This window comes from Phalacrocorax aristotelis, chromosome 12 (assembly GCF_949628215.1).
Source record: "Phalacrocorax aristotelis chromosome 12, bGulAri2.1, whole genome shotgun sequence".
NCBI classification, from domain to species: Eukaryota; Metazoa; Chordata; class Aves; order Suliformes; family Phalacrocoracidae; genus Phalacrocorax; species Phalacrocorax aristotelis.
In genome coordinates, this window is record NC_134287.1 from 17831817 (window position 1) to 17975995 (window position 144179).

At 41.9% G+C, this 144179-nt stretch overlaps 1 protein-coding gene across 15 annotated transcripts; it reads right to left on the bottom strand.

Moving 5' to 3' along the window:
* Positions 1-11638: 11638 nt before the first annotated feature.
* FGFR2 (fibroblast growth factor receptor 2) lies at positions 11639-96882 on the bottom strand. 15 transcript variants are annotated; one of them, XM_075107405.1, is made up of 18 exons: positions 96357-96882; positions 91811-92067; positions 76431-76697; positions 75675-75749; positions 68362-68531; positions 61150-61273; positions 43156-43346; positions 42135-42282; positions 38024-38220; positions 28553-28704; positions 25020-25141; positions 24285-24395; positions 23328-23518; positions 20414-20536; positions 19059-19129; positions 17112-17249; positions 16062-16167; positions 11639-12253 (listed from the first exon to the last, which is right to left on the bottom strand). In XM_075107405.1, exons 1-18 carry the CDS (start codon positions 96599-96601, stop codon positions 12089-12091), a joined length of 2853 nt encoding a protein of 950 aa, XP_074963506.1. In that variant the 5' UTR covers positions 96602-96882; the 3' UTR covers positions 11639-12088. The 15 variants fall into 15 exon arrangements, with proteins under 15 accessions (XP_074963506.1, XP_074963503.1, XP_074963508.1 ...); XM_075107402.1 differs by having other exon boundaries at positions 28553-28703; positions 38017-38220; XM_075107407.1 differs by lacking the exon at positions 42135-42282 and adding an exon at positions 40448-40541 and having other exon boundaries at positions 28553-28703; positions 38017-38220; positions 96357-96877.
* Positions 96883-144179: the final 47297 nt, after the last annotated feature.

The window sequence follows — 144179 nt, forward strand, 5'->3', positions numbered from 1 at the left end:
GCCCAGAAAAGTAATCCAGAGCTGCGGTGCATGCTGCTCATGCTGACCACGCTCCTGTACCCAAGGAGATACATACTCCATGGCCCTGTGCCTGGGCATTGTTTGACATGGGGCAGTCAAGGCACCTAAAAACCCTTTCCCTCAGGGCACCTCCACCTCATGGCCGCCAAAGTTCTGATTCTGGTGTATAAGCACACGATTTACTCTCAGCTTGATTTCAGTGGTAATAAAGGATGTGCATGAATCAAGTATTCCAGCAGTTTGTTGGATTAATGCCAGGGTTTTTCAGCAGTGCTGTAAGGGAGAGGGAAAACCTCTCCATGTAGACATTTCAGAAAGAGCCCATTTAAATGAACAAAGCAGATACCTCAGTCACATCTCCCAAGTTTTATTCCCACAATATCTCTTAGGAAAAAGTGAAGACTGCAGTTCTGACTGCGCTAATGAGTTTCAGCCTCCTCTACAAGCATACAGTGTCCATGCATTTGAGCAATCACTTGATGGAGGAATAAAAGATCCAGCAAAAATTAGTTTTGTCTTAAATACCTGAAACACAAAACAAGTTGCTTATAGCCACTGAAATAATACTGCTGAGAAAGAATAAGCGAAATATGTATGCAGAGCATACTTTATCCTCTGATAAATGATTTACAGTATTGTCAGGGTGGAGTGACTTAGAGTAACAGAAGATAATCTTTCCCCTTCTGCATCAAAACGTGCTTGCTCCCTCTCTCCTCATTCTCATAGCTGTGATTACCTTAGGAAGACTGAATTGTTCAGTAGGAGTTAAAACAAGGACAACTCCTTCAAGCTGGAAGTCTTTTTTATATCCATAACCACTTAGTTTTGCAACTACAGTTGGCTGTTAATGCCTCCTGATCTCGGTGCATGCCAGGTTATCAAAAGAAAAAAATAATAAAACAAAACAGAAAGCCTGTCAGTGTTGTTTAGATTGCAGTCATGGCTAAATCACTTTGGATGCCTTTTTAAACTTCCAAAAGCCCTCACTCGAGTTACTGCATTGCTGCTGACAGAGGGTGGGATGCCTCATCCAGGCGAGTGCACTGGCTCCTTTTAGACTTCCAAGGCTGCTGACATTCTCGTTGCATTTTGTGCCAAGTTTGTATTATCACATCTGTTGTTCTAAAGAATGTTTTGCATCCATATATCCTGCTGGTCATATGTGTAATCTGAAAGTAAACATCCAATGAGAAAAATTTATCTAAAGGCTGCTCCAATAAGTTTGCATTAATTTAGGCAGTTTTTGCATGTATCTCTTACAGCCCCAATGGCAAAATTACATTTCTGATACATTAATTTTCCTCTTTCTCTAAAACAAAATGTTCTACACTGATCAAATTTGAGCACCAGTCTTTTCAGAAACAAACAAGAAGCTGGTATGCTCTGTGTGTGAAGATTACCTCTACCCCCAAGAAGGCAATTTCTTCAAGCGGTTAATTCCACCCTTATCAATTAGTTCTTGTGATGGAAAGAATTTTATCTAGCAGAAATTGGACAGAGAATTGGCGGTCTGAAATCTTACAACATTTTGCCAGCTGAACTCATAGAAGGAACGCTACCAGGCACATCCAAGGTCTCAAATTATTTGAATTTTAACAACTTCTCTGCCTGACTATAAATAAAACACAACAAAAATGGTCTAGCAAGTTCACAAATGGTTGTATTAGTTTAATTAAATCTCTGGTTTAGGACAAGTTAAGAGCCAGACTCAATACAGATGAAGGAGTAAGCCCCCAAGCAATGAACAAGTAATCCAAAATCTTTCTTTACAGCATATTTTTCAGTAAGTCTCCTTAGAGAAGCTGAGAAGGAATTAATTTCTCCAGGAAAGCAGGTCATTATTCAGATATGGCAGTAATGGCAATGATGTTTTGGCAACACGTTGAGCTCATCAGAACCCTTCGTAAAACTTAGAAAAAGAGCAGGTTTTGTGCTCTCTGGCTATCTGCAAAGCTAAGTGACAGATGTAACAGCAGCATACGATATTGGTCAGAGAAGGCTAAACTCAAGTGGGTCCTTTTCATTGCCTGCCAAAATAGAGCAGCCTTGAAACATTCCTGTAGGAAGAGTAAGATTTAGAATTGTCTCTCTGAATCCTGCTGTTCCAGCTGGTTCTCAGGCTTATGACTTCAAACTACAATCCAGCTGCTGGTATTTTCATTCCAATTAAGTTTTGAGTGGTTGTTAAACAAAATATTTTCGTAGAGCAACTATTAAGAGATTTCATCATTATCTGATTTCAAACAACAAATTCTTACTGAATTGCAGACCGAGTTCGAGAGATGAAGAAACGTGTGTGTTGAGATTATAAAAATGCTAAAAGGATTTAGCTTGGCAAGCAGAAGCCTCAGAGCTCAATTTGACTCAAGGGATGCCAAAGTATTGCGGGCTGTGGTAAACAGTAACCCAGACTTCCTCTGTAAGCTGCCCATTAATAAAGGACCTGAGGGACACATTATAAAATTAACAATTGGAAAATACAAAACAAATCCAAAATCCAGCAGAGTGCGTGCAGTGTCCAGGCTCTATGGTCATTGCGGTAGCTGTCTTTAGAAGACGCAGAGGCACTGGAAGTGGTTATTTGTTCTAAAATAGAATTGAGATTCATTTTTCAGGAGGTAAAGTGGCAGCCAGTAAGCCTGGGATGAATGCTGCTCGCTCCTGCAGCCAGCAGTGTTGATGTGCGTCAGGCACACATGACCTGGGAAACTTTAACAAGGATGGGAGTCCCTTTTGGGGGGAAAAGCAAACATGGGAGAAAACACTTTTACCCCTATCAGCTGTTGGTAGAGAAGCTGTGGGTGTTTGGTGCTGCACCAGGGGGCAGAGAAGGTGTTACTGGAGAGAAGGTGAACCTTACAACAAACATTCCTCTCAAGGACTTTTGTAATGCCTTTCTCCAAAGTCTCCCACAGCCCTTCTGGAGCTAGCAAGCAGCAGCAAACCGCTCTGGGAACTGAGCACCAGTGCGCTACTGGCAAAAGGCCTACTTTTAATGGCATCAAATGTACATAGATTTTGCAGAGAGAGATCCTTGTTACTTTTTTATGGTGAGTCTTGGGTACGGGCTCCATAGCAGATTCAAACCAGAAATAGTTTAGATAAAGATGGGATTGTAATGAAAAATAAATATACGAAAATGACTACTGGTCTTTCTTGACTACCAAACAAAGAATTAGGTGCTAGAAACACCCAAAATTTTATTAAATGACCTAACATACATGTCAAATGAAAACACAAAGGCTATTTTTTTTCTTTTTAACTTTATTGCTGTGGAAGTTGAGTCCATATTCGTTCATTGTCAGAAAACTATCAGATTTTTTCCATTGGGTTAAAACCTCTTGGGACGTCCCTCCCCCAGTGAGTGTGGGAATACATTTTTTATCTCCTATGTAAGAATCAACTCAATAACTTGGACTGCATAAGGAGCACAGGCACTAATAACTGAGTATCTTTCCCTTTTCATACTATATGAGGAGCACATACTAATTTACACATGCTGCAACAGATATGCCAACAATATTGACACTGCATTTGTTAATGTGTGTCACCTCAAGGAATACTAAGCATTTCTCCTCAAAGGATATTCAGTGCACGGAAGAATAAAACCTCAAAATGTTTTTGACTCTCTACATGAATATCGCAGCTGCTCTGAGGAAAAAATTTCATTTAATAGCAAATAAATAAATAAAATTAAACTACTCTGCTTGATGGTAAAGTCAGTCACTGGGGTATGGGTGTTCATAGAAACACTGTGGAAATCAAGAACTCCAATCTTATTTAAGAAAGTGTTTCCAAATTCAGCATGTAACTTCACCATGTTTGTATCATATCTTTGCTATCATTTAATGAAATGGGAATGTTCCCCCTGAAAAGGCACATACCGTTCATGACTGCTGTGCCACTCAGAGTGAAAGCAGACGTTGCACCTGCAGAAAACATAATAATTTAGTGACTTACCACCATCCTCTGATGCTCCTTTTACCCCGACTCCTGCCCCAGGACTGAAAGCAAACCTCTAGATTCTTTTCTTCCCCTTGGCATTTTATTTCTAAAAAAACTACATTTAGAACTTTGGATGTGTATCTTGTGAGACTGAAAATAACCTGGAAAAACTACCATCTTTTCTTTGTTTTCACTCGATGCTTCTCGAAGCCCCAGCTCTAATGACGTTTGAAAAGGATTTTGTGAGCAGTATCTGGAAACTTCAGCTGAACTGACTGATTGTGTTTAATTGCATTTTGGTTTCAGCAACACAGTACCATAAATCTACCGCTTGTCAAACAGAGGGAGTTGATTAATGGAGCAATGGCTGTCTGTAGTCGAGTTACAAAGAAATCTCAACAAAATATGAAAGTCTTTGAGGATGTATGTTTTTAACTACTGCTGTGGGATGTGGTGTGTGCTCTGGGCTGAGGGTGCAAGGGCAGGAGGTGGAGTAGGCTCCAGCAAGACAGACAATGAATGTGGCGCTACGAAAAGCGAGGGACCGCTGCCTCTCCCCTTCTCATCTGCCTGCAATGAGTGAAACAAAGCCTAAAGAAAAGCACAGCAGATTTTGCCTCCTTGTGTATTGCAACACCAAGAATAAAGGGAGCTCAGCACATGTATTATGTAACTGCGAAGTGAACTTAGGTACATGGAAAGATCAAGATGACAAGATCCAAGTCTGGATCCAGGTGACATCCTTCATGTTTAAGGCGGTCAGTATCAAAAGAGAGACCAGGCATGAAATTCTGGGGTGATTTTGAGACTTGCTGGAACCACCCTGAACGTAACTATTTTTTCCAAATTATTAAGCCAGATGAGGATCCAGAGTATTTGTGAACAATGAAGCAAAAAGTCAAATGAGGAGCAAGCAAAGTGCTGCCAAATACTAAAGGGGGGGGAAAAAGCAAGCACTCTTAATGCACAATAAAAACATTTCTACTTCAGAATTTTTTCTGGTTAGTAACATTTTGATTGAATCTTCCAGAACCCTGTCATGATTGCATCTATTACGTGACTACTGAACATTTAAAAGGCATTAGCCTCACGATTTAACATCCTGTAGGGCTGGACCTACAACAATTCTTGCATAGATCTAGTCTATATAGATAATTAGAGATAAATATTCTATTTTTACTGAAAAATACTACTGAGCATTAAAAAACAAACCAATGGATCATACTTCATTGACTAGCTAATAAATATTACATCTCCTCTGACATGAATGAAATGTTAGATTACATCAGCTGAAGAAGGCTGCCATTTGTTATAACAGCTGTCAGGGAACAAGTCCTGGAAATTTTAAATGAGAGGGAAAATACGAATTTGGAAAAATACATAGGCAATCTTTATTACTTACAATTCCCCAGCAGAAACCCTTGGGTTGTTTGGGTTTTTTTTTCCCCAAATCTGTGACCTGAAAAATGCAAATATTTTTTTTAAAAAATCTTCTTTAAAAGTAAATGAAATATAGTCAAGAAAACTGGTAAGAAGAGAGAATAGTCATGAAACAAAATGTTTCAGAGAAGTTGGATGTGCCAGGCAAGTTGCATGCTGGCAGTTTCATTTCAAACCCATTGGCAGTGCCACAGGAGATGAGCACACAGGCATTTGGATTGGCGGTTTCCTGGACCTGATGAGGAGAAAATGAAGAGTTTCAAAAGGAAACACTTTGAATTACGAGCCAGTGCCAACTGCACAATGTTTCTTCTCCCACCTCTTTTCTCACAGCGTATTGCTCGCTTGGGGCAGACCATCGCTCTCTCTTCAGCTGAAGGCCTCTGCATGCATCTTCTGCACCACCAGCACAAAGATTGCACCAAAAAGGTCCCCCATCTCCGAACTAATTTTGCACCAGCAGAAACTGCACACTGTGGGCTCAGTCCTGTCCTCTCCAAAAACAGCTGCTTGAGCAAAAAACAGAGGCATCCTTCTGCCACAGCACTTAACTGCTCTCCTCAGGAAACCTCATCGCAGGGGTGCTCCAGGTATGCGTGCTCAGTGTTCCCTCAGGAGCACTGGCACCAACCTTTCATGGTGGCAAACCATTCTCAATGCTCTTGGCACTTAGCACTTAACATGTAATGCTTGAAATTCAGGCATGAGGTAAGAGGATGCAACTCTTTTTCTCCAGTGGTGTCACCACCTGCTCTTTCCAGGCCTGGATGTAGCCTCCCTTTCTGACTACCTGAACCATTGCTCCCACAGCAGATCCCTCACTTACCGAATTCAGCAATACAGCAGTGTTTGCCTTTCAGGTTGTGCATCTCTGCGGCAACAAACTTTTGGAAAAGAAAGTACTGTATGCTGCTGAATAGCCCTAAAAAAATTATGGTTGTGCCAGGGAAGCACATCTAGACAAAATATTACAGCTTGGCTACCTTCTCTGAGATGTCTTTGAAATGGTCCTTGGCAGTATTGATTTTTTTTCCATAAATTGTAATTCACTTTGGTTGCAGTATAATGGGCCATAGATTTCTCCAGGCAGCAGTGACAGCAGGGGTCTTGTTTGCTGTCCCATTTCTCCACTCTCTCCTTGTTGCCTCAGAAAATCCAAAGGCACAATGCCGTAGCAGACGAGATGAGTTGCTCCTCTGCCACAAGGAAATATTAGTCCTCCCTGGAAATCCTTTGAGGCTTTGGAGAAGCTTGCCTAGTAATTCAGTGTTTCAGGGGAGGCGGCCTGGTCCCAGCACACAGTGCTGGCCAGTGGAAACGGTACTGGGCTCCCCACAAGTCCTCCTGAAAGGGTTCTGTTTTGATAAAATAAAAAAACTCCATTATTACTTTGACTTCATATATTATTTTCTGCTATTAAATAATTGCAACATAAAATTACTTCATCTCCTTCTGACAGGGTGACTCCGATAGGGTTGTCATTCTGATAAGGTCAAAATACTTTATCTTCTGCAAGACACTCGTGCTTTAGAAAGCTTTTGACCAAACAGTGTTTTTCAACTGTATAGGAATTCAATCAGAAAATTTTTGGCCAGCTGTGATAATCAAAAGCAAGCCAGGACCTGACTTTTAAAATCCAAATGCCCTAGTAGAGGGGGATAGCTCTCTTGTTAAATGCATCACTAAACTGAATTTACTGAACAATACATCTCACTGACAACCTCAACAGGAGCCAGCGGAGCTTTCCAGAACTCCTCTGCAGACCTGACTTACCTTTGGCCAATAACACAGATTTGCAAAATCACAGAAGTCTCCACTGGAAGGGACCCTGGGGACCATCTCCGCCAACCCTATGTTGAAAGCAGGGCCTTCGATTAGGTTATCCACAGCCCTGTCAAGCCAAGCCTTGAATCTCTACAGCCAGGCAGATTCCACTGCTTCTCTAGGCAGCTTATCCCAGCATTCCAAGTGGTCTCACAGTGAAGAAATTGTTCCTGAAATCCAGACAGAAATACCTGGAAGCAGCTGGTGCCTCTTGCCCCTTGCTCTGTCTCCATGCATCCGTGGGAAGAGAATGGCTGCCTCCATCTTCCCTCTCCTAAAGGAGTCTTACGGAAAATCTGGTTAACGGGAGTTTTGCATAGGGGATAAAAAAACAAGACTTGCTTCACAAAGTCTATTGCCATTAAGCTCTTTGTAACATTCAGGGCTCAGGCGATGAAAGCTCAGAAGCACACATATTTACAGGTGCGGAAGGACTGACAGTCTTTCCAAGCACAAATTGTTGGAGGTCACTTATGCTTCCTCACAACAAATTTATTATATTTACTGTGGAACAATCAATGAAATTTTGTTATAATAATTAAATCAAATTATGCACATACAGAAATTCCTGATTCAACAGTGGACAGATGACCTTTCAAAAACAGGTGTTGGATGGCTTTTTTTCCGTTCTATGGTGTTTCTTTTTTTCCTTCTATGAATAGCAACATTTTTGCTTCAGTTTTCCCTCGAATATAAGCTACTTAAAAATATCCACATGAAACTGAAACATATGAAGATTTCTGGAAGGCTTCCTAAAGGACTTACAGTCTAATGGTTCTTTACTTTTCTTTGACATTAACAATCACATACTGGTTCGAGCAGCCACTCTCTGCACATACTTGAAATTTCCTGGACTATGGAAAGTCTCCAAAACTTGTCACTCAGTATCTGCCTGACACGAGCTTTCCCATCAGAGCCTCAGAGGACAGAGGGAAATGTTACCACCAGCTCACTGAACTGCTCACTCTCAAGCCACAGGAGATGACGTTAACTCACTGGGGGAAGGTGAACGGCACCCGTCAGTACACTGCTCCTACCTCCAGTTACTTCTACGATCCAAAAGGCATGCCTTTCCACCTAGCCTGGATGGGTCTTGCTCCACCTTTCAGGCACTGGGTCTGGAGCTTTTATGGAAAAGACCTTTATTATTAAAAAGTAATTTACTCTAACAGCAGTTTACATACCCTGATCAAGGGAACTCTTAACCTTCTCTTGGATTAATTAATTACATTGAGATCACTGCGTCTTTCACTAAAAAGATCGTCTCCAGACTTCAGGTTTTTGTAGTGCTTTTCTCAATATCCTTTCAATGGATAGACACAGAAATTACTAGATTTTCTACACAGATTTGCTCATGTCAGTTCTAGAAATAAACCCACAAATTTACTTGTCTTTCGACAAATTTGAAACTCAGAACACAGTTCAACTCTTGCTTTTGTAAAAGCATAACAAAACAGATACTGAATGATATGAAACCAACAGGAAAAGTGACAGAATAGGATGTCTTGTTATCTGATGTATATAGCGCCCATGCTACTTCTTGTATTGCAGTAAAAAAGTGAAACAAAACCAAAACAGGCAACGTGACCTTCTTTATAGGCTTGAGCCATAATAAATTTGGTTTCTATATCCATATTTTCTCATATATTACACAGAGTCAATTTGAATCAATACTTAAACAAGAGAAAAGAATCCTGCAGGAAACTGATTAGGCATACAACTTAATCCTCGGTACCCACATCAATATAAATTCATTTCCTGACATAATGCTACTCTTCGTTATTGCTCCTGTTATTAACGACTTTATTTTTCGATGAGCTGGCAATCCAAATTCATAACCCCTTCTTCTCATGAGAAAGCCAAAGGTAGGCAAGGCAATAAAGAATATGTCCCCTTCAGACAAATTTCAATGCTGGGTTTTATTTTCTGCTGCCTGATTTCCACTTGCAACTCCACAGAGGACGTTCTGCTTCTCCCCCAGAAACCAAGTGCTTCTGTGCCCTGCTCTAGAGCCAGCATTTTCATAGAAGGAAATTAGCCCACAGGCAATGGAGGAGAAGGTCTTCAGAACACAGGAAAGAACACAAGCTTAATCCAGGGATTAAACTATAAAATTAGAAAAGTGGCAGGATATACCTCAGCCAACATTTGTGAAATTGTGGTCTATCTCCAAGGTGCAAACCTAAATCTTTGAGAGCTAAACCAAAAATGAACAAAAGAAAAGCAAATGAACTATTTAAAACAAAATCAGGGTAACCAAATAAGTTTACATTATTTAATAGCTCCTTTCAATCGTGTTTCTGAGTGTTCACATACTTTTACTTTAAAAAGTTATCAAAGTTGTAAAGATGCTTTTAAATTCATTTCAATACAAGCAGAGCAAGATTCAAAATCTTCCAATACCCGCTAAGAGAATCTTAAAACCAGACACGTGTCATTAAGAATATTGTGGTTTCTGCAGACAGTAGCTGCCCTTGCTGCTAATAGTAATAGATGTCATGGGGAAAGGGAATTGTTATTTTTTAGTAAAGCCAGTGGGATTTTTTTCAATCAGATAATTCTTAGTTGGAAAACACCAGTTTTTAACAGGCACTTTTTTAGAAAGTTTCTCGGGATTGGTGCAGGATTTCTGGTCAAAGCAGAAAAAGACGAAAAGAAACCAAAGAATAGTTCGGTGTCTGGAGCACTTTTACAGAGTGTGGTGAAGACCAGGTTCAATAAAATAACCCTTTTCTGGCTAACCTGCAGCAGTAATGTGACCATAAAGTTCCCATTTCTGTCCCAAGCACTAGTTAGTTTGGTGTGTCTTCCTTCTGTTTTCAAGTTAAAAAAACCCCTTTTATACCATTTCCATGAATATGTCTTTCCATCTGTTACGTTTTTTAAAAAACCTTCTATACAAATGGTCCTCCAACCTCTCCAGTATGAATGAGAAACCTCACAAATTAAAGGATAATTAAAGCCTGACTAAAAGTATTTTATATCTACACTATGAACACTTCAAACCATTTTGTAGAAAATAGCGTCCCACCTGACAAACACCAAAGATTGTATGTATGTTTACTCAAATAACCCATGCTATTCAGGAGCAGATGTTTTATAAGACAGAGGCAAAAGTCTTTGTCCTGAAAGAATTGCTTTGTAATATAGGATCTAGGATAAGCTCAAATGGAAGCCTTTCTGGACGTGTTCCATCACTTAATGTTCAGGAAACCATTTTGTATGACACAAAGGATTAGGAAAAATAAGCTGCATGACATTTATTTTGTAATTTTAACATTAATATCTGTAGAAACATTTTATTGTCAGTACAAAAGTTAACAGATTTTAATACTTTTTACCCAATTTAAAAAACAAAACAAAACACCAAAACAAACAAACAACACCACCACATAAAACAGTGTAATTTGCGTTCATATTGCATGGCCGTATCAGTGTGAGTGTTCTGGAAGTAAAAACACAAGACTTCTGTAAAAAGATACAAAACAGAGTGATATTTTAGCAGAGGCCAGTGCTATCCCTACTGTTATGGAATGGATCAGAAGGAAATACTGGAGTCAGCATGAATTAATCCCTTAAAAAGACGCTGATATTCCTATGGCAAATTGTCATTATAAACAACTTCTCTCTTTTTAACTTAAGTTACAATAGAGGGATAGACTAAAAGACAAAAGATCCAGGCCAGAAGATCTGGAATCTATTATCCAGCTCAGGGAAGAGAACTGTAGTTAATTCGATGCATGTGCAACTCAGGGTAGAAGCTCAGCTCTTTTCAGAGCAGTACGTTCTGCTACAGTTATAGACTAACTCATGCCTTTCCTTACTTCAGGAACCCTCTTTAATATTTTCACTCACGTGTGTGATGATTCTGCTTTTTGGCCGTGGGAAACATTCCTAAAGAGTTAAATTGTTAAAATGACAGGTATTGAGAATAAAAGACTTTCTTGTTAAAGGATTTGGTTTTGATAAGAACAATCATCTGACACTGCAGTTTTTAAACACAAATAAATCAAAAGTTTAATTCCCCAAAATTAGTTATATACTGTAAATATTTCTTTTTTTTTAAAGATCTGAAAACTAGTAAAGTCTGAGCAATATATCTACTAGTTCTCTGTGCTGCCTGCATAGAAATGACATTTAAATTACAAAAACACAACCCTATAAACGATTAACTGTTTTGTACATTACCAATTAGTTAATAAATTAATGATATACCATTTTCCCTGAAAGCAAAGTATTTTCCACCTTTGGATGGTGAAAATTAAGAAATTCTGTGTAAGAACAGCATTTAGCAAATAGCTGTTAAAAAAAGAGACTAATTTGCTAGGTGGATTGGGACATCCATTTTTAAATCAATACAAAAAATAATTCATTGTAAATATATATAATATATATTTATACATATTTTGAATATATTTACATACATCCAGCACCTATATACTGCATTTGTGCTCTGTAAGTGTGTGCCAACATATATTTTCTCCAAATATTACAAAATAAACAAGAAAGGCAGACCCAGAGTTTGCCTCAAGTCCCACTGGTCCATTGTACAAACAAAGTTTGTTGCAGCTTACAGGAAGCCAGAAAATTGATAGTGATGAGTGTCTAGACACAGCTCAAACCTTCTTCGTTGGGAATATTTAAAAGTTGCAAAGTATGAGATTCTTTATGTAGGTTCTGACTGCTTTCCTCCAAGTTTCTGGGTTTTTTTTTTTCCCCTTTTTTCCCCCCTCTTTTCTTCCTTCCATAGTTCATATGTACATGCAGAATCACTACAGTCCTGGAGAAAAGATTTTGTGGTGTATATGGTAGGTAGCTTGATGTTCTTGTTTCTGTGTTCTTCGGTATGATTTCTTTTTCATGTTTTAACACTCCCATTCATGTGTTGGTACTTGGGGAGACAAGGTTCGTAAGGCATTGGATCGGGAGAAAAGACAGAGTCATCACCTGAAGAACACGAACTCCTTGTGTCAGGGTAACTAGGTGAATACTGTTCGAGAGGCCCACTGAGGTCCAGATACTCCTGTGACAAAAGAAGCAAATCGTATTTTTAGACAGTGAGTAAAACTGAGACCAACATATTACCACTGCTCTGATTTAGCTTGATTATATAGTGGCTAAAAGAACAGTTTAAAAATGACACTCATTTCTGTAACGCAACTGCACACAAAACTGCCTGTTGCTTAAATATCTCATAAAACAAGGAGCTTGAATAGAGAAAGAAAAACCAAACCAATAACACGGTACTTTTCTGAAGTCCAACTTCCCCAGCATTAACCGCGTCAGTGGAAATAAACATACCAGCCACATCAAAAGAGGACTTTTCACTCGCAATGATAAAAATGAAATTTCATCCTAAATAGAACCATTTTTCTTTAGCACATGGTAATGATTTGCAGAGGGAAAGATACTTCCAACTTTATATTCCTTTGGTCAGTTTGAATATCTGTTTTATATTCTGTGATATTAAATTTGTGTTTAAACAGGCAGTGGCATATGTGCAAAAAAGAACCAAAAGAAAAACAAAATTAAATTAACTAGATTCGGGTTTTTACACTACATAGTCATATGTGTGTGCAAGTGTGTGTGTGTGTCACAGAGTAGCCATGACCAAGGCAGTCATTAGAAAAGGAAATAATATCTGCTGAATCCAAGTTTTGGCTTAAGGCTCCTTTGCTAGAAACAACAGTTTTGGCAGGAGAATAAAGATATTTTTCCCCTTGAAATGTTCCTTCTCTTTCAACTTCTAAAGGCAGCTGCATTCATTTAAACACAATCTCTTCATTTGCTAAACCACAAGTTATGATCGTACTGACGAGACAAGTCTTCCACCTCAGTCAGTATTTCATGCTGCTGCACTTAGGTTTTGGGGTAATTTAGTTCTTCAGTTAACATGTTTTTTTCAGTCAGAAATTCAATCATTACCATATTATAGTTAAAAAATGGTCATAATTTTAAAAGACGGGGGCATGTAAGTTTTAAAATGCCGACCCATACAGTAGACAGCAAGAGAAGGCAGTTTGGATCTATGATTACTGCCTATCTTGCTGCCTAGACTTTTAAAAGATTCATGAGGACATTGTTGACCCTTATTTATATATTAGCAAACCAGTCCTATGTGACCAGAAACAACCAACCACTTTCTAGACAGACAGAAGAAGAAAAATATTCCAGTATTTGAAGAAACAGGGCTTTCTCATGGGATATCAGCCAGAACTCATCATATCAAAAGGCTTGATACAATTCAGTTATGAATTCAATATTGAAGGTGGGATCCTTATCCCTTCCCCAGCCTCCTTATCCAACATCAAGGGCCAGAGTCACATAAAGGGGCGTAAGAAGTTTCCAGTATCAAGATGGTTCTTGGTGTCAATATTACACCACCACCATGAGGCTGACCCTTAGTGACTTCTGCTTATGTTGGTCAGGGTAGCATTGCATGCTACCCTGGGAAACATGGGGGAGAGGGTCTTTGGGCAGGGGGAGAAAAAGGGGAAAAAACCCCACCCCCAAAAAACCCCTGAAACAAACAAAAAACAAACAACATCCCCTGCAAAAAAAAACAAAGGCCAACAAAAAAAAAAAAACAACAGGTGATGATTCAAGCATGGAGAGGAGCAAAACTTTGCCATTTAAGCAGAAATAATTTCTTGCACAAATGCAGAAGAAGGTACCATTGGCTGCCCTAGCAAATTTTATTTTTGAGTTCTTGGGCAAACCAGGCTGACCCGGTATGAACAGTGTCATTTGCGGGGGAAAGAGAAAGTGCCGCTGCAGAGTGGGTAAGCAGAAGTATTGTCAGACTGATGCCTGAAGGACCCGCTATTCAGGAAAACTGTGCAGATTACAGAAAATCACAGCACAAGCACAAGCTATGGAGGAAAATGGGGCACACTGTAGTTCTCAGGAGACACTGAGTGAGAACATGAGTTTTCAGGAATATAAAATGTGCTGCGAAGACAAGTGAAGTGATTTGCTTTCTTTGTCCAGGGTAAATAGGACAAAAGCAATATCTTATGTTGAAAGATTAGAGATTAGGAAAAACTTTCAAGAAGTAATACTAATGAAACAAAGCAATATGCTGTCAAGGGGTGATGGGGAAATACAGCAGTGGAGATCTTTAAGGACAAGTTACATAAACATCCGTCAGGAATGACAAACATAGAGTGGATCCTGCCGTAGGCTGACGAGAAGGACTGGATGTGTTCCTGAGATTTCCTTCCAGACGTTTCCCTATGATCCTAGTCTAAAGTAATTTATATAACCCTAAAGGCCTTTTCAGGTTACCTTTGAGATCATTCCAGGTCCATGAGCAGTACAGAATTGGGAAGGCAAGATGGTTACACACACACAAAAAAAAAGCAATATCCTTTCCCAGGCTCAGAATTGCAGCCCAGAACCTCCCTCTTGATTTGCAAATGCATATCCAGTCCAAGCCACCCAGCACTCCGCAGTGGCAGCCAGCCCACCTCCAACCAGTCTTGTGAAATCATACATAAATTAGGCACGAAAAGATGCAGTCAGTACTGGACAAGGGGGAAATGGTAACAGTACACAGAGCTGTGTTACCGACTCCATAGGGAGTGCATATTCCTGCCTCATCTCTGAAGGCCACTTCTTAGAGTAAACCTCACAAAACAGAAACCAGATAAATTTACAGCTGATACTGAAGCCAGAAATCTTTTTCAGTCAGATCTACTGGGCAAATGACGATCATAAAGAATGGCATCCTAGAGGGTCTCCTGTCATCTCTATTGCATGCAGCTTTTCCTAATGCTGCTTAACAATCCCTTTGTTATTTTTCTGACAATTCTGAAAAATTAGAGTCATGTTGAGGACCAATATAAAGCTACCCAAATCATTTTATTCTACCTTTCACCACCCTCCCTTATAGAAAAGTGCTATAATCATAGCAAATCTGAAAAATACATTTTGAAATGATCAAAACAAGTTGTCGCAACTTTCTTCTGTAAGGGTTTTGTTCTTTTTTTTTTTTCCTCTCATTATACATATCATGTCTCAGAAATGATAAGAATTTATAAAATATTTCTGAGGCACCAAGTATTTTCTCTCAAAAGAAGGTTCTACCATAAGACTCGGCATTGCCATTACTTGGGATCTTCCTCAAAGGGGCATGTGATTTAGTGATAAGAGAACTGATTCCTGCATGAATACCCTAAACAGTGTGTTCCTTCCTAAAACTAATAATATCTCAGATGTCTAAAAGAATGCTCTTCAAATAAAACCTTTTTGCATTCATATCCCAACCTATAGCAGTGTTAGGCAGGACCTTTGGATAATTGGATAGCTGTTTGCACGTTCCCTTGTGGGTCCTCGTTCCCTCCACAGACAGCTATTTCAATGAACCTAATTCACTCTCAGACATATAATCTGAAATCTACCATTGACGATTTCTCCTCTTCTGACCTAGATATCATGCCTGGGAATCAAACTGAGTCGATAAATGAAAAACACTGTGAACTCTACATCTCTCCTTCACATGAAACTCATGCTGAAACATAAACATTGCTTCTCAACCTGCCACACATAGTCCCTCAATACTGCTATGCTAAAAACATCAAAAGATGCAGTGAGAAATAAAGAAAAATGTTTTAAAGATGTGTTTCTGTTTAGTTACATAAATCTAGGCATAATGGCAAAAAACCAAGGATTTCATAGGATACATAGTTTAGCTGCGTGTAACCTCAGAGGACAACGACAAAGAGAACAAGAAGAGAACTTGAGCAGGATTTCATAATTGAATAAATTCCATCTGTCTCCTGAACCATTTGTCCTGATCAGCAGCTTATGGAGTGAAACAATTTACCTACCTCATTAGTTGTGAGAGTGAGAATCCGATCCAAGTCTTCTACCAACTGTTTAAAAGTCGGTCTCTGTGAAGGCACAGCATGCCAGCAATCTCTCATCATCATATAGCTGTAAGAAATACACATTTTCTTGGCTTAATTAAAATCATGCGTCCTTCTCGTAAACCTTTTCATACACAGCCAACGTTCTTCATCACAAGTAAACCATTGAGCACCCACAGCCCTGCACATGGACCACTGACTTTCCCAAAATTGCACAATACTCTTGCTTCCCTCAAAGGTGCATGTCTACTCCTGTATCTCTCCTGCCCAGTGTCTAGATTACCTTTTTGTTGACCTGATTCTGTAGCCTTCTGTCCCAGGAATTTCAGTGGTATTAAATTACACATGCTCTAAATATTTTTCCATGTTAGGGATTGCAGTCTTTGTGATGTGAAGAAACCAAAATCAGAAAAAATATTAAAAATGGTTAAGGGCTATACTGAAATATCAGAAAGGGAAAACGCTCTCCCCTCATCACCTGGAGATAATGCTGTGTTAATGCAGAAGGTCCCAGATGTGTTTTGTTATGTACAAAATCAGCCTGATGTACCTTACATATGATTAGTGGTATGTGTGCCATTGTCATGGTTTTAGGTGGGATAGAGTTAATTTTCTTCACTGTAGCTGGCATAGTGCTGTGCTTTGGACCTAGTGAGTGGCTGCGTGGTGTTTAGTTGCCAACTGGGGCTGAACCACGAGAGTCCTTAACATGAAAATTCCTAAATGAGATATTAAAATAAAACAAATATGGGTATAAAAACACTGACAAAGACTGGATTGTAGATGATCTCTTCTTTTTTCAATGGGATTACAGCATGGTGTATAAAAACGTATCTGCTGTCAAACATTTTCTGAAGACCTTTTCTTTACCTATCTATACTCACACATACATCCACAATTTTAGAGTTAAGCAATTCTGAAAATGTTTGATGCTGTCGGGGTAGCATTAACCATGAGAATTCAGTACAGTTTGTGCCCTTCCATCCTCTCATAGCAAGCAAGGGTCCTTACAGTTCATTGGTGCAATTGGCAGGTTTATCCATTCGGTGCCCTTCTTTAAGCAGCTTAAAAAGTTCCTCCACTGGGATTCCTGGGTATGGCGATCCTCCTAATGTGAAGATCTCCCACATTAACACACCGAATGACCAACTACAAATCAAAGAGAAAACAGCATTAGAAGGTCTGCCTTACTGCTGAAAACAGAGGCATGCCTGCAGCAGATGCAATGACTGCCAGGCCCTCTCAGGAGATGCTTAGATCAGCCTCTGCCTGACTCTCACCACCCTGAGCGGGACATCTGTCTGTGAAGTGCATCAGGTGCATGGGCAGCAACAGGGACTGACCTGAGCAGGTTCTCAAACACACTCCTTGCCTTTGTCCAGTATGTTCTGAGCACCCAAGTTTCCAAGGCTACTGCAAAGAACCGCGTCTTCACAGCTTAATTATTTACAGAACACTCACAGCTGAGTTGGTTTGCAATTATGTGGTGGGATATCGTGAAAAAAGCAGGCAGTTCAAAACAAAAATATTTTGCATCATTTTGCTCTTTTTTTATTTTTAAATTAATTTTTGTTAGGAAATGAAATAGGATAATTTTAAGCCAGTTTTCCTTCCTGCTTGCCACATCCTCCAGAGCCTGCCTCATCACGCCTTGCTGGCAACCTAGGGCTCTTCAGCAGGCAGATCTGCCAGGTAAGCAACAGCATGCAGCTTGCACTGGCTCCCGAGCTTCTCTGAAGCTCTCCTAGCTTTGCAGCAGTGTATTTTAGTAAACTGTTTGCACAAACTTACAATAATATTATCTTTAGCCATCTTCAAAGCAACCACGAGGTCAAGAGCCTCTGAGTTCCAGCACTGAAATACTCGTGCTCACTGGCTGCTGAGGAGCTCAGACTGACTTTCAATCCTGAACCAGTGAAGTAGCTTACTTCACATTCACTTAAATATTTTGCCCAAGATGTTTTTTTTAAAACAAAAGTTTGATCCACCCTTAACCTGTATACATTTTCCTTTGTAAATAATGTAAAGATTGTAGGAAAAGCCTCAGTAAATGCTTTTCTTAAGGAGAGAGCAGCTCAGGAAGCGCACCCAGGTTAAAGAAAGAGGAGATACCTCTTATTTTCTCCACCCTGCCCTTTTTCTTTTTAACCCTGCACTGACATGCACTTTTACACCTGTGCTGGGAAGCATCCAGCCCTTTACAGTTAACAGCTTCTCTTTGAGAAATAAAAACCGTAAAATTTTCAACTACGTTGCATAAAAAATACACGTCTACTTCAAGCACAAAGTGGACGAGTACTCTAGATGAGCCTGGGAAACTGTAATAGAAAGTGGAATAAATCCTGAGCAGTTGCATCAGCCAGCAACTCTGCACACATTAAAAGATTTTGAAGTGTCAGAGTCCAATGATTTCCTACTCCATGTGAACTGGGAAGCAACAACACTTGAAAAATCAGAGAAAAATTTTGTCGTATACCCAGCTGATGTTTTATTATACCTAATCTTAGCACAAATTTTTATAACAAGTTTTCAGGAGCTTGCTTTTTTTTCTTTCTTTCTTTCCTCTTTTTTTTTAAAAAAAAAAACAAACCTGAAGGAAGTCCAGAGTATGTCAAAAGCCAAGCAAATTAGATAGACTCTTTGTAGCTGCACATCCGTAAATAAGTTCAAGGGGGGAAACTTCCGCACTGACAGAAAGAGGTTAGCATTTTCCACCTTTCATGTGCTTTGAAGCTGGGCAGATTAGTAACAGAGCACTGGTTAGCAGTCTACCATAAAATCCTCACTTTCTAAGGGTAAGTACTACTCCGTCTATTAATATGTGAAACAGAATGAAAACGCTTAAAGGTAAAGGACAACAGGAAAATACATTTTAAAACATCCCAAACTTTAACAAATACAAACCAAAACAACACTCCTTCCCACCCACCTAAACTCCATTCAAATAAGGCCACTTACACATCACTTTGATGCGTGTAAACTCTGTCAAACAGAGCTTCTGGAGCCATCCACTTTACTGGAAGCCGTCCCTGTAAGTTTGATGGGGAAGGGAAGAAAAATTAAAATGGTAGCAATTTACAGGACGATTTCAACATCGATTGTTTTTAAAAAATTGCTCAACTCTCAGAGAACAGTCTGCTAATGCAAACCAGCACATAATTCACCTTGAAAATTTTCAGTGAAAAAATAGTAAATGGGTTTTAGTAGAAAAACAATTACGAAAAATGGATATAAACATTGAAGAAAAAATTAAAAGCATTGAGGACTCCCAAAAAGTTCCTACACTGCTTTCTAGGAGAATGATAGGATAAGCAGATCAAGATTTCAAAGTTCATTCCACTTTTAAAGATAAAACAACCAATCAATAATCCTCTGAAAAATAGGCCTGCCTGCAAAAATAAGTTGACCACGAAACCCAAGAATTTTTTTTTTCCTGGTCCAGCTTTTGCAGCGACCCAAAGCTCGCAGTCACAACTGCCTGTTCCTCTGCACACAGAGTCTGCCCTGCTCAGAGCCCAGGAACTGCACTAGAGTTGATATGAAGAAGGTGCAAATCCCTCCAGTACTGACATATACATAGCTGGTTGCTCTGCCTCTTGGAAGTTGCACATACTACCATTAAAATGCCATTAATCACTTAGTGCTTTATTTTCACAGATAAGCCACTTAACATGGTTGTTAATAATAATAATTAATATTTATACTAAATATTAAAGCCAGTAGAACTGAATGAGTTCTGCAAAGTTCCCATCAAAACCCAAGTGTAGTTCGTTAGGGTCTTAAGAGATCCCTTGAGAAGGAGATATAAGCTGTTCAAACCAGCCACCAATAACTACATCTGAAACATTTTATCTTCTTGATTTGGTTACAGGTCAAATAGCAAAATGGTGACAGAGTGGGGAGTAAAAATCAATTTTTTCAACCTCTCACAGCACTTTGATACTACTGCCATAGCTTGTATATAAGAAGCTAAGTACAGGCAACAGGTGTAAAGCGGTATGTGGCATTACCACACATAAACAGGATTTTTATTATGGTTCTTGCTAGCACTGTTTATACAGTGTTTTCCAAGGTCCTAGGCTTGGTACAAAATGAGCTGGAATCAACAGGAATATTTCCACTTAATTCAAGTGACTGGAGTTAGGGACACTGTAAGAGGGGACAGAAATGCTTACGTCCTTGATCCTTGTTTTCTGTCTGTGAAGAAAAGCGAGGCTGCTGTACAAGAAGCCCATTAAGTTTACAACCATAGTTTTGAAGTGAATCGTTGAAAGAAACACTTGTTTCCAGAGATAAAAACCACATCCACTTACATTAGTAGTCTTTTTATAATAATCTATATTGTTGATGTCTCTGGCTAAACCAAAGTCTGCTATTTTCATGACATTATTTTCAGTTACCAAAACATTTCTTGCAGCCAAGTCTCGATGGATACACTGGGGGAAAAAAGAAAAAAAAAGCCCACTGAATTAACTGCTGTAAAAGTGAAATCACCTCTACACCATAACTAAGTCTCCTTTACAGACTTTAACCCAAATCACAAGGTGAGAAAGTCACACATTTACTACAAGCCTGTGAAATATGATTGTCTTAATTACCGCAATCCATCCCCTCAGCTGGTGTTTCCAAGTTGAACAATGAACCCTAAGAAGCCTCTTAGAAAAAGCCTGGTTATTTAAGACATTTTGCTGAAGCTGGAAGCTTGGGTGGTGACCCAAACCGTGCCATGCTGTTTGTGATTCACTCTCAGTTACACGTGCCCAGGTACAGGCATTGCAGCACTTTCATTACAAATACTGTTAATGAGCATTTTATTAAGTTGCTTCTCTTAAATTATATCATCTCACCAGAGCTAAAACTTGACAGTCTGGGCCAGTGCAACTATTTTTAATATAAGAGATCTGACTATGAGATATATCCACAGCATATAATTTTAAACTAGGTGTCTAGGGTGTATTTACTTCAGCCATAAAACTATAACAGTTAAAAAAAAACCCAAAGCAAAACAAAACACACCACCCAAACCTAAAATAACAGAGTCTGTCTGCTTTTTAAACAGCTTTGATACTGAAACTAAAAATATTATCTCCTCAGAGATTTTTCCTTCATGTCAGCATTATCGTGAAAGCTTGCAAATGATTCTTGACACTGAAAGGATGTTGTGAACTGCTCTGGATATTATTCCTATGTTTAAGCAGCCTTATTAGGGTTGATGGCAGCAGAGGCATGGTAAAAAACATTGTATTTGGAATCCCCCCAGGACATTCTATTTCTTTTCAAGTTAAATATCCTTCCCCCCCCTCAATTTTGGATTACTCTTTATGTTGTCCTCTATTTCAGCATGTGCAGAGACATGCTGGACTGAACCTCTACAAAAAACTGTACAACAGCCAATTCCTTTCTTGCATTATAACTTGCCCCAGCAATTTTCTGAGATCTCTTATCCTGCAAGGGTAAAATGAGCCGACAAAGCTTCTGCTCCTCACTGGGTTAGTCATGGGGAACCGCCAGGAAAAACCTGCTCCAGCAATGCCTTAATGTGCGCAGGACCATACAACAGTACATGCTTTCAGCATCAAGTCAGGCTTCTAATTCAGCACCAGCAATGCTACGGTAGCAGAAACAACATAGGCCAGCCTTCCTACTTCCCTGTCTCTGTTCTAAAACCCTTCAATAACATCTTCTGAGACAGTAGGAACTCAATTCAGTTGCCCAAATAGAAGCACACGTCGTCATCTGAGATGGCCTGTGATATCCAAGGTATCTTGATGAGACTACCAGGGACGACACAGGACCTACAGCAGGTCTGCACCTTTCCAGAGTGGCAGGCTGGGGGTACCATAGAGCATCTCAAATGGCATGTAACATCTCTGAGTGAATACACCAAATGATTCAAACCCTGTTATGTTCTGTCAGTATATTTCTGCTTTCTCATACCCTACAGTTTTATAGCTGAGACTCTTCCTATCTTCAGAATGGTCCATTATTGATTTCTATATCTGACAGGTTTCATAGCCAACCCTCTGGCCCTAATGATCTGCCGTCTCTCTGCAATGATCTGGGCCAGTCCCTGTATCTGGAGCTCCCCTGTCATTCTTGTACTGTAACGATGGAGAGGACATGTCAACAGAATTTAAAAAGCATCCATCCAACTTAGGAACAGCATGCCGTCTCCAATGTACAGTTGCTTGTAAGGCAAACAAAAATTTTAAGGCAAAAAGTAGTCACCCAAAAATCTTCTTTACATATTTCTTCCCCCCACCTCTTTTTTTGTCTCAGTGAGCCATTTATTGGATTGAAATATCAAACACTGGCTTTCTCACAGTTCCTGCATGATGGAAATACTGTCAGAAGACCAGCTCTCTTATTATTCCAGCTCAGTAAATGGATCCCTAAGGGGAAAAGAACTAGTGAAATACAAACAGAAATGGTGGGATATCTGAAGAAGCGGAATGCGCAGTTTTACTATGTGCTGCCTTTGTTTTTCTTCTGCCCTCTGCCTTGTGCAGTCCCTCACATCTTGTCAAGTTCGGTGCAGCGCTCATCAAGTATTTTTGCAAAGGAACAGGATCAAGGATGAAATGGCTTTGCTGCGTGCATCTGTGTGAGTGCCACTTCTTGGCAGTGTCCTACAAAAGCACTTCAGAGCTTCTCAGGTGGATGCTTGTTCACAAAATTTGCCAAAAGATTCATATTTTTTTCCTTTCACAACCGTTCTGTTTTCTTGGGACATGGCCCATTACCAGGCAAATGTTTCATTAATCTTAGAAAGAGATATCCTAAGGTGCTTTACCTATACAATACTCACACTTCATTAGCATATTTTGTCTTGGTGTCATGCATATCTCCCCGTCTACCCTACTGCACTGAGAATTACTATTTCAAAATGAAAGGATAAAAGCAAAATTAGACCTCGATTCCTGCCCTCTAACCTCTACAAGCGCAGAAAAGAGGAAAAATTCAAAGTGCAGAGATGTACACAATATTTACTTTTAACCATCCATTCTGGGCCTTATTTTAGCAATGCCATTAAACAGATATTAAAAACTAAGCATATGAATTTTCCCACTGATTTTCAAGAGTATGGATTATGCAACTTGTTTGAGAAAAGGCCTTCTCCCAGCAAATTCCTGAACACAAACAAGATGAGAACAAAACTGAACACAAAGAAGTGCCAAAGCAATACGCATCATGCGCTTTGTGCAATATTTGCTCAGTTCTACATACTTTTTGCGAAGCCAGGTACTCCATGCCTCTTGCCAACTGATATGTGCATGACACTAAGTCCTTGAATGTCATCTGCTCTTCCGGTACTCTGTTAATATCAAACGAATACTCCATCCCTGGGGGGCGGCGTGCTCGCAGGTACTCACGCAGGTTTCCTTTGGAAGCGTATTCTACTATAACATACAACGGACCTTTGGATAAACAGAACCGTGTGAAAACTGGAGTAAGGTCAAAGGGTAAAATGCTTCTGTGTAAAGAAGCTTTTAGCATTTTATAACAAATGAACTGAATTAATAAATGTTTAACTGAAATCAGTAAGCACAACTTGAAAGAAAAGGTGGTCCAGACTTGGGGAAGTGACTGGCCCAAAGCTCCATAGCAGGATAGCGGCAAAGCTACCATTAGTGGCTGAAGGTACCTAAAGCCTGTCCCAGTGCCTACTCCTTCCAAACCATGCCATGTACTGAAAAGCAAGCATTTTCAATCAAAAAAATGCCGTGAGATCTCAAATAAGGGGAAGTGCATCTTAAGATTTTTTTAATTTCCAGAGTTTTATGCCATTCTGCATCACTTTACATGACATAATTAGCTTTTAATAAAAACACTGTGGTCTTTAAAGAGAAAAAGTAGTAATTTCAAATTCATGGGATACAAGTTCCACTAAAGCAAGACTGACAATTCAGAACAACAGGCATGGGTAAAACCCCTGTAAAATATCATTTTTTCCCTACAGCAAGGGGGATTAGAAAGTTTTCATACAATATAGTACCCTTTCTCGTATTAAAGCTGCGAGTATAATGAGAGACAGAAGTTAAAATATTGCTGCTAAGCTAGGGAAATATCTAAAAATCCCATCACGGCATGACTGCTTCCTTAAAAACTGTTGAAAAATTGTGACTAATGAGACTTTTGCAGACCTGCTGGGAAGTCCTGGTTAGCTTTCTTTTCTCTACTTACCATCCTGGGTACAGGCTCCAAGGAGATTGATGATATTTTTATGCTTCCCAATCATCTTCATCATCTCCATCTCTGACACCAGGTCAGACAGGTCTTTTTCTGTAGCATCATCTGTACAAGACACAGGTTCAGTTCACATTTTCTAGCATGCCAGCCTGAACTTCAATAAGGGTCACCAGTTGGTGTAAAACACATGCTTCAAAATGCAGAAGATGGGATTTGTTTTCCAGTATACACTATACATTACACAAAGTCATATGTTACGTCAACAAAAAATAGTCTCAGCCTCTTTGATAGACTGACCTTCTCTTCAGTGTTATATGGTAAGAGGCAATGCAGTAATACCTGATATAAAAATGCTGTCCTTAGCTATCAAACCTCCAATAACTATGCCTTTTCTGCAAACTAACCTTAGTTAAATTCAAAACAAATAGGCACCAACCACCTGGACTGAATGGGCTACAATCGACACATGGACAGCCTCTGATATGAACTAAACTAAAAGCAGAGACCCACACAATGCTAATACATCTCCTGCCCCTAAATACTCACTGCTTAAGATAAACAGGCTGTCAAGGGTGCAGATTTACACCCCAAACTGCTGAAGGCTGAGGTCAGCTATGTGCTCTTTGACCCCCACCACGATGACAGAGTTCAGATGCCACAAAAGAAATTTTTTGTGGATGAGAACTGCCATACCATCCATTCTGATCCCTAATCAGCCAATTTTCTTACCTTTCAACATCTTCACTGCCACAGTCACCGCTTCTTTTGGCCTGTCTTTGTCAATCCCCACTGCTTCAGCCATGACAACTTGCCCAAAGCAACCTTCTCCCAGGGGTTTACCCAGCGTCAGCCTAGAGGTGTAAACAAGAGATTAACACACAGCATCTGGTGAAGGGATGCAGCCAGTGAAATTCCAGGACTAAATATAAAAAGCTTTCAACAACTTGCTGTAGCACGAAACATTTATCACATGGAACTAATGAGACTCTCGGTGTGCATCGGTTTTCATGCATGCTGCAGCATGTTTTCTTAGGGATGACACAGCAAGCATCTCATATGGGCAGATCAGTTCCTAAACCCAGCTTTTAAGATCTCCCTCTCCTTGTAATAAAAGGCTGTACTCGATGGCTAGCGGGGAGACACAGTGCGGAAGGGCAGAGCTTTGAAAAAGCATCAGACTGCGGCTGAAATTCAGGAGCAGCCAGCAACACGCAAGCTTTTTCTGTCATTGTAACATGGCTGGTCATTGTCTTTTTCATGATGACTGCACGGAGAGGAAAGAAAAACTTCTTTGCGTGTCTTGCCATGTGATCACTTTCAAGCAGCTGATAGTTTTTGTGGTAAAGGATGGTATTAAGAGCAAGGGGATGTTTTAAATATTAACTCCTGTGATACAATGGCATGATGCAAACAGAAAGAAAAAATCAAACATGCTCTCAGGCAGCTTGCTTTCTGTTTGGGGACGCGGGCCGTGAAGATTTGCCTAATATCTCTTGGGCCGAAGGGATTAGACAGGACAGAGACAGCAAGGCAGTAGACACTATGTTCAGGTGCAGCTGTGGGTAATTATCACACCCATTTCTCTTTCTTGTGGCTGATGAGGTGGCCAGACAGCCACCTTCTTGTGGGAGAGAGGAGGAAGGCTGAAGGCCAGAGAAGGCTTGGGAGGGGTTACTGCTGTGAGAGCCCGGGCAAAGGCACCCGCAATGCTCACGTGTCTTGAACAGCTGCCAGGAGCTGCCTCGGCTGCCACTGCCTCCAGCTCCGCTCTTCTGCTGCAAGTCCTGGTGCAGCTCACACAGAGGCAACGCTTTCCCTGCCTGGCTGCACGAGCGGTGGCACAAAGGCGGCACCTCCGCCAGACAAATCACTTGGCAGATCTGAGCGTCCCCTACGAGCCTTCTTCTCCACAGCCTCTCCAGCCACAGCAATTTAACTCTTCTGACATCCTCGCACATTCCCCCAGTGTTTTGATCCTTTAAGGGGCGAGACGGGATGCTTTATTTACCCACAGCTGGGTTAAGCACAGAGGCTGTTTCTTGGCTGCGGGCTTTTTGATGCCACAGATGTCATGTATGAGGGTAACAGAAGATGCCTCCTGTCTGCAGGACCCGGGCTCTGCTCAGAGAGCAGGAAGCAGAGACTGGGGGAAACTGAAACTCAACTGTAATCACAGTATCAACATAATGACTACGCTTTTTAATGGGTTTCTTCACTGAGCTACACAAAATGCAATTTGTGGAACATATACCTGGTTGCAAAACCTGCTGAGCTCTAACGTACAGACACAGAGATGCCAATCTCAACTTCAGGAGAATAAAAGGATAAAATAAAAAAGAAACTTCAAAGCCTCTGGGAAAAATTTTTCTAGTTCCAGTGTAAATGCTTAAGCACCATATTCAGGCTCTGTAACTTACAAAAATTATCATCTAACTCCAGAAGTGGTGCCACGGCAGAAATCAGGGAGGGTACTTGGCAGGTTTGATGCTGCTAACATTATCCAGTGCAGGGGCCACATTTGAATAAGCATTTTCATAACAGGGTTCTAAGGTCTTGGCTTTCCATGATCAAAAGCAGGATTCAGAGATGAGATACATGTAGGGACTGTATACAAGCATAGACTTCTGTTTTCCCCCATGAAATACAGGGAGAGGTTGTCACACCGTCAACAGAAGAGTGTTAGACTAGGGCTAAGTAGTTTGAAAACCCCGCTTATCTGCTCAGGCACAAGGCAGAAGTGAGAGGTGGTTCCTACTGAGGGCAGCCCGCAGACTCCTTGTCAAATGCGGTCTTTGCCTCAGTGAGAATTCCTCAAGCTGTTTGGGATTGGTTTCTAAAGCAAACATGAGTTTAAAAAGGTGCAAAGACTGAAGGGCAGCATATGCTATGCTGAGGTCATCCTGCATTTTCTCCAGAACTAAAATTGAATTTAGGATCTTGGCAGAGGACAAACATTTGCATTGGAAACTGGTTAATTTATGTGCTATTGCCCTGCTAGGACTAAAGTAACAAACCCCTCATTGTATGCCTCCTGCCCCCCAACCTAATAAACTGCCTCTAAATAGCCTCCTTTCATTGCAAATCTGCTCCACCTACATTTGTGCTGAATGCTGGTTTTAAATGTTTAGCACTCTAAAATTTTCCGCATTTAGCGTAACCCCCCAGGGTATGGACTGACAGAAATACATATACAGGCCCCCACTATTGACTAGAATACTGCAGGTGGCAATTACAGCATTTTGCGCTAGTTTTCAGCTACACCATTAAAATAATTTCCAGAATAGTTGTCAGAAAGTTCAAAATTACAGCTCTTCTATCCAAAAGTTACAACACTGAACTTCGAAGAGAACTGATCATAATGAAAGGTGTTATTTTCTCAAAGCCACCTAGACACTTCTTAAAAGTTAGTACTAACTTTAATATATAATCGTAGTTCTACCTGTGTTAATATTGTCTCTTTACATGTCTTTTTTATAATAAGAAATATAGTTACAGCTTTAATTAGGTTATTCAGCAGCTCATTTTACATGTTAGTTGACAGACTTTGAAGAAAATATTACATAGCCGTATGAATTTGCATATATCAAGATTCGGTATGCTCTGTTTGAAACCTAATACTTTTAAGCCACAGAAATCATGTGTGTGTGTACATACACAATATGCAAAATGTCCTACTAAATTGAAAACCATCACCTCCATTAACACAGGCTACTACAAAACCAACAGAACCTTACCCAGAAGGTCCTGACAGAAAGAAAAGATTGCCTAATATTCTATTACTCTAGACTTTCTCTATCACCTATGCACTATTTTATTACCTATTTTATAAATACTGACATATTAAACTTAATTGTTTGACCAAGAAGCATAGTTTAATGTACAGAGCTTGGGGAAATCTCAACTGCCCTTCAACAATGCTTGTATGTGGACATCTTTCCCAGTCTATATTATATATATATTTTTGAAATAACATTTCAGATTCAATCCTTTTGTAAGGAGTTACATTTCAGTAGGGTATCTGAAAACTTACCAGAAATCTGAAAATAAAATCAGAGCGACAAGCAGAGAAAATTCAGCTTCCATTTAAAAAAAGACTGATTCCAGATAATTGAATACGATCTTCTTCAGAGGAAGAGATTCATGTAACTGAGATTTTGTTTTAACTAACAAAACCCTGGTTGACACTGGGAAAGACGTTTCCTCTCACACTGTCATTTTTTTCAGACATATGTAGGTAGTGTTAAGAGAAACACACTACATACTTATCTCTGGGAAACTCCCATTTTGGGTCTTCTGGCAATTCATATTCCGAGACTCCTGCCAGCATGGGGGCATCTGCAGTAGAGGAGAGCCGAGTAGTTATCCTCACCAGAGGTGTGTTGGAATTCATGGAGGAGCTCGAGTCGGCTGACACCTGTTGTTGCAATACAAGATGCAAAAGGAAAAAAAAAAAAAAAAAAAAAGGCGGAGATGTAATCTTGACCCAATATCTGAAAAACAGCAGTACCTGATAACCATGCCAGCTCAGAGCAGTGATATTAGGAAAAGGTGGCTGAACCTACAGTCTTGTTTCTAGTGCACTATTCTCACCCATTCACCCTCCCTTGAAGCACAATATTGACTTTAACTGCTGCCAAAGCTGTAAGTCTGTCCCATAGGTTGAAAACCCTGTAAGTTTTTAATACCTTCATTCAGGAGATAAATTAAATAAATTTTTCTCTCTTTTTGTTTATCAAATTAATAATTTGTTCATCAACAGAGAGTATTTACATTGCCACGCTCAGATACCTAAGTGGGCAGCTTATACCATGAGCAGAGATTACCAATCTCTCCCTTCTACTACTCACTTCTAGTTGTCCATGTCACCATTTCTTTTCCCAAATCAGCATAAAATTTACAAATTTTTGATGTTACTATTAAATTTAAATTTTTAATATTTTAATTTAAAAAATGGTATTTTTGTGAAGGCTCACGTATTTTTCATCAGTGCCAATGATCAAGGATAAATGCATGTTACGGTGCAGGAAATGTTGGGTTTTCTCACACTGGCTCATGCCCTTGGGTCACAACCCCAGGCAACACTCCAGCTTTGGGGCAGAGTGGCTGGAAAGTGCCCAGCGGAGAAGGCCCTGGGGGTGCTGGCTGACAGCCGGCTGGGCATGAGCCAGCAGTGCCCAGGTGGCCAAGGAGGCCACCAGCACCCGGGCTTGTGTCAGCACTGGTGTGGCCAGCAGGAGCTGGGCAGGGATGGGGCCCCTGTGCTCGGCCCTGGGGAGGCCCCACCTCGAATGCTGCGCTCAGGTTTGGGCTCCTCGGGACAAGAAGGCCCTTGAGGTGCTGGAGCGTGTCCAGAGAAGGGCAGTGGGGCTGGGGCAGGGTCTGGAGCACAAGTGTGCTGGGGAGCAGCTGAGGGAGCTGGGGGGGTTGAGCCTGGAGAAGAGGAGGCTGAGGGGAACCCTTCTCGCTCTCTGCAACTGCCTGAAAGGAGGCTGTAGTGAGGTGGGTGTCGGTCTCTCTTCCCAAGTAAAAAGTGATAAGACAAGAGGAAATGGCCTCAAGTTGCACCAAGGGAGGTTTAGATTGGATATTGGGAAAAATTTCTTCACTGAAAGGGTTATCTAGCAATGGAACAGGCTGCCCAGGGAAGCGGTGGAGTCACCATCCCTGGAGGTAATTAAAAGATGCATAGATGCGGTGCTTAGGGACACAGTTTAGTGGTGAACTGGCAGTGTTTGGTTTACGGTTGGAGTTGATGATCTTTTCCAACATAAACAATTCTATGTTTCTGTATTTTCTAAAAATTCAATATTGAAAGCATCAAAAAGTTATCACAATAATTGGGGGATACTTAAGTTTTCAGTTAACTGCATTATTAATTAAAGATTCTGCAGGCAACGTGGAGAAGAGCTCCTAAAAAGAATTTAACATCTAGTGCTTCGAAATGTAGTTAACTTTGGAGTATTTCTCATCAGCCTCAACGTTTTCCTTAGAGCAAAGGTAATTAATGATATCTGCTTTGAAAAAGGAGGCAGCTATTCCATCCATGCAACGAAACTTGTTTTGCTGTGAATGGTGTATCTTCTACAAGGCTCTTTCCTCAAACTTGTCAGCAGACAGCAGGCTGCTGCTTGCCTCAGAGTTTCAAGTGAATACAAACACAAAACAAAAATGCTTGTATTGCCAGTCTTCCCGTCCTTTAAGTATGACTCCTCCTTCTCTCTTCAGGCCATGGTATTCTTGGCAAGCCCAAATCTGGTGGCTAAGGCGGGATGAAGGTTGTTTCACAATGCCATTGCTGGTACCCATCCTCACATCAGGCGACCAGAGGTGCTTCTCAGCCAGCATTATTGGGACCCTGCCCAAGCTGGAAGCCTAGAGCATTAGAGTAACTACCTCTCCTGACCTTCATCCTCATCACCTGGAGTCAACTCTGACATCAGGGTTGCTTATGTAAAATGTCACCAGGCTACAATTTTGTTCCACAGGTCTTATAACTACATTTTTAAAAAAGCAATTATAAGCAAACAGGTCCCAATAGGATTGAAGTGCAAATCAGTGACACACAGTGATATGAACACAAAATCCTCTTGTCTCTATGACACCTGGTAAGTCCAACTTAATGCTCTCTTATATTAAGTCCAATTAACAAATACCGTGTCTCAGCCCACAGATTTACTCGAGCTCCTCAGAATGAGGCTAAGAGGCTTTTGCAAGTCATGCTTTTACACAATGTATTTTGACAAGACAAGGCTAAGGCTCTCAAACAAACTTCTCATCATGACTCTGACCACCTGTTTTGTTTGAGAGGTCTTTTTGCAGGTATACATCCTCAAACCCATCTCATCAAATGGGTTTGGCTTCTTGACACATTTTTCTAAGACCATAGATTAAGACTGGAAAGAGGTTTCATAAGGAAGAAGTGTTAATGATTGTTATAAAAAAATTAACCTTGGTAACCTGTTTTGCAGCTGACAGTCCTTTCTTGATATCAGAAGCTCCAGCTTCTGCATGCAAGATGTGGTGTCTGTGGAACAAGAGAGTATAACTGCGCAAATAAGGCTACCATTCAAAAAAGAAAGGTGGACTGCTTTCCCCCTCATTCATCCCACCAGCACTAATGTTAATATTTACTTTCAGCAAATATAAGTACCTGACACATTCCTCTAGGATAATAAATACAGTGACCACTTGGGATACAAACAGAAAACTACTATTAAGGCAGACTATGTAGCTCTAAATAAATTTGTGAGCAAGCACTGAATAGAATCCGAAAGAGAGATGCTGCCAAGCCCAGTGTACAGAAAGGAACACACCTGCTGGAGCTGCACGGCAAGCCAGCATGGGAGCCAGGGCTGGAACTAGACTTTTGACTTTTATGTATTTTTTGCCAATTTTCATTATTTCATTAGGGTTTAAAAATGATGCTTCATGAAATGAACTAGCTCAGTGCTAAGAAATGTGCAGATCTCCATGAACCATGTGGCAACTCCTCTGTCTCCAACGACTTCTCCTGAACTTCACTTTTCTGTTATTGCTGGTGCCATTTTCTCATCTCTGACCGCAAACCTACTAATCCTCTATGACCACTTGCTCCTTATTTCTAAAATACACCGCTATCCTCCAGCCATTCTACCAAGGTCTTTATTCAAGTCTTGGTTCTTATTTATTTATTTATTAAGATTGCCTTTACTTCCTTGCCTTTCTTTGCCATTATAGCCATTGTTTTCATGGGACATAAGGAAGGCATGGAAGTGAAGCTGCAAAATTTAGGTGATATCCTTTATGTATCAGAAATGCCCAGAACGTTCTGGGGTCTTTTTTTTCCATGAATACAGTATTCGTAGTAGACACTGTTCAGATCTCTGACAGAGTTTCGTCTTTTCATGAGCTCTTACACTCACAATTCAATAGTCTTAGCATGGTTAACACCTATAAATGTAAACTTGCAATAAACTGAAATACTCCGGTGATGCATTTCAAACAGAAGTTAAACAGTAATAATGTACAGGAAAAAAAACAGATGAAAGACTCTGCCAATTTCCCTTTTAACACAATTGCACATTTACTTCACACAATAACTGGATGATTGGCTGGAGATGCTGTAGGTAACCAAAGTGCATTAACGTGGATAGGAATGATGAGAAATCCAGAGGAACTGCTCAGTGTCTGGGAGAAGAAAAATGGACTGCACTCCCAGGGAATATTCTTCTAATTGATTAACTGGAGCAGTACAGTTACAGGAGCTCAAGGGCTATAAAAATCTGCTCCAGAAAAGATGAAGCCAACCCAATCTGGCCTGTGGTTGGAGATTTTCTGTTTCAAAACAGCCTTTCACCTTTTCTACAACAATAAAGAATTAACCTTTGAACTCATCCCTTAAGCATTTTTCTTCATGGCCTTAGAGTGCACTGTAAAACAATGAGGGAAACCCTACTTACTCCAAGGTCAGCAGACATGGTCAACTTTAATCTACATGTACACGTTTAAGTAACAGCACACAAAAAGCCTTTTTACTGCTTGCTACTTTCCCCTTTTCACCTGCAGCACCCCTCTCCAACCCCTTACCATTCAGGTTCCAGAACCAGTGACACTCCTGCCATGAACCCCACAGTTCAGCTTGTGGACTTGCTTTCAAGTATGTGGATGCTCTTTTTGCTTTCAGTTATGCAAAGATTCAAGGTACACGGGACACAGGCATAACAGAGGCCATATGAGTTTTTGCAGCAAGCTTGTAATTGTACATGGCCAATATACAGACTCCAGGTGTAGCAGGTGCCAAGAAGCAGCAGCTGGACATCTAGTCAAAAATGCATGAACTTCTTGGGCAACCACCCAGCCCACCAACATGGGCTTCCTAGAGATAAAGGAACAAAGCAGAGCCAGGGCAGAGAAACAAGGAAGGGCACCTGTTTTAGGTGAGTTAGACATCTTCAAGGCCTACTCACTGTGTTGGTGATGCCCGTTTTAGTGATGACACTACACTAAGGAGGTATTTTGAGTGTGAGGAAGGCAGAAGTCAGCTTGACTTGGGCAGAACAGTGGAAGGATTGTTGTGGTATATGTTAACCTCAACAGGAAGGTGGACCTCCACCATAAAATATTCTTTGTATGCTTCCTTTTTGTTTTTAGGAAGCCAAAAGCAAGAAAAGTATTGGCCTTAGACAGATCTTTAGGTCCAAATCTGCACTTCAGAAGGAGGAAAGCGCACTGTGTCCAAACCTTATGCACCAATGCATTATTATATCCCCATTTTAACAACATATTTGTCCTTCGGCCAACACGCTATTTAACCAGCTCTGAGATAATACTTTACAAGCATTTTTAAGCAGAAGATCATTTAAAACAAACGAATCTTTGCTGGAATCTTTTAATGCCATGTGGCAAAATCAGCTGCAGAGCAGTGTGTAATTGTCTGCAATGGATTATAAAGGGTGTTTTCCTCCACTGATGATTTATACCATATCCTGAAGCCTACATCTGTCAGTTTTGGCACTCATGCTGTGAGATTTTAGCAGCCATGCAGCAATTTCCTATAATTGTCAGTGTTTTTGAAGACCCTGCTATAAAGTTAATTCGAAGTCACATGCATATATGTATATAAATACAATTAGTAAGTAATGCTATTAGCTATTAATAAAAAGAGTCCATCTGTGTGACTGGATCTAGGACAATACAAGGTTAAATGTGCTACATGAAACTGAGGATTCCTAATGTTACGACAATTTAAATCACATGCACCACCACTTCATGAAAAGCACTCCTTTTGAAACGCTTACACAACAAAATAACAAACAAGTGAATGGTTTCTGTACAGGAAATCCAAGGATAAAGCAAGAAACTAAAATAGGTAGTAAGGTAAATTCCTTGCAACATATCCTACTAACAGCTGTGTATTAGTATTTTATTTCAGAATCTGTTCCCTAAAATGAACTATATTTTTACAGCTCAATACTATGTTACTTTACTTGTCCCAGGTTACTTTTCTTTTTTTCGGGTTCTAGCTGCCATCATCATTTTTAATTACCTATTTTGCTTGGTGAGGTTAAGTCTTACTTTAAACCAACCAGTCTTTGCTCATCACAAAAGTGCTTACTGTATCTTTATGAAGGATTAGAATAAAAAAACCACAGTAGATATAAATTAAGGGGAATGTATTTAAAATACTAAGCATAAGAAGCTGATCCTCCCTATTTAAAACATACATATATGCCCTGAGTCGAGGAGGTCCAAATTTGACAGATTAACTGCAATAGGACTAATGAAATGCTCTAGTGATGGCAAACACTTGTATGTGACTTTGGGCAAGTCACAAGAGATGGGACATTCTATAACCACTAGAGCAGCACTACCTTTTTGTCTGTTTTAATTATAATCTATTTGTTAAACACACACACACAAAAAAAAAGCATACAAAATAGGTGTATATCCTGTTCAATGTTACTCTCTACCCATTGGTTCAGTGAACCTGTCACCTAAAGCCTATGCGGGAAATTGGCTTGTGATGTTCAATTCCACAAATACTTCTTCCCACTCTCTCACACACTCGTACTTCTACGCAGAACATGGCTAATACCAACAGAGCACTGCAGGTCTCTGTTTTTATATAAAGAAGAGGAACTGCTTGCTGATTCCCCTGACTACCAGATCCTAGGGATGCTGAGGATTGTAGAGGGAGGGAACTGATAATTCCTGACTTCATCATGACCCTTCCTATGAATGTGAAAAGAACCGCATTTTGGCAGGAAAAAAACGCCTGCATGTGGGGAATGATAAAATCCTGTAGTAGCTCAGACTACATAGTGTATGAGAATCCAGGCCTGCAAACCAAACCATATGTTACTCAGCAAGACTCTTATCCCAGTTAGACAAGATGGCATCACAGTCATGTAAATGCCTCTTCATGAGCCAGGATTATTTTCATATCCAGATCCTTAGGGAGCTTGATCCAGCAGCAGAGAGCTTTGAAAACAATATCAAGAATTCCCCAATCTACGGCCTCATTTCTCTGGAATTCCAACAAATCCCATCACCCAGCCCCGGATCTCTGCCCAGCTCAGAGTCTACCTGCCACGATCATCTCCCCTGTTCGTTCTCACCCATTCTCTCAACAACCTGGCCACTGTCTATTCCTCCTACACAAAGCACAGCACAAAGGCAAGGGAGAACCTTCTGTGATCAATACATAAATAAAGGTCTAATGACAAAACCCCACCAGGCTTTAAATACAATCCTCTGAAATACAAATAAACTGAAACAAGAAAGTCAGCCTGGTGGTACAACATAATAATCCAGAAACACATACCCATTGAATAAAACACCTCCTGGATTATTTTTTTAATACTTGATTTGTGACAACAATTCTGAAAACCAAAACCAGCTTTAAAAGCTGCAGAAATGAAACAACTGCTGTGGCCTTAGAGACCAAGGAGATGCTAACTGAAAAATAAGGAATCTTCACTGCCGATGAGCAAGTCTTCAGGGACTGCTTGTCTCATCCTGCCTCTGCAAGCTAATCCAAACAGTTAGTGAAATCATCAAAACAGAAATACAGGTTTAACACTTACAGTAGTTACATTTTCCTCTATGAAAATATTAAAGCAGAGAGCCCTTCAATGAGAAACTCCTGTTAATAAGAAAGTACTCAGGAGAATTGAGAGGAGTAGAATTTTTGCTTATGGGTTGCAATAGGATTTGCACTTTCAAATATATACCATTTTCAAAAAATTATTCCCACTTTTAAAAGCAAAATGCTGTTTTTGTGAAGAAAGTATAGAACACTAAAATAAACCAACAAAACCCTGACAAGCATGTTTTAAAACAGAGATTTTTTTCTCTGTGAAAACAATAGCTTTGGAGGAGGTCCATATTGCATCATTTAATAATAAATAACTAAACTGAGGGCAGTGGTTGGCACTGCTGTCACACACAATGAAATAACACTCTCCCCTTGAGGAACCATGTCCAACTGACACAGCTGAGCTCACACCAAACCCTAGGTATTTTTTAGGCCATCAACTTATCTCTGAGTCATTATGATGCTTTTATATTCAGGCAGAAATCTAATAAATGTGTTTTATGTAAGCAGCTGATATGTATTTCTCTCTGGTTAAGTATACAACATTGGAAAAGCCTTCTTTGTCCAGAAAGCTACAGACTTTTAGCCATAGAGGTGCGAAATTGCGCTGAGGGCTTCTCATCACACTTTCCAATATGCTCAGAGTCTGAAGTCCCTCTTCTTCCCAGTGATTTCCAAGTAAATGAGTAAAACCATAAAATTACAAAAAACCAAAAAGTGGCAAAGAAAGTCAGAAAACACAAGAGTTAGCATTTTTGCTCATAAAACAAACCAAATATTTTTCAGATCGGACAAAGTTCATGTCCCCCACCTCAAGTTTTTGTAAAATACTAGACTTTAGAGGAAGATACCTAAAGCATTACTATTCTGAAGTATTTTTAACCAAGGAGATTCAGAAACCATGAAACAAGGGTTCAGAAAAAAGTAATGCTGTTCAAAATCCCAAGACCAAGCTGCACCCTAACTCTGTGTGATCATGCATCTAAATTTCAAATAGTTACCCACACTGAAGAACTATTTTAAATGTAAATGCATTTCTCCGACAGTGATAATATTCTGGACAGGCTGTAAAAACAATCTGCAGAAATTCTGTACAACCTATTCATGGTACAGACAGACCCGAACTAAACCCTCATATCCAAACCCCCTGACAAGAGCCTGGATCCAACCCCCACGGATGGTCCCTTTTCTGAATAATGAGGGGAACCACTGCCTCAGATGCCAACACCTGTCCACCTCTCAGGGCTGAAACCTGGGTGCAGATTTGGTGGGTTCACAGGTCTATTCTGAAGACCTACAGCAAGAAAATCAAAACATATTAAACTCCAGCTTCAAAAGAAATGAGTCTTTCAGGAGAGGGCACCATGTGGCAATAGAGGCTGTTTTGGCAAGTGATGGCCTGTGACAAAGCCAAAGTCCTGTTACTTGTTTAACTGGTTTGGTGCTCGTGGTATTGCCCTCTTCAGAAACGCTCGTTGCTGGCCACAAGCAATTGTAAAACATAATTCGTTCAATGCTGTTGTGTGCATTTTAAATCTGACATTTGCTTTTGTTCCTCGCTCAAAAGCATCAGTATCTTAATCAAACTGTCGGAGATCTGATATAGTATCTCCCCTATTTTTACTTTATTACAGTCTTTCTTCTATTTTGGGGTGGTTTCTGCATGATTGGCTATTAAATTCCCTCCCCTCAGTCTTCAAAATCCTTCCTGAAAAATACCTCTCTGCATCTGGTACCTAGTTACTACAATAATAGTCACCTTAGAAACATTATAAATACACAATTAAATAGGATTCTGTTCCAAAGTCCATTAAGTCAGTAAAAACTTTTCTATCAACTTCAATGAGCTGTGGGAGCAGGCCCCAAAACACTTTAAATACATTTTTTCCGTCAATAGACTACTAATACAGAACATATTCCTTTTTCTACATTTCTCCTCTAACATCCCTGCCCTGATTTCTTTGCCTTGAGACACACACCGCTGTGTTAAGATGTACTCTCTTCCCATGCCAGTCTCCTGGGTGCAGACTAAATCACACCCCTACCGCAATTTGGTACGATGCTTATTTATTCCCCTTTCCAAAGCTTTCATCAGAAGGATGTGCTGGCTTAGTAGTTTGGTAAAAGTTTTTTAAACTCTTTATCTACTTTCTGTTACCTGTCTGCGCAGAGGGATTCGCTTTGTCAGCTTATGGACAGCGGGCTGGCTGCTGAAATCGGGCTTCTTGGTGGTGTTCTTCATGCGACACAGGATGACTGTCAGCACCATGCAGGCAATTAAGAAGACCCCTATGCAGTAAATTGCTATTTCCAGGTAGTCTGGAGATGTCGTATATTCTTTTTCTTTTTCAGGAGCTGGATTGGAAGTTTTTAGGAGGGAACAATCATGCCACAGAGTTAGCACACGGTACAAACATAGTTCAGTACAGTGCTTGGAACAACTTGAAATGGTAAAATATCAGCAATTCTGGAAGTGACTATGAGGCATACAGAATACTGTGAACGTTTAGGCCATCTTGCAATCTGAGAGTAATTCCTCTTTCTAGATCACTGCTTTGACTTCTCAGTTTGCCATTGGGTGTGAGCTTGTGCATGTATGCATATGTATACAGACGGATACATGTCTGCCTAGATAGGTAGATACATTGAAACACTGGATAATCAAGCATAATTTTACGGGAAAAGGAAAAAACTGAGGTGTTCAAACTAGGCTCAGGTTCATTTTGTTGCTCAAGTCAAACTTCAAAAGCACTGTAATTCTTTTTAACCACATAAAGACACATCTAAAGATAAAATATTGTAACAGCTAGCCTAAAAGAAAAGTGTCTAAATCACAAATAGACATTTGGGCTTGAGCCTGCATTGCCTGTTAATCTAAAATTTTCACTGGGATCTCAAAATACAGAGGGAAGGCAGGATGAATCAGTCCCTCATCATGTTTCTAAACTCAAGTTAGGGTTTTCAAGAGTGTTTCGAGGACACAGCTGCACAACTCACTGCAGTTCATGCCATATGCCAAACTCTCCTGAGGTCCTTTGAAGAGCTCAGTGTCAAATTAAAAAGCATAGCAGAAGCGAAAGCTGAATTGCTAGCAATACGCTAATTAATGAGTCGTCTTTTGTGAGGACCGCATATTTCAAGTAACCTCACCAGTGATTACCAGTCTATGAGATTAGATTTTAGTGGGAGTGGTTCTACATAGCTGTTGCTCTGATTGAAACCGTTTTGAAATTATCTTCAAGACAGTTATATGTGCAAACACTGTCCCTAATCCCTTATCTGGGATTCATCCCCCGGATAAACAGCATTCCACAGCAATCAGCGGTCACTCCGCAAGCAATGCATGTTCAAGCTGAAATTTTCTTGTGCCTCACTCTAGGCTTATAAAAATAGTTCAGAAAACCAAAGAAAAATGGTTAAAAGTCCTGTTCAAGCACTGCAAAACGCAAACACTGCTAGCAGAAGCAAGCTCTACACAAGTACTGCTTTGCCTGCTTGGTGACAGACCATGCAGGCTTGGTGTTCACATAAGAGTGAGACGTAATAAAGTCGCCATGTTCAATATATTTTAGTAAAGAATAAGAAATTATCTGCATAAAGTGGGAACATTTCACTCCTGTAATATGAACCTCAGCAATATGCACATGCAGGTTTTGTACCTTTTACTTAGGATTAACAATTAATAAATGGCAAGCACAAGATGACCCAGCAAACCTCAGGAGGTTCATGTTTTTTCAAAGGAACTCCTAAGGCAGCTGCCAACAGTTATAAATGAGAAAATTTGACTAGTGTCAAAACCAGCCACAGTTACATCTTCTAACAGCTAATAACAATTTTCAGACAATAAAGCACATTGATGTTTGTTTCTTTTAAGGACAGAAACACCATCAACCCCAGAAGCGCAAGACATGCTTTGCAGTAAAAGCAAATGACTACTTGTTTTCTTAGAGCATGCAATGTTTAAAGATGCATGGAGCCGATTCCCAAGATATGGAAGGCACTGCTTCTGTACACGATCCATTGGCATTACAATTAGAATTTCCATAAGAGATTTGGATGATAGGTAAAAGTGAATTTAAGCACACTGAATAACTCAGATATTTTAATGAACCAGTACACAACTGTGGCCAAATTACCCCCAAAGCTTCATAAGAAACTTTGGATTTCCTCCTTTTGAAAAATTTTACAATGATTTCTGTGCTGATTTTCGGTTATCTCACTGAAGTGCTAAGGAAGTCAGTTCCTTAGCATTTCTGATGAACATTTAACAGATGTAAAAATATTGCAATTAAGAGCAATAGCCATTCCCCACCCATCCCTTTTTGTTGTTGTTGGGTTTTTGGAGTTGCAAATATGTGACAAAACAATTCACTGGCTTGAGACAACTGTGTTTAAAAGGAAAAAAAAAAAAATCAATCATTGTAAAAGTAATTTTCTGAGACAGAAGCCGTGCTAATTCTGCAGCAATCAACAAGGCAAAAAAAAAAAAAAAAAAAAAGAGGAAAAACCACAGAAAGAGAGCAGTGTATACCTGGCAGAACTGTCAACCATGCAGTGTGAAAGGATATCCCAATAGAATTACCCGCCAAGCATGTATATTCCCCAGCATCCTCAAAAGTTACATTCCGTATATAGAGAACCTCAATTTCTTTGTCCGTGGTGTTAACACCGGCAGCCTAGAAAAAAAACAAAAGAGGGAAGCAAGAGAAAAAGCTAGACATTGAGAGAATTCTTGTGGATAGGGAGATGGAGCCACGGGGCTTTGCACTTTGTAAAGGCAGAGGTGCAGAGATGCAAAGCTCCTTCCCCATCCACAATCCCTCATCCGAAAGGCGTTTACCAACAGGTCCCAGCTCACCTCAGAAAGTAATCAACACCCTTCACCAGACCTAAACTCACCACCTAAACATGCATGCAATCAAATGACATGGAAAAATTAACCCACAAAGTTTTTTTTTCTCCTTCTTTTTGAATAAAAGAAAGTTGAAAGAAAAACAAAGGGAAAACAAAGTAGGACAGAATGCTGGTTCCTTCACATGTAGTTACCTGTTTCAGAGGAAAGAATTTACTATAAAAATGTACTCTGAAATGATTTGGGGGAAAAAAAAAACAAAAGGGCAAATTCTGCTCCAAAAGACACAACTTAGTAGCTCTCTCAAGCAGTGTATGGTCCTTGCATCATCCACTGCCCTACACTTAATATTGTACCTTGTGCAGTGTTGCCAAATCTTGTTTTAAATTGAAGTCTGGTAATATTTGTTGGTTTGCTTAGAAGCACAGTGGAAGGTATCTCAGCTCTTGTTCAGAAAAGATCAGTTGTGGCTCTCAGAGATGCAGAGAAAAACTGGACCCCAAAGGCTCAAGAACCAGAAGATGGAAATAAAATATATTTTTCTAAATCTTAAAGACTGAAAAAGGAAGAATTCTGGAATTTTTTTTTTCCTGGTCTCCTTCGAGACTTGCCAAATCTCTGGCTTGACAAGTCATTATGCACCAAACCAATCAATGCATCACCAATTATCCAAACTCATACAGAGTACATCTTAGACCTAGAAATTTCCAGCTGCCCCAAGCTGGGCACAGCAGGGCATCAGCGTCAAGGTCTCTGTGGTGGAGATTTAGAGAAATTATTGTTTGCTGCTTTTTGTCTCTGTTCCATTCAAAAATGTTACTTTGAAATACATTATGAGAGAATAACACATTTTTTTACCAGACCATTTTAAATTTAGTCGTGAGTTGTAGTTACATTGTTACCAGTCTTTATTGCTATTGAAGGGTTATTACTCAGTTAAGAGCAGGTGAATAACAATGGGAAAACCCTCCCACCCTGCACAGTTACAGGTGACGTGGGAAGTTTAAGTGACTAAACTGACCTGACTTATGCTTCAGTGGGTACCTATGTGAACATTTCATATATATACACACATGTATATATATAAATACATACTAATTAGATGGTAATTACATTATTCAGCGAGTACCTTGTATGTGAACAGCAAAGTATGCAGAATTAACAACCAAACTGGACGTAAACACACAGACACCGAACATGAGAGAATAAGATCAGCATCAGAAACCAGTGCTTATGGTACACACAGAATATTGTGGGAATTTTTCCATGGCTGCTGGTGCAATACCAGTTGCATCACCAAAGGAGGATTACACATATACCACAAGGCCAAAGAGTTATCCTACAAGCTGCCTGCAGTCTCCCAAAGCACCATTTTTTCCAGCTTCTACATCCAGCTTGCTTTAAAAAACATTGTTACCTTGTATACTTGGCAGAACAGAGAGCCAGGCAGACTGGTTGGCCTCCCCTATATAATTGGAGACCTTACAAATATATTCTCCAGCGTCCGCCTCTGTCACATTGTACAGTGTCAGCACTTCAGCATTGGAACTATTTATCCCCGAATGCTAGAATAGACCAATAACACAGGAGAACAATGTCACTGCTGCCCAAAACGGACACCAATCTGTCTATGGTCCCACCACCAACACATCATAAGAATACGCCTTCCACTTCATACAGGTACCAGCGTCAAAACATTGAGGGTTCAGGGTTTTGTTTGGGGTTTTTTTGTTGTGGTGGTTTTTTGTTTGGTTGTTTTTTTTAAAATCCAAAGCATCAAACAAGCAGTGAAAAAACAGTGGTGGGGGAGGGAAGCACCTGGGCTGGTACACCAGCTGCATGGAACAAGGTGGTATAGAGCCGGCTGTCCCGCCTGCCAACGTGCTGAGTTTTGGCAACGCCACCCAGCTTGGAAAACTTTGGAGTTTCCTTGGTCAGGCTTGCTCAGAACGCCTGCTGGCAGGAATGACACCTCTGATACGCCAGCAAAAAATGGACGTCTCTGCAGGCTGAGCATCCAGAAAACCCAACCCTGCCAACAAGCTTTGGCAGCAGGTGTCACATTACTTTGAAATAAAGAGGCTGATGAAACATGAAGGAAATGGAGTAGATTGTCCCAGGTATGTTTTGGATGCGTGCTACCCATACATAAATGTCAATGATGTTCTTTAAGAGGGTTTTCATTTTTTTCGGAATAAGTCACACCTGAAACATTCAGAGATAAAAGACTTCACGGAAGTAAAAAAGAGCAAAACAGTGTCTAAAAGCTGTGCAATTAGCATTCAGACAATCAAATGTTTATCTAACTCATTATTTCGTTTGTAACAAACACTTCAATTTTCAAAAGAAGTTCAGTTCTCAAAATTCTTGGATTTACATCAAATAAATTCAATGCTGTAAAGAAGTCGTCACCATCGCTGGCATCTGTAAAGCCTCACCTTTAAAACCTGAAGATACGGCAGTCCATCTGGTCCATATTTACTGCCATTCTTCTCTACATGTTTTATCCACTGAATATGAGGTTGAGCATCACTGTAGACTTTGCATACAAACTCGACATCACCTCCGACAACTGCAGAGGCATTTGCTGGAAGGCCAGCTTGGAGGATGGGCCTGTGCGGTGATCGCTCTGTTTGGGTCGGGAGGGGGAGTGAGAAGGAGAGAGAGAGAGAGAGAGAGAGAGAGAGAAATAAAGATGCATAAATAGGCAGAGCTGCCAAGAAAACTGTAAGTGAACTCGAGCCAAAAAGCCCTGTAAGCCTGTTGGCTGACTCCTCCAAAATAACTGCAGCCAAAACATAAAACAAAAACTACAGTTCAAAGGAGATCACTTGAGCACTATACTTGTAATATAAAGGATAGCTATTTGGGGGAGGGGAAAAACCTTGCTTAAAAACTTTAAGCATTTTTCATACTTCAACCCAACAAGAATTAAGTAAAATTTAATTTTTTTTTTTAAGCTCTTGTAATAAGTATCTCTGAGCTTTGAAACATTCTAATTGGACTAAACTTCCACAACTTAGGAAGAAAGTTTATTGATTAATTTTTAAAACTGATTAATGTGTTAAAATAAACCAAAGGGAATTTCTCAGAACTAGCAGCAAAGGCCTCAGCACTTAAACTCCTCATGCAGGACGCGCATATCAGACAGCTCGACTTTTCAAAACACTCTGACCAGTACTACCGACAGCTGCTCTCCACTTTACCTAGCCACAGCAGCAGAAATACCAGTTCTTTGTTATTCTGAGCAGGACAGAGAGAAATACAGAGTTCTCTGGAAAACTGCAGTGCATTTAACATGACCCAATAGAGCTTCTAATCTATGGACTTGCTTAAGCATTTATTGGATGTTCCTGGTCAAGCTTACATCGCTGGACACACCGAGTGCACCCTGTATCGCCTGGGTACCTGGAGAGCCACTACAGCCAGTGTTCCCAGCCCAATTCTGTGGATGCGACATACATAGCCTTTGGGCAAAGCATCGATGGGAGCCTTGCCCTCAGCTATGACAGTGAGGCAGCTTTCCACCACCCTTACTAGGCCTGATCTAAAAGCTGCTAAAATCTGGGTGGTGGGCAGGGCACAAGCCCAGCTCCCCAGCCTCCAGGGCCACCAACAGCCTGCTTTTGCTGGAACAGGCAAGCAGGCAAAGTGTAAAAACTTTTCATTCAAACATCACATAAGAGAATAGTCCTCAAAATTACAATCCTGGTTGCCAAATTTCTTCATTATCCAGTGAGCACTATGGACAATACCACCCTCCCCAGAAAACCTTCAGAGAGCTGCCACTTCATCAGCCTAGCTGGGAACTCACCACCTTCTTCATGCAAACTTAACTCTGTCCATTTCTTTTTGTAAGAATGTAAAGTTAATACTGACTTATATATACTTTCAACATGCGAATTAGAAGTGAAAAGCCCATTGCCCATCGCCAGCCTGAGCCATCCATTCTCCCCTGCTCTGGGAATTCTTTCAAAGGTACAGCAGACCTAAATATTTGTTTTTTTAGAAGTTGTGCACTGTCAAAGCTTTAACATTACGAGCCAAATCAACTGGATTTCAAGTCAAGCATTCCTTCTTGAACATACTAGTTTCCAATAAACTGTTTCACAAGCAAACATTGCGAGTGTAATAGCAAATAATGATGCCCATAGAACAATGGGATCTTTTATACAGTCCAATATATTTGGCATGCGGCGAACATCTACTGGGAATTTACTCACTGCAGCTACGCTGGCAGCATACTGCAAAGCAGCGGTCTTGTCTTATTGTGGCAAAAGTGCATTTGTGTTGCACTTATTAAATTATTCCATGGCTATGTGTGTAATTTTCAAAGATGTAGGAACAGTTTAATATTTTTAAATTTGTAAATTACATTAGAACATATGAATTACTATTTTACAGTTCTGGAGAGAACTTTCAGTTTTTCACTTTATACTAAATAAGCTCTAATTCCATCTCCCTCACTCCTTCTTGGGTATAAAACCAGCAAGCAAAAAGCTCTCTTTAATAGAAACCTTACACCATCTTCCAAAACTTATTACAGCTGCCTTCAGTATAAAATGAAACCTTAGAGAATGTTATTTAAAATGTTTTTTAGAAGTCAGTAGGCCTCATGTTTCATTTCTCCACATCAGGGTTTGATTTCCTTTGTGACCTTATTCTCTGCCCTTAAACAAACCAGAGAATGAGGCCTGAAACATCTTGGAACAGTTCCTACTATGCCAGCATCAACACACAAAATGTGTTTAGTTTATCCCGATAGCCATCAATGATTTAGTCTTTTATTGATGACTGTCAAACATTTCCTCTACCAGAAAAGAAGGGGCAAAGCAGAGAAGTAAAAACAAAGTTCTTACATTCTTCGTCCCAAATTCCTTTAAAAAAAAATTAAATTGCGTGCATATGTATAGGTAAGACACTCATTAAATTGCTTCTCTAAAGGTAAATGTGTTAAAACCAAACTTTAGTTGCCTCTGACATATGGAGTAATGATTAATGTTCATCAACACCCCCGCTTCAGCAGAAGGGAGTATTCCTATGCCCACGCAGGCAAACAGCACAGAACAACATAACCATCATGATGCAAATTCAGCAGGGTTTTGTGACAATCCTGGAGCCCAAGGACCACAAGAAATACACTCAGTATTGGGGAAACTAACTAGTTATGGAGAAACAAACGAACATGTATAATTCTGTATGGTATCATTTCTTGGAAATAGTCAATTCAGGATGCTGTCCTGTCTTTCCTATTCCTCTGCAAATCACACACACTTACGGACTCTTCTTAGGCATAAGTACTGTCAAAACCATATTCATAAATTTCATGTCACTATTCCGCATTTAAAATACAAGCCTTATGTCTGTAAGCAGATATCATCGCTCAAACAACTGGCTACACTAATATTGGATGGAAACACTGCGTTGTTTTTTAGTAAAGACTAGCAAAGAGTCAAAGTTACCTTAAGAAAAAAACAAACTTAAAAGCCTGGTGAAACTAATTTTATCATTAGCCTTACACAGCCTAATAATTACAGTCAGGATCATCACTATAATGACCATATAAATCTCTAGTTATTTAACTTGGGCTAACAACAATTTCATATGCAGAAGTTGGCAACCAATCTCATAGCTCTGTAGCCCTACTGATTTCAATATTCCCCTTGTACATTAATATTGAACTGAATCAGAGCCTCAGGAAATAAATCTTTACTATTTGACCACTGAAATGTTAGTGTTTCACCCTCACTGCTAACACAATATGTTTCAAAAACAAGTCAACAGCATATGCCATAATATAGAAAATCACCCCATAGATTGGCTCTCTTCAAGCATACTAAACACTATATCATAAGGACTATAAAAAGTAGTAGATACTGATTTTATTACCATAAATATTAGTTATTTAGTGAACTACATGCAGATCTACAAGGTTTTTCATAGATATGCCCTGCTTTCTTAAACAGACCTTCCTGGTTCAACTGAAATGTAATAGATGTTTAAAAGCAAATGTAAAGTATGTTTAAAAATTGTTAAAATTGAAAAATATTTTCTGTATATTGATCTGAAAGTAATTGAGCCAAACTGATAATTATTATGTATGTCTCCGTATGTTACATTTCATTTTTACAGTGGTTCTTCCCAAAGTCTAACATTACAATACACACTTAAGGCTGGATCCCACCTCAAGGACCATCTTGCTTTCTCCAACTTGCAGTTTAGATACAAAACCAACATCATCCCCATTTGAGAAGTCAATTATCTACAAAAGGCAGAGTGAAAATGATTGCTTACATGAGGAATATTATATTCAAGACTACAAGCATCTAAATTTTACACCACCATAAAAGTGCCCAGGACTTGAGCCTTTCTGCTTAGAATTGCTTGAGCAATTCCGCTTGCTTATCTATACACAAACAGGCCTGCTATCTGAAAAGACAACTGACAAAGAGACCTGCCCAGTGGCTTAGAAGAAACTGTCATTTAGCCTGTTAATGTTAAAACTTCAGAATACCTTCCTCCGAGAGAGAAAACTGCGCACAGAATCCAGGAAAGCTGGAAAATTCCAAGTTTCAAAAATACTGGCACAATGGCAGGAGCTGCCCAGGAAACTCTCAGCACTGCAGGACTCCTGGAGATGGGTGGGAGCCCATCCTGCCACAGATTGAGGGAGATGTGACTGGAAGAACTACCATGGAAGTGGCTACTGGAGCCTGCACACTTGACAAGGAGTCCTGAGAACTGGCTCTTTAAGAAGTTTAAGTTCCCTTGACAAGTGGTTCCTGCAAGAGGGCCTCATTTCTCTCCCGTCTTTGGCTTTATCTCTGATTTTTTTGGTGACCAGCTGCAGCCAACACAGAGGGCAATCAGAGAGAAGAGAGACAGGAATGTCATGGTGCAAACATATGAGGAGAAGACACTGCGGTACGGAGGTGGATGATAGGGGCCAAAACCCAAGTTTCACAGCCAAGAGAGACCAGAAGATGCAATCCCACCACCCCGGTCCTAGCATGGGGGGTTCAGGGATGGAAAACTGCGGGAAGAGAGGCTGCTCACCGAGCATGCCGGTGGAGGGAAGATGTAGGGCAGAATCTGCTGCTGCCAGAGACCGAAGTAGAGCGTATTGTGACTGAAAAGAGTGGCTCTGCTGCTACTGGAGTGCCTTGGCAAGGAGAGGAGACAATAACCCCGGAAAGGGTGAGCTCTGGGGCCCATCCCAAGGCCAAGTCTCCTTAGCAACCTGGCTGTGCCACGGGCTGAGAAGAGCTCTGGTAATTGTCTATCCAAGCCTCCTTGTCACCCTAGCACAGACAGTTCAGGACCTTTCATGGGAGCTAAAAGCCAGAACCAAAGCCCATTGAAGTCAGGGGAAAAACTCACATGGAATTCAATGGGCTTTTGATAAGGCATTTGATTCATTTCAAACAAAAAAAAAATGAAAACTACTCTTATTTTCTCCTTTTGAATGTGTTTTTTCCTCTCCTTGCAAATGTGTGATTCAAGTGCAGCCTAGGAAAATAAAAGCTGAATAGCAAATGCAAGACCAAACATGAGTTCTGGGGACAACAGAGAGATCGTTGACTGAGGGGGGGCGGCGAGAAAAAAAGTTATCTGACTCTTTTTCACAATTTTGAATGAGACAAGATGTCTTTAATAACAGTTTTGAAATGTTACTGACTCCTAAGGAGTCATCCTGACGGCTGCCACTGTGAGGCTACAGAGGGCTCCCTGCAACGATGCCTCTCAGTGCGTCAGTAACCATTCTGGATCGATAGCCCCCGGTAGAGGTTCTCTGTATTCAGTCATCACTGAATGAGAAAATGAAGCAGTTCCAGCTGTCTCGGCTCAATTGAAAACATAGACCTGTTATGCCTTCCTCACTTGCCCTGGTCAGCACAGCATGTTAAGCTCTAGTTGCCTTTTTTGCCTGACTCCGAGCTCAAGAAGTCTTCAGCAGCAGTCTGGACCCTGTCCGGTGAAAACACTGCCCATTCCCAACCACCTTCCTTCTGATCGTGCAACATCTGTTGCTTTGGAAAATGCTAATTATCCTGTAAATTATGGGTCTCAAAAACATCCTACAGCATTTTAGGCCAGACTATAATCACAGCCTCTTGTCTTGGCTTAGCATCCCAAACTTGCAAGATTGACTCGTCAGCCTTAAAATCACAGCCTTTTCATTGTATACTTGGACTGAAACATTTCTCCCCTTTCTTCTTCACCCTGTATGCAGCACTCCTCTGCCATTTCCACTGAACCATGTACCTTATACAGGCGCTCCCTGAAGGCCACCGAGCTCAGGGAGCAGCACTGCTGAGGGAAGGACATGTTGCTACATGGCTCTGTCCCCAAATTAACTGCATGTGTTCTCCCCTATCCAACAACACATCACATCTGGGGATTTCCTTTGCAGGTACTTTACAGACAGATGCACATATGCCCAACACATCCCTTGAACTGCTAACTGACACATGGACAAACCTCGTGGACTGGCAAAACCAGTGGCATTACCCATCTCTGGGACACCCAGAGCCCCCTCCTCAAGCCCTCTTCCAAACTATACCCATAGGATTACCAAAACTCCTCCAACAGAAAATGCAGTTATACGGTTAACTTCTCAGGTGATTTAACCACTGCCTGGAGCTGACAGGAAGGTAAAACCTCTCAGATATAGCTCCAGCTTCCCACAGGGCCCAGTGCAACCCATGCCACCTCAAAGCTGAAATTCTTCTCAGAAGTAGCACTAATGGCCATTTCACCCACAGTTTGCGGAAACAACTCTACCTGTGCAAGCCACTCTGCCTCTACACTCAATTTTTGGCATCCCTGTTTGGACTGTACACATACGTACTATTATTGTTGGCTCTGATTGTTTTTTGGTGGTGTGGATATCTACCACTGGGTAAGGGCATTTACTAAAGCCACTGGACCAACCACAGGATATCAGTCTCTGATCACTACCTATTTGGGCTGAATATCAACCATTAAAAGAAAGATTAAATCCTTATCAATCTCTCACCCTTCAGTGAGTGGAGACCTTTCAAGTTTCTACCCTGCTCTAGCTGGCAACAAAGGAAGCATTTTGGACGAAAAGACACAAGGACCACTGTCCTTCATGAAAGATGCCACCTACACGAGCTGCAAATCTAGCCTCGATTCATAAGTGCTCAGAGGCTGAATTAGAACGCCTTTTTGAGGAGGGTTCCAGGAGCAGCCACGGTATGAGGAATTGCAACTCGGATTTCTCTGTAAGACCAGCATTATCCAAGTTCATACAAAGGACTCAATTTGAAACTATACACTTGTTCTCCATACCCCTAGGTGGAGTGGTGTAGGAGGAGTCTAAGCAGATGTCAGAGTCCCCACAGGAATTTCCTCCTTCAAGGTAGCTTTCTACACATGGGCCAAGCCAAACCTTTGCTTCCTTTCTCCAGCAATAAGAAATTGCTTATGGGGGCCTGTGCTCTATGCAATGCTGGAAGGAAAACACTGCTACCTCCACTATTTTGCTCCATGGCATGGAGGAGTAAGGGTAAGTGCCGGCAGCCCTTTCAAAAGAACAGAAACAACTGAGCAGGTGTAGGTAAAACGCCTTTACTACTTAACGTCATACACTATATATATGGGAGCCAGGAGCTGAGCAGCTCCTACCAGCTGCACGTCAGTTTGGTTTCCTTTCTGCATAATATGAAGCACTGCAGGTTGTTTATAGCCAATTCAGAAGGGCTGCTGAACTGTCATGTTCCATTTATATGTACATACATACACACCTCTCAAATCATCGCTTCCTAGGTAATTTATACATGCCAAGGTAGCATTCATCACAAGTTAGGGACAATGCTCTCTTCCCAAACTCCACAAAATGAGAAAAGATGTTTTAAGGCTACAATGAATAACAGATCACTGTCATTAAATACTAAGAGATAAAGACCATCCCTGGAAAGAATGTTTGATAAAGAACAGGAGCCTTTCAGGCAGAATAGCTTATGGATCACACCAGCATTACCTGTGCTAATGAAATCATGCCTTACAAATTTTGGCATCTTTTGTCAGTAGGCATTAGCCAACAAATGCTCATACTATTCAATGTTCCTGTACAGCAGGAGTCTCCATGTATAGCATTGCCTATTGGCCCAGTGCTAGTCCAAGAAGTTATCTCGGTGGCCAAGAGCTCAAAGGGGTATTACTGCAGCTGGAGCTCCTGGCCCTCACAAGACAGCCCAGCAAGGCCCAGAGCAGCGCAGGGATCTGCTCATGTAGATGGGAGTGAGGGGCTAACCTCCATTACCACTTTCTAAACTCCCTCTGTCCTCAAATTTAGAAGATTTTAAAAGTTTTTTATATAAACTTGAGGCATTACTTTCTGTCGGTGTGTCACACGCTTCATCATTGCTAACTACTAGGCCCAAGCGCCCATCTCTGCTTTGGTCTGTGGACCAGTATCAACAATCAGCATAAAGTCAGACAGCAGGGAACCAGACTCCATATATTCCTGCTGTCAGTCAATATTTTCTCATAAAATTAAACATTTTAACACTGACATTAAAGAATTTTAGTTCTAAAGACTGAAATTTTGTCACAGATACCAGAAGCAGACAGCTTCCTAGCTATAGCAAAGACTGCCACCCCATCCAACCTCCTTCTGCCACCTAAGCCCTCCTACTTACCAAGGTCAGCCAAGTAAAAGGCAGCAGCTTTTTAAAATCTCTGCAGAAACTAATCAGGTGTATTCAAACTCTTTGTCCTTGGCTGCACCACCTTCACCTCTGATCTGAAGTAATGGCAGAGTTTCTCCAGCAGGCAAAGCTCCTATTGACGTTATCCCATCTGTCTCTTTGGATAGCTCTACAGCATGGCTTCAGTTTGCTGTCCTACGTGCCTTTTAGCTAAAATTCATCTTTGCATATCACCTTTACAGCATAAGTTCATCTGCACACTCCTTTGTCATATGGCAGCAAGCCAAGGAAAAGAAAGCAGGCAAGACTGACTTATTTGGCTTGATACAAAGCCTGTTGATGTCAGCTAACGGGGGGGGGGGGGGGGGGCGGGGAATATCACAATCAGAACTATCCTTTCAAATCACACATATATTAGAGAGTTAAGAGAGACAGGAACATCCAGCAAGCCCAGGGATAAGGCAGGCAACATGAATGCTCTTGTTTTAAAACATAAAATTATCAACAGGGTTTTAAGACCAGTTCGTCTTTAAAGCAAAGCCCTGTTGTCAGGCTGACACAGCGTGGGTTTCATCAGCCCGGTGGAGCAGAAAAAGTCATAGCAGCAAGACTTGTACAACACTAATACTGGAGTTTGCTTGCAGTATTCCTCACACAGTGCATGCATAAGCAAAAGCTTCATACATGTCTGAACAAAGAGGGTAGAGGCCTTATTTTGGTTTGAAAAAAAACACGGAAAAACAGAACAATGAGGAGCTGAAATTTTCACTGACATTCTTTTCAGCATGCCCTAAAAGAAAGAGGCTGCAAGAGTATATGAAAAACAACTTGTGACTTCTCACAGACAAGTGGTAAATTTTTATTGTTCTGGCTGTTTCCAGAGACTGCAATAATTCTTATGCACACAGATACCATCCTTTGTACTGTGCACAGCTCCCAGCACTCAGCTGCTTTATAATAACCAGAGACAATGCTGGGGTCCAGCATCATTGGACGGGGCTCTCCAGTAGGCTCTGCCAAAGGTTTACCGTATGTCTAGCAAAAAGCATCTCTCCCCCAGGGATGATGCCCTCTCCCAGCTGCAGTGGGTTTAACTCACCAGTGTACCCAGCAATGCCATAAAACACACCGTGGGAGTTGTTGTGGGCTGTTGTTATTGTGACCTGACTCCATATTTTTCATCCTCCTGGTTTCCTTTCCTGAAAACAGCTCTGCCTTTAAAGTAAAATGGAAAAAGACTATGTAAACCTTTAAAAGCCCTCTTATGCTTCTACACTTCCCCCCCCCTTTTCTTACACAGCACGCTTGCTCTATTGAAGAACACAGGTGTGAAATTATCGGAAGGACCATGGTATTCTGCCTCCCCTGCTAGACATGGCTGACCACCGTACCTGTGCACAGGCTCTCAGGGCAGGAGAGAAGCTCCAGCTCTCAGAGTTTCAGTGCTCTGTGCTGGACCATCCTGGTTTAGCCTCAAGACGTGCCTATCTTAGACCGCACTCAGCCTTCAGTCTTGCCTCCCCTGGTGATGAAGTTTGCCATCATGTGGTCCCATGTCAGGAGGGGAAATGTCCCTTCATCAGGATCACTCTCAATTCTGCAACAGAGTCCACAACCTGTTCTAAACGTTGGTCCAGATGCTGAAGAAGAATGCTCTTGGGAAGACACTGATTATTCGTGTTTGTCATTATATTTCAAGTAATTCAGGTAAATACAGGTAAAGTTTGCAAGACAGAAGATGCAAGAGCTTTCACAGCAAGCCCTTAGGCTGGCCACACTTGGATGCAAACTTTGTGCTCCAAAACAAGAAAGATTTCTCTGTTATTTCCTACAGTTCTCAACCCCTCTTCTGCATCCACATTTTCCTGCCTTTCAGCACACACTCTGAACAGCCAGCTTTCTATGAAGGCAGATGCATGCAAAATCAGTACAGCTATTTCCTCACATCTGAACATTTCTCAGTTGTTTATAGTGAACGCGAGAGATGCCCTTACAAACCCCTCAGCACCCCACTCCTCGCTGCTCCTATTCATTGGCAGGTTTACGCACTGTCCCCTGAGCCCAGGCAGCACCAGCCTCCGGCCGAGCAGCAGGGGACAGAACTGCTTTCTGAGAAAACTTCACTGTGGAGTGGAAGGGGGATAGTCATTTGTTAGGATATTTATTCAGATGTAGACATAGGAGGTTTTCGCCAACACTCTAGACAGTGCATTGGCACAGGTATCAGAGGAAACGTACATTTAAAACCAACTGCTGAAATAATGTTGCTCAGTAATATATATAATCCAATAGCAGAAATGATGCTGCAGAAATACAAACACTACCCAACGTATGCATATTCACTTGTAAAGGCAGAATACAACTTAAAAGCAACTATGTTGATCACCTAATTTGTGACTGTGATTCAAAAAAAAAATCACTAAAAGTATATAGAATTTTAGACTTTCACAAGCATCTTGTAAAAATGGTAAAGATTAACTTTATTCCGAATAATACACTGTCATGTTGAGTTCTGCACTCCACGAAAGTTCTGACAGTATCAGTGTTTTTCTTTCATGAGCAGTCAAAAATTTCAACACATTCATGCAACCTTTTAAAGAGCAACCTGAAAAAATAATATTTTTTATTTACAGAGTAGTTCAACATTCAAAAGTGCTTTAACAAACTATGATTTTTTAATGTGGCTTTTAAGTTATGATTAAAATAGATTTCACTTTATGTTTAAATGGAACAACTGCCATTGAAGCTGCACCAGGGGAGCAGTAGTGATCCCATGACCTAATAACTTAAAATCCTGAAAAGCTGTAACTACAGCCGTCTTTGGATTTCGAGTCACACAGTGGTTTGCAGAGCAGTGAGAGGAGAGGACACAAACACGAAGGTTTTAAGTGCAACCTCTTCTCTAATAGCAACAGGATTTCACATCTTACTGGATTTTTCACACTTTGGTACTGCCAGATCTCTCACCCCCTTACCTATCTCACCCTGGCTCCCATCCCTCAAGGTTTTTTCTCTCCTGCATTGAAAACCTCATTGAAAACCCCATTGAAAACCCCATTGAAAACCCCCCACACCCTTTCACTCTTGTATCTTCCCAGCGCCATCAACCCCAGCCTCAGCTATATACAACCATGCACAACCCCCCAGTCCACCACTGAGTGCCATCCACCGCCACCTCCGCTACACCTCTTTTAATCCTAGTTTAATCCCCAAAACCACCAGCGTGGTAGTATCATTTAGCATTCACCTCACCCTGTCAGGCAGCTATCCCATTGCAGCCACAGGGTTGTCCCACCTCTGCATTTCCTCCCACACTCGGAGACAACATGAAGAAATACAAGGTGCAAACTCCTCATTAATAAGGCAATCATGATTAATAACCTTGTGTTTGCTTTTAATATGTCCCTTCATCCAGTCTGTATCGCAGTTGTTTTATGATTTTTCTATATTTGTGATAATTCAAGCTTTGCCTGCCTTTTTTTGTTTGTTTGTTTTTTTGTTAAAGAGGATGCAACTTTACCAATTTACAGCCAAATACTCTGCCAATAGTAACAAAACTTTTGGGAAAAGACTGGACCAGGTCAAAAAGACCCTCTGATTAGGCACAGACATGGCTTTCGGCACGTGCCAGTTGTGCATTTAACAAGGCAACAGTCTTGTTAGCATCTTCAGAGAACTCCTGCAAATTCCTACTTGTATTTTCACGATTAGGATACTGCACAAATTAGAAGGCACGATTAAAAATTATAACAACAGAGCTGAAACAATATCCTGTTCATAATTCATCAAAAGAAAGAGAAATACCTGCCTTAGGGCTGTAATAAGACAGAAAGTGGGACAGGGAGACCAGTCCTCTCAGCAGACTCTGCAGGAAGCATTCCAAACATGAGAAATTCACTGTTCACCCAGCAGATGAAGTAATGACACTAGTATTTGTCTATAAAATGTAATATAGCCAGACTACTCCAATGAAATCAGAAGCTTTAACACTATAAAACTAGGGTGTTGGAATATTTTTACCTTATTAAGAAGGGGGGGGCGACCTATAAGCTTTCATTTTCCCTGAGCTGAACCATCACACTGTGGTCTTTGTTTTCGGCAGTGAACTGCACAGCCTCCAGCACTAAACAATTTGTGTAATTTCTTCTCAGATGCACACACCTTGCCAAAAGCCTAGTGGCAGGTATAAAGTCCACACTCAGGCTTATCAGTACATTAAATAAAATCTTCTTCCCTCTCAGCCTAACCAAACACCTGAGGGTAAGCATCAGAGTGGATTCCTGCATGGTTTCAGCCCCTGTCTCGTCACGTCCATGCCGCGAGCACTTGGGTGAAGACGTCAAGCCAAAGCTTGTCCATGTAAAGAGCCAGTCGACAACTACAAGCACATCTGCCAGAAATGCAAGTTTAGGCTTGGTTGTAATACCTACATTTAACTCCTGCCAGACATTAGTGATGCAACATCCAAGGCATGTATTTATTGGTGTCAGTTCCTTTTTCATATGTAACACGAATCCTAAAAAAGTTTCCAAAGAACTAGAGGAACGTACTATAGTTAAGACAAATTAATTCTGAACTTTATTTCAACAAAGCAAGCCTCAGCAAAAAGCAAACAACAATGCAAATGTTTTTATGAATTCAGGAATGACAAAATGGAAACATGTCTTTTAAAAAAAAATATGTATGTGTGTTCCTGCCATGTTCGCAGCTAGAGACTCAGAGTACATGAAAATCCAAAAATAAAACTGAGTAGAGACAAAAGGAAAGTTTTTTTCTTCTGCCTTAACTAAGGGAAGTATAAACACTGAAATATCAATAGAAAAAAGTAGAATTTTTTTTTTTTTTAAGTAAGATGCTGTAAAAAGAATAAAATTTACCCTAAAACCCTCTAAATGGCCAAGAGTTCAGAATAAAAGCAGTGTTTTGCACACCCATATAGTAAAACCACTCACACATGAGATTTTTGGGGCACAAGCATTAAGCTGAGAGTAATTTAAAATGCTTCCTGGATGAGAAGTCATTCTCACACTGTCTTCATATGAAAACATGAATTAGTGTTAAGGGACAACTGCATGGTACTCTGCCATCTCTGGAGTTCACTCCTCAGTAACAAGAGCCAGAGGCATGGCTATTAGGTAGATTAGAAACTGTTCAAAGTACAGCTAAAACTGACTGCAAAAGGACTTCTTAAAAAAAAAAAAATTTTGTGACAAGTTATGTTCATTTTTATAGTAAACAGCAGGGTCTTCTTACACATTCTTGGAAGATGTGTTGTGCTACAGCAGCTGCTTATAAAACACAGTAAATGAGGTAAAGTACCAAACTTCATCTGAAACAAAACCATCTTTTGTTTCCCTGGATGATGACATTAAATAGGACAGAAATGGCTACCTGCACTAGAAGTGTTCAAAGACTAACCTTTTTTTTTTTTGCCATTAAAATATAAATTCAATTAGTTATTTCCATGCTTAAACAGAACTGCTGCTGCTGAAATTGTACTCTAGCGATAATTGCAATCCAAGAGTGATCTAATTATATACAAGTCTCAGTGGCTGCATTCCCACATTGCTTCCTACAACCCAGCTTCGCTACAATACAACTCGTAAGTGAAAACCACATCGTTTGCAATCGTCCTCCCTTAAGACTGCATGACTTATATATATTTAATGAGAACGGAGTTAATCTATTAGTAAGCTTACTATGAAAATGTGAGTTTCTACCTACTGTTAAATACGAAAGATTAGAAAGGCGCTTCAGTTGCATGTAAAAAAACCAGCTGATGGGCTAAACTGTACAAGGGAAAGAACATTCTTTTAATAAGGTACTGGATTAAGATTCAAGTACCAGCTTTACTTTTTGGGTCCGCCACCAGCTTCCTGTGTGACCCAGGGCAAGAAATTTCATCACTCCACAGCTCCATTTTTCAGCTATAAAAAGGACAGTGACATTTCCTTCTGCCGGCCTCTCCACATTTCTGTAGTAAGCAATACTGCGCACTGGTACATTGCCTTGGACAATAAGTATCCAATATTAATTGAAGCTTCTGGGTAATACTCCAATAAAAAACTAAAACTGACTTGTCTCCCTTTCACAGGATCCTAACCAAGTTTTGTTTTGACACCATTTGCTGCTACTGCACTCTAACACATCTGTATCCCTGAGCAAAGCCCGGCATACAGCCTGCTTAAGCCCCTGCTTTGAAATGGAGGAGGAGAGCGGAAAAGGCAGTCAGTTGGGGTATCCCGAACATTTAAAGAACAACTTTGTCCAATACAGCATATCCTGGCCAACTCAACCGGACAATTCCCCACTAATGCTGTCAACATGCACAAGTATCCTGTGTGATACAGAGAGGCTGCCAACAACTTGCTCCTTTTTTTCTTCAGTATTTTCTACTCCCATTGTAAAAAAATTCAGTGCAATGGCTTTGCCAGGTTTGTAAATTTGAATGAGACCATCTGAGCTGATTATTTTAAGAGGGTTCTTGCAAGTAATTACAGGGTAAAAATGAGAATACTTCACACCTACATTCTGACTGAAAACTACTCAGCTCTGCTGGCTCCAGGCTTTTAATTGTCAAAAGAATTCAGGGTTTGGAAAGTTATTGGCATCAAGTAATACTGGATATTCCTAACCAGCATTGTGTCATGATTTGGCACGATTTTTGCTGGGATACCTCCCAAATCTGTGACATAATCAGAGGGTTCTCTACATTACACCATATAGTCAGATGCTCATGTTAGTGTAATATGTTACCATGTTTAATACCGTTTGCTATTACTTACACTTAATCAACTCTGGAACCAGTTAAACCATATAGGAAAAGCAATTTCAGAGGCTTTCAATTGACAGTTTTCCACATACAACTTGACCTAAAATTACGACCTGAGGTTTGCACGATGCAGTCTACATACGTAATTGCCTCTAAACAAACATCCATAACTCTCCACAACCCTGTGGGAACTGAAAATTCATATGAGAACAGGGGGGGGAAAAAAAAAAGCACAAAATTAACTTCTGTAGAACTCTCTCAACTAGAAAAACTGTCAGAGTTTCCCCTTCTGACCAGCCTTAATTTACTCCTTCAGCAATTTTATGCCCAGCCTCCATGATTACTACAAGCTTTCAGCAACAGAGAAATGGCTGAGCTCCCCAACATCAATCCCCCTTTTTCCAGTTAAAGTCCCAATGCAGTATCTCTTGAAAGATGCACAGTAAATTCAACCCATGTACATTAGGGTGCGCATTTCCGTACATATGTTTTCAAAGTGAACTAACAATTACACCCTTTAACTCATCAAATTCAATGCAAAAATAATTTATGCGGAACTCCAAAATGCAGGCTGTAGCTTGCAGAGGTCACTTTTGGACTTCTGATTTCCTATCTCACGGGGCCTGAGGATCACAAAGTGCTGAATATTCACTCAGGGAAAAATGAGGACCCCTTTGGGTGCCTTCAGCTGGGTACCCTGGACCCCAAATCAGTAGTCACGTTTGACAAAATTCATTTACTTTTCTGCCTCTGTATAAGAAGGAAATAGACATTTAAATAAATGACATAATCCTTATTACCATTCCATTCATTCATGCAGGTCACTATCATTTACTGCCAGGAAAAATAAACTTCTGCATAATATTCCTCAATGTAAGACATTCAAAAGGCTCAAAGCAGGAGAGGAGGTAAGAGGGCCTCTGACAAACATTTGCTCAAGTGACCACAATATCCATGAACACCTTCGCTAGAAGAAATGGGTGAAGAAATTTATAGTCAACATGAAACATGGGAGACTGGGACTGGGGCAGTAAAGAGGAAAAGGAGCAGGGGACAGAGAAGGGAAGGGGAATTTTTAATCAGTTTTGTTCTAGCAAGGACTTCTTCCAATATTGCAAAACTATAATTTTCCTCCCATGTAGCTTACTAAAACACAGGTTTAAGCAAAAGCAAAGTTAAGACAACCTAGGCTCCCTCAAGGATTAAGGGGGAAAAAAAAACACAACCGAAAAACCTCCAAAATCCCACTACACATCATCTTCTTACATTCTTCCTGGGCCAGGCCCTGTAAATCAATCCTTGTCCCTGGCAAGCCCATGCAAGCAGCCCACGCCCTCCAGCAAGGTGGTCAGCAGAAGACAGAGGCACACAAAACACAATTTACTATCACCTCTGGCAGCCATTGCTGCTACACGCTCCATAAACTTTGTTTAAACAAATGTTCAAACAAAAATGGCTTTGCCAGTCGCTTGGTTCACCTCAACAATACCCATAGCTCACTCTACCAAGGATGACAAAATACCGCTGAGGCTATAAAAATCCTCACTGTTTTCGGTGTTGACTACCTAAAAGCAAGTACACGTGAGCTGGGTGTTTCACAGACTGGCTTTGAAGACTTAAAACATATTGGGGCTGGTGGCAGGGTTTCAGTCTGATGGCATCCCCATCACAAAATTATCTTTTTCCTCTTCAGCTGCACGAAGGCCAGCTCTCACTGGCATTTTCATGGGGAATATTTTCATTTCTTGCTGCTGAGAAGCTAGCACTTATTTTCTTTTGGACTGGGGGGTGTCCACAGATTTAAGTGATCCCAGACAAAATAAGATGCTACTTCTAAAGAGCATCCAAAACAATGTGAGATATGAATTTTTATTCATGTAAAAATCAATCAAGAAATAGGGAAATGAAAATTTTGTCACTGTTTTGGTCATATACCCAAAATCACAGTAAGATCCTCCATAGAAGATAAGTTGGGGTGTCAGTCACCAGCCAAAAGCAGCTTACAATCATCAAATTCATTTTTGCTTTCAATACTGACTGATCAGAAGTTTTATTCACAGAGCTTGTGATGCTCAGATCATTCCACAAGCCTGGAGACAGCAAAACCCATTCAAGACATCAGAAACTGCATATCAGATCCCCAAAGGTACTACCAGCAGGTCCTATTATAACAGCCAACTGGTTACTTTTGGACAATAAGATCCTGAGAGTTAATAAAAGTGCTCACACCCATCCAGGCTAATGAGCAGGAGTAGGGGTGAATGGAATTTGTTCCTGAGATTTCAAGCACTGATTTAGCTAAGCACTTAAATTAATAGTCCTGCTGAATCACAGCTTTGCTACTACTAAGAATTCAGACAGCTTTTTAGAATTTGTCCTCAAGTAAAACCATTTATTCACAATTTGTCACCTATGTTTCAGGGACTCCTCACAGCCCATGCAATGGGCTACAGTCAGATCTCTGTTATTCTGCTGTTAATGCTAAGTACCTTTCCTGAAGCTCCAGGTCTGCACTAGCTTTACCACAATCAATATCTAGCTTTTCATTTAAAAAAAAATTATTCAGCTATAATAACAGCAGTCTAAAGGATCACTTGACAGTTTTCATAACTGCAGTTATTAAATTTGTGTTAGTAAAACTGTAGAAGTAATAATTAAATTGTAATACGAATGATTAAAACTGCATCAGTATTTATCATTTGTTCATCACGGTAAGCTTGTAGGTGTATCACAGCAACACAAACTTACACACGTGGATATTACACTTTGCCAAGGCATGGGTAGATTAGTCCTACAGACACAACTGAAACAGATGAATACATAAAGTTATGTAGAAATTGGTTATGTAGTGAAATCTTATCTTTAGACTACTTTGAAATCATCTCCAAAATCAACGCAAAGTATATCAGCTTAGTTCTAAATGTTTTAACGGAGAAACTAGTTAATTAAAAATATTGTCTTACATGTGACAAAGTTTTACTTACCGACAACGTCAAGATGATATGTGTGATTGATGGATCCATACTGGTTTTCCACTATGCACGTATAGTTTCCTTTGTCAGACGGGACCACGCTCTCCATGATGAGACTCCAGTGCTGGTTGCGGACCTGGAGGGTTGTAACCAGAGAGGTTGGGAACATTGCTAGCATAGTCTCACCCTCTCCCCCTCCAAAAGAATTGCTTTCTCAATAGTTAACCTTTTGTAACCCATGTTTTAAAGCCTCTTCTGCGCTCGTTTGATGGTTCTGGACACTGAAATACTTTATTCCTGATCAGGTACAGCACAGCTGCAGCAGTGAAAGCTTTCATGCATTTTGCTCTAAATTCACCTCACTCCTGATCTGAGCACTGCAGACATCAGTGCACACTCAGTCCTACCAGGCTTAGGAGGATGGCACCAATTAGCAGCAGTTGTCTTACCAGGCTTTACCTCTCAATCCACTCTAAAGCAAATTCACACCCTCAGGACGTTTCCATCTGTCTCCAAACAATCATCTGATAACGTTAACTATCCAGCCCAGCAGCAGTATCATATTGGATGGATATGATCCCCTAACATCTAAGCCTCCGCCTTTCTCTAATAGCTCAATTACACAGCCCGCATTTTGGAGAAACAAAGTACAGAAGGGCAATATTTGGGATCCCTCCCACAAACAGAGTGCGTCACTTCTCTTGCTACTCTGAGGTACCACAAGAAAGAAATAAAGATGCTGCCTCATGAAAAATGCCTGAAGAAAATCCCCATGGAAACAGAGCATACGGATATATATTTATTTTATACAATCCTTCTCGGACTGAATGTATTAAAGGTGCTGATTCTGTTCCCATTTGAACTCAAAAGGAGAGTTGGCATTGGTCTTGCAGAAAATCGGATCCAGCCCAATACTGGGAGGATATAGAGTCATCCGGTACACATATATATTTCCTGCATCATGAGTTGGCTCCTAAAATGGCTGGCTATCCACTAATCTCTTATTTTAGCATTACATTTTTCACAAAGCGCTCAAAGAACTTAACATTATGTAGCTGTAATCTACAACCTTTAAACTGCAGAGTACTTATTTTAGCAAATGGAATAAAAATACAGTCTGGTACAGTCATTTTAATCAGCTAAATGGAAAGCAGTAATTCAGAGCAGTACACTGGAAAAATTTATGGACAATTCAGTGACACTTCCAGTAACTAAACATTCTTTAAAAAATCATTATACTACAGGTCTGAAATCCTGCTTCGTGCCTGACTATTGTGTAGGTCCTTACCCAGCAGGAAAGTCTATGCAGGGCTGCATCCCCGGTGCCAAGAGCTTAGCTCTCACACTTACTAGAGGTAAAAATGTCTTCAGTGCAAAGCTTGGAGAAAAGAGCCCTCTCCATAAGGGGCTCCTGGCTTTCCTAGTCCCCCCAGCTAGTAATTAGCTCATTAGCTAGTTATTGCTATTACTGTCCAGTTATAGACTAATAATATTAGTTAATGACTGGCCATATGGGCTTTGAAAAATAAAGACAATATAGATAAGACTCCAGCAGCAGGTGAAGGGCATGGATGCTATCCAAATGTCGTAGAAGTGTGTGACGACATGACCCCAAAATCTCCAGCCCAAACTTACAGCTCCTCTCCCCGGCCCCCTTCTTGATGGTATACATCAAAACTATATACGGATTTTTTTTTTCACACTATGAAGACCTAAGAAATAAGTTAATAAAGCTAGAAAGAGTTTATCAGGGTTATTTTATTGTCATGTTATTCTGCTAAGGAACCTTGAAAGTCAAAGTTTGGGTCAGGAAGAATTACTGTCATAGAACACTGGTAAATAACAAATACAACAGCTACATATTTTGAATATTTTACTTCTTTATGAGCTATTTTGGGGAAGACTTGGTCAAAGTAACCTGAATTTTTTGTCATTACAAGTTACATCACATTTCTTAGAATCAGAGCAAGTGTTTTTAACCTATTTGACTGCAAAACAGGAAGAGCAGCTCATGATTCCGCAGAAGTTAATGCAAAATAGAAATTGGTAACAAGCTGTAAGTAATTAATTTAATAGGAAAACACAAGAGATTGTTTAGCATTCCATAAGAAAACATAACTAACTTACAGCCATAAGTGGATATACTGGATGGCAACTTTAAAAAGTATTTGTGCAATTTCCCTTCTTGTAACTCCAATGAGAAGAGATATCTTTATAATAAAACAATAGCTTAAGCCTCTTCAGTTTAAGCTAAACAACTGCTGGAGAGGCCCAAAGCATTTATGACACATCGTCACACAACTGGATTTATGTCACAAATCTGGATTCAACTAGATTCAGTTTGTTGGCTTATTGCTTTCTGGTTACAAGTGCGGCACTGCAAAGCCCAGTAAAACTCCCCTTTGCTGGGGGATGACGGCATCTTCTCCCGCTGAAGACTCTCAAATTGAACCTTTCGTTCTCTACCACACGACAGTCCTGCCACATCCCCGCAGCCATGCGGCTTGCAACACCCTGATCATACAGACTTTGTTAACATGATCTTTTTAAGTAACATGCCATCGCTCCCTAGTCCCAGTGAAGCCTGTCTTTGGGCAGGCAAAACTGGTGCCATTATTGACAACCAGCAGCAAAATCACACCTGTTTATGTAAAAGCCAGTTTCAAAAGAGGTTCAAAGCAGTGCTTGCACAGTACACAGGGCATACTTACACCAGCCTTCTGTGTACAGATGAACTACAGCAGTCTTGGGGGAAAAAAAACCAAACCAAATAAAAAAAGCCCACCCTTGTGACTGAAATTGCAAATAGATGGTCTCTTTGGTAATGCGGGTTGTTAAAGCCATTAGCTCCCTTCTGGTTGCTCGCTAGGGCCCTTCTAACTGAAGACACCAGTGCTACAGCTTTCCAAATAGTCCCTAGTAAGTTTCTCTGGGTGATACCAACTGGGTCCATTTAAGCTGTTTGACTTAAGCTCATCTGGCAGACAGAACATATTAGGGAGCTTACATGAACTAATCCACTAGGAAAAAACACAAGGGCAGCAACAAGCCGCTGAAAGCAGGAGCATCCTCAGCAGGCATATGGGGTCCAGCAAAGGACAAGTGTCCACAGCCAGGGATTTAACAGTTGTAGGAAACCCTTCCAGCTCTCCAACCTGACTAGCTCCTCGCAAGCTAGTATCCTGCTATTTCTGCTGTTTTGTTCCCTGAAGCCCTACTTCATATTGAGTTCTTTCAAAATCCTGGAGAACACCCACACAGTTCCACCCACTCCATCACCTGGTCTTCAGGGGACCCCTTCCAGTTTGGCACTGCCTGTTCTTGATATAGGGAAATTTAGGGAACAACTGCATTCCCAAATCACAGCTTGACTCTTCAGGTACTTTGTCCTCACAGTTTAATAACTGCTTTCGCAATTTTTTTTAATTGCTTTGCAATACCTATTATCATGTTTTATCTGTGCTTTATACCAAAAAATGGTACCTTATTTGCCAAAGAATTAAGAGAAATATAATCTCAACATGTTTTTTTCCTGACGAGTTATGGACACTTCTGACAAATTAATAAGATGCTTTTTTTGGCCACCTTCTCCATCAAGTTTTTAACCAATTCTTCCAAACAGTCTCTAAAAACAATTCTTAAACAATTCTTAAACTAAATTATCAATATCAAATGCATCAAATACAACCATACCCGTAAGATATCGCTTGGAGGTGGAAAACATAAACTGGAATCAAATGCCAAGAAATACTGGTCAGAAATCTAGGAAAGGGCAAGTGGTGTTTCACAGAAATGTTTTGCTTTTGGAGTATCATATAAAAAACTGTGGGTAGTCCTGTTTAATTTTAAAATACATGTCTTCAGTGAACAGACGCATCATGAAAAGTTGTCACGTAGCAAAAAAAAAAAAATGGTAAAAGGGGGTCAATTTTAAATGAATTTCAAAAGAAAGAAGGATTAGATGCCAAAATACAATGCCCCACAAAATCAGCACAGTTCAGACATACACTGGTACTGCTCAGGTAGAAAGAACAAGTGCAGAACATCTATACAAAAGCCATAGGCTTTTATGATTCCAATAGAGTCAGAGCTCTTTCTTTACTCTATTTACCTGGCTGAATTTAAATGTGTATAAGGTGACTGTAGTGATGAAGCTTATCAAAAAGCATATGTGAAAACACACACCTGTTAAACAGGTACAACTGATAGAGGTACATTTGCTTTCCGGGTGGCGTACAGAAAAGTAAAGGCTCCTGTGATCTCTCACAGAGGATTTATATCATTCATTCAAAGACATCATAAAATGGCTTTAAATGCACAAGCAAGAGCTATCATCACCTTAAAGACAGATTTAAAAAAAGACTGAAAAGGGTTTAGACATTCAATAACTGATCCCTTTCTCCTTGCTTTAGTAACTTTGGGTACACCTGTAAAATCATAAAAGGTTTGATTTTGAAATCCACCACCCAGAATTAGTCACAGTGGAGGAATTTTGCTCTGGGAAGCACATACACCCTTCTGCTAGCCTGCCTGAGTGCAAATTGACTCAAGACATTCCCCAGTCAGCGGGACAAAGTGCTACAGGCCACTATCTGATTGCGATAAAGAAAAGAGATTTCTTAGCTCAAGGCAGCAGGAGAGAGGTGGCTGGCGGATTACTGGAAAGCTTCACATTTTCCTCCCCTTTACATTGTTCTTAAAGTCTTCAAGGGATGATTGCCTTTTCCAAAGGGGACAGAGATGGTGTTACATCAACTGGTGATGGTAGATACAGCCAAGTTTGGATCTAGCTATTCTAGTTGCTCAAAGTATTATGATGATCTCCAGCAGAAATGCTTTACGTATAGCAATGCTCAGATTCAAGACAAACTAGCATACAAGAATTGTCATGAGTTTCTGTGATACCTGCCTAAACTCGGACCAACATGGAAAGACTCAGCCCTTCCCAAGGATTCCTTCACTACAAATTCGTCAGTATAAAGGTGTCAAAAAAAATTTTTTTTCCTCTGTTTCAGAATAATTTTGAACTAAGCCTGCAGTGACCTCATCCTGCCCCTCTAAAAAGAAGAGGGCACAGCCTCCAGAAGCTCTGGAGGCCTCATTCTTTAACACCCATTCACTGAAAACAAGCTTGCATCTTAAAAAGATGGTTATTCAAAACACCAACAGAATCTGGAATATACATAGATTGGATAAGCAGAATGACAATGATAAGTAAATGCTACCAGATAATTTAAAATTTGATGTATTTCTAAGCAACAAGAAAGCCTAAAATCCACAGCTGTGTCCCCTCTTTTTTCCTTTAGCCTAAAGAGATGTAAGAAGTTATGATTTACAATTATAGGTATATACTTTTATCTGGCTGGCTTTAGAAACAGGCATCTGTGGTTTCTTCCCAGAGTATATACACACCTAGGAAATTGCATGTTTAATACACATGAGCAAAAATTTAATTTGTGCCACTAGAGGGGCACAAGTGTAAATAAGCTCAGCCAGATCCCTAACACAGGCTAGCAGTGGCAGCACGGAGCCCCAGATGGGCTGATTTACCCCGCCAGAGATTACCCTCCCAAACCAGAGATCAGGTATCTCCATCCTGCCTTGCAAGACACACATTTTCCTTCACAGCTTTCAAGAGTGATATCTGCATTTCCCTTTCAGAGATGTAAAGTGTTCAAATAATGTCTCAGTAAGTACTGAAACAGTTACTATTATTTTCCAAGACAGGATTAGCTTTGTGTGGTTTTTTTTTTTAAATTGGCTTTTATTTTTAAATAAGCACCAAGAAAGGTGAAAATCACTGAATTGTAGCCAATTCATTAACACTCCAGAGCGTTATGAAAGGCAGAAGGTGTTGCCAGGTGTACACTCATAAGCAACAGTAATTTATGGTATAAGCAAACATAGATGGAAAAGTCTACTTAGATAATTAGTGCTCATGCAGGGAGACTTCTGGGCTTCGCTCTCTGCTAACACAAATGTTGGAAAAATTGACACTTTCTACAGTAAATCTAGCTAAAGAGTAAAGGAGACTATGGCTTGTCCTCCTCTGCACTGGAAAACAAATTTTTTTCTACCAAGCAGGATCTGAGACAACAGCAAATGAAGCAATATACACCCTGGCTCCACCAGGGCATCGCAAAATGGCACCCCAAAGACACTGCCATAGCTGGGGTAAGGCAGCGGCGCGGTACCGGGGAAGCAGCCCCCAAGGACTCACTCTTTAGCTTACTGCCTCTGGAAAAGTCAGTTAACTACTTAATTACCATTACAAATTGTTCTGAGCTCCTCAGCAGAAGTTCTAGGCTGGGACTTACAACCATGACACAAGGTGACTAACTCGGAAACTTCTCATCTTTGGAGAGAAGTTGCTGAGGTGTCGGGTAGGTGAGGAAGCTGCTGACAGACAGTCTGCAGAAGAGGTTACGGTAACTCAGAAATGCGGGGCAGGATGGCAAGGGTACTGCTTGAACAGCAATTTGCTGCCAATGTCACACACTCCCATCCCCTGTGAGGAGCAGGATAAGATGACCGAATCCCGACTTCTGACCTGACCTAGGCAGATACCGTGAGGTTAAAGGTCCATGCACTAACCCACAGAGCTAGCTGGCCTCCCTAAAACTCTCTTAATCAGTAACCACCAATTTAGAATGAAACATCTAATCTGAAGGTGTTTAAAATTCAAACAAACCCTTGTAAGTAATTGCTGTTACTTTCCCTCAAATTCTGCTTCCCATTTCAGTTTCACAGACCATAAACTCTATAGAAAATAACAAATTTTGACTTCCAACCCTTCCTTTATTAAACTGCCTGCGATCAGCAGAGTGGATGGTCATTCTTTAACAATGCAGCTGAAAATGAATGTAGCAAACTAGTCTTACTCTGCTTTGCAAAGTCAGTCTTTAGTTTTCCAAATAAGTCTAAATAATCCTTAGCTGCACTGCTATGCTACAAGCTTGGATTTGAGGGGAAAAAATTATAGAATTAGTGCTCAGTTACTGCCAAAGAAACCACCCACCCTTCCCCAGAAGAAAACAATTACTCTTTTTTTTTTGCGTCTACATTAGATCTAAGGCCATTAACAGATTTTCTGTTGACTCCAGCAAGTTTGTGGTTTGTTGTTTGGTTGGGTTTTTTCTTTGTTTTTCCTTTTTCTTTTTTTTTTTTTTTTTAAACAGCCTTTGTCAAGAACAGATATTGCAAAATCACATCATGACAATGTACCTTATATCCACCAATACGATGCTCTTGTTTAAACTCTTTCCCATTTTTCAGCCATCGCATCGTTGGTGTTGGGTTTCCCATCGCCGGACAACGAAATTTGACAGTGTTTGCTGCTGGCACCGCGTGTAGCCTTTTCTCCATTTTGTCCGTATGTGTCCAATAGGGTGCCCCTGTTTCAAAGAGATAAATCCAGAAATATCAGTACCAGGAAACTGAGCTCCCTTCCCAGCCCCTTTCACAGACAAAGTGCTGCACATATTTGTTTTAGCAGAGACAGCATGGTTTAGAAAGAGTGCATGACTGGAAATCATATGCCACAAACGTTGACCAGAGTTTTGCAAATGGCTCAGCCCGCATCCTTGAGTATATAATTTATGACAAAATTATAGTAATGAACTACAGATATACTTTGTTTTGTGTATGTCAAGTAAGACAGAGGGACCAAGTCTTCAGCAGACTCAAATAATCAGATGTTTTCGACCTAAAGTTGAGTTCCTGTGAGCACTCAGCAAACGTTGAATTCTTGGACCCTGACTCCAAAACCAGACAGACCAAGACAGAAGACCTGTTGGAAACTTCAGCCTTAACTTTTCCCCATCTGTTAGAATGGGGATAAACATACCTACCTGCCTGGCAGCCCACTAAAACTTAAAGTGTACTGTGGTGACGTGAGCTGTGCTGTTACTGCCATAGAAACCACTAAAATATATTTGCAAACGGAGGACCAGCAAAACTCAGCAAGAGCAGTGATTTCCCATTCTCATGAGCCTGTCGAAGCCCAATGTTCACTGATGTCCAACACTGCATGAGTGTCTCTCTGAGCCCATATTTATTGATCACTTTTACCAGCTCCTGGCAAGGCTCTCCTGGCGCTTACTCACTCCTTCCCGTGCCCTGGCCCAGCCTGTACCCACACGAGGAACATCAGGAGCACACGGAAAACCCCTCTCTTATCGAGGTTATCATTTGTCACGTACCAGTACAGCAAACACAGCAGAACAAAACATAAAACTACCCATCTGTTTTCACCCCCCAAGAAGTAAAGCTGCATGGCTAGAACCGCATACAAGGTTACCCTGTGCTCTAGATCCATGCACAGCTTTAGCTACGTTGCACAGTGCCTTCACGGCATCACTTCAAGTTGTCTCACCATAACAATTTTTAAAAAGTTAAAGATTCAAGATCTGTTTAACAGTAGGAAACATTAATTTCTTTTACAATGGAGCTTTCCTGAAGCAAATCAGATTAGTGTGGAATTTTAGGACTAGAGGGGTCCAGAAAAATAACTCTGTTTCTCTCAGCCCTGTTTCATTTCCTTCATTAGCAGCCTAACATTCCACTATAAATAAACTCTTCCGTTCCTCAAATATTTATAGCAGTTCTTACAATCAGAGCAAACTCAGAAATCCTGCCACCCCCCTCTCTAAATAAAAATACAGCTGGATAGAAAATACAGGAATAAATCCTTTAACAACATCTCCCTCAGTATAAAGAAAACATTCCAAAAGCAAGTCTTATAATGATGCTAAGAACGATAAGTGATTTTTTTTTTGCCTGAAGTCGCAATTACTGTTAAAATTAATGAAGTAGAAAAGCAAAGCAAATTTGTGCATGTAATCAAAATAGAAAATCAGGTAACTATTGAAAATTTAACTACAACACTAAGAAATTGTTACATGGACTAAAGAGAATTAGGGATGCAAGGAAAATCACTCTTAATGTTATTTGCTAAAACGAGGATCACATTAAATTAACAGAAGACTTTAAACAAAGCCAACCAAAGGAATTAACTACTACACGCAAAGACCAAATTACATTATAAGTATACCAGGCAAAGGCAGAATTACTTGCTGGTACTGATATGTTAAAAGGATATTTTCTCTGGATCACTAAACATCTTCCACCAGGCAATGTAAGGTGACCAATAGTGGGCCCTACCCACAATTCCCACAAAGTCAAAGTAAACTGTGGCAGGTCAAAGCCAACCAACCATACAAACTAGTTATATTGGCATCTCAGACAGAGCACAGGGCCTAGATTTGACCCCAAACTGGCAACACTGCCACCACAACTCTGCAGCCAGCATGGCCACTTCTCATCGTGTCCATCACATGCACCTTCTCAAACCTATAGAGCATAAAAAGCTTGGAAGCACCTGCTGGCAAGCACAACCTCTGAACCAAAGGCTCCATAGCTCATCTATGTGAGCACAGGCTGGATGGACCAGGCTCTGGAGAAGCTCCCATGAGGGTGCAGCCCAGGACCAGGGCATCTGACTTGGTCAGGATCCATCCACCAAGGGTTCCCCAAACAAAGCTGCTTGGTGCAGGCAGGCTTCTACTCAGCTACCAGCCTGTACTGCTTTACAGGGCAACTTGTCCTCTGGTTTTCTTGCATAACCCTCCTTTCCATCAACCTTCATCCTTTAAAAAACTCTGTCCGTGGAAGAGACATGCTCCAATAAGACTCCTCTACAGCAGATACACAGGGAGGAAAAACTTTGCTCTATGGAACAGGCCAGGAAGATGCAGGCAGGAATGAAGAGAAGCAGCTCAGTTCTCTGCTACAGAGAGAGGGGGAAAGGAAACACTCTGGGATGGGAGACAGAACTCTGCTTGGAAAGCTTCCCTTTGCACAACCATCACATCAGCATAACCTGCAAAGCTCCTGAATTACAGGGGAGCTTGGGGGAAAACATGCGGACATCACATGTTGAAAACGCCGCCTGAAAACGCTTCAAGACATCCTACCATTTTTCACTGGGTAGTAGCAACATATATTGGCAGCTCCTTGGTATGTTTAAGGGAAAAGAGAAAAAGGCAGCAACAACCACAAACAGTAACACTTGCCCTCATTTTGTGCTTTCATACAGCGACTGCTTGGCTGAACACACAGCAGTTCTTCTATAGATTAAATTATCACAACCTAAAAGCACCTTTTACTGCTTCTATTTGTGTTGAGAGGAAAAACATCCAGATTCACTAAAACCAACAATGAACCTAGCCTACGCGCATGTACCACCAAGTGCCGAGTCCTCTTATAGACGGTGTCCATCACATCCCACCGTTGCTAACGGGGCAGGTGGAAGTAGGTAGCACCACTGTTAAAAGTTCACAGTAACAACAGGGCAGGCTCCAGCGCGTAGCGGTAACGAGCAGCAGGGGAACGGGTGGGAATTCCTGATTGCTTTTAGAGCTCTCATTAGTGAAGAAAATATCCTGCTGACCCACACTGGACTCCACTGCAAATACATTATATCTAATCAGGCAAATCTCCTGCATCTGAAATTGAAATTAGGCAGCCCAGGGGACCACTTCACTTCAGGACTCCTCGATTTTTATTCGGACTTATCTAACACAAAGAAACACAAAAGTAGTCAACTCCAAGCCTGCCTGACAAGCACCTCGAGCAGGCAATAGTGTGCCTGAAATGACCACATCAAACCCCCTCCCCACCCCCAAGGTTTTTAGTACTATTGTATTTGACCTTTAATTATAAAACACTTCTAGGCAACATTCAATCTTTGCTGCTCCCTTGAGTGGGTCTCCACTCTACAGGATCTGATGAATTTGAACCTTGTTTCATCTCTTCTGAAATTCTTCAAGGCATGAAAAGAACAGCATGTGGATTACATTTAGATACTTTTTTGTTCTTGGTGCCAATTTACCATTGCTTGGCCCAGAATAAATTGTTTAAAGGTTGATAAGGAAAAAAGCCATAAAGCTTCCAGTCGCCTGACCAGAATTCAAGGCAGAATAACAGCATCTTCAGGGCTACCCAGGGGTCTCCAGAACAAATTAGTGTTGGTGGACCTCAGTGTAACCATCACAACAGCTGCTGCCTGGCCAGCACCAAGCCAGGATTATAGAAACATCTAAAGTTAGGGGTACCTCTCAAAGTCATGATGAAGATGAGGCAACAAGTACCAACAACATGTATTACACTGCTGCCGGTAGGAACTGATGATGACCAAGCCCTTAGCTTTGTGAACAAAAGTCCCAGGTCAAGGTCCTGGGGAAAAAGCCTTGGAGGTGGCCCTCCAGAACCAAGCTGATGCACCTCTTTAGGGCAATGAAGAGAAAAACCGAGTTGCCAATAAAGGCATTTTGTGGACAGAGAGGACTATTTTGCAGTGGAACCAATCCTGCACCTTCCACGAGCACTAATCCTTTCAACAAAAGCTGGAAGTAATAAAAAGGTATTCAGGATGCAGTCTGGAACAAATCTACCACAGCATTTTTGCAGACAGTTAAAATATCTGTCAAGCTAGAAGAACACCAAATACAGAGTGAAATCTGCTACACATGCCTTTTAGTTAAAAATACACACAGGGCAAATGGTCAAACGCAAATGTGTACACACAAGTGCCCTCCTCTCCTGAAAGTGAGTTGCTCCTCACAGCTACCAAGCCACTTAAAGCCTCCGTTGACTTCAAGAGCAGTTGTGTTTTCTGGACAGCCTTGAAAATTAGGCTAGATTTCCTCAACAACCACTCTGCCTACACTGAAAATATATTTGTAAGAGAGGCAAAGAAAATAAAAAAGCTTAAAAGAATACTTACAATCATAAATAAAACAGCTCTAAAAGGTTTGCTTTAGTTTTAAATATGCAGGAATGAGAATGCCAATGTTCAGTTTCCTGTGGAAGGCACTACAGCCATTTCCTGCCTCATCACATCATAATTAACATGCCAGGACAGCTGGACTTTATCAGAATTGTTTCATCAAAAAGCAACAACCTTTAAAGACTATGGCCTTTTGTTTCCATCAGTAAAGGCATAACCAGGCCAATTTCCATTGCTTATCCTTAATGATCACAGCTGTAATTTGTATGTAAATTATCAGTTAAATTGTTTTAGATCTGCAAAGCTCAAACAATGATTCAGGAAACACTTAAAGGCTTCTTTCTGTTAAAAAGCAGCAACCAGGGACTCTTGTGAGGTCCTGGACTTCCGTAGGCTCTGCCTAACTAGGCAAGAGACCATTACACACCACCGCCTGCCACACAGCATACTCAGGGAGAACTTTAGACTACTCAACTCCTCGTTCACTTTTCAATCTGTCTTGCAACAGTTTCTTAAATCAGATGTGATCTTTTGGACATGACATAAAATCTAGAAAGGGAATGGGAAAGGATACTGGTGGGAAGTCTTAGAAGACACTGGATAGGCAAGCTTCAGCGGTTTGCAAAAGCACTACACCAAGTCCCACCCCTAACTTTTATCCAGCTCTGATCTTGCCAAATCACAACCCTCTTTCAGCAACCTTGTGTTAATCCAACTGAGTTACTATGATGCAACTTTTCATTGAAAACAGACTACTTGCACAGATGCAGGGTCATAATCATTCTTCTGGTTCCAGCTCTTCCCATTGAGCGCTCAGACATCAGGAGGAAGGCTTCACCACTTCCTGCGCCCGTCTGCAGCTTGCAAGAATCCCCAGCAGTTTGTGGGCACCTTGTAAAAAGCAATCTCATGAAGACTCGTTTGCACAACACTCTGCTCAGGAGCAATCTGTCTTCTTGCAGTTTCCTCCCTTCTACACTGCCAGAGTTTGTGCTCTCCCTGCCATCTGAGATGTTTAAACGTTCACACTCTAGAGGCATCTTTCATTTGGAGCAGGGAAAGTGTGACTGACCCCTGCTAAAGTATACACCCTATCCCTGGCAGACGGAAACTGTCAATGGCCTTTCACCAGCTCCTGAATCAAGATAGATTAACAGTAGCTTAAAATGATAGCTCATATTACAAGAACATCACTAGCATTACAGAAGACACCACTGGGTAGTTCTCCCTGTTGCATGAAAGGGCAGGAATCGTTACCATGATGTTACAGAGCAGAGTTGCCTCAAGATCAGGTCCTTTTTTTTCTCACCATACGCGCTTCCAGAATCCATTTTTGCTCACAGGGAATCTCCAAAGCCATCAGTATGGATTAGAAACACAATTGTCTTTGCTAACACACCAAAAATATTGCTAGCCCTTTTTTGACAACTACCGATAAAGCTCTAAAGTGATAACAGACATAGGGATGTTCCTAAAAGGAATTTCTACCCATGAGTCCTTTCCAGGGGAACACTAACATTACCTGAGTTTGTGGCTTTTGCCTAGACAACTTCTTTTAAAATCATTGTCCCTTTTCCAAACTCGCCAATTATCTTTGCTACCACATTCCTTTGTCAGAGCAGCCTCCAGCTGCTTAATCTCAGCCACTTCAAGCTGCACCTCTGAATCAAACCCGGTTAATCACACTAACAGATGGCAGGGGCCAGACAGGCAGCTAAGAACTTATATCATTTTAAATAGCATCTAATGTTTCACAGCTTCAGACCAGGGGTAGTCGTATACAAGAGTAACTAACTAGGGGTGCTGAAATCAGGCTCATACTTTATCATCTGAACAAGTGTTTCAAGCATACAGTTTAGCTGCCAATTACTAATCAGGCTGAGGAGCAAATATACTACCTGGTTGCTGCGTTTGGTAACTAGCCGACATCTCCCATGAAGGATTTCTGTGTTCTGTGTGTTATTGACTTTACAAAGCACGAGCGACAGCAAACTACCAGTCACCACGGGGATTTTGCAACAGCGCATAGGGGCATAAGGAACCAATATGAATTTTACATATTTTTTTTCTTAGTGACTGCTCTATCTAGAGCCTATTAATAGCTTTCCAAATTCTCTAAAGGGACTGAAGTTAACATTCAGATAGGTTTAAGACTCTTTTTAGCCCATTTTCATGATGCTAAGTAACATAAAATGTGGTTTTAGTGCTGATTACTTTCTTTGCAAAAAACCTTGAGGTCCTTTGCAGACGAAAGAACCTCATTGTCTCCAAATTCATTCTCCCTGGGGAGATTTCTGCCAAGATTAAGGATTGAAGGATTTACTTCATTACAACTTAATTTTATTTTTAAAGTTTCCACACCACCTTTTAACAAAATGAGCTGGATCTGTGTTTCTTCTGTTAGATTTCAGCTCAGGTTCAGGGGAAGTTAGTTCATCTTTGAGAGTCTAAACCAGTCAAAGACTGAACTTCAATTCAGGAAGAAAGGAAACTGCAGAAAAGCTAGCAAGAAGGAAGAAAGAAAGTACAGACCAGTAAAGTGTGTTTAGAAGAATGTTAGTTTATTTTTCTTTTTCTTTTCCAAGTTTATGAACTATGTGAAACAGAAAACAGAGAAGGACAAAGATACCCCATTTGACAGCCCATGCAGTTAACAATCAAGAAGCTCTGAAGGCAGGAGTGCAAAAGACGGGACATTATTTTCCAGGTGGATCTTGCTAGTGACTTCTGGCAGTTCGCTGTTACTTACTCATCTGGTTGCTGTCATTCACAAAGTCCTCGGACCCATCATTGTCATCTTCATCATCCCCAGAGGAAAGAGCATCTGCACATTAAAAATAACCAAGTCTTTAAACCAGCCTATTTTTACAGACGAATAAACCAATATGCTACATCTTTGATTATCTATCAAGAAGAATGGATGTTACATTAGCTGTGCAGAAGCTATAGAAAAAGAAAATCCAGCCACAAAGATGTGAGTTATTCTTATAAAATTCTATCAAAAACCAATTAATAATCCTGAAATGCTACAAAGTTTCCAAAGGGAACTTGCTAACTCCAAAAATTTCTTTCTGCCTACAATTTTTATTTTTCTTAAAGACATTCAGTTGAACAGAACTGAGTGTCTCCAGAACGATTTATCTTTAAACTTAAAGGATGCGGGACTCCTCTTTTCCTCTTCTGATGCAGGGAAAAAAACCACTTGTACTCATTTTACCGGCTTTATCATCTTCACAACGACTCCGTATAATCTAATCCTGTCATAGTGGCGTAAAATAGAGGGCTATTCAGCAGCTGTTGATCACTAGAGACCTCATGAAGTAAAAGGAGCATAGACAAACTGAGTCCATTTCAGGGTCAGAACAAGGCGGGAAATACCTGAAATAAATACAGACTCAGCTCAACTCACTGTGCCCAAGTGGACTGTTTCACATTACACCATAATGTGTCTTTGTATCACATTTTACAGCTTCTACATGCAAAAACCTATGTTTAACTCACTCACCTGTAACATTTACAATGAAGTACAGAGTATCACTGTCTAGGGTCCTAACAGCAGTGCAAGCATAGAGGCCCGAATCTCTGGGTGTAGCATCCTTAATTTGTAAGTACTCCCCAATAATCACTGTCCTATTGTCAGGCCCTAAAGGGACCCCATCCTTAGTCCAACTGATCATGACGGCGTCTTTCAATTGACAGCGTAACTCAAGCGGTTCTCCTGGAAGTGCTGAATATACATCTGGCTGAGAGATTTGGTATTTGGTTGGTGGCTCTGCGAAGGTGGAAGGAAAGGAGGAAAAAGAAGAAAGAGAAGGGAAAGGAGAGAATTTCCAAAAAAAGTCAGTGAAGGCCCTTTTCATCCACAGAAATCAAGTTATGTTAAATAAAAAAGTTTCATCCAGATTAGCCCAGTAATCCATCTTGTAAAATTGAACCAAAATAAAGCCTATCCCCTATCTGCATGTGAAGAAGTTAACCACAAAGTTCATTCCCTTTTGATCAGTGTCTCAGCATATGCCTTGTCCCGAGTGCCACGCAAAGGCACAACCCTTCTCACCACTCATGGCGAGCCGACGCTGGGGAGGTGAGTGCTGCTGAACCTGGGGCTTCGAAGAATTTGGAGGAGGCAGGAGGAGTTCAAAAAGCAAATTCAGTTTTACATCTTAGGATTTGGGTCTATGATTCAAACGAATATTTTTTTTTAACCTGAAAAGAGCTGTGTTGGAAGAAAAGGATGGCCAAAGAAATCCCTCACTAAGCTAATAAACAGGAGCTCCTATACACAGCATATATGATGTCCTTCATTCTTCTCCCTGCACCCGTTCCAAAGTCTTTACATTTGCCTTCTACACTGCCAACTCTGTTCCCAGTGACAGTAACTTTTTCCTTTAATTTTTTTTTCCTTCATTTCTTATTTCACAGCCTCTCCTGAGCAGCAGACAGCAGAAACCCGGGAACACAAGCAAAGCTTTCAAAGTCACAGTGGACACAGAAATTAAAAAAAAAATGGCTCATCCATCAGTTCCCTTTTGTAACCAAATAACAAGAACATCACCAAACCACAGCCTTTTTCCAGAAAAACATCCTTGGAAAACTACATCTGCCTATCGTTACTAGAGCTTTGTCACCCCCTTCCAAGGAAGGGAACTGCAGCCCCAGGGAATCCAGAGCCATCTCCACAGGGGCAGCGGGACAGCTCAGCACAGCGTGGGGGGACCCCCACACCACACCTCCAACATATTCAAGGGGCACCCAGTACGGGGACTGCTTTTGTAACTGCTTTCTCCCTACAACCACAATATCCCTCTCCCACAAGCCTCCTGGCCTCGCCAAGGCAGGCATGAAAAGTAAATAAGGGAAAGCGGCATGAAGGCATCTTCTGTTTGCTCACGAGGAGGGTCACATCGCACAGACAGCTGCTCCCCGGCACACATCCTTCCCCACACAGGCACCAACTGTGCACCGCTGTGTGCTTGTATAAATAAAACACACACCTCTTTGTTTGGGAGTCTGAGAGGATATTGAAATAGATGACTCCTTGGTGTCCACCCTTGCTTCTAAGAATACCGAAACCCTGAAACCCATGTTCCTTGTCCTTGGGGCATGGCATTGTCATTTCTTGTACCTCACCTTCAACAGAGAAGTCTTAAACAAGCACCACACGTGAGCTAGCCTTTGTTTGGAGTTTGGAAATGCTGAAGCTGTCAGTAGTTTAGTTTTGGGTAGTCCTGTGAGGAGCAGGGAGTTGGACTCAATGGTCCTTATGGGTCCCTTCCAGCTTGAGATATTCTATGAGTACCAGAAGCAGCCACCGCAGTGGGACACTCGTACATTTAGATATTGGGTTATACTGATGCACTTGAAAAATAGCGTGCCCAATTTCTCCTCCCACTCATCCTGGAATCATGTAATTTCAGGGAGTTCAGTGGGAGTTTGCCCAAAGCAATGGGAGACCAGATCCAGTGATGTGCCCTTGCAAAGCAAGCAAAGCCTCTCCTGGCTTTTTCCCTAGGGCAAATGTGTTTTTTTCAAACCACTGATTTCACACTTGCACCACACCAAGGCAGTGGCCAGAAGTAGTACATAACACCATCTAAACAAGATCAGTTACAGAAAATGTAAAGAATTCTTGTATTTAGATTTTATAACAAGGTCTCTAAGCTTTCTAGTGTGCAAAGCTCCATTTCAAAGTCTAGGACAAGCTACAATACAGCTTTATACTCCTTACAAACTAATTCAGTTTTGCTGATACAGTCAAGAATCCACAGATCTGGAATGCAGGTGTTTCACCAAGCACCATACTATGCTGTTAGAAATCTAATTTCCAGGAGGAGCACATGCTCCTTTCTATGTAAATTGGTAGAAATGGGTATATCTGAGTATACTTGAAGTTTTTTTTTTTAACTCAGGTTCCACTATCAAATTTAATAATGATTTAAAAAAAAGGTAGCTGAAGCCAGCTAGCTAATTTGCTTTGAAGTTTTTAAGGCTTCTTCCTAAGACTTCTTTGGGCAGATTGGTTGTTCATATACAATTACAAGGAAAATAATTTTCTACCTCCCATCCTTGATTTCATCTCTTTTTAAACCTATTATGCTCAAATTCACACCAAGTCTTTCAACACAAATCCAAACTCAAGAGCAATAAATTTATTTCAAAATAACAAAAAATTTCCTTTTACAAGGAAAATTACTGGTATACTAAAGAAAAACAAGTTTCAGATCAGTATTAGCATTTGGTGAATATTATCCACCTAAATTTCTTTAGAGTATCAGGGAAGATACAGCACAAAGTGTTGTCAAGAAATAATGAAGTCATGTTTGGAAATAGTGAGTTATTTCAGGTAAGCCTTTGTGTTGCCAAACTAGAATGTAGCAGCACTTAAGACTGTCACTTTTTATAATGTTTGCCTATAAACTTTTTCCAGTGTGGGTTTGAAATGGTGCCCAAAAGCAAACAGAGAACAGGTGGGATTCTGAGGCATAAGTCTGCCCAACAGCTTCACTGCAAAAATCAACCAGTTTAAACTGTTAAAAAATTCCCTGCAGCACATAAACAACTTACACTGCAAAGTTAACTCTCTCCAGGACACCGCACAAGGATTTTCACACCACTCTGAAATTTAGGGACAAATTCTGAACTCATGTGCATGCTGTACCATCAAATCAATGGTTCCCCTGAGGCTGACATCAGGATTATTTCCCCTATTTCCATGTCTTTTGAGAGTACCAGAGAAATGCTGCTGCAAGTTTGCTCAGTCCTCACTCGTATCCATCCTCTGGTGTTTTAAGCAGCATCCTCCTGAATCTTCACTTAGTGAAAACAGCTAGGTGGGAGACGGAGATAACCCTGCAGAGCCTGCACCACCAAGCAAGGCTTGATGATCTGGTATCACCTTCATGCTCTTCCAGCCCTCTCTGAAGCTCTGCCTTGAAACTGTATCCTTCAGCCATCACCATTAGCCTGTAAATCAGCCCTTTGCTGGGGAAGCTCTGCACAGCCAAGGGAAGGCAGCACAGGATGCCTCTCTAAGCCAGTTCTCCTGCAAATCCTATAATCGTGGCATTAGTTCCTACTCCAAAGATGCATTAGCTGATGTGAATAATACCTGTCTATCACCCCTTAAAAAACAAACAAGCAACAAAAGCACATGTAAAATTTCTAGTGGTGTTCTTAAACACTGGAGGACAAGGGAGGGGACACTGCTTGTGCTATTGTCTGCTCTCAGCTACATCCTTATTTGTAATAGCGGTGCACACAATGTATTCTAACTTTATAGGTGGAGCTATCAAACAATACCACCATGGAAAACCAAGTTGCTGTTAAATAAACGGACGTGAACTTTTTCTTTGCCTGCTCATACAGTCTCGCAGCATGGTTTATGCCATCAGATGGAGTAAATAATGTTTGTATAGAAACCATGACTGCAACAGAGGACTAGGGATATTCCGAATGTGCTATTTCAGATTATTATGAGATATGCAATTACATTCCAAATCATGCTTCTATTCAAGATTCAGTCACTGAAACGAGAGATTTATACTTCCTTAGGTTTTAAATTATTATTTGCCTCCATTTATTAAAATATTAACAAAGAACTGCTTATCTTAAGGCTCAAGGCATTTAGTTACTTAGTTACAGAGCCAAATAATTAAACAATCATCTAATAGCTAACCCCAGCAAAGATTCTCACACAACTCTCCGTAACACAAAAGCCTCAGACCATTCAAGCCACTTCCCCTTCAAAAGGCTTTAGTAAATAACTAAACACTCACCCTGGCGTGCCCAGAAGGGTCAGCAGACCTGACCTGTCAAGAATCCAAGAGGTTCATTGCAAAACTGGATGTCCCCATAGGGAACGCCAGGCTGCCAACCACCACCACTACTCCTGCATCTCCCACCCTTTCTCCCGGTTTTCCTGTCATTGATTGAGGACTATCCAGCAAGGTCACACTGGATGAGCAATGTGGAATGGGGATGTTGAGCTATGCCTGTAGCAGGACAGCCATGGACCCCATGACTTTGAGTCAAACCCAAGCCTTTACACTCTCTCCAAGAGGCAGCCTCTGCCAGATCAGAAAGCCCAGGTGTCATCAGTCAGGTTTGCAACCTTCTCTCCCACCTCCCAGATGCAAGCTGATGGGCTTCTCCCTTAATTTAAGTTGCCAGGCTAATATTATGAGTAGCTCCATGTCCTCTTCTGATGATGGATGATAAACTCAGCCTACAAAAGAAACAGCCACTGGTTTAAAAATGCAAAGAGTCAGCTCTGGCCATGGTGACTATCTCCTGTTAGCTAACAGCAAACCAAAGCCACAGAGGCTAAGCACATCTCCTTATACAAAGGGTGACAAAACGGTGTTTGCAATTCATTCTTCTGCTTCTCCAAAGCCACTGGATTCCTGCTGTCTTATTTGTACTGTGCTTCTGTCAGCTAGCTGCCAGCTATGCCCAGCTCCACCTTTGCCAGGCATAATCAGGAAGTCTCTCCCTTCTGATACAATACTTTCATTTCCAAGTTACTAGAAGTTCCTTCTATAATTTTAAAATGTGAAACAATTTTAAAAACAAATCTTTTGTCACTGTGAACACCACCCCAAAAAGCAGGAATCATTTTCCCCCATCCCAAAGTATAAAAATACTAATTGCTCAAATCTGACAAAAAAGATCTAGGTCTTGTAGAAAAACTTCATCAAACAGCACCCAATAGGAGATATATGTGATACTTATAAACATTCAAAAATGTGGCAGATTCTAAGTCTTCACTTGTTCCTTTAAAACAAGTTCCCCAGCTGCTCTGTGTGAAAGCACAGCGACTTCTACAAAACACTGAGCACCAGACTCTGCAAAATAAATTGAGATTTTTTTCCTGGCATCTTCTTTAACCCTACTATCCTTGTTCTATATGGACCTAGTCATCTGATGGGTACAAGAGGTGAAACCAGACCGAAAAAAAAAAAGTATCTGAGGAACAGGAAAAGTCCTTTTGCCCTGGAAGTAAACATCTGCAAAACTAAGTGTTGCCACATAATACATGCCTGGTACTCTAGCGTAGAGCTTCCAGCCACGCTGACCTGCTACAGTGCGGACCTCCAGCATCATGTCAACTCCTATTGAATGTTACATATACTAAGATCATTTAAAAAAAGTGAATCTTCTCCAGTTGAAATACTTGCCAATGTCATCATGGGTAAGGGAAAATATTACACTGCACTAACTTGTTTTGCTAAGCTTTGAAGACTTAGAAAAATAAATAATTCTGGTGAACAGCAAAGTTTCACTTCTTGCATGACTCCCTGGCCAAGAGAAAAGTTCTGCATGTGCACCTAAAAGTTATCCCCACGTGATTTCATCTATCTGCCTTGTCTAATGCTCTTTGGCAGATGAGCAATCACAGAACTGTAAGTCCTCGAGGTAACGATCCCCAAGCAGCATTTAGCCCTGGCTACAGACACAAGGGCCTCATCAAACCCAGCAGAACAGAGCAGTGGGGGCAAAACTCACAATGTCCCCTGATATTTTGGTGTGTTGGCTGACAAGGGGTGAGGTCCATGAACTATTTCAGCACAGTTTTGATGGCTGCAAAGCACTTGGGCTGATGGGTCTCACCCCATGGTTAAAGGAAGAAGACTCCTCAAAAGGAAAAAAAATTCTACTTGTCCAGGCTTCATGAAGAGATTAAAAATTCCTACAACTTGTAGCCTGCTTGCTCCTACCTGTCTTTATAGTCGCGATCGCTGAGTTATGGCTGCACAACCACGTAACATGCATCAAAAATGCCAAGTATCACATGCTCATGGGCTTGGCTGTGTGCTTTATGCTTTTGGAAGCCAAGCCAGGGAAGACTCAGAGCATGCCAAGTTCAAAGTAAACAGCGGAGAGACCAGCGAGGCCACCTCCCGCTGCTGGGAACTGCCCTGCAATTTCTTCCTGTTTGTCCCCATTCTTCACAGTCTGCTCCTTACAGGATGAAGACTTCTTTATACAACATTCATCATAGGATTTATCTCCAGATATGGGATGCAGCAAGAAATGGCAAAGCATGAGTATGTCTTCTGCACAAAGACTTAAACACCATGGAGGGGAGAAAACACCCCCAACCTCGAGCAGCAACACCAAAACCCCTAAAATTATTGTGGTGCCTTTTATAATTTCATCAGTGTGATGGGAAACTACAGGCCATCTTCAGGATTTGAACCTTTGGTTCCAAGCACCAAATCTTAACGATTACTGTTCAAGTCATAAGCTCCATCAGCTGCCTAAAGAAACAGAGTGACAGTCTGTGTGCTAAGTGTACTGGGGAGTACAATATAAACCTAATACACATGTAATGCAATCTTAAAAATAATTAACTACTCTTTGAACTCATTACAGAAGAGTCTTCTCATGTAATCTATTATACAATACAAAGGGGAAATGTATCACCTTTTGCCAGAACTTCAAATGAAAAGCTGGGGGGAAAAAAAAAATCAACATTTCCCTCTCAAAAACACAACCCAAGACTAGGATCATTTTCCCATTGTTTCTACTTTCAGACATCAAATCTCCCTGACTGTATTCTGCACATAACCAAGTGGCAGAGCAATTTAATCAACTCCCATTGTCCAACTTAGCATTAAAGTCTGCTTGGGAAGCGGCTCCATATAAGATATACAGCTCTGGGAAAAAGGTATGAGCACGTATATTTAGTCGCAAATTATTTTTCTTGGTTTTAATTTTTTTTTGCATATATTCCAATCTGTAGCTTTTTCCACATTCTTTATTTGCATTTCAAGAGCAACATAAAAACATAACAGAACATAGCACAAATCCAAACATAAAAACACGGCCTTTTTCTTCCAGGTTTGCCAAAGGCCACGCTTGGGACTATTACTACTCAACATGCAAAAGAAATAAATTACAACTGCGAGGTTAAAAACTGCACAATTTTATGTTTGAGTGTTAGTTCTGGATGCAAAGGACATCTATTCAGATTCCTATAAGCAAGTCAGCAGTTGTTTCTTTTGTACACGGTCCCATTTTTACTTGACTACACAAATCCTTTCAATTTTAGCAGCTCGTCTGGAAGTCTCATCTTGCCCATTCCCCTGAAATTCCTAAAGTGGGATTTGAAAAAAAAATCACTGGAAACAATATCCCCAAAACATCCCCTCAACAATGCATATAAACCATAGGATATTCTCCAAATACTTCAAAGCATACCAAGCTCCCTTTTAAGGGAGAACAACATTTAGTCGAAAGACATCAGAGCTAATTTAATTCCAGCTCCACACAGAGAACAGTTACCAGTGGTACCTGGGGACAAGGAAGGAGCAGCAGAACAAGCCCTGAAGTAAAAGCTAGGCTGGCTATCTGCACTTCCAGGTGGCCCACAACCATTTACATGACAAGGGTTATTTTTAACTTGCAGACACCTCCATCACTCCTTACTGTAGCAGTGTCTCCTGGGCACTTTGCCATACTGATGGAAGATGGTTCAAATGCTTCTGAATTGTTAGGAGAAGGGCTATTACTGCAGATTTATTACAGAGACTCCATGTTAATCCTGCACACCTGAAATACCTATGCTACCCTGGCGAGTAAACACTATCAGATAAATCTGGGTACTTCAATACTGTAACATACAGGATTACTTTTCATGATTAAACTACGTTTAATAAAACAAATCTCAAGAAGTGTTCAAAATTTAAACTGGGGTTTTTTAATTATTTTTAAGAACTGTTGGGTAACATTCAGAATTACAAATCATATTACTTTCTTTGAAACTAATTAAACATTGCAACACGGAGACACTGAGCAGGGCACTTTGCAAACTTGAAAAGCAAGTCTCACGAAAGCACTCTCTCCCCTGCTGCCCAGCAGCCAGTCCTGTACCCCTGCATACCCATTTACGCTATTCTAAAGAAAGAGTATCATGAACCTTATGTAGTTTTTCTACACCACAACTTATTATGTTTAAAAACCAAGTTGCAGCATGGTGCTCTGATCAAAGCCTGTTCCATCCAACCACAATTTAACCTCCTGCAGACTTGTCCTGGTCAGTGCAGACTGCTAAGGCATGCCCAGCCGCAGAATTCAACTCCAAACCCCACTCAAACAGCCACAAGCCCCCTGGGAGAAAGCCTGAGGCAATAACTACCATGTCACAAAACTCCTTTCAAAACACAAACTCGTGAAAAGCTGGGAGGAAAAACAAAAAATAAAACACAGGCAAAATATTATTTTCTCCTCCCCAACCAGCTTCTCATTCTCCTTTTTCTTCCTCCCAGTCCCCCAGCACACTGTCCTTTACAGTAAACCCTCACAAATGCAAGCCATTTCCTGGGTGTAAAGGAATTTTCCTCTCCTCTCAGTTCTTGTGGCCATAAGGCACTTTGCGAGGCTGCTCAACATAGGTTAATGTCCCAAACTGATAAGCCAGTTCTTTTGCAGGGGAGGAAAAGCAATAATTACACACAACGTGCATGTGAGGAGGGGAATGAAAGTAGGTCAGATCTCATGACTCCTCAGCTTCACTGAGGTTCACCAAATGCTTTCACTTAAAGCCATTTTTAAAATACAATAAAATAATAGCAGCAAGGCAAGTGAAGGAATAAGCACGGTAGAATTCAGCTAGCACTTAGTTTGCCTTTCTGTCCCTCTCTTCGATGTGGGTAATGTCATTCATGTGGTGACAAGCAGCAAAATGGCCTAAACCAGCAGAAAGCGAAGCCCATGAGACACATCTCTATACAAGGTGCTGACTACTCTGATACTCAGAAGTAGGTCCAAGAAAACCAAATTCATAAAAAAGAGGTTCTTTTACAAAAAAAAAAAAAACAACCCACAGTAGTTATAATTAAGAGGTGAGAAAGGATAACCTGGAGATGTACATAACTGGTATAGGAATTATAAACTGTTCTTAAAAGTAAAAAAAAAAAAATATCCACATAAATGTTTACCCCTCTTACAGAACATCTCATTTTGTCAATAGCCTCATTCAGAGGCACAGTCCCCAAGCTGTAAATGCCGACGCAGTTTCGCTGATACTCTCAACTCTGATGGAAACCCGAAGGGCCAAACTTCCAGAACAGCTCGGCAGCACTCCAAGCACACGTTTTGTAATTACAACAGGAGCTGTTGGCTGCTGCACTCTTGCAAATCTGGTCTTTATTTAAGATTTGCCTGTATTCAGAGTTGCTCCAACTTCTCTCTCCATCAGTTTAAAAGCCAGTTTAGTCCCCAGTACTACAAAATGGCATCTCTGATTTTGGGGGCACGCTGAGCCAAATCCCCCCAAGAATATGCTACGGACACACAGCGCGATGTGCTGAACCTGAATTCAAAGGTCTGAATTTCAAATCAGTCCCCAAATTGCTGTAAGGATAATTTTACCCCGGCAGGCTCCAAGCCAAATCAAGTGTTGTCCAGTTTCCCACAGCCTCCACAAACACAAACCAGTGCGTCCTGGCCAACTGCAGAAGATGCTCCCACCAGACCAGCTGAGATGGAGCATCACAGCGTGTCCAGCCTGCGACCAAGGAACCAAACCCTCAGTCACACTAGTGCAAAACTCCAGACTCTTCATCATTTCAGACTTGTTTTGGGTTCCTGATGTCTTTTCAGCATTAATTTTGCACTTGTCTAACTACACTGAAATAAATTTTCTCTTCCAGTCAAACCAGGTACACTACTACAAATAGGCAAGATGTAACTTGCCTAAGTGGGTGATGGTTCTTTAAAAACATGGATTTATATTGCTAAGGGGTGCTGCTTCGAAGAAAATCTCCTCTTTCACTCTAAAGCTTCAACCTTGAGGCCTCACAATTATTCAACACTTAAAAATTTGACCCTTCTAATAAGGAATTCTTCTCTGTTAATGATAGAAAAAGAGACAGTTAAGTATTTTTCTCACACTCCCATCTGTTCCTAAACTAAATATTCATTCTAAGAAAATACTAACCTTTGAATGTATAAAGCAAGTGATCATTTCTACTGAAGCTGGGAATAAGCATATAGAAATATGCTCATTAAGAGCTCTGCTAGGGCTACTATTAAAACATCACAATAGCCCATCGTCTCATGCATACACAACCTTGCATAACTGGAGTTGTCAGCATTTTCATTGTAAACTCTGTTTTCAAAGGTTTCTAACTCGCCTGTAAAAAAAAGTTACTACAGCCTGAAATTTGTTGCTAGTTGTCTTCCAAGGAAGAAACAATTTTAAGGTTAGAAAACTATGTATCCATTTGAGTTGGTGGCTGGTCTGGGGTTTTATCTATAACAAGTGGTTTAAAAAAAAATAAATAATACCACCCCCCCAACCCAGTATCTTTGAAAACCTTCTGGCTTAAAAAAAAAAAAAAAAACCACAACCAACCACCAAAACAAAAAACATTAACGGAATCAGATTCCTGAAAGTTAACTACTTTTTTCTTCAAAAAGCTGCAATGTAAAATACGGCAGATAAGCCTGAAATGTGCAATTATTTGTGCTACTTTGCAAAATAGTTGCCACACTGACACATTACCAACTCCCAGCGCCTCAATAACAACCCTACTCATGCCCAATTAGTCTGCAGCTCAAGCCCATGCCTCTGCTAAAGGACTGTGGATTTTAAACGCAGAATGGACACATTAAGACTGATCTAATCTGGCTGCTTGTACAATTCCCCAGAATCTCAACTAGCAATTCCTGCACTGGGCCAAATAACTTACTGAACCGGATCTCACCCGAAGCTGTGGGGATGTCACATTCCTCTGTAATGGGCTGTGATAATTGCCCTTCCTTAAAAAAACACAAACCCTCTGATTTAACTAATCCGTTTCAATTGTTAATCATAACTTGCAGATATCAAAGCCACTGCTCTTGTGAGAAAAGGTAACAAGGGAACCCTGAGTGAACTTTTTGCTTTATTTTTCCTACCAAATTGGAAGCAGCATCCCGGTCCTTCTCCATCACCTCTGCCCCAGGAAGACGATCACTGCGCCGGGTCCCACCAGCCCTGCAACCTCTCAGCAGGCTAGCACTGGCATGGACAGGGAACCCCAGGATGGGGAGCACGCTGCTTCCCATGGGACAGCAGACATCCCACCACCGCAGCATCCCTCCTCCACACACCGCAGCCCCGCCCACACCCTGGGAGGCTGAGAAGCACCCCACAAGACCCCACATCCCAATCCAGGCAGGTTGTGACAGCCAACAAAGGATCTCCAAGTGGACTGTGCTAATAACCACTGTGACCACAGGTGACATTAACCTTGTGACCACAGGTGACAGTAGCCTTTAAGCAACATATTGCTCATACTATGCAACGTTTTTACAAAAAGGAAGGTATTACTTTGGGTACCGCACTGTACATGTTTGTATTTTTATGTTGTTTAGTGCCAGCAAATGGCTGTGACAGAGTTAAAACCCAAATGACAACTCATTATTCACTTCAGAGCCCACCATAAGCACACATCACCCATTGAAGAAGGTGTCTCTCCTTCACTGCTGTTCCTATGAACCTCCCAAACGCACATTTAAGGCCATTTTCAACTACTGCTTTTTCCACAGGACACAGAATTAGGCTGTCCCTTGTGGAAAGCTTAAATTAGTCCTTTGAAATTTGACCTAAATTAAAAGAACTGAAACGCATTGTTACGGGCCGAGGCAGGGGCTCTGAGTGGGTGCTCCAAGGACAGCGTCAAGGCACTGCATGTGGGGAAGAGACTAAATTAGCTACCCAGCAGAACGATAACACACAGCTTGGGCAAGGAAAGGTCAAGGGAGAGCTTGCTATTTATCAAATATATGTCTAAACTAATTATTCAGTTCACAAAGTAACCCTTCAACCTATGTGTGCGGTCAGAGCCCTTTTGAAATGTTGGCTATCATCAAAGGCCTTCATGGCCTGGGTACACAGAAAGAGAATGGCTCCTTTGTACACATCGAGGTAGGCTTATTTCTAAATGTTTGAAAGCAGAAAGTCTTTTCTAGGATTAAAAAACATATATGTAAACACTTGATGCAAGATTTAATTCGATAGTTTACAGTCCCCAACTAGCTCCTACAGGTCCTGTTTCTGCTCACACTGCTTAACAGACTCAGATTCTACCATCACAGCTTGAGGAAGAAAGCACCACAACCAATAACAGCCATACTCAGGATCCAGCCCTCAGTGAGCTGAGCACCCACAATATCAATATTGACATTATAATTTACAAATGCTCAAGATACCATCTTCAGTGTAGATACTTTCATATGTACCAGAGTAATATCTAATGGTCACAGATGAGGCTGAGCTCAACGAGTCCAGCGTTTTATAAAAGCACCAGCGAGAAGCACGCTCCCAAAGATCTGACTGATAGTGGATAACCAAAACTAAAGTACCTTGATGCATGATAACGTCTTGCACTATCCTGCACACTTCCATGCAGTTGATCATCCTATTGATAAATACCGCTTGTACCAGAGTACGTACTTAAACCAGATACTCTGAAGAAAACAGCTGCAAATGTCCCTGAAGTTGTTTAGCTAAGAGACAAGAGCATATTCTCTATTACAATGAAATGAATAAAAAGCCACAGCCTCAATTCCTGTTAATGTTGCATACAGCTTTTTGAATATTCTGAGTCACCAAGACAATAAATAGTAACAAGAAATAGTAACAATAAAAGCACCTATCAGAAAAAGACAAAATTTAGGGCATGTCCATGAAGGAAGACTTAGGAACAAATCAACACATGTCACTAAAGGTCATGTCCCCGTTAACCTTCTCAGCTGGTGTGAAATGTCATAGCTCTAATGACTGCACAGTCAGCAGCCCTACCGAAAATTTACATTATTAGAGCACCTGACCCCCCAGATTAGCTGTGGCCAAAATGTCTGGCATTTACTAAATTAAAGAAGAAGCCTGCTTTGTCTTTGAAGAGATCTTTTTTTGAAGGTTTTTGGTTTGTTTTGTTTTCGGCTTGGAGAGCTTGTGGGTGGTAGTGATGGAACCCGGAGAAGGTAATTGTGTAAAAACTTGGTATTTTTTTTTAAAGGGGTTTAACAAAGTACATAAAGGACATTTTAGTTCCCAAATCTCAGATATAAATCCCACACAATTCCCTGTATTCTGCAGCATAAAAGCTCTTATTATACCATTAACTTAGAAGCGGTTTTGGCTTGGGGTTTTTTTTTCCCCCCTCATTTCTGGTAATGATTCAGGTTCTCACGTCTAAAGTTGTTTCATGTCAGTAACATTCCTGCCCAGGGAAGAGGTTTTAAATCCTTTTTGACAATTTACTCTTTGATAAAACCCAGATTCCACCCCCTGGATATTCACTGTGGAAGAAACAGTTTTAAACTGTGCTTTTTAAAATAATAAAAGCTATTCTGTCCCTGAGAAGCTGAAAAATTATCAGGCATCATTCAAAAAAAATTTTCTCTTCTCCCTGTAAAATATGCCCATTCTTTCTGATTTAACCCCAAAACTAAGGGACCTCACTACAAACAGCTAATCTGAACCAGAATTATTCATGGTTTTGTCATTCCTCTGAAAAGTCAAAAAAGCACCAGATGTGCAATTAACAAATCCTATAGTAAGTGGTGATGAGAGTTGGGCTTTTTTTTAATTCTCGAGTTACCTTCAAAAGTAAAAAAATAATCTTTGCTATCAGCAATGTCCGTGGCTGGCAGATGACAATATTGCTATGTGTTGTTAATTTTTTTTCAGGAATGCTTTTTAGGCAGAAGGGCTCATCGTCTCTAAATAGTTCATCCCCTGCCATCAATAAAAATGTACCTGGAATGGATTTGAAAATTGTGTTAGATGGTGACATCTATTTTTAGAGGCAGTGGATAGAAAAAAATAAGTTTTGCATGAAAAGGCATTAAATAAAAACAAAGCTGTATCCGCGGACACGAGCAGTAGAATGTGTAAAGGCCAAATTCTCTCCAGCAAGCTTGCTAGATCAGAAATGCTCTACAGACCATTATATTGGTTTGACAGTTGAGTTATCAGAAATGTAATGAGTCCTCCATAAGATAAAACCTTATGAAGGAAGAAGCCTTGCTTTCCCCCTAAGGTCCTCAAGAGAGCAGGAAAGATCTTATACAATAGAGTAAAATAATTCTTAAATACAATCAACTCGCAACAATAAAAAAACAGCCCCTCCTTAGATCTTTAGAGAAGAAAACCACTTTGCAAAGCTTGAGGAACGAATATACCTAGAACATACCAACAGGTACAGGCTCCAAATAGCAGATTTTATCAAAATACCTCTTCCAATGTAAAGTTCTCAATTAAGCTTTGCTTTCAAAGTAATGAAGCGCAGTCCTTACTATTCAGATCTCAACACTTAACACCTCCAGAGCTTGCGATCCAGACACTGTACTGATTGTTCTTGGATATTAACAGCAATAGGGAAATTTATTCCAAGTACAAACACCTACAAAGCTGCAACACTTTTTTGCGGAGTGCCTGGCAAAATTAAACATTCAGGCCACATGATTGAAGACTACTGGGATTTGTTTTTCTCTGAACTTCTCAGGTTAAGACAATCACAAAGACACTCAGCTCTACAGCCATTTTGTTCCCTGAGATAGCAACACATGTATGTAAGTGCAACACAAACTAGTTTCCTTAAAGACCCATTCCTGAAAACTTTCAGCTGTACACCTTGATTATACAATGTGATGACAGTCACAAGTGAAATAACTGGCACCACTTGCTTGCCTAAGATTAAATAAACGCGTGATTGCATGACCACAGCCCATGTGTGAGCAGGAAAAGTCAAAAAGCATAACTCTTCAGGGCTAATCTGTTACTTGCCTGAGATTGACTAAAGCACATAAAGATGTTGACTACTATTTCAGACATTCAGGCATTTAAAATTAACTTACTTTGTTGGAATTAAGGATTCTAGAGTGATTTACCTTCAGGTTCCAGCGTGGTGTCTTCAACAACTAAATTAAACGAAGGTCGAGCCAGGGAAAGTCCAGCCATGGTGACCACCACCAGGCAGATAAGGCAACCCGAATCCCAGCTGACCATCTTTTTAGAGTAAATTCCTGGTCCATTTCCATATCTCCATGCGGACTTTAATCCCATCTGAACACCTCTAGAGAAGCATGGAGAGAAAGCAGTGCCTTCGGCCAGGGTAATACCTCCTCCCTTGGAATGACGGCTGCTGCTGTGGGGAGGAGAGAGATTTAACACTGTCAGCAAAAACATCTTAAAACACAAACCAGAAAACTTCAGAAAGCCCCAAACAGAGCTGAGGTGAGAGGAAGGGGAAGAGGAGGATGGGAAAAATAGTTTTCCAGCTTCAAGAATATGTGAAAAGTGAGTGACTTTTCACTTTTTGTTAGCAGTTTCCATCACCACCTGAGGCGTAACCAAGTCCTCCTTGTTTTCACAAAATCACTTCTCAGCAGATATTTAGAGAGCTATTTTACTGACAGAAAAATATACAGTTTTTAAAGAACAAGAGGCACACACATGTGCAGGCACATAACCTGTAATGCTACAAAATTACCACAATTATACAAATTATATTCTTGTTATTGTATGAAGGTTTCTGTAACTTAGCCTTGTTTTTCATTTCTTCACCTAGGCAGTTCTGCAGCCAGCTGAATTTGCAAGAATTCAGTAATTTTCCACAAGAAAAACAGTTGAAAAATACTCTTTCAACTTGAATAATCTGTAAAACTTTATTTCACCTCAGAACTTCCAGCTCCCCTATGGAGATACCTTCTTCCAACTCAGTTCAGCTTCCTTTTAAAGCCTTGAGAGCCCCGTACAGGTGAAAGGCTCCAGTCTTTGCAGGGATACTGGTTAGCTACATTGCAATACAGGCAATTAAAATCTGTATAAAGAGTGGTACGGATTGCAGCTTCAGAGGAGACCTCGCCAGCATAATTTTCCAATCACATACACTAAACAGCATGTACACGTGTTTCTCTTCTCTCTCTCAAAGATGCTTATTGATATATATTTTTCAGACAGGGAGAAAAAAAGTCACAGAATCACGGGTTGGAAGGGACCTTGGGGATCACCTAGACCATTTTATTCACAGTAAAACTGATTTAAATGGACAGAGTTAACTGGTAATCCAGGCGTGCACTGATGGAAGAGAGAAGTGAAGTGGTACCAAAGTAAGTTGAAACTCCCTTCAGGGGACCCTGGTGCCACCACACTAAGATGCCAGGTGAGGGTCAGAAGACCATCCTCACAGGCCGATTTAACAGCTCAACCAGAAAATTAGACCTGATTTTCCACTTCAAAAATAAAAGATGGTAAACCCCAGCAAATGGATAAAACAAGTAACTGCAGCAATTGTTCTAGTCTGGCTGATGACTCATCTTAGACCTGATGAAACTGAATTTAAGCTTAAGAAGCACTTGTCTTGAAGGGAAAAATAACATTAAAAACTCTTTTTCCCTCCTGCTCTCACCCTTTAAAAACAAACAAGACCGAAAAAGAAAAAAAAAAAAAAAGGGGAGGGGGAAAGTGTAGCCATAAAGGCAAACTTCTCAAAACTCCCCATTATTCAGATGTGGTACCTCAGCATATGGTACGCAGAGACGTGGACAAATATTCTCCCTTTATAAAGCCAACCATCAAAAAGTTTACTCAGGTCTTATTAGCCTTTTGCTAGCTGCACGTACAGATTCACAGTGCTAAGGACAGGAAAGCTGTTGAGGCATCTTTTATCTTGGGTACTATATACAATAACTTCTGGAGTCAGTAGAAACGGATTTCAGATGACATAAAGAAAGCACTTGGGGAAGTAATTAATACATGGTATTTCAGGCAAATTGCTGATACTTAAAGTTTTTTTCTCCTCAGCTGATATCAGCTCAAAGCTCTGTCCCTCCTATTTAAGCACAGCGTGAGCATCCCAGACCACAAACTAGCAACTACTATTAAATCTCCAGTGAAAACACCACCAGACCACTGCAAAAACATTTGCAAAGAGCTTGCCGAGCACTTCTCTAAACAAGGGCAGAGCAGGTGTAGAACTGAAGAGAGCTGTCTCTGGGACCGGTTTGCATTTGGTGAAAGACTGGAACAAGCCCTCCTGGACTCCACCACCCAGGTCAACCGCCTGACTCGCTGTCTGACAGCCACAGCTCTGTAGCTCAGTTTATCCAGCTGTAAAGCAGGCAGAAATGCTAATTAACAGACTGGATGTAATGCTAATTTAATTTCCATAAATCATCCTGTAAAGCCCGACTAAAGGCTATGTGTATAAATGTAAAATTCAATCATGATTTTGCAAAAAGAAAACATACCAGAATGCTAGCATATATTCCAGACTCTTTTTTTAACAGCATTAATTCCACTTACATTTCAGCTGTCTAAGATTTTTAGTCTACATTAAATGCCTTTGAAAGCACGTTTGTGGTTTGTACCCTCACACACCTCAGTACCTTGTGCTGAAGTGCAGCACAAAGCTACTTGACCACGCGTCTTCTCACCTGAACATCTGCCAGAGGAAAGAAGGGACTCTCCATCCACAGGGCAGCAGAAAATTCAAAACCAGGGCTTGCAAAGATGTAGCAAAGCAAAAAAATATCAGAGCTCTGGACCCATCCACGGAGCCAAACCACTTTTTACTGCCACGACAGCGACAGGGGTTCAAGGACTGCCCTTTCCCAAAAGAAGCAGAGTTCAACGAAGATGAAACAAAGCTAAATTCTTTTCATAGTTAAATTGCCACAGTTGCTGGGGGACGACTCTCTGGAAAGACCTCCTGTGCTGGATAATTATGTACCTCTATCTCAATGTTTGGAACACAGCCCCAGCATGCTTTCTGGCCTCCACAATTCTGGCTTCCTGACTACAATACCATAATCCCTCCTGGAGCCTCAGACTCAGTGAAAGCCACACGTAGTGTTTATTTTTCCCCTTGAAAGGGAACTCTGTCTCTCTTCTCAGCCTACACTTTGGGGAGGAGTTGTCAGCCTCCAATGATTGATGGCTCTCCTTGCCACTTGCTTATCAAGTCAATTTTCACCTCGTCACATACCTGCCCAAATTTCTTTGCCAAACTGACAAGCATGGGAAAGCAGACTGGTTTGGGAGCACAACAAAATTCCTCCAAGCTGTACTTGAGTTTAAACACACTCGCACACACAAACAAGTAGGACTTGTTCAGCAGTGGCATTAATTAAATTCAATGCTCAGTGTTCTTTTTAATCTACTTCCATTGTTGTTTATAAGATGTTTATCACTCCCCAGGGAGAGTACAATTTGTAGAGTATGTTAACCAAATCAATACATTGCTCATTGTATAACTCTTCAGCATCTTTCTCTATTAGGCCAGGAACAGCAAAATCTGAATAAAATATGGATATTCCCCCAGAAAGAAATCTCAAGTGCCCTAAAAGCCAGAAGCCTCATCAGAAAAATCCAGGTACATGAAGCTTTAAAGCTAACAGCTTTATGTATGCGTACACACATACTGATAAATGCATATATACATACACTATATATATACATACTATATATATACACACACACATATTTATCTAACAAGACTTTTCACCATAGTTCAGTCTCCAAGCAAATCTGAGCATCATAGCTATTAAACATTAATTCTGGAGGACTAATGGGAACCGGCTGGCAGCTTCAGTACTTTTTTCATTGTTTGAACTTCTTTCATTTGCTTTCCAGGACTATCCTGTTTTTTTCAAGTCTTTTACCACTAAGAGATCAGGAGGGGGAAAAAATCTGCATTTTAATTGACATTCCAGAGGGAGAGAGAGAAGTCCAGAGGCTGCTGATTGCTGTCTATTCAGCCCAAACAGGCTTTTCAGATGAAAATGAGTAAAGGCTAGTGGAAGATTTACAGGGATTTGGTACAAAGGAGACAATGAAGTTTTAAATGTTGATAGCATTTCACACCAAACGCATAATGGGTCCCTGCTCGAACGGGCCGTTTTGCATTTAAATATATATTTCACTGAGGGATTCTCTTCCCCCTTACCTGGGGCGGGGGCGGTGGTGTGCCTCTCCCCCGGGCCCGGCGGGGAGTACCGCCCGCTCGCCGGGCTCCGAACCGGGGGCTGCGCCCACCGAGGCCGGGCGTCTCTCCTCACGCCCCGCTGTCACGGCTAGAAGCCCTCCCCAGAGAGCCCCGCGCACCCCGCGGCCGGGAGAGGGAGGACCGGCGGGGAGCCAGCGGGCGGCGGCGGCGCTCGAGCTTCCCACCCCGCACCTCAAAGTCGACCAAGTGACAGAAACACCGACCCGCATCCCACATCCCCGCGGGCTGCCCAAGCCCCGCACCGGCACAGCCCGGCGGGCACCAGGTGCGAGGCCGGGGGCCGGCAGCCAGAGCGCGGCAGCGGGTACACAGTGCCGAGGAAGCGCCGGGACTCCCAGCCCTCCCGCCGCCTCGCAACCCCTTCGCTTTTTAGGGCTGCACCTTCTCTCCGCCCCGCTCCCCTGGCCGGCCCAGCCCGGTGCCATTACCTGCAGCGAGAAAGCTCGGCGGGAAGGGTCCGCTCCCCCGCAACAGGCGGGCTGAGGCGCGGAGCCCAGCAGCGGCTCCCCGGGATGGGGAGGAACTCCTCGGCGGCCGCGGTCACTCCGCAGGCGGTCCCGCCGGGCCCGGCTGGCAAACCCGCAGCGGCGCAGCGGGGCGCATCCCCCGCGGGAGGCGGCTGGGGCAAGCAGGAGGGAGACGAGGCGAGGCAGGAGCCGGCCCGGCGTCCCATCCCGTCTCCTCACTCGGTTGCGGCGGCTACCGCCTCAGAGGGGCGAGCCCGCCGTGCCCGGCGCCAGCAGCCTCCTCCCCCGCGCGGGCATCGCCGAGCAGAGCGCCGCGGATCCCGCTCCGCTCCATCCAGCCGCTCTCCCCGAGCCGCCGCAGCTTTGTCAAGCCGACAGCCCCCCTCCGCTGGGTGGGTGGGTTTTTTGCCGGTGGGTTTTTTTTTTCTCCCCTCAGCGTACTCCCCCGGCTCCCTCCCTCCCCTGGTCACTCCCCCAGCTGCAACCCGAGCCGTTTCCTGGACGGCGCTGCTCGGATCTGCCAATGGCGGCGGCCGCGTCTCGCAGCCCTTTCCCCTGCTGCCGGCCCGCCTCAGCCCGACTCAGCGCAGTGCGGGCGGAGAGCCCCCGGCCCCGCTCCCACAGACGGGCTTCCCTCAGCAGCCACCTCAGCCGGGGGTCGGGGCCGCCTCCCCGGCGGCGACGTGGCGTGGTGGCCGCTGAGAAACAGCGTTAAAAAGAGGGCAAGAGGGGAGCGGGAGTCCCCTCGCCCGGCCGCTGCCTCCCCAGGGGAGCGGGGAAGCGCATCCCGCAGCGGTGGCAGGGCGGGAGGGGGAGAAATCCGGCACAGCTCCGCGCGGGGTGCGCCACTAAAAGTTGTCCAACAGTTTGGAAAGGACAGACGGGAAGCACGGCATGTCCCGCCCGGGCGGCGCGGTTTGGTGTGGGCCTGGCCTGTGGCACCGCCAGCCCGCCGTGGTGCTTCCCTGGGCCCAGGCCGTTCCCCGTGCAGGGCGGGGTAACTCCTCACACAAAAATGGTACCACACAAAAATGGTACCAGCTCAACAACTTTACCCAAAACCTCTCCAGAAGGTTTTTTGGCTCCGAAGCCGTGGCTGGCCTGTGGCCGGTTGCAGCTAGAGAGGATGGTTGGACAAGAGCCACTCAAAAAGCCACTCTCCGTTTAGGAGCCGTGCAGTGCAACGCGTGACTTCGAGCGCCTCGTGAATTTGCCTGACAGCGCACCTTCAATAATCGTGTGTGTGGTGCCAAAACAGGGAAAGTTGTCAAACAGTTATGCATACATCATTCACCTGGACACACAGATTTAAAAACTGCATAGTACTGGTACTCAAAATTCAGTATAACTTCACCTGATACTTGCTTAATAAAACATTTGCCTTAAATACCGTTAACTGAAAGGTTCCTAATACAGAGTCCGTGCAATGCTTGCTTTGTAGAATCAGCTCAACAACAAAATCAATGAGCAGTGGTTGCCTCAAATTAAATCAGTGTTGATCAATTTAATGTTACTTTATTTAGGCATAGCCCTACTGTACATTTTATATGGTGTGTGCAATATTGGTCAAGGGGATTTTCAAGGACTGTGGCTGCGCAGCATAGTGTAACTCTCTATTTGCATACCTCCAGACACCAAAAACTTGAAAATTAGTTTTCTGTAGAATACGTACATACCTCCCAGAAGTGTGTTCCCAGCATCACCAGCAGTAATGCAGGCTTTATGAGGGATGGTAGGCAAATTTGTAATTGATTAGAAATACAGGTTTAATTTTTTTTTTTTTTGGTTCCTAAAGCAACAGACATCTGAATGTTCTAATTGAGAAGCTGAGATGTCACAGTCAAGATCCAATTTTCCCAGCTCTGGGCATGTCCATCGCCCATTGAAAACATTGTTAACGCATTCTCACATAAATTATTGTCTGAGACAGGAAACTGCAATACCTTTCCCCATTCATTGGTATCTTTGCATACTCTGAAAGAAAAGGAAGCATTCCACTAAAAATGACAAATCAGAACACCTATTCCCAATGTCTGGAAGCACATTTATTCTTTTTCAGGATGAAAAGATAGCAGTCTATCAATAGCAGCCTTTTCTCTTAAATGAGCCACATTCTCCTAAAGTGGCCCATAACCGCCCAACTCCTCGATCTGAGAAAAGGAGAAGCATGTTTGGAATTAAAGGCGGGGGGGGAATAAATTCTGTCATCATATTTAGGCTTCAAGAGATCTCAGTGGGCCCAGGGAACCTTTCATAGTAGTTAGGCTGCTGAATGAGAGCATAATCTCTTTACAGTTTTTTCCTCGTCCTCTCAAAGTAGCTGGGATCTTTTCTGTGAGCCCTCCTGCACGTGAATGGTGTGGCTAATAAGCCTATTAATGAGGTTCCACAGCAGAGTGTGAATAGGTAAATAAGCCCCAATCTGTTGAGGTTCAGGAGCAAGGGCAGTAAAGCCATCATGAACTAAAGGTGGCAGTTTGAACTGAAATAGGGACAACAGCTCCAGGTTTCAGGCAAAAGAATAGACAGACAAGGCACACATTCAGGCTCCTTCTACCCCCTACCGAGTCCTATTTTCTTTCCCATTCTTCCTCCTTTATAAAATGTCTTGAGTAGTCACCCATTTTTTCAAAAGCTCTTGAGACGTCCTTTTTCATCCTGGCAATGATACATCAATAGGGAGGAAGGAAAATGAGGACACCAATGCTCCTTTGCACCACAACTTTCAAAAGCAGGAACAGTGCTGTCCCCCCTCACATATGGAAGCGGGGGAGGAGAAAGAAAGTTAAATTGAATCTTTCAGCCCTGCCAGCTCTTTGTCACTGCTGTCAGCTGGACCCTGGTCTCCCCTCCACTCACAGGCAGGGATACAGTTAATGTTCAACGGGGGCACGGTACAAGCGAGGGGCTCCAGCTGCAGGGAAGGCACAGCTGGGCTCAGTCAAATCTCCACTGCAGAGCAGGCAGAGGTGGGGAGGTGAATTCATTTCCACCTGGCATCTCTTTTACCTGCCTGGCAGGGTAAGGTGAAGATGTGCCTGACTTCAGGCTGCTCCTATGATGGATCCACAAGAGCCCAACTCAAGGGCTTTTAGGGGTGAAGGTAGAAGGTTAAGCAGAAAACAAAGCACTTGTGTCTATGGAGAGATGAGGTGAGAGAGGCAACCTCTGCCTTCAAGTAATGTGGGAAAAGTCACGTTAAAAAATAACATAACACAGAGCTTCTGAGCACTCCTCAGTTCTAATCCACACAGAGTTTCTGACATTTCTTTTAAGTGCTGGAGATGTTAGTGTAGTCACAGCTCTGCAGAAAACAGCTCCTCCTTGGGACCCCAGCGAGGAGCAAGCCCCAGCCCCTGCCACATTGCAGACAGATGGCAAGGGACGCCACAGGTACCTGAGGGAAGCAAATTCTCCAGTACTCGTCTATTCTCCAGAGGGTGGACCTGATGACATGCCACATTTCTATCTATCTGATGAAAATAGGTATATAATACAGAAATTAAATAATTTTTTAAAAAAGAAAACCCACACATTAAAGCTTTAGAGAACTATGAGGAAAGATCCCCTAGATCCTAATTCAGCCATGTACATCACTGAGGGTTTAGCTTCTCCATGGACAATGGGAAGCAACATTTCTTCCCTGTTATTGAAGCTGTCCTGTCCAAAATTTTTGCTTGACCATGACAGATACAATTAAATACTTGTCCAAGATACCTTTTTTGGTTGAAGGACTTCTAAAGCTAACTGCCTAAACCCAAATTCTGGTAGCTAAAATGTTTACCTGGTTTCCAAAGCATTTATGGTTCCCTTTCCTGGCAGCTTTGAACTTTTGTTTTAGGGTGCCAAAGAAGCAAATCATAGGAACCCGCTTCTGAAAATCTTTTTCTTTTCAAAGATAGGCAAAGTTGCTCCATATATTTGTCACTGTCTTAGGGGAGACATGAACCCTTTCCAACATAAAAACTGCTACTGGAAGACTTCCATCACTAGTCCTCGCCGTGTATTACTTCAAGATGCTGCTAAACTGAAAAATTGAAATAAGAGTTTATTTTAATGCCAGTAGTTCCAATAATTATACATAAAAGTGTGAAGCAGACAGGCTACCAAGTTCTTTTGCTGCTACATGCATACAAGAAGCGGGGGGGGGGGGGGGGGGGGGGAGGGCCTGTAGTTCCCAGTCTACAAAGGTATAGTTTTACTGGGTGTTTATCACAAAAAAACCCCCTCATTTTGGTTAAGCCATGGAACATGGCAAATTAATTACTTTTGCCTATCAAAATTTGCTCTCTCTCTCCATTATGCACAGCAGAATCCTCTAAGAGATACTTCTTCAGGCACTAAGGCCAGGCAGTTGGTAAAAAGATATTATTTTCACTACTATCATGTCAATGTCCTGTAATAGCATTTTGAGTATCAACGTTCCCTCCAGACTGTTATGCCTTGTAGCCATGTAACCTTTCTGGTACCCCTCTCATTTTGTACAACTTAAGGAAAAGATTCAAAAAAATATTTGTTGATATTATTACAGTGTTGCAAGATATATTTAAACAGGAAATCTGGTGTGTTCTGAGCAGGGCATTACACTGGGATACTGGACATTTGATGCTTTCTGCTCTTCTACATTGGCTTTCCTACACAGTCCTGGGAAAGGCACTTAATTTTTCTGTGTCCAAGCTCTCTAGCTATGAAATTAGAATAACAGACACTTCCTGTCTCTGACCCTTTATCCAGTTCATCTATTTAGATGGTAAGCTCCTCATCTTAGAACAATAGGACACTGATCTCAGCTGGAACCTCCAGGCACTTCCATAATGCAAATATTGAATACTAAATAATCAAAATAAAAGAAAATCCTCAATTTATTATGTATTCTCTCATAAAGAATTTGTCACACGCTGTCCTGGTAGAGCACCTCTGGCTCTTGGGGAATAGTATCTTTTCTAAAAGAGTGGAAAGCAGCATCCATTGGAGAGTATCTTTTAACAGTGAGCTCCCCTAAAGCAGGTCTCAGAGAAACCATGTGAATAAACCCCATTTCAGCACCGAGCAGGGCACAGCAAGACAGAGCGAGACTTATAAAAATGAGAAGACAAAGGCTGCAAAGACAATTTGTCTTTCTGTTATAGATCTTGGATGTATTTGGCTTGTTGGCCCATGCACTTCTTATTTCTGTTTCCAGTTGATCAATACATGCTGGTTTGTTTTACTGAAGCTCTGTTGTCTAACTAGACCAACTGGTGGTTGTGGCAGCTTCCCATGCAATGTTACATCAGATCAGATTCTTCTCTGGTGACGCCGCAGGGTTCAGCAAGCGTGCTCTGACTTTCAGGCACAGCCTGAGAGCAGAAGGTGTAAAGTCGGGATTACACCAGAGTTCGTGTTACAGTTTAAACCATGGAAGGGGCATTTTCTGGAAGGGGCAGAAAACAATATGGCAGGGATCCACAGTGTAGGTTCTGGGCAGGACCCTGTGACCCAGCCGTCTCACACCACCGACTCCCTGCAGACCCCTTCTGCTTCCCACATCCTTTGCTGCAGCACCAAGCTCCGCATTGCCAGTTCGCTCTTTCAGAGGTGCAGCTGCAGACACAAACAGGCATAGTCACTCTGTGGCGGTTCAAAAAAAATGAAATAAACGTCATTTTTACTTTCCACAACCCTGGGTAATGAAGCACTAAATGCCTACAACTGTTTCCCTGCCTCAAGCTTCTCATCCCTCAAACGTCTTTAAGACAGCATTCCCCAAGCTCATAACCTTTCTTCTCTTCCCATCCTTTGCACACAATTTTACTTCTTTATCTCCTACTATAGTTTTCACATGAATTCACTTCTTCCTGTGTGTGTCTCTCTCAGTGAAAGCCACGTCTTTTATCAGCTGCAGTCCCCACTGTAAGATGACCTCCCTCTCCACGTTGCCAGGTGATTAAGGTACCCACAATTTCACTTGAGGGACTGGATTGCCTTGGAGAGAAGCCAGGGACCTGCCCAAGAAAGCCTCCGCATAAACAGAGGTGCATCAAGGTTTAACAGCCCTTGTTTGTTAACTCTGTAACTGTGTTCACAAGCTGCAGTCCAAAAATGGGATAAAAAGGTAATGGTCAGGCAGGTAAAGCCCAAACACAATAGGGATTTGCTATCTGATATAGGCATGTGGAGTTCCTTAAACAAAGTCATGGAATCATGGAATCATTGTAAAGACCTTTAAGATCATTGAATTCAACCATAAACCTAACACTGCCAGGTCCACCGCTAAACCATGTCCCTAAGTGCCACATCTACATGTCTTTTAAATACCTCCAGGGATGGTGACCCTACTACTTCCCTGGGCAGCCTGTTCCAGGGCTTGATAAATCTTAGGTTTTATCATACAGAAGTTCCCCAAGTTACCACACAGACACAAACCGTCCTTTCCCTGCTCACACAGACCCAGAAACACACTTTTCTCTTTCATCCTTTTGTGTTTTAAAGGGAAGGTTACAGGTAAGCTCAGTTTGCATGAAATCCAGACTTGCGTTACTGAATATTCATGCACATAGCAATGAATATTCATATATGCATGAATATTCAGCAACAATTCAGGACTGCTTTTGATTTAGATGGCCAAGGGGAGGCCCTAAATATCCTTTCTATCTCTTAAAGGATAGCAAAGGTCATATGAGAAAAACCTAGTAACAAGCATGCATCTCTTCTAGTGTCAACTGAGCAGAGACACAGATACTGCCAGAGACTCCCAGGGCTGCTGAATGCCATGGGTCAGGAAATGTTTTACATTGTAGATACCAGTAAGGAGGCCAGAAACTTGATTACAGGGGAGACTTAATTAAATATTCACTGGGATTCATTATGTGAAAACCACTAGAAAGGAACGTGTTTCTACAGGAGGGGTAGGACTGTTTTATTCTTCCTTCTGTTGTAAAATGCTACTGACGGCTGTGTACCCCAGCTACTGTCCTCTAGTGGGAGGAATACAGCAGATCTGTGCAGATGTGCAGAAATGCTTTTGCTGGCTGTTAACGCTAGCTAGAGGTAGTGCTTCTTTAATTTGCCAAGGAGAGCCTTGTAGGGCCAACAGGGCTTGATTATCTGACCTCCTTGCATTTGATGAGTAGGTAACATGAGCGTTTTGGGCAAGAGAAATGTTATAAACAAGGTTTACAAAGTCTTAGAGCTGTTGCTCATTCAGTCTGAAATAATTGTGAGTGCCAAGACTGAGAGCAAGCTGCACAAAAGCTTGGAAGCTGAGAAAACCATACGGCGCTCTCAGTTGCACCCTGCCGTGGAAGGGTGATGGCTGTGTCCCAGATCACTCATCCTAGCCAGCATTGATTTGACCAGATGCCGGTGAAGCCGGCACACTGCTTATCCCACCTTGCAGCGCATGCTTTTCCCTTGGCTGTGAAGTGTTGAGTGAGCACCGAGCACTCGGGGACCTTGCTTGGCCCTGCCTTCCAGCTGCCTGTGCACAACAAGAAGTAGTGCTTCCTGGCCCCGGCCCTTGGCTGTTTGGGAAGATCAGGTCCTAAGAGCATAAACACAGGCAAAAAAAAAAAGCAAAACATCCCAGCAGATCCCCCACAATGCTTCCTGCAAGGAAGCAGCTTGTGCGGGAGGGCAGGGGTGGACTGCTGAGCTGTCCCCTGTACCACACAGCGCTCCTCACTCCGGGCACAGAGGGGTGGCCCTGGCTTATGGCTGGGGACCTGCAGGACCCTGTCCTATGGGCATCCCCCATGGGGGGCATGTAAGAGATGGCCTCTTACAAGCTGTCTCCTCTCCCGACCTCCCTGGGCTGGATAGGTCCCAAAATATTGCATGTCCTTTGAAAAGGGCTGTAATGATGATCACTGACAGATGACAAATGTCCCAAAAGCAGCTTTTGAAACAAGGCTCCAATTTTTACTGGCACATTCAGCCTCATTACATGCAAATAAGAGCAATTCAGCAATGATTCTGAAAGCAATGAGTTTCATTTTCACCACAGAGGATGAGAAAAGTGTAGTAAGGAGTCAGGAACTGGAGAAGCGTTGAACCCTCAGTTACAGAAAGCATTAGCACTAATAAGAGCTTTTTGTGGCATGCAAAGGGTGAAATACCATGTTGGCCAGCAAGGTAGCTCTATGGTAAAAACATAGAAGGCAATTTCTCTCCTGTAAATTTTATTCCCTGAAGCCTTACATTCAGCAATCTACTTTCTGAGGGGAAAAAAAAGGGAATCAACAGTCCCACCCTGCTCAGCGTGTAGCAACAGGCTCCCAATTAAATTCTGGAAAACAGAGAAGCCGAAACATTTTAAACAGAAACTACTGTGATCTCCAGTGTACAACCAAGAGGGAGTGGGGGGCAGGGAAGCAAGCAGTGAAAAATTGAGCTAAAAGAAAAGGAGCTGCATTTGTAATTGTGCTCAACAGGAAAAAACATAATTTACAGATAAGAAATAACACACCATTTAACCCTGTCTCCACAAACAAACAGGCAGTGGTCACTACAAGTGATCAGTCTCCTCCCATGCCGCAGTGGGGCCCAGGGGTCAGCAGGTCCCCTGGTTTGGGGAGAGGCAGAAGAAGGGACAAAAGAGAAAAGAAGCTCAAGGAGGGAAGGAAGGCACTCATACGGTGATCCCACAAAAGCTGTCACGAAGCCAGGACACGATGTGGAAATAAAAGGTTTCTCTGCACATACCCTGGCCTGCTTAAGATACTCAGGTTTCTGGTGGTTTGGGTGTAAGGAGCGGAACAGGAGCATTTTCCAAAGGGATGTGAAGAATAATGGGGCTAACCCCACCTTCCTCAGGAAACCACTTGCAAAAGATCGTGGAGGAAAATCATGCTGTGATTCCGTCTGCTTAGAGATATCCAGTTGCTATGTCCTCCAGGAAAATCTGTCTGGTCCTTGGATATGTCACATCCAGGGTTTAGTACTGAGGCTTTCTTTTCTTGGATGCCAAGAAGATCACCAAACAGGCCCAGGAGTAAAATCCCTCCTTATGCCTTGTATCCAAAAATCTGACAAATATGGCACCCATTTGGAGCTCTTCTCTTAATAGAAAGAATGGTGGGAGAAGGAAATTAACTTCACCAGAGGAAAAAAAAGTCTTCCAAAATCCATGTGTCCATGTTAGAGTCATAGAATAGTTTGGGTTGGAAGGGACTTTTAAAGGTCATCTCGTCCAACCCCCCTGCAGTGAGCAGGGACATCTTCAACTAGATCAGGTTGCTCAGAGTCCCATCCAACCTGACCTTGAATGTTTCCAGGGATGGGGCATCTACCACCTCTCTGGGCAACCTGCTCCAGTATTTCACCACCTCATTGTAAAAAATTTCTTCCTAATACCTAGCCTGAATCTACCTCCTTCTGGTTTAAAACCATTACCCCTTGTCCTATCACTATAGGCCCTATTAAAAAGTCTGTCCCCATCTTTCCTATAGTCCCCCTTTCTGTACTGGAAGGCTGCAATAAGGTCTCCTCACAGCCTTCTCTGCTCCAGGCTGAACAATCCCAACTCTCTCAACCTGTCCTTGTAGGAGAAGTGCTCCAGCCCTCGGAGCGTTGTTGTGGCCTCCTCAGGCCCTGCTCCAACAGCTCCATGTCCGTCCTGTGCTGAGGGCTCCAGAGCTGGAGGCAGCACTGCGGGGGGGTCTCACCAGAGCGGAGCAGAGGGGCAGAATCCCCTCCCTCGCCCTGCTGCCCACACTGCCGGGATGCAGCCCAGGGTACGGCTGGCCTTCTGGGCTGTGAGTGCACATTGCTGGCTCATGTCCAGCTTTTCATCTGCTTTTCAGCCTGCTGACAGAGCTCCAGCTCCAGGAGCTGGTGAGACTGACAGTATGAGACTTGCTGGAGAAGGGGCAGCAGGCTCCTGGCAATGCAGACCTCCGCTCCCGGGACGGCTGCGCTACCTCTCCCTACCAGATTGGGTGGTCCACTGGGGTGGGAGTTGAACGCATTAACAGAGCAGTGAGGAGAAGCAGTTTGCAGCTGTTTGCATGATACATATCTTGTGAATAAATAAACCTCAGTGCTGCCGCTTTCTAAACATCTAGAGAGATGTGCATTCATTCAAAACATTCAGAAAATTAAAAAAAAAGAGTGCTGCTCAACTGGACCCCCTCTAGCCAAAACCCAGCACTGTAAAAGTGTCACCTTTCAGCAGAGTCAAAAGTCTCATCAGCCCCCAAAATTTCTCTTCTCCAGGAATGCTCTGTTGCCATTTTCTGATGCAGAGACACCTGAGAGGCCACAGGTTAGGGGTTCCAAAACCTGATTTACATTTTTTCCACATATACTGGGAGGCAGAAGGAGGTAAAGAATAGTTAAATGTAGCACAATTGAAAATTAGCTCAAAATGCCGCAAGCTGCAATTCAGATGGATTACAAGATAACCTCAGTAGTTGCAAGAATGTAACAAGAACAGCCTTAAATCAACATCAGTACTTGCTCAGCCATTTTCATTTCAGGGTTAATGTCTGACTTTTTTTTTCTTCTGTCCTGTAGCAGTAAACCCATTTTCCAGTGTTTTTAGCTAAATGCCTTAATTTGTGGTTACCAGAAAAGGGAGTGAGAATGGTGATGGATGTGAGACCCTGGGTGTAGAGGCAGGGGGAGCAGGGTCTGGACACCCTCCAGAGAGTGGGAGCAGAGCTGGGCAGGGAAAGATTGATGCTAGTGGGTGCACCCAAGGGGTTGTGGTGCTCTGAAATACTAGGATTTGCTGGAGTTGGGTGGGGAGCCAGCCAGATGCCTCCTGCCACCTCCCCTTTGCTTCTATCTGCTTGGTTATACCAAAAGGCAGCTATGACCATTTTCTGGGCTGTCTTGAAGCACTTGGCTCTCAGGCTTTCAGGCCAAGTGACAGCCTCAGGATGCAGTCCTTTATTCTGGGTGAATTCTGGAGATTTCTTGATAGTCAGAAAGAAAATCTCCTCAGAGAGTCACCTGTGGCCTCTGGGATAAATTTCTGCTTTATGGCCGCCTGCAAGCTGGCCGGGAGACACACCCTTGCTTGCTGGAGTACAGATAAGCTTCCAAGGACTTCAAAGGGATTGCTGAACCAAACTGCAATGAATTTCTGCAGAAATGCAGTGCACAGCATGTGTCTGAGGGAATGGAGAAGAGCTGGAGTGGTTTAGATTAGATAGCATTATTTGGCTTTTGAGGGGCTCAAGGAAGTGAAGGACACATAATTGTCTTTTGAAGTGTAATATTTGACTTTAATTCACCCACACTGTGGAGGGGCTTGCAGATAAGCAATGGAAATTATTTCCGCGTGAGATCTGGGTATCGCTTACGTACAACTAATCTCCCTGAGATCAGTTTTCCATTCAGCATATCATCATGCTGGGGGGAAGGCTCAGTTACACACACTTGGTTATGTCTCCTCCTATCAATTTATTTGTGAGTGGACCCTATTGCTAGGGAGCACCTCAGGGCCATGACTCCCTTTACTCTTACAGGATCACAGTTAACAGCCACAGCACCAATGCAAAGGCAGGTTGTGTGTGATGAGCTCTTAGTCACAGGGGAACCCATGTCCCAAGAGGGTCACACCTGATAACCCAGTTGATGACCATCATTCCCATGTCAGCACTCCTCACTAGTTAAAACATGGATATTTTACTACCAGCTGGACTAAAACCTGAAATGGAAATTCCTTCATCAGAAGAGCAGCAAAAGGAATAAATGTTTGTATGCTAGTGACACTTCCAGTTAATGCATACAGAAAAAAACTTCAGTCAGTCTGGACTACTTTCTACAACCAGACAAAAATGTCTGGACATGACTTGGGGTCTAGTGGCAGCTCCGTTGCTGTCTGTTCTGGAGACACTAGAATCTCATTTGAGATGGGGCAGTCTGTTACACAATGTTTGCATGTACCGAGTGTGCCAGGCCCTCTGCATCTTACAATAACATAAAAAAAAGAAACCAAAAAAAGGTATAAGGCAATACCATCCAATTTGCCTGCGATGAGGGTTTCTGGCCATTGCACGTGTGCCATGTCTACTGGAAGTTTACTGATGGTCTTTATTCATTGTTTGGTTCCAGCTCTGCTCTATGAAAGAGCATAAATATACAGGCTTGTACGTATTTGTCAGGAGCTTAAGGTATGCTCTCTTTCTTGTTAACAAGATGTTTGTTCTTTCTGATAGAAGTCAATAAACTCTGTCTGGATTTAAACATAAGAGTTTCTTCTTCTGATGGAAGGTACACCTAAATAGCCAGCCTTTATTCAGTTTCTCCTTAGGTGAATATTCCCCTTTTGATATCAAGATTTGTTTTACTTGAAGAAGTGTGCCAGACCATGCCAACAACATGAAAAATCACTGTGAATTTGTCAGCAGAAACATTTGCTCTAGAGTAAGTATGAGCTTGAAGAGCAGAGCCAGAGTCAAGGCTAGGGCACTGAAGATTAACTGTTTGTTCCATTAAATAATTTACTGGCCAAACAGCATGAAGCATTTTAAAATGCAGTGTGTGTCTCAGGCCAATAAAGAAACATCTGCCCAACAAAAATTACCTCCACACAGTTCTCAATTGCATACTTTGAAATTCCTCATATAAATCTCACCGCCTCGCCTGTCTAGAGAGTATACTTCCCAACTTAGTACATAGTCTCCTGGCAAGCTACAGCCTTAAAATGCCACCCTGCACATCTCTGCTGATGAAAGCCATGAAGACAGAAGAACCTAAGAACTTTCCCAGCTGCCAGCCCTGAGTACCAACCAGGGATCACAACCCAGCTGAGCTCTTCAGGTCTGTGCCTCATTGCCAGTAAAGGGAGCTTCCATAAGGAAAATTCTTCTCTCTGTTTATTTTCTGTAAAGACAGGGAAATAAACATATGCAATTTTCCCCAAGACACTCTTCTGTAAAGTGTTCTTTTTCCTTTAAAAATGAAAATTCATGTCAGTAAACATATTTTTTTCCTGAAGTGTGCCATTTTTAAAATGAAGGCATGAGTTTTTCTGTTAGTTTCAATAACTGCTGGGCAATGAGCTTAAAAAAGTATTATAAATTTGTGAAGCTGTATTATACACGATGAAGAACAATTTAGCATTGGCAAAATGATGGGCCCTGGCTTTAGCATGGTAACCAAGCAAAGAATCATTTTCCAGTATTTTATCCCTTGGGCGTTACCTGCTTTTCACAAGACCTTCACATGAAGTAAATTGGTAGTTCAGTTCTCCTCTAGCCTTGCTCTGTTCACAGTAAAATAACAAGCTAATATAACTAGCAATATTTATTAGAATGATTTCCTAAAGCACAAGAGAGGGAGTCTGACTGATGTAGCTATGGGGACACGGTCTGTGGGTGAATCACACCAGCTGACTGAATAAATTTAAATGTAAAATCTTGGGACATACTGAAATCACTAAATTGATTTTTCCCCAAAGCACATTATTGTTTATCTACTAATTCCAGAGTATTAGGAGAAAACTCATTATTGACATACAACACAATTAAGTCTGGCACTCCTGTATACACTCGTTCACCACTATCATTAGGGACAGAGAAAAGTGAAGCAGACCTCGTATATAGGCCTTTCTTTTCCTTTTTCTTCAGGGCTCTTGTATAGAAACAGCTGAAAAAAGCACAAGGATCCATCTAGATCATCATTACCAGATCAATCTAGATCTATACTATGCTGAAAGAGCGTGTAGGGTACTTCTGGGTTGCGAGGGATGCTTCTATGGGATTGTATCAAAGATCCTCTTCTCACTCACCTTTTTCTTCCTTCTCGTCAAAGACCTGTTACTGTTTGGCACAGCCGTGGTAACAGCCTTGTTAGCTTCTGCCAGCCAAGGTATTTCCAGTGGCGCAGTAAACATTTCCATGTCCATTCTCGTCCCAGCTCGTCTGCAGGGGATCATGGATAAAGGGGCCATTCAGGCACGTAGCAGTGGTTTGGATATCGCTGCATTGCAGCTACAGCACCTCTACATGGGACCAGGAGGAGAGGGAAAAGTCCTGCTCCTGCCAGGGAGGTCTGCGCCTTGTAAGACATAGGGGCTTTTGTAAAACTCCCCTCTATGCAGCAGTATACTAAGGGAAGAGTAGAAAAATATAGTTAATAGCTCAAAGTCACTACCACCACTTTATTTTGTATTCCTTAAATATTTAAGTACATGGGTTGTTTTTGCAGGAAAATTAGTAGAAAAAGGGCTGCTGTACTGTGCACATCATTACTTGGCCTGGGGTATTTCCTAGTGAATTAGCCCTTAGTGCTGGTATTCTACCAGGCATGCAGTAACCGATACCCCAGGACAAGAAAAGAGATCAGGAAGCTCTACAAAGGTGATCCAATTCCTTTTAGGTCAAGCACATTCAATGTCAGTGAGAAATTATTAGAGGAACAGACATAAAAAAAAAGTAAAAATACATCACAGAAGAAACAATTCAGAAAATGTACTTTGTTTTCACTTTTTCCCCCATTTCTTCATGCAGGGGAGGTTGAGTTAAGATTCAAAACATGAGAATAAGCAAAGCTTTAATATATCATTCAAAAAATTTTATTTCATCCAAGTGGAGACTTGCAGAGTATGGTCTGAACTCTTACATTGCCTGGGTCATATGCTTGCTCCCTGTACCTCCAGCATTAAGACCATAACTTCTTGTTGAACCAGATTGTTTAGAAGAAAATAACCCCATCTTAATTTAAGTTTTCAAAGAGAGAATTCATCATGTCCCTAGGCAAATTGTTTCAGATATTAAATTTTCTAGTGGCCAAGAATGCACACCTTATTACTGGTCTGAATTCTTCAGCTTCAGCTTTCAGCCACAGAACCTCATTATAACTTTGCTTCATTAGAGAGCCCTTTCCCCACACAAGTACCCTTGCACTAATGGTTTGTCCACACAGAGAAGTGTGGGGTGACACGCTTACTGTCAGAGAGAGTTCACATGGAATAGCCGGTAAACTCAGTATAAATTTAATATGCAGGAATTTCCTGAGTAACCTAAATTAAGGTTGTTTATCCAATCTTTTATTTAGACCAATTTAACATTTAGAAGAAAATAAAGCATGGTAAGCGTGGCAGGAGCACGCTCCTAGCACTCACCAGCTGTGGTATACGACCGACAGCAGGGACAGCACATCTCAGGTTTGCTGGTGGCTCCAGGCAGGAAAGAGCCCTCAGAGCCACACTCCTGCTCCCCCATTTCCCTCCCTAGTCCCCACACTTCAGCCAAGGGCACCATCCCAGGTCCAGACGCAGCCCCTGGCACCCCCTGGCCCCAAGCACACGCCACACAGGGCTTGTTCCCACCGCCAAGTGCTCCTTGTACAGTCCCTGTTCTTAGAGGTTACCCTCATATACTGTGATCCTGTCCACCTCCCTCTGCAAAGCCTGTGGTTACACACCTATAGCACTACTGTAAAAATTTTGTTTTTCAATTAAATACCCCAACAGGCTAGAGAAAAGAGGTGATTCACAGCAAAAGGATTATGGAAGCAGATGCAAAGTAGTGCCAACAGCAGCTCCTCTTGGGATGAAGTTGTGTCTCAGCATTTCCTGGCCCCAGTGATGTGCTCAGGCCATCACAGCTCATGCAGGAGAGCATGGGCACCTATCTGAGAGCATCCCATCACATCACCCATGTTACTCTAGGCTGTGTTGCATCAAACGTCATTAAACTGCAATATTCATACAAAGCTGAGGCACCGCAGTGTAGCATACCCAGGCCTGCAGCTGCTGTTGTAACCACAGCCCAAAGAGCAAAAAGTCGTAACCATGCATAGTCACAGATCAGCAGGAAAATGAACCGCAAGTAGGTTGTTTCTGTGACTGTCTACACTTCACAGTGCACTGAATGTTTATTGTGTTTGGCACAGACAGTTTGAAAATAAAAAATACAATACCTGATGGTTATTTTCCGTTCAATGTTTGAAGGCTAAAGCAAGGAAAGGCGAAGGGGGAAGCGAAGTACTATTCCAATAGGTGTGTCTCGGTGTCTCTGGTGTGTTGCAACTTGACAGTTCTCCCTGTTGCGTGGGCAGGATTCATGCAAAGAGGCTGATTTGTAACTCCAAGCGATAACATACCACAATGTTAACTCACTGTCTGCCTTATCACACACTGCATCGGCCAAAATAATGACCAGCACAACAACAGTACTGCACTCTCAGTCCTTCTTCGTGTTTTGATGCTCAAATATCCTGCAATGTCCTGTGATTCATTCACCTTGCTGGGGAAGGACAACAGAGGTGAAAAAGTAAATACACAGCTTTGGTCACGGCATGGCCTCTGGTTTTCTGCATGGGAACATGTGATGAGTTTGGAGGCAATGATTTCTGCTATGGTCAATGGTGGCTGCATTTGCAGCTGCTGGGGTATGCAGAGCACGGCACAACTGGCATCCTCAGAGGGAAGCTCTGCTCCAAAGCAGGGGAAGCTTCTCTGTGCAGATGCCACATTTTCAAGGAAAAAAGCTGCATTGGTAACAAGCAGCTGTTTGATGACATGCTGAAGCTATACTTTTATAGACAGCATGCCTGTGTTTTAATCAAGGCAGTGAGATACCGGAGAGATCTTAGTGATAAATATTCCATTACTTACGATTCTTATAGAACCAACATTTTTGTGGAAGAGGCAATTTATTTTCACACTCAGTTCTTCATTACAAAGGCTGATAACAAAATGTTTTGTTTTGTGTTTTGACTCCGAGACAGCTCCAGCTTCAAGAGTTCTGCATTTTCTGATCATCTTTATTTTAAAAAGATGTACTTCTTGGCCTTGCGCTACAGAAGGAGGCTGTCTCTTGCATGTCCAAGAGTGGAAGAGGCTTACAGCATATTTTAGCCACCACAGGAGACTGCAAAACACAGTAGCATTGCAGAGCTTAACTTACCTAAGTCATCTCCCCATTCAATCTCTCCTTACCTGTTTCCAGACTGCCTTCAATTGTTTTTAGGTATAGCCTCTGAAGTCAACAGTTGGCTATTTTTTCTCATTTCTGTACTAAGAGAGTACTCACTATGGAAATTATTATTTTTTAGGGCTTCTTTACATTCTTACAGTATATTGTATAGCAAAAATAATTGAAACACAAATCAAGCCCGTGACCACTGTAAATCTGGTGACCTGCCATTACTGCCTTTCAGTGGCTGCTCAGTAACTAGCAGGGTATGAGGGCATGAGGCACTGGGGATGGAGGATCCTCTCCTGCCCCGGTTTACAGCCAGCAGCCTCATCCCAGGTCATGGCGGGCTTCCCCCAGCCTCTGGGCGGAAGAACAGATAGGGTCCAGCATTCCTGGCAACTCTTTCACCAGAAAGGCAGAGGGGAATTCTTGGGGCAGCTGGAGGTATCATCTGAAACTGAAAGGGGGACCATCAGCATGGAGGGGGTCAAACAGAGATCACAGAAGCTTGGTCTTGGCCCTTATATGTTAGATATTTTCACCAAAATTCTTGGCACAGGAAATAAGGTTACCTTGAAGAGTTTTGCCGATAGCATAAGACTGGGAAGGACTGTCAAATAGAGGAAGATGGGAATATCCATTCTGGGAGAATGTGATCAGAACAGACCAGAATAAAAAAGTAGACTGAATTTATTAGCATGATGAATAGAGTTGTGCTTCTCAGGGTTACCAATAACAGTTTATGACAAGTTTATCAGCTGGCAATGACAAGAAAATGTGAAAGTTAGCTGGAAGCTAGAAAGTTTCTAGCTATTGAGAGAGATTCTGAAGTATGTTTCCAGATGGGGGCAAATTCCTACCTAACCTTGGTCTGGAGCTAGATAGATGCACAGAGGATAACACAAGGTGGTTGCCTGTGAGAGCTGATGATGGGGTTCAGTATCTCTGGTAGAGGCAGGAACTTTGAATCGCAGCTGCTCACATCTGTTCTGCAAATCAGTGGGTGCTTTTGACAGTTAAACCCTTTTCATGATGCGTATGTCCACTACCATTTTCTTTAGGGTCACCACTATAGTCAAGCTGAACATCATAGCTCCATATAGAAATTTTTCTGCAAAATATTTATTCAGACGTGTTTGAAGCAGACCTTGCTGCAGACTGCAGCATCTTCTTTCCTGACAGCAGAGACCTTCCTCACCCTCACCACCCAACTGAACATACTTTTCTCTACACACCAATCATTTGTGGTGAATCTAGCCCTTGTGTATACGAAACACTATTACACTAAACACAGCATACACTTCAGAGGGAAAAGCCAAGGTACATAAGGTCACTGTCTTCTGAAGTTTCTGCAGTATGGCAGGATGAAAGTAAAAGCCACCCATAACAAGATGGTGTGATACTGAGCAAACCAAAGGAGGAACGCTAAGAGTAAGGCTGCGGTGCGAGTAAAGACAGAAATATGCTTTAGTACACACTTCTAAGCAAGTTGTTTCATTTGGTACACAAAGGCTCTATTTCTCCTCTAAGTAGTAAGATGTTTCCAGCAAAACCTGTGTTAGAAATAGAGATATTTGCAATGCTTTTATTACCATTATAGTTCATCCAAGATGATGTGTCTGGTTTGAAAGTCGCAAAAAACATATTCTTGTTAAAAATGCTGCCAAAAAGCTAAATGAAAACAGCCTGCTGCTGAATCCTGTGTTTGCAGCATTACCAGTGGGTTTTTTCAAGGGTGTTTATATAGACTGAGTTTCATTTAACAAGGCAAAAGCCGGAGCTCTCACATACTCCATTATTTCTCTGCAGGTCCTTCTCACCAGGGTTAAGTCTTTACACTACTTCCAAGCAAAGCAGCCAAGAAAAAGAAGAAACAAATGCTACTACTACTGAGCACAGAGGCCTCCTTTGCAAGAAATGTGATTTATGGAATGAAGTTCCTGGCATGTCTGCCGCAGGCTGTCACAGCGTGTGCCTAAAATCCAAGGCTGAAATATGATCCCCATTCCTTCCAAGATGCACTGTGGCTTCTAGCAAGTTCTCCTGAAAGCGCAAGCAACCCTTTTCTTGGGAGCTGTGCTCTTCCTGCATGTTGCTGTGCCTTAATCGGTCTTTGCCTATCTGAGTGCTGTTTAGGGGTGAGAACCTAATTTCCTCCGCAATTGGTGTTAGTGAGCTGTGCTTTGTTGAAAGCTCTGGAAACTGGAAACTTTTTCGTATAGTTTGGAGAATCGATGCACTTGAAAAGACACGGAGCAAAGCTCGTCCCTGCATCCAGGATGAGGCTCTGTGTTTGTACCATCTTTAGCTCTCCACTGCCCACACTTGTACATTGGACAGCTGCTTGCTGGGAACTGAACCATGACGGAGACCTTTTTCCATAATTTCACAAAATGGCAAGCAGACAATAGCAGCTTGAGGGCTTTCTGGTCTTTGCTGGCCCTGAATTGTTGATGCAGAAGATATTTCCCCCACCTTTCCTTTAGGTGTTCCTTTTCCTCTACATAAAGCAAATGCTTTTTCAGCATTAAGCTTTTCCTCAGCTGCATTTCAAACCCAGAAAATATTTACCTCTAATGAAAACTCCTCTTCATTTTGCTGCTGTCTTTAAAACCATAGAGGTGTCACCACCATGGTCTACCTCACCTTGCAGCAGCAGAGGCACCATCATTGTAGGACCCCTTTTTGCCAGCCTCCCCCCAGGGTGCAGGGTGACCCAGCCCTTGCCCACAGGTCTCATCACATCACCTGCTGGCTGATCCCATGGGAGACAACCCTGACAACCTCCAGGTGCGGAACTGCTGGAGAGTGGAGGTCACAAGCTCTGGATGGACTTCATTAGTGAGGACTGCAAACACACAAATAATGTCTCTTCTATTATTTTGGACAAAATCCAGTATATCAGTTATACAAAGGAGAAATGTTGCTAACATATATTATCTGTGTGACACACAGGTATTTTCTAAGAGTAGTAGCTAACGAACTGACAAAATTTTCCACAAAACAAAAAGACAGGCATAACTGAGTCAAACAAAGTCAGCCTGACCGTTGACTTTGTTTGCTTCAGTGGGTTTTGGAGCTGACCCCACTTGAGCCACAAAGTTTTGAAATTCATGTGTTTCTTCATTCTCATCTTTCAGTCTTACAGTAGACTTTTTTTTTTTCCCACAAATGTCTCCGAGGCTGTGTGGGACGTGGTCCAGCTCCCATTAAGGTCAATGGGAGTGTTGCCACTGGCTTCCCTGTGGGTCTCAGCCCTCTCCCATTGTATTACATTTCCAACTGCAATTGGAGACAGCTTATTTCAATTTTTTCCTCTCCTAGTGCCCACAATGGGCAAAGTATTTTCCAAGCAGAAAAGAAGGTACCACTGAATGTCCCTAAATTCTCTAGAGATACTGGAAAAATCCTTATAATGAAATAAATTTGACATGCAAGATCACAATTGTTCTCTAATATTTTTTTTAAAGGCTTCTCTCCCATGTAGCTTTGCTTCACTGTAAAATAACAGGGATTAAATCCTGATTCTGCTGAAGTTTATGGGAGTTTTTCCAGTTAGCTTCATTTGGCCCATATTGTTTTCCTTTATCTCCATCTTTAATACTACCAGGCCACTACTGAAAACATCCCAACAGGAACCAACGATGGCACAAGGGTCAGTTTGTCACTGCCAGTAACACACTTGTTTGACAGGTTATCTTAATCAAAATGCCCCCAAAAAATCCATAAAAGGAATGGAAATGCATGCAAACTATCATCATTTTATCTTCAGAAAACCAGAAGCCTTATGCAAAAATTAATTGCACTCAAGGAGTGTTGAACACAGACTAACAGCTGACGGTGGAAATGGCAGGGCAGTATCTCCCTGCTCTTACACAGAACCTAAAAACCTCACACCGTCATAAACTATTAGTAAGTCCACAGAGGATTTATCAAATGCAACAGTGCTGAGAACCACTTGGAAATGGGAACACTAAACATAATTCTATTTACAGAAGACTTCATCCTCATATTCATGTCTATTTTGGATGCCCTGATTAATCTTCAGAAAAAAAATTAGTAAAGTTTCCCCCAGACAGGAAACCAATAAATAGTAAAATGTTAGTTACACTGCCTGATGTGAAGTGTTAAGGAAAACTACTACTAGTAGGTACTAACCTTGAACCTTTATATAAAAAGACTTTGAGACAGACACTTTAAAGACACCACAGACATCCCAAAGTGGGGATTTCATGAAGGAAACATGAATTTACAATGAATTAAAACCCCCCATCTTTATGTGCAAAGAGCTCAGTCTCTTCTCCATAACAAATTGATTAGGGGACATATTTTTGGGACTCAATCTAGTTAGCTGGGAAAATTCAAGTGATAGCTGCCAGCCACCAGAAAAATAACTGAGAGTGGCTAAGATTCCCAGTTTGCTGCATGTGCCACAGAGATCTGTGACATCTTGTTTGCATTCTTTAAGTGAAACCAACCCAGTTACATTTTGTATTCACAGTCCAGACTTGAATGCAAAAGTTGTTTCATAGATGCTCCCAGCTACCCAGCTTCTTCCATAACTTGGGGAAAAGGTATGGATTTATTGTTATGGTGCATACACTACAATACCACAGATTAATTACATAAACCAGCCGTGCCATTTTACACACAGAATACTCACAGATCATTTAGGTTGGAAAAGACCTTTAAGATCCTTGAGTCCAAACATAAACCAAACACTGCCAGTTCACCATTAAACCATGTCCCTAAGCACCACATCTACACATCTTTTAAATACCTCCAGGGATGGTGAATCCACCACCTCTCTGGGCAGCCTGTTCCAATCCCTGGCACACTTTCAGTGAAGTAATATTTCCTAACATCCAGTCTAAACCTCCCCTGACACAGCGTGAAGCCATTTCCTCTTGTCTTATCACTTATTACTTGGGAGAAGAGACCAACACCCACCTCACTACAGCCCCTCTCAGGCAGTTGCAGAGAGCAATAAGATCTCCCCCCAGCCTCCTCTTCTCCAGGTTAAACCCCCCCAGCTCCCTCAGCCGCTCCCCAGCACACTTGTGCTCCAGACCCTGCCCCAGCTCCGCTGCCCTTCTCTGGACATGCTCCAGCACCTCAAGGGCCTTCTTGTCCCGAGGGGCCCAAACCTGAGCCCAGCATTCGAGGTGGGGCCTCCCCAGGGCCGAGCACAGGGGCCCCATCCCTGCCTGGCTCCTGCTGGCCACACCAGTGCTGACACAAGCCCGGGTGCTGGTGGCCTTCTTGGCCACCTGGGCACTGCTGGCTCATGCCCAGCCGGCTGTCAGCCAGCACCCCCAGGGCCTTCTCCGCTGGGCACTTTCTAGCCCCTCTGCCCCAAAGCTGGAGCGTTGCCTGGGGTTGGTGTGACCCAAGGGCAGGACCCGGCACTTGGCCTTGTTGAACCCCATACAGATGGCCTTGGCCCATTGATCCATCCACCAGTATACCTCTCCTCGTCTGGAGTTTTTATTGATTATCCGTATTATTTGGCATATTGGGACTTAGACTTCAGCAGCCTGGCAGAGCTCTGCCTCCTCCCAAGAGGTTGCCTCTGCATGGAAGATCCTGCATTGCACCAGTGCTCTTGCTGACACATTTGCATTATAGAGCCAGGCCAAAATGGTTCACTTAAGATCAGAGGAGGGAAGCTATTAGAAAATACCAAAACAGGTAAGACCCAGTGGTGGAGAAGTGGATCCCTAACCAGGACAGTCTCCCAAGATGAACGGTGGGGGGGCGTGTTTCTGCTGTGCCAGGCTTGCTCATGTGCTATGGCAGCTGGCATGGAAATGTTTCTTTTTTCTTCATTTAGGAATGGATCTTAAATATATGTAGGCTTCTTGCTTTTGGTCCATTATTATCTTCTCCGCACTCATCTCATTAACATCTGCTATGTTGTTGAGCTGCTCCATCTGCCTCAATGGCATTAATACTGCCTTCTTTGCTTGCAAAGGCTGAAACCCTAAAACCAGGTTGTGGTTGCTAGTAGCTCCCCAGCTGCCAGACCAGCCTCTCAAAGTCATGAACTCTGCGTTAGCATCAAGCTTACACATATGCTCATGCTGTATTTATCAAGGTAGAGCAAGCTGCACACATTTTTACCAAAAAAATATCTACGTTTGGGTGGCATGATCCCAAAGAAGGAACTCTGAAACCGCTTCCTGCTGCTGTTGGAAAGGGGCAAAGCCAGGATGCCTGCTGCAACATCAATCTTGGCTGAGCTTGTACCTGCTGGGTGTGAGAGCATCCCTCCAGACTTCCCAACGCAGCTTGTCAGAGGGAGCCTTGACAGGGCTCCAGCAGTAAAGGTGTGTGATACAACCCAATTCTGTGCATTGATTTCTGGTTTTAGTCATCTGCCATTAATATCAGCCTTTAGGTTGCTTAACTAACTGCTGTGGCAAAAAAAGTTTTGTGCATACCTAAAGATACACAATTCCATTAATTAAAAGATACATGCGAGCAATGCCTGGAGCTTGTGCAGCAATATCTAAAGCGAAGAATGTCTGATTATGATATTGATCCATAGCATCTTCTGCCCTAGCCATGACTCAAAAAGGCATATTAAGTTCTTGGCAGAGAGTTTAGGTTCTGCTAATCACCTAGCAGAGCATTTGGAGGGTGTATTAGACTTAATCCCTCTTTATCCCCTTTTCTCTCCTCTGCATTTTGGTGGGGTGGGGCAAGGGGGAAATGAAGAAACAAAGAGCATGCCTACAGTGCAAATGCCCCAGGTGGGAGCTCCTTGTGCTCCTCTGGCCCAGCAGTGCCAAGCCCTCCTGCCTGAGTTACAGTAGCATCAAGAAGCCTGAAATAGCTGCTCTGTTTTGGGGGTCTGCTGTTTTTCCCAGCTGTAAGACTGATTTCCTGGGACATGAACAAGAGCAAGAGTTTATATTTCTAGGATAAGTGACATTAGCCTGCCCACACTTTAGGTAGACCCCATTAGCCAGCTGGTGGCTTCTCAGTGGCTTCAGTGAGATGCCACTTCCTACTGGAGCTTGGACTGAGAGCTGGAAGTAGAGCAGCTTTGGTGTGAAGATCTTAGGGCTTAGAAGAGAGGCAAGTTGAAGATCTTTTAAGTAGCACCATACTTCAATTTGATGCGCTGAGAAGCACCAGCAAGGATGGCAAGCCATCAGTCAAACGAGACAGGTGTCTCCAGGGACACCAAGAGGAAGAAATACACTTTGTCTATTTCTTTAACATTTTTAAGCATGGATAATACTACTTTGAACACACAGAGTGTTTTTTTCTGTAACTATCAGTATAAGCTGGACAAATACCATTATCCACAATTTAGAAAGCAAACCTGGGGCCCCAGTTCAGCAGAGCATTTATTACACATTGTTATTGAATGCATGGGTAAGCCCCACTGAAGCTAAGAAAACTTAAAGATATTCCCACATTATTTGTTCAACAGGGATCAATTCAGGGATGTACTTAAAGTACATTCAGGGTTCAAGGAATGGAGCTAAGGTTACTGTTCCTGATCTCTCTTCTATTCCCATTACTTATATATTCATTTAGAAAGTTCTTCACTTTTTCTCCATCATCTTTTACAATAATGGCTCTCCACAACAGCTGTAGACAAAATCCCTCTTCCATTTGAGGGAATATAATCCTTAGCATGGGCAATATAAACAGGCTCAGCTTGCATAAAACAAATACAGGTTTTGCTAGTATTTTTTTTCTATATCTGAGAAAACCTACACTGTTTTTTTAAACAGCAAAAAGTAGAAGAATGGAGCAAATGTGGCCAAAAGTGGTTATATACTTTGTAAGTTTATTAAAAGCTAGAATTGTTGCTCATGAACATACTGAATGGATTTTACTACTTTCCCATAATGGAGCCCAGGCTGGCATCGCTTTAGACATTTTACTGCAAAAGAAATGTCAAGCATGCACTCATCCCTCTGACTGCAGTTCAAATCAAACAAACCAGGCTAAACATCTAATAACAAGATTTGTTCACTCCAGAATGGCAGCTATGGAAATATGCCTTGTTTTATATATTATTATATGCACAATCTGAAAAGGACACTGCAAAAGCAACAGGCACTGTTCTTTCTTTTTGAAATGACCAGTTTCAGGCTACCTATTTAATCAAGCATAAAAACACATAGGACTTTCAGTAAGAATGTCTTCATAATTCAGTTTTCCCTGTCATAAATTGTGATTCATATAACTAGGCTTTTCTTACTAATAGAAGCTGAGGACATGTATGGAAACCAATGTTACCTAAAATTGAAAGTAAATTAGAGCTAATTGTTTGGGGTTAATTCATAAAGTCAGTATGATGCCTTGCTTGCAGCTTTAGTGCAAAAATAAAAAACAAGCACAATATATAATATGTTTCTTATATAAAAATATTTATAACTTGAATTCTTTGCAGCTATGTTTAAGAGATGGTGTGAGGACAAAATAACACTTTGTGAGCTCTGCTGCTACTCCATCTTCAGGGTGGTTTGCTATTTCCCCTTTTAGAAACCAAAAAGTCCCTTTTCTATTGGCATCTAACAGCTTTGCAGGGTTCCACAGTAAAGACGGGAGAAACCTGCATTCCCTTCTGCATGCATCTCTCTTCCTGATTGGAAATCAGCTTGAAACAGTCCTGGCATGGTTGGAGATGCCTCTATAACTGGACCCTCAAAATGAGGAATCTGGTGTCTTGAATAAGTATGTACATTAGCCTCCTTTTATTTCTAAGTTCCTATGCCTGAATTCTAACTATTTACCCTAGCAAATATTATCCAGCCAATGGATTCCAGCTGCAAGCAGCATCATGCCTCCCTCCTCACAGATGAGATGAAGGCCTTTGCAAAGGCTCCTGGGTGTCCAAAGCACCAGACCTGCTTTCCTCCAAAACAACTTCTTATCATAGTAACATAAAAGGTCACAGTGACAGTTTGCAGTCTCTCTCAGCAGAGGGAATAAATGTGCAAACAAAGCCATTAGCAGTTTCCAAAATAAACTCCTATACTCAGTCGCCAGGACTGCGGCGTGCTGCATATGCACTGCACAGAAATGCTTGCTTACATGTCAGCTGAGCAGCTGCGAAGAGCTGCAAGCCAAATGAGCACTCACCATTCGATCACAGAAATGCCACCTTAATTAATTCTTTTGATACTATAAGCTTAAAAGCATTAAAGATAAGCACAAAGAGATCAAGAGAAGGGTTTTCACCTGTCAGCCTACTTCCTTATTGCTCTCTTCAATTAATACTCAAATCAAACAGGTGTCACTTAAAAAAAATAATTAAAAAGCTGTCCTGGAGGAGCACATTATTCCTGAAAGGACATACACACAAATTACTAGGGAGCTATCTGTGCCACAAAAATTTCAGCAAAGACACAGCAGCCAGAGGGAAAAAAAAACCCAGCAGCAGTAAAAGTAAACATTCTGATTTAAGATATGGCAAAAATGTTTGAGTCAGATTTAATAAAGATTTTTCCTGATTATTACTTTCCTTATCAGGCTGGCAGGGAGGATTCACCCCTCTTGCACTTCCCCAGTGCTCCAGGGCAGGTGACCCTCTCTCCCCTCTGGCATCTGTGTCAGCTCCTACTCACCCCCTTCTCTCATTTGTCTGTCCTCTCTCTCAGAGTTTGTTTTCTATGGTTCTCCTGTTGCTGGTATAAACAGGAGCAGAAGTCTCCTGTGTGACTGGGGCTCTGTTTGCTTCGGTGGGAGCTCCCAGTCACATCTGTGAGCCCTGAACCAAATCCTCCAAACACCGATCCTTCCAAACCTGGACTTGCCCTCCTACTAAAAATCTCCCCTGGATTTCGTAGCATCAAACCAAAGATGTACCAGCACACCATCCTCACTGTCTTTCTCAAATCTCTCACTTAATCTCATCCTCCAGATTACAGAGCTCATGGAGCAGGAAACACCTTCTGGTCTGAAAAGCTCCTGATGTCTTCTGGCAGTACCAGAAACAAATTAATAAATCCATGTAAAGCCTGGTTTGAAACAAGCATTCAAACAGCTGAGGAGGAACTAAATAATGGATAGTGACAGGTATTAATGGGGCAAACAAATTTACTGGGGCTGCAATCATACCCAGGTTGTACTTGCCTGAAATGTTAACTGTCTGATGAGACTTAACACCCAGCTAATTAGTTTTAAAAAGTAATTTCCATGTGCCACCACCATCATTTACTCACTGAAGGGAAGCAGAGTGTCTGGCAGTTGCCATGGCCATCAATCCAGGACTAACAGCTAAGCCTATTTTATAGCCATCATTAGCCAGATACATGGACCATCAACAGAGCAGCCGTCTTTCTCCCTGTTCTTCCTCTCTGTCCCTGCTCTCCAGCCCCTGCATCTCCACACACCAGATACTGCTTCTTAGTCCACCCAGGCTGCTATCTCCAAGTGCTCCTCCCCTTTACCCATCCCGCAGGAGATGTAGTCAGGTTACACAGCTGGCCTGAGCACCTGTCTTCTTGTCATCCAGCATGGCCCTTGCAAGCACACCTCCTCCCACCTGGAGCTCCAGGAGGGGCTTCCCAATGGCTGGGTTTTGTTCTGAAAACTAAACTCCCTCTCCTGGGGCTGGATAGGTCCAGTCCTCCCCCAAACCAGCTCTTCTGCAGCCAGCAGCTCCTACCTGGGCTCCGCTGAGCCATCCTTGTTACTGCTCTTACACTTTCCCTCTCCCAAACTCTCTGTGCCCTCAGAGGAGATACTGCTGAACTCTCAGTAAAAAGGGTCTAAGCTGGCTAAGATCAAAAAGTATTTATAAACAAATCCTTAAAAAGTTTGAAATGCAAAAGACTAATATAACCAAGAAGAGAGAGCATAAAGAGTCTGCAGGCTCTGGCCAGGGGGACCGTGGGGATTTGCACACCTGAGAAGTGAAAATGTGCAAAGAACCATGCCAGGAAGCAAAACTGGGGAGAGTAATCCATGAACATTCGAAGTTTAGCTTATTTCAGGGAGTAGCGAGGAAAATAAATGAAAAACATTGTTAGAGCCTCGCATGAAACAGGTTGCAGATTTTATTTATTTAGCTTTAGCTGGTCCTTAGACTTCTTTTTCCAAAAGGCATATATCTTTTCGTTAAAAAAAAGGTGGCAAAGCATAGCTTTAAAGAATATTCTTCAGTACTCAAGTTATTTTACCTGCATGGCAAGGAGCAGGCAGGCTTTCTTCCAGCCTTCAGAAAGAAACAAAGAACAAACTCACACCTGCGACTCATGCCAAAGTAAGTAAACAAATACATCATGAGTTATGGGACCTTCATTCTCTCAGCTGCATTTGCTTGTTTGCTTGCCCAACGCCTTTCCTTCATGGCAACGGACCATTTCAAAATCCTTTATCTGCTACTATTTACATTAAGATTTCTGCTTTACAAAGTATGTCATGGAGAGTACAAACCAACATCTTCAAGCCCAGATGCCCGACGTTAGGTTTCTCAACATATCCTCACCCTTCTAAACAGAACTATCCAATTTCTCAGTGTACAAAACTTCATCAGACCATTTTTTTCTCTGATGTTACAGTTACCTTTCCTCCATTACGAGTGCCCCAGGCTAGGCACCCAGTTTTTGATGTGTTCAAAGTCTGCCCAAACTGCTGGTAAGCTGCACTGGGAATCTGTGAGCGTATTGATCCCTGTTGGGTCAGCACTGACTCTGCTATGCTAGGAATCCTGTAGTGATGTTGCTCCTGATAACTGGGAATAACACCAGATGAAAGGAGAAGAGGAATGACTCAGGGGACAGAAAAAAGGAACAGAGCAGAACCTTACCAACATCATATGCTAAGTTAGCTGACTAAAAGCACTTAACTTTCTGCATTCTTTACCCGGCATCAAATGACAGAACCGATAATGTTATCATGTGCCAGCCTGCACAAGCCAAGCCTTGTTAATCTTTCCTCATTCATTCTTTCTGCACTGTGCCGCAGTATGCAGTCCCAGTGAGCTCAATTGCCCCTTTGTTATTTCAGGTACAGTTACTAGCCCTGGTACAAACCCATTCCTCCTCCTCAGAGTCCCCATTGTCCCTGGTTGTTTACTGTGGGTGCATTTGCACTCTGCAGCATCGGGACATCTGGTGACTAGCAGCACTAAGCATCACCCAACAGCCCAGCACCCTCAACAAGGCACTGAAACATAGCTCATCAGTATCTCTTTGTATACAGCATCTCAGATGAGACGGAACAAGAGAAATGAGATTTCTGAAGCAGTGGCTTATCTTTCCTTTTGCTTCCTTCACAGTATGTTAATCCTGGATAGGAAAGAGCACAGTCTCAGTGCAAGAAGTTCAGCTGACTGCAGCCTGCACTATCCAAGTCACAACGTATAGCGATGCTAAGGCACCGTATAGGCAACTCATGGCCACAGAACAGCTTTGTGTTCTGTTTGCAATATATATTCTCATGCCATGTCATGTAACTCAGTGATCCCAGGCCAAAAGCCTAATTCAAAACAATGAGTGGGTGGGAGGTTTTCAAAGAAAATAGACTGGTGGGAAGAGTTTCCAGACAGTCAACATTGGCCTCTTTGCTTGTTGAACCCCAGTTTCACCAGGAGGATCTGTGACAAGAGACTAATCCAGGACCAAGTGCTTTTGAAAGGTCCAACCAATTTGCCTGCTTGATAGAAAGACTGTGCAGCATTTATTGTCCACCGTTTAGAAAGGAGACTAAGGAGCAAGGGAGAACCATAGTGTATGGGATTGTCAAGGAATGGAAGAAAGTAAGAGCGAATGAGTAAAGCTACTGTACTTTTTTTAGTTTCATGAGACAACCTTACAGAAAGAAAGATGCAGTCATAGCCTGAGGAGCATGCAAGCAAAGCTCATCATGGCAGAGTAGGAGAAAGACAATATTAGGAAGAAAGGAGGAAACTGAGAGATTAAAAAGTAAAAGAACTGGGTCATTTCATCAGTAGGGTAAATGCTTACCTTAAATTAACTACATTTATATAGTTTGTAATGGTTTGTAGTTGTTTTACTTCTTATGGGTGGCATGGTTGAGAAGCACATAAGAGTGGCTCTGAGTCAGATCCATCCCACTTCCCGTAGGACTGGCGGCAGATGCCTCATCCTCACAGCTTTCTGGGGGCTTTCTCAGCAGCTTATATCACCTGAGTCATTGCATTTCATAATGAGTGATGCATCCAGACTTCATTCGCTTCATTCATTTTTTTAAATCCTTTCTATTTCTGTTCTTCACAATGTCCTGTGGCAGTGAGTCCCACAGTTTATTTTGTATGGGACAAAAATAGTTTGTCCTTTACTTGTCTTGCCTGCTGCTTGATCTTTTCACTACCTATGCCCAGTTAGTTTTTAATTGTAAGAAACAGTCAATAACTGTGCTCTAGTCATGTCTGCTTTCTAGACTGGACCAGGTTTCCCCTCTCTCCTCCAGATCAGTAAGAGAATTGTTCAGCAAACAGCTTTGGAGAGAGATATTTCCTCAGTATGCCCTCTCTCAGAAAGGAGGCAGGAAAGAGACATTAAGACCAACGTAACAGAAAGAATGACGCTGTGGGAATTGAAAAGGTGTGAGGCACGGCTTGGGGTTAAGTGATTGATGTGATGTCTTAAAGCAAAGCCCAGAATGTGATGAGTTTCATTTTCATAAAAAACACTGGAGTCATTATGTGGTAGCCAGAAGGCTGTACAACACTAAATATTGCTGATGTTTAAGAGCTTCTTTTTAAGAGCTCGCATCTTAAAATATCATGTGTGGGCACCAGCAAGCAGTTATTTGTGGTAAGTGGTTACCAATGGACAGAGAACCCACTGCCATAAACATTGCAACTTTATTTTCTTCCTTTGTACTGCTATTCCCAAAAAGTGCCAAATAAAACACATTCTTCTAAACAGACCCACTATTATTTTATGGCCTCACCATGCTGGGTTAGAAATGGCAGTGTCATGAAAACATCCTTTAAATAAATAATAAAACCTGATATTCCTAAGACAGAGTCTTTCACCTTGAAGGAGCCTGCACAGCCTCACAAACCCCCCCACCACTTCCACCACTGGGACAGGTAACAGCATTCAGCAGTACCCCTCAGCGCTTAAGGCCAGCAAATGTGGAGTAAATATCGTGTGGCATTTAACAAGCAGTGGAAATGCAAGTAGAAAAAAAATATACAATCATCCTTACTGGGAGGTGGGCCGAGGGGCTGGAGCAAGCAGCCCTCTGTGGAAACACTGCGAGTGATCAGGGTCCTGTCGCGACAGCTTCTCAGGGAGATGGGTGCCTCTGGCAAATCGTGGCTCCTAGCAAATTGATTTAACATGATGAATGCCCAAATCCTGGAGGTTTTGTGAGTGATCTTCACCCAGCTACTGCCTGGTATATATATATAAAATATCTGATATTATCTAGGTGCTCCATATAGTTCAAATGTGACAAAGAGCACAAAGTAATTAATCTCTGGAAGCTTATTACAAAGATACAAATTCCACTCGATTTCCATGCAGAAAAGAGCTTTTCCTGAAAACACATCGGTAGCACATGAAAACATACATATGCTTTCTGCATTATTGTTTGCATAACAGTGTGGGTGTGTTTTGCACACACGAATAAAATTTCTACATATATTTTACAGTCTAAATTGCAACAAAGCAAGGTAATGAATACACTTGAAGGATGGAAAGAAGGATATGAATCTCAAGACATAGAAAGAAGTATGTGCTTATGACAAGTATACATGTGCTGTAAGTTCCAAGTGAAGGGCAAGATGGAGAGGAAAACCAGAAGCTTACCAAAAAGGATGCGTGATCAGAGACTTACAGAGATTTTCAGGGGAGGAAAAACGCTTTGCCTGACACAGGTTCAAATGAGTCAGGAAACAGGAAAAGCAAATTCAGTGCCCAGTTATAAAATAATCTAAATTTTTAACCTGGACACAACATCAATCATGATCCAGGCTGAGAAACACGGAGGAGACCACAGCCTCAGAACAAAATGTGACTCCCATCCATGACTTCTCTGGAGAAGTCTCCAGCCACCATTCACAGTCAGTGTGTGTTTGGGCACCTGGATCACACCCACATGACATTCACTTCCAGCTGGAAATCAGTCAGATCACTGAGATCATACTCCCACAGGAGAGGTGAGCGGACATCCAAAACCTGACGCAGCAATGGTTGCTTCTGTGCAGAAACTAATTTTTCTTGATAAAAGAATACAGTACTTACGAGAATCACTTACTTCAAGGTAAATCCAGTCATTTTTTTCCATTCAACTTCATTCTGTGAGTGAAGTCCATCATTGTGTGAATGATGTCAGTTAAATATGACATCACCCAGGAGTAATCACGAATTTCGGTGATTACTTCAGTTAGTGTCCCAGCAAAAATACACGTTCCCCTTTCATACTTATTACATATACATAGAAAAGAAATGAAAAAACATGTTTCTTTTTTTCATTTTACTTCCATTACTTTTTCTTTTACTTGAGGAGTGACATTTCAAGTAAGGAAGCAGACCAGAGGACCATTTTCCCATCATTAGCGGAGAACAGATTTTTTAATTTAACTGATTTTTTGCGTCAGTGACAACAAGAACAACAAGGCCGTGCCATAAAGCCCCTCCATGCCCTCCTCCAAATTCTGCTGTGGCAGGAATGCCAGTAAAAATGAGAGTTTTCTGCCGAGCTGCGTGGAGCAGCATTCCCCTGGAAGCGATGCTGAAGCTCCAGCTGCCCACAGGCACAGCCCCAAGCCATGAGTGCTGCATGTGCTGCATTTGAAATTTCCCTGAAGTCTGGATTTAGAAAAAGAAAGAAAATAAATATGTTTTAAAGAATCCCCTCTAAATGAAGTCTCATTCTAGTAAGTGTGTGGGTTTGGGGGTTTGTTTTTAATTTTAAAGCAAACAGTTCTGTTTGCAGTAGCATATCAGATGGCTCTTCTTAGGAAAGCAGCCTGGGTTACCTGGGAAAGCTGCAGGGAGCACTTACAGACACCGAATGAATGGCCAGGAGATGAGGGGTACAAGAATCTGCTTGCCCAGAGGGTGTGCAAAGGACCCAATGCCTTTTAATTCTGTGTTTATAACGAGTAGTAGGAAAAACTAAAGGCATTCAGACATTTAATTATCTAACTGTTCTTTTGGATTAGGCAGGCAATATGCATAGTGATGGCATTAGTACTGCAGCAAAGGAGACCTGCAGATCCAAGCTCACATCTGATTATGGGTTCAGATCTGCGGGTGCAAAATTAAAGGCTGAATTCCAACCAATTATTAAAAGTTGCCTTTCAAGTGGTGAAACAAGAGTCGCCACCCATTCCCCAGCTGCCTGTGATTTATCTGGGCTGTAAGCTTGCCTAGCATCATTGGCAGGTGGAAGCCCTCAAGCCTAGTATTCAAGGCTAGAGAGAGTTAAGGGTACTTTTCCATGTAAAGTGCATTTGGGAAAGGAATGCCTTGAATTTTGATGATATTGGCCTAGTTCTCAGCTACATGGTGGTAATGAAAAGCAGTGCTACTGCATTCCACTTGCAATGCTGAGGAGCAAGTATTAGCCACAAGTGAGCAGTAAAGGCAAGTGATTAAACAGCAGGGCTGCCTTCCACGTCCCTCCTGCTGAAGGATGAAGAATGATGCAGCAAATAATAGGATGGTTGCAACACTTAGGCAGAAGCTGAAATGTCTAAAAAAAAAAAAAGAAATCTCGTTTTGTTTTTGTCTACAGACTCAGACAAAAGCTGTTTCCTTCACATTACATGACCTCTGCAGGATCACCTCTACAGCAGATACTGTTGGTGGTGTGGTGCTATCAACCAGCTTTTCCAAAACTGGACCACGACAATGCCCACATATCCTAATCCTAATTTCAAACTCCTTGCAATTAGGAGCAGAAAGTAGGATGGTTTTGCATGACATTCTGGGAAAGCTGGGCACGGCCGAGAGTTGGCACAGGAGACACAGCTTCTGGGCAGAAAGCTGCAAGGAGCTTCTCTCAGTGGTGTGCAGAGCTCAGTCTTTCCATTCAGAGATCCAGGCCTGAACGCAATGCTCAAATCCTCTCTCGCCATGCACAGAGACACACGCTTCTTTTCCTACGGGGGCGGGGGAACAATAGCAGAGGCCCTGGGATGACAATAGTCCCTCCAACTCGGCAGCTCAGATACCCTCTCATGGGTAGGGCTGGAGCTGGAGGAAGGTGGTAGCGCTCTCTAATCAACTCTGAAACTACATTCCAGGTTTTAAAGCATAGGTAAGGCCCAGAGGGAAGTCTGTGCCAGCCCCACACAATTTCTTCCTGACTCTCAGCAGTTCTGCTGCTCCACTCCCCTTCTCCGCTGCTGGCACTCACGCTAGATGAATGCTGTCAGCTTCTTCACCATGCTGGCATGTCAGGGGAGAAGCAAAACAGATAAAACTATTTGTGACGCCAAAAGGAGAGAGACGCCTCGCTTCGTTCTGCCAACATCCAGCCAGGCAGTTCCGGCTGACTTCTCCCACCGGAGATCTTCAGATGAAGGCCTTGCTATGACACAGCACCGCCGCAAATCATCTCTGCTTCAGCTCTGTAACCCGGCTCCACTCCATGGGAGTCTGGCTTCTGCCCTGTTTACAGCCCCAAGGAGCACAGCAGCACACGGCAGAAGTCACGGACTCACAGACTCACAGAATGGCAGGGGTTGGAAGGGACCTCTGGAGATCACCTCATCCAACCCCCTGCTTGACCAGGGACACCCAGAGCAGGGGGCAGAGGACCACATCCAGGTGGGGTTTGAAGGTCTCCTTTATTCACTGGCTTTCCTATGCAGAGATTCACCTGTTCACCCCATAAATGCTTTTCAACCCTCTGACACCACTGAACTCCTTCATTCATTTTGACAGAGCTAGGAGATGCTGGAAATGTCAGTCTTCTGGAAACACAGAAGTCAAGATAAGATGCCCCAGTCCTTAGATCTTCCAGGTTTACGTGCTGTGATACCCAGTCCACACAATTAATTCTAGAATCAAAGCCTGCCATCTGAAATGCTTTCACTTTATATGAATTTGGAGGCACTGGTAGCAATACAGAAGCTGAAGTCTAGCATTTACCACAGGGCAGTATCTCTGGTGATGATTTTCAGTTTACATAAAGCAGCATGATGCTGTTATAGTCCATGGAGCAATATGAGCTTATTCAGCTTTTTTTTATCTCCAAGTGATGCACATCAGGAGCATAGATTTTTTTCCCTTTTCTCTTTCTCCTGTTAGCATTACCATCTTATGCAAAAGAAAAGGCCTTTCAGGAACTAGCTCCTTTTTAAGGCTTGACCCTGATGGCTCTTCAGTCCTTAGTATCTTGACACAGTCTCTGGAAAGCCTCACCCTCAAATCTTATATTTTGGTAATATTATTCTCTTATACCAATGTTCCTTCACGTTTCCAGGCAGACACTTATCCTAGGCTGCCAGCAGGTAGGCTGGGAATGCATCAACAGGGCTGAAGAGAAGGTGATGACAGAGGCTGTAGGGAGAGAACCAGGTCTGGACTGGAGAGGAATCAGGAGGAGCGGTCCCTCTGAGTCATTGCTTCCGCCTGGTGGGACTGATTTCTCCCAGAACCCAGACTCCAAAGACCACGCCAGTGTCTGACACAACCTCGCTCCTTTTGTACCTAAGCTGTTCACCACATCCCTAGTTGGGTCTGCACCGTTCCCACTTGGCCACATCACCCTTGCTCACAGCCCTGAGACACTGAAGGGAAGCACACGTGTGTCCTGGTGTTCACATGGGGATGGCATTGAGCTGGGTTCCTGAGCAGTGCAAGCATGGCTGCTGACTTCACTGGCCATGTCCTTGGTAGCAGTTATGGCTTTGGTGGCATTTCTAATTTCAAATCCTAATTTTAAGTACATTGGAGCAGGACGTTTCTTTCTTCTCCCTGTTTTTTGCCTAATTTCTTGAACTGAAGAGCCAAACTTCAACATTAATTCCGGTTTCCAAATTAGCTTTTACACTTGCTGTTGATACCATTTTATGTTATTGCTGTAGATACATTACCAGGCAAACATACACAGTCCTTGCCCTGAAGAAATTACGGTCCAGACCTGAGATGTGACAAGAAACAAGTCTGAACAGCACGGGGGCTGGAACGAATGAGGTAATGAGCATGCAGTTGCTCATGGCAGGCACGTACACAGCACGGTGGGTTTCTGCTGAGAGATTAAATAATTTTTGTTTATTTAATTATTAAACTCAGAAGAATTTCTAGCAACCTGCATGAGATCTGGAACCACAGTTTCAATTCAGGTCTATTGCTTGTGTCTAAATTAAAAATGAAAAACAGATGGTGGGTTATTAGATGTCTGCAGCAGAAGCTGACAATCTATTCTGTCCCAGCGTAGGCAGGGGAGCTCCAGGAAGTGAATGGTACAATATGTGGTCTTCGTTCCTAGCTGTGTCTTGCAGGTGTTGATCCAGTGTGTCTGCACATAAATGAAGCAGCCAGACTTATGTCCTCTAATTGAGTGGACTTGCTCTGAAGGTTACTTACGAAGGAAGAGGAAGAAGATCAAACAGGACAGTTAATGTATGTCTCTAAGCTTCACCAAAGTTAAAGTCCCACGTTGCAGACAGAATCAGAACCCAGCTTTGTGTGTAGAAAATGTAGGTGGAAATCTTTAATGTTTAAAAAAACCAATATATTTTAATATTATCAAATCCTCTGTTTTGCTCTAACTGTATTATAGAACCAAAGAAAATGCCAGTGATAAAAGAAATAGGCTGAATGAAGAAATCAGTGTTTTGTGTAGTAAGAAATAAATCAGGTTAACACACAGGGAAGGGCAGTGTTGGAAGATGCTTTTGTGAGGAAACGGATACAGCTCAAGTATGCTTATGCAGTGAAGGACAAGGGAAGGCTGAGATACAAGGTTTTTTTAATGGATATGCAGTATCTCCTTAAACAGCTTAGGTAACAAAACATAGTGCCAAAATAATTTCTGAAATCATCCAGGTCATAGAAAATCAGCATTGTACTCTTCTGGAAATACATGTTTTACACACGCTTCCCCTTGGAAGCATGCATGGCTTGGACTCCCTTCCAGCCCAATGATTTTTTTGCAGTCTCCACATCCCACGTTATTGTGTTGAGTATTTTACAAGTGCTTCAGATGTAACATAATTCCCTACCCAGCACTGGATGGACAGCAATCATTTGGGAAACCTTTGCAAACCTCATCCAACCAGCCAGTGGCGTTTTCTGGGCCAAGCAGAAGTGGCTGCATAGCACCCCAGGATGATGTTTGTCCATTTGGGCTTATTTAGCAGAAACCTTTGGAACACGGGAAAGGAATTATAAGGCTGGAGAGGATCTTGGGAGACCAAAGTTCAGAATTCACCTCTGCCCCTTTGAGACATTGCACAAGCCATTTAAGACCAGCTTTTCAGGTCTTCTCTGAAAAATGGGAGCAGTGCAGTTCTTCCTCCCAGATAGAGGGAGATGCAACAGCAAGAACATCACTGAGTGGTAGATGCATCATTAACGAGGAGAACAGTTACTATAGAGAAGTGCTTTAAGGTATAAAGTCCAATGACTAGAAGTTCAAGCCCTTTAAAGCTTTGGCACACTCTCCCTCACTAGCTTGTAGCTGACCCGCCATGTGAGGCAGGTGGAGCAGTTCTGCAGTTTGGGACTATTCTGCTGGATGTCACAGCATGATGCATTGAGTCAAATGTTCACAGATGGTTTTTCTTAGCAAATGAAGGCTGAAATAAACTTAAGACTTGAGGAGATTTCATGAAAATATTCTAGAGCTGTTTGTAGGGGAAGGTAGGACAGTTTCTCCCCTTTTGCCCTCATCAGGGTAAAGCCTGCCCTGGGGATGCTGCACAGTAGCAAAAGTGGCACATCCCTATTCCCTGCAGTGTGGAATGAAAAGACATTTCTTGCAGTTCAGGAATCACGAACTTCAGCAGGCGCTCCCTGCACTCCCAACCTATTGAATACCTGCCAAAAAAAAGAAACCTGTCATTTCTGTAACAGCATGCATCTTTTGTTTGCCGTGGTGTTTTTCACGGGGAACATTAAATCTGCCTTAGCAAAAAATTAACATCTGGAGATTCTCAGTTTTAGAATAGCAGGTAATATGTTTGGCAAAGAAGAAATCTATGACAAAGAATTTAATAAAAGAGGGAGACAGGGTAGCTCATGGGACTGATACTTTAAACTTCCAACAGGGGTGTGAAATGGTGCTTACCAATAGTTAACGGAGGAGTATTGCTAAATGCTAATAAGCCCTGCATCACACCCCTGTCTTCCTATTTACCTATATATTGAAACGACCATGGCTTTCCTGTTTGTGCTTCCTCTTTGGAAACATTCAGGGAAATGAGATTATTAATGGAAAAAAATCATAAAAACAATTACATGGAAATATTGGAGGGCATTTGTAAAATGTGACTTCCTGATTTGCAGCCATGCACATTTTCTCAGGAAATCTGCTTCCAAGAGCTGCATTTGTGACCAGTGTTGGATGTTCACACAAATACATATGCTACATCCACAGAGATCTGTGGTCCCTTCTCCTCTGCTCCCCCTTCCCTTTGATACATTGCCTGGCAGCACACAGGAACCTACAGGGACAGGGAGCTTGAAAATGTAATATAGATGAATTGCCAGCCAATCGGGGTATTTTTTTCCCTTAATATAGTCTTGCAGGTCTTACAGAACTTACAACCTATTCCATTCGCCTGTGGGTAACATGCATAGCAAATGTTTTCTGTGTTGAATAGAATTTCTGTTTTATAGTTTCTCTGGACAACTAAGTACTTTGGCCTTTTTAGCCACAGATTGTCTGAGACAGCTCAAGAAGTAAACAGATCAGGCTTTTCCATCCCAAATACGAACAACTCCTTATTAACTAGTGTGCAATAGACGTACTTTTACCAGGCACTCATTTTGCAAATTCTTACTGCTTTCAAATGTTAGACTGGAACAAAGCTTGTGTATTTATGAGCCTTGAAAGCACCTTGAAAGCTTAGGACATGCAGTAAAGATTGCTTAAGACCTATGGGCCAAATTAATCCTGGCAGCAGCTGCCAGAAGTCAAGAGATTGACTTGGTGGATCCATTTGGCTCCATGTGGCTGCAATCATTGCCACGTGCTGAAAAGTGTCAGATCAACTCACACCCACCAGTTTCCCCATGTATTCTTCCAAAAAGACACTGATCCAGTGTGTACTCTGCAAAGAAGCTACTAATTTTCAGAGGACATCACAGCAGACTCACGCATTTGCTGTGTGAAGGACAGGCAAAATGAAAGAAGTCACAGTCAAGACTTCTCCTGACTTGTCAAAGGAAAAGACCAAAACTACCCTTTTCTCTCTCCCCTTTAACTGATTTCAGGGAGGAACAAATTAAATTGGGCTCCAAAAGTGCTCCTAATCCTTGAAGACCATAGGGCAAGAGAAGGAACATGTTGTGTCATCTGAAAAATCAAATTAAGTGAAATGCTAAAACCACAAGATTTGTTTACTGCAGGAAGCACTTATATTTCCAGACTTGAGAGCAGTTTCTCCACAACCCTGATTAAAATTACTCATCAAAACATTACACAGAACTAACTTCATTTCATATCGTGAACAATTAGGCAGTTTGGGTGGAGTGGAAAATATCCAGCATGTTATTAGTTAGTGTTTTCAGAGGCATGTGGTAAAATTTCTCCTTTCTTCCTGTCTTAGAGCTGTATGCCAATGTAGACTTACACCAAGAAAAGCAAAGGTGAGCAGAGATGAATAGGAGCTGGAAAACCTCAGGCTTTAAAACAGCAACACAGGAATGAACAGCAGCGAAACAAAGAGTGTTTCAAAGAAAAGTTTTACTTCTTGTTCTTCCTATAAACCAGTTGCAGAACTGAACTAGCTAGAGAAAAGAGGTTGCATATTGCATGAAACAAATAGTTTGTTACAGGACAAACAGCTGTTTTTTTCAATAACTATCCTGGACATTACAGAGCTGAGAGGGTTTAAATGAACCCTTCTGTTCTCGGTTCCTGCCCATGTGATAATGTACTCGCATATGACAACCACATTTGAAAGAAAAAGCATGTCTTTCAATTTTGATTAAGCTGATTAATGTGTTCTCCTCTAGCACCTTTTCTCTGCTTAGCAAAGTTACAGGATTAGATTCCTTACAATGCCTTTTAGCATTTTGGTGCTAAAGAAAGCCTGACAGGCAGCTCACTTAGGAAAGAGAGACATAGAAAATAGATCCATTGCAAACTCAGGCATGGCTGGGACCTAAGTTCTGATGCAGCTTGCTTTAGTAACACAGCTTGGACTTGGGCAGTATTTTTCAGGTAACACTACTCCACAGTGGATTAACATTTCACCTAAAGCATAATGGCTTATTGTCATAAATCCATCACAAAATTACAGCAATTATAAATAAGAAATGCACTTCAAGAAAATGAACTTACTGTAGAGGGGAAAATATATTTACTAGGGCACACAGCTGAAAAAAGCTCATGCTGACAAAGCACGTTAAAGATTTCATGTAGAACTCTTATCATAGCCAACCCATGTTTGCACAGCCTTTCAGTCAAATGGGTTTTATTAAAGGATATTTGAACCAGAAAAGAACCCTTGAATCAGGCAGACACCATGGGTGAAAGACTCACAATTTTGACAAAGCTCATACATGCAAGCTTAAAGCAAAAGCATGAAACTCCTCCAGATTTATAGCCAACTTTATTCCTTTCATAGTGCTGGCTTTCAAATACTTTGTGAAAAAATGTTGTCATAACAATGAAGCGTGAATAGGCAAATCCATGTATTCCCAGTTGTTGTCCTAAGCAAACAAGAAAAACATTTCACACTTCACAATTAATACAATGTCCCTTTGTCCCACCACATGAAAGAGCTATTTAAAACAAATGAAGAGATTGCTACATTTTTATTAAAGTCTGGAATTTTAAAAAATATTCCATGTATTTTCACATTTTCTTTTGCAATTGAACCTTTTCCACCAGCTCCGACTACACAATACCATCAGAAGATGCCAGAAGAGGCCAGAAGAGATACAGAAGGGTGATATGTTGTGTGCTCCAGTTGGCTGTCATCAACTGAAAATGTATTAAGGTAATTAAAAGCCCTGCTAGTAAACCATGGGGCCTCTGCCCTTGAGTGGTGAAGACCAGTGCCAATGCATTGACTGAACCATTTTAAGTCCAGAATTTGTCCCAAGGTATCAATCTGTAAGTAGTTATTGATATATAGCTTTATTGACATACTGGTTCCAACAGTAACGGCTTTAGCCTCTTCCTGCTGGGCATTCCTGGCGTATCGACCACCACATCACCCAAAGCACCACTTTAAAAAGTAATTTAGGAATCCAGGTGGGTCTTTGGAAGATCAAGGCCCACATGGTGACTGACATCCCTGAAACACTTCCGATGGTTTGGGCTCTGGCCACCCGAAGTGCCACTTTCTGTGCTACAGCAAGCTGACTGAAGAAGGTGGGAGGTGCAACGGCTGAGGCAATTTGAGACTGTCGATGCACAAAGGCTCTGCTGCAACCTCTGTTCTTGGCTGAACACAGAGGTGGGCTCATCCCCATGGGAGCTGGTGCAGGTTTTCCCTGGGCACAGCCACAGGGATTCAGACCAAGAAGCAGCTCACTTTGTCTGAGGGAGTGCAGGTTGGTGATGGTGGTGGTGTTGGATACCCTGGAAAGATGTAGATCCTCTGTCCCAGGAGCACAGCTCAAGACCTGCTAGACAGCAACTGGAGAAAACTGAAGATCCCAGTGCCAACAAGGAGAGACAGAGCTTTACTGGTTTCACAAGTATTAGGGTTTTCTTCTGTCTATAGACATTTATATACAAGTTTTATCGGCCAATTAGTAAACACACACCGTTCTTTTGTCATTACTTACACTGTAACTAAGCCAAACATTGGAAGGTCAATTAAAAGAAAGGCATTCTGCATTTTTCTCCTACCTCTCCCCTTCTTTTGTGTGGCCCTTATTTTTCCTCGTTCTCATGCATTGTGCTGTCCAAACTAGCCAAAAGTTGCTACTGAAAAACTACACAAGCAGGCAAAGATCAATATTGATAAAAGTTTGGCCTGCCTGTACCAATTCTTCATTTTTCATCCATTTTTGCTTGCTCAAGGCATCCATTTTCTTCCTGGTATATTACTCTTACTTTACTATTGGTTAAAGTCATATTAAGTCCTCCAAGCACCCAGACTTTTCTCCTCCCCAGGTTCTTCAATAACATAACATAACATAACGTAACATAACATAACGTAACTCCATGAAGCCATAGGGCTTACGTTACAAGCATGATACTCCTCCAGAAGCCAACAGGAGTTGCAGGCTTGCTAGAGCTTTCGGGCCATAAGACTTTATCATTATTCAGCACACATTTCCGCCCCCCACAATTCCAAACACTGTTCCACTTTCCCATGGCATTCAGCTTTCTATACTTGGCTTAGGAGACTGATATTTGCACGGGCAGAAGCTTAAAATGAATCTTGAGCCTAGAGCTTGGGGTCTGAGCCAGAGGACTTTGCAGGAGGCCTTAAATTTTTGTAAAGTGAGCTGGTGCCTGTGAAAGCATAAGTATAGGTGTGTCGAGGCGTTGGGGATTAGTGTGAGCATCGCTGTAGCCAGGATGGTCTGACACTTTCAACCCTGACTGGATCAGATCTAAGGGCTTTTCTATTCCTCCTAGTTGAGACAGAAAAAGAATGATTTCCCAATTCTCTCCTCCTGCCCCTCAACAGGCTGTTTATAGGATTACAGAAGCTTCCTCCAGACCGAGTATCGTAGCTTCCTGCCCAGGCTGAAGCAAGTGGCAAGGATGGGCTAGCAGCAGGTGTGCCTCTATGTGTTATTTAAGCAAAACTCTGTCTAAGGCAGCTCACCGAGTTGCGGAGAAGCAGCTGGCAGAGCCCCACCACGCAACAGCCTCAGCCCCCATACGGCAGCGCTCAATGAAGACACTGGGAGTTCTTAAGACATCTTTTGAAAGAGATTAAACAGACCCCACATTGGATTAGAAAGATGATGCCTGACACATTTAGTTTCTGTTACCTTTTGTGTACCCGCTCAGTGCACAGACCTGTACCAAACAGTGCATTATAATGCAGATTTCTTTGAATCCCTTTGGGATTTCACAGAATCCATAAGACCCTCACAGCAGGAAATGCTATTATTAAGCTATCTGCACATATCATGCAGTAAACTGTGCCTAAGGGCCATCTAGAGGATGCTGAGTTACAAGAAAGCAGAGGAGTCAGGGGTTTGTGGTGAGAAAAAGAACTTTAGTCTCAGGATGCCAGTAAGTGGGGCTGTGCAGAAGCGCTTCAGCATTCCTCGGTGTTCCCTGTTCCTCCACCTACCAAAGTGTGCCGTGGAGTAAATTAGAGAAATTCCCAAGCTGGATTGTCTGATTAGGAAAAATGATTTGTTGCCAGAGGAATCACCTCAACTAAAAATGACAAAGAACAGACAAGACTGAGCAGAACAGCTCAATAAAATAATACAATGAAGTTCCATTCAGTGTAAATATTTTAATATACTTCTTTTCTCCAGTGCAAGGAAAAGAAGGCTCCAGTGATATTTCCAAAAGAAATATGTGTTTAATAGCTCTCATACACTTCCTTGAAGGAAACCGCTCAAAAATCTGAACCCTCTTTTTAAAAAAGGGGCACGGGAAAGACATAAACACGCAAATCATTTATCTCACATATGCTATGGAGAAGGAAAAATTTCTGCCCTCAGCTCATGACCACAGAGTTATTTTGAGGGAGGTCTGCTATTTAAGCCATGCCGTTTCTTATTTTTACTGGCACTGAAGAAGCAAAAGGTTGTGTGCGGAAGGGAAAGGCTTTTCTGCCTCTGCTAGAAACAGCAGGACTCCGGCTTGGCCGGAGAGAGGAGACGACCCACCATGCAGGCTCCAGTCCCCACTTCCACTGAACCAGATTAAAATGCAGGCTTTGCCCAAGAAGCTGATCAAACTCTGTTTTTTTTTTCAATAAATAAATGAATAAATGAATAAATGAATATTCTGGCTAAATATAGCTAAACTGGCTAAATCCAAGTTTACCCCCCAGCCCCTTCAAATCTTCTTCCCCAAGCCCCCTGTTCAGAAGAAACACAGGCCTGATGGCAAATGCTCAATAGCTTTACTGCTGTACATGCCAATGCAAACAAGCAAGGGGGAACTTTCAAAGCCCTCTCTATAAGTTTCACATAACGCAAACAGAAACAGGTCTTTCTGCACACCTAAAATGACCAAAAAAATCTTACTTTTCAGACTCTATACTATTCTTTCTTGCCCTCAATTCAATTTCACACTCCAAGACAAGCTGGCAGGCAGAAATGTTAGCTTAGCTGTCATACCCTGCAATAAAAAAAACCAGAAAGGCAGAATGGTTCATTTTCTCCACTCAAGATGCAAAGAGACTTTGCCATAGACAAAGCTTTAAAAGTAAGGAGTGGAGAATGCTTTATTAATTTATTCATATTTATTCACTGTCATTAATGAGAAGGAGAGAAGTTAATTTTTTAGAACAAACCCTTCAAAACCTAGACAAATTCTGACAGGACAAAAAAATCACAGATCTCAGTAGCTTTGCACTCTCAGTGCATCTTCATTTTGGTTTATTGATCCTACTCCTTTTGTCCATCTTCATAGGCCCATTCTGTATTCCTTTACACAGCCAGGTATGGCTACTTGGCTTTAGAGGCTCTTGGTCTACTGAATCCTCAAGTAACAATGAACTACAGTTAGGTGTAGTCTGCCAGACAAATATAAGTCTTCTAGATAAACTGGAGTTTGCATACTAAGAAAAAAACCATGCTGTTTCTGGTACTTCTTTGGCTCCCCTTAGTAGGATGCTAATGAAAAATAAGAATGTCAGAGGTAGAGAACACGAAGGTATTTGTTCCGAGCCAAAGAGTGAGCAGAGGCTGTATTACTATATAACTTCATGATCTAGATCACTACTGGAAGGAGATTTAGCCACTGCAGTTAGTTCTACTGACTTACCATACCATCTTAAAGTTTATGAAGTTTCCTTGACAATAAAGTATCATGCATTTGTTTGATAAATGTTAGTAACACAGGTCTTGTTTAAAAATTTTCCTTTGATGTGTGTTTTTTTTCTGGGTGACTGATCTTTATGAATGACTCTTCAGTAACATTGCCCTCAAAATGCAGATTTTGTTTTTTAAACTATAGTGCGTTGCAAATTAACCCAGTGGAATTCACAAGGGGCTTATGGGAGGTGTCAAAAAGAGACCTATTGTATCAGTTGATTTATCACCATCTTTAAGACTGCACCTTGGCTGCACTTTGCTCAGGGAAGCCTGCGACGCTCAGCTATAGCAGTGAATCAGACAAGGATGTTAGCAGAAACCAAAAAACGAGGGTTGAAATCTAACCTCATTTGGTACATTTTTCTCCCCACAAAATCAAATAATATAATGTGCATATGTGGAGGCTTGTTTTACCTGTAATTGATTTGCAGGTATAGCAACACCACCTGGGACTGAGAGTGAGTAGATAGCTTTTAAGGATAAGAAACCTTGCACAGAGCAGATACTGCCAAAAGGTACAAGTATAGTTGTTTCATCCCCTTGAGATACTCACTAGGGTGGACAAATTAGCCATATGACAATAATACCTGAACTCTAAGACACTTTCGCCATAAATATCCACAAGACCCTTCACAAAAGAAATCAAAATAATCATCCACCTGTGACTTGCCTGAAAGACCATTTGGCAGATCAAATCAGAGGTAGGTAGAGGACTTGGCAAGTGGATCCTAATTCCCCATGAAAGTCAGCGACACCACATCTCCCTTCCTATATCTGGTTGAATCAGGGAACTTTTATCTGTAAGAAGTTTCATACTGATAAACTTGACCTGGGAGAGTCCCTGTTCCTGAGGACTCTGGTGCTGTGCTGGCAGTCCACACTCCGAGGTGTGGTAGAGCCACGAGCCACGCCAGGAGAAAGCAGGAGAGAGAGGTAAAATGAACCATGTCTGCCTGGGAGAAAGTCCAAGATTTATTTCTGACCCTGGCCAAAAGGCAGGAAGAAAACTCTTGTTGTTATCCAAGTGGGCGGTTCTGTGGGGAAACAGAGGGCTTCTGCCTTCGGAGTGTACCAAAATAAGGAAACCACAATGCGCAATACAAATTCCACTTTACTTGTTCGCTAATGCGTGTAAGTACTGGTCAGTTCATAAAATTTACTATTTTCTTTTTAAAAAAATACACCGACACCTATCTGAATCCTATTTTTTAAAAAAACCCAAGCAACACAATGAGACAACCAAGGATATCTCCATGGACAAGCCCTGGGCAAACTCTCCCAGATCAGTGGTTCAAGGAGGAATTTTATTCCTTCTCCCTAACTATAACCCCATAGAATACATCTATAAAAACTCAAATTAGAGAAAAATGTTGCACACTCCCTCTGTTAGAAAGGGAAGTCTGCTTACTGCCACACTTTTCCTTTAAGGCACCATGGGCGAAAGAAATACAAAGAAAGCTTTAGTTCAAGTGGACTCCCAAGTTCACAGAATATGTCATACGCATGTTACTATTTTAGGGCTTTTTTTTTTTCCCCTAAATAAATTTCCCTGTGGGAAAAGCTGGCTGCAAGTCAACACCACAGAAACCTAATTTTAACTCCAGTGAATACAACTATTTACAAGGCCCCCTTTCTGCAAAGGAAAAACCCTGCCATTGCTGGCAGTTTTGATGTGATATGAACACATATTTCTAAGACATTCAAATGGACCGGCTTAAAAAAATACTGTGTTTTTACTCATGCATCTTTAATGTTCAAACTGTTCTTGGCAGCTCCTAGTCAGAAGCACTGTCACTCAAAATAAGGGAATGACAGACATTAATATGGAAACATTCAAGCTTTTAACCGAGCCGGAACAATAATTATTCCATTCAATTTTATTTTGAAGATTATTGCTTGGTCTCCACTAACAGACAAGATCCAAAAGACAAAGACATAAAGAGGTGTTTAAGGAAAACAAAATAGAAGTTTTTTGACCATGGCACATTGCACAGCATTAGAACCCTCATTTGAAACTAAAAATATCATTGCAGGGGTATCGGGGGAGTCATGGTATGACACAATAGTGAATCAATTCTTTACTACAGGAAACACTAATGCTCTGAAAACACTGTGCTAACACATCAAGGAAACAGCCATCCAAAGGGGAATTTAACGATGCACAACCTACACCACACTTTCCCTAAATATAAATAAATTATATGAACATGTGCTCTGTACACTGCTCCCAGATGCTAGAGGTGCAAAGACCAGTAATGAAAACCAATGCTAGCAGGGAAAGTCTGTCGTTAAACACAACACTCGGAGAGCGTGGAGGGGGAACAGCTTTTAATGAAACAGGTTGCGACAGTCTGAAAGAAGCTGACAACAACGGGGAATGCTCCAAGTCTTCTCAGTCCTGGTTAAAAATAAGAGCAGTAACCCCTCGCAGACAGTGACATTGTCTTTTATTACACCTATAAAAGCATGCAGTTTTTTGCTGAGACAATAACCAGATGGTTGTCTCATGCTCAGAAGCAAATGGGAACAGACTACTTTTAGTGTAGACATTCGATACTACTGATATGCTAAATGATGAAGTACTTTTATGAGTGTTTGGCCAGCCAAGGTGCTCTCCTAGTACAGTACAACCTTCTGCAGCAGGATGTGCTGTCCATCATGCTTCCCTTCTCAGGAGGAGGAGGAGGGAGAGGAAGGGGTGGGAGGGCCAACACGCAGAAGTAGCAAGGGAAGAATATCTGAAAAACCAGAAAGAGGATTTAAATTTTACTTTGATTATCCTATTTACAGAGATGATCTTCAGCTACACTTGCCCCTTCATGCAGTCCAATGAGGTGATGTTTCTGCTTACCACCTGCCTGTCTGCACTCCAGGTCTGA

Excerpts from the sequence above, each read along its gene's own strand:
- FGFR2 (XM_075107402.1), bottom strand. The coding sequence starts at position 96,601 with ATGGGACGCCGGGCCGGCTCCTGCCTCGCCTCGTCTCCCTCCTGCTTG. Across the intron at positions 23,519-24,284 it reads TGGAGCCTGTACCCAGGATG|GTCCGTTGTATGTTATAGTA; the intron begins GTAAGTAGAGAA and ends GTTTATCCAAAG. Across the intron at positions 20,537-23,327 it reads AGTACCTGGCTTCGCAAAAA|TGTATCCATCGAGACTTGGC; the intron begins GTATGTAGAACT and ends TTTTTCCCCCAG.